Here is a 144179-nt window from a genome sequence, read left to right as displayed (position 1 = left end):
CGGTCACTTCCTGAAGACCCGCTGGTAGTCCTTCAAAGTGAAGGTGCCCAGGGCCTCTGTCACAGCCTCATTCATTTCCTCCACATCCTCCAACCGGCGTCCCCTGAACTTCTCGCTCAGTCTGAGGAACATCCAGAAGCCACAGATGGCCAGATCTGGACTGTGGGGAGGATGAGGGACAGTTTTGATGCCCATCTGTGTTAGTTAGCTCGTCACAATGATGGACTTGTGGGTGGGTGCGTTGACCTAGTGCAGGTGCCCCTGGCCAAATTTGAAGAGTCCCGGTCTATTGCGGCGAATTCCCTTTCTCAACTCTCTCAGAACTTTCAGGAAACATTCCTTGTTAATCATCTGGCTGTGCACGGGACTCAGTTAATGAATATAATGCCTTTTTGTCAAAATACGGGATTATTAAGAGCTTCCCAGTGGACCTGCTCTGTCTGGCCTTCTTGGGTCTGGGGGAGTCAGTGTGCTTCCATTGAACACTTTGTCTCTTGGTGTCTGGATCGGTAAAAATACATCCAGCTTTCGTCTCAAGTCACTGAAGAGTCAATTTTAAATATTTCTGGGGCATTTTATCAAGCTAATCACAAAATTGTATTGCCTAGCGACCCTCAAAGCTGTCCTCACATTAACAGCCTGACCGTGCTGCGCACTGGCGGCTGTGACAAGCCGCGTGCGACTTGCCGTGTTCAGGATGATGCCCTAACCGTCTTTTGCAACGTAGAAAAACAAAATTATGCAAGTACGTTTATGACAACTGTGGGAAGGGCATATGACAGCGACAATAATCTAGCACTGTTAATAGGGCTTTTACGAGCGCAGTCTCAAAACTTCTGGAGTGGACGACGTACTCAATGTGAGCGGCCTTAAGGCCGGAACACAGCTTTTAAGCTCGTAAATCGCGTCTCGCTTTTCCCATTGCAATACGTGACATATTTTCAGCTCCCAACACGCAGGTCGTCTCGCTTTTCCGCCGCGAAATCACGCCGGATCCTGCTCGGAAAAGGCGAGCAAATCGCGAGCGAAACGCAAGCAAAATCAGTCCGGCGCGATTTGCAAGCTGAAAAGTTGAATCTGTTTCAACTTTTCAGCTTCTCTGCTCGCGAAATGCAAGCGTAATAGCGTCAGTAACCATGGAAACCAAATAAAGCACCTTGGCTTACGGCAATTTTAACTAAATACTGGCGTGGCCTCCTGCTTTCAGCACATCGGTATTCATTTGATTGACAATTTTATCCGTATGTACAACGTATTAAATTATTTAGTTTTTATATTTCGATGTTTAAAAAAAATCTTAAACGCATCTTGTACTGCGGTCAACATAAAATGAGGAATCCGTTGATTTTTTTTTCAAAAATCTCCCCTTCGTAATTTTCTTCAAAATCAGTAAAACATAAATTTGATTAGACAATGGTAACTTTTACTTTCGTTCGAAAAATTATATGCCTGGCATGTAAAATTCGGGCTGTAGACAAATTTTGACATTGTCGTCCCATTGCTTAGGATGTTCAGCGTTTTCAAGAGTAATTTCATGTATTTCCGTAAAACCATAACTCCCTTGTAGACAAAACTTTTCAGAGTGGCAATGCGGGGTAATTTTGCCGGTGCTAGTGGAACAGCTTTGACGGTGCTCTCAGGATCACTATGCTGGAACGGCCGACTTGATAAGCAGTAGCGGCGAAACACCTTCAATTAAGGGGGGGGGGCACTGCCCATTCTTTCCATGCAACACCCATAGGGCTAATGTTAAAATGGCAAAATCAAGGGGGGCACGGTGCCCCGGTGCCCCCCCTCCCGGTTCCGCCACGTATGTAATGATAAGGTCGTCGTACCGAGCTGGTTGGGTTTATAGCCGTTGGCGGTGGCATTGCGGCACAGTCTGTCTCCTAGGGGCTCATCAAGACACTGCGCAAAGCAGCACGACGACGTTGCTAGGGATCTGCTCAAACCAAACTGATAGTCACATCTCCAGCTAGTAAACACTATTAACAACTCGTTTGCAGACATCGGAGGCCTATGAGATGTGAGGATTTGAGACTGAGTTGAGTAGTTTCTTTGATTGCTAAGAATTTTTTAATTGAAATCAGTCGATTATTTCCTTACTAGAATAAACAGTTAACGTTTTCTCTGCACCACAAATAAAATGCAAATGTTTGATTTAGCAGTGTATGCTAAGGAAGCGCATTTTCAGTTGTGCAGGAAAATGCTGAAATAAGACCTGAGTCAAAATCATTCGAAGATAAGTCCGACATCGAGTCAGCCTAAAAATGCGTAAAGGACACATGTCATTGCTGGCGCTGAAGCTGACTTGCCTGTAACATAAAATCCAGGCCTCAAATTAACACCGGCCAAATAACGCTGCTAGCGGGGCAATTTAGCCGCTTTGCAAACCTTTGTAGAACGACAAAATTCAGGCATAAGCAGTTGCTGTATCATTTTCAGCTTGCTGTATAAGAAAGTAAAATGAATGCTACACCTGCCAGCCTTGAGAGAGTGCAGAAGTCTGTCGCCAATTTCGAGCTACAGCGCTTCCTAAAAAAAGCGGCCAAATTACCCCATCCTCCCCTACCAAAAACCGAACCCGCTCCTTGGGCCACTTGACCATCGCAGCCACTTGCAAAATCGAAATCAACTTTTCATGGAGGAATACGAGAAGGAGGAATGAAAGAGTGGAAGCAATTTTATGTCGGTACTTATGTTTTGCCAGTTAACTTTAGTTGGCTTAAGGGTTTGGTGCTCATTAGATTAGTATACCCATCGGCACGCTACCCACCGCGTGGCTACCATGGCGAGCATTCACCACTGAACTACTCGAGTAAACGGCCCCACCGTAGATGCACGTGAAGAATGACAGTGGCCCGGGTGGCAGACGGGTTAATTAACGGCACAAGGGAGACGTCCCAGCCAACCACTTGTCATATGTAGAGTAAAGTAGCTGATAAAGGGGGAGATAGCGACAGACCCACAGGACCGGGCTCGAGTCTCCACCCCTAAATCATCTAAAATCATTGCGATTTAGGCAAGATGAATTTACTTTTCGTGAAGTTTCTTTGACTGTATTTTTGGTAAAACCTCATTTCATGATCTCATGTAATATGGAGTGGACACATAAACAATCGGTGCACACATCAGTATACACACATACACTCACAGACATGCAAACACATATCATTGACCTAGACTTAACTTGACCTGAAATGACCTCAGCAGCAAAAACCTGGTCGGATAGTGTGACAAAGAGGTTCTAGCTGGCTTGGCACCACAAAACGGCATCGTCATCGGTACCTATATGATGAGCAGCGCACTTGATATCCAACGGTGACCCAAAACAACAACATTTTTTAGTTTGACCTGACCTGGAAGGTCAACGACTGACCTGAGAAGGTCAAACTGGGAAACATTGGATTTGTCTCTTCCCAAAGAATCTTTTTGGTCTCCACCGCAAAGATCTATTTCCAACAGGAACGAAATGGCGCGGGGGAATGGCGCGTATCACATTTTAGTTATCAGGTTAAGTTAACGATTACGATTTCCAGATCTCTTAACTTAGGTGATTTACGGATGGTAATCGTTGGATTATTAGATTGAATGAATTGCTAGATTAGATTGAACGATAACAGTTGTTAGATTTGCAAGAGCGGTGTTGTATTCGTTTGAAAAACTTCTGAACAACCGATTGTGACCATGATATGTGGCAAACAAATACTGACTAAAATAAAATTGACTGTTCAAATTATAGTTAACCCGCGCCGGGCCGGTGCTCTGAGATTCCGCGCCGGGCCGGGGGGGTGTCTGAACACCCCCCCCCCCTTCTAACTCGGCTCCTGGGCCACGTAGCGACACGCGGTAAGCGGCAATCGAAAGAACGTCCAAAATAAGGACGAAAACACTTCGGTCATATTTTGGGTCAGGTCAAAGGTCAGGTCACCAGAGGTCACCAAAGGTAAAATGTTGACTATTTCAACATTTTGGAAACTGCCAACGGCTATCTCGGGAACCGATAGAGCTACAGCGCCGCGGAAAAGCGCATTCGATAGCCCTTTTACAGGCCTTTCTGAATAATGTTCTCAGATTTGACCTCAGGTCAACGGTTTAGCCTCCAGAGGACAAAAACTCCAAAAATAGCCGTTTTTACGAAAATCGGTTTTTCGGCGATAACTTTTGACTCAAAAGAGCCATGACATTACTTTTGCCAGCATCGTGTTCCTCTCGTCGAGACGCGTCGAATGAACTATAAGTTGACCTTGAAAGGTCAACTTGAAAATTTGACCTCAGGTCAAGGTCATGACCTGACCGGAAAAGGTCATGTTGCATATCAGTCGATCCGCAACGTCGAGCCGAACACTTATAAGGCGTTTTCAGCGCTCTAGGACGCCTCTATCAGAAGTTATTAGCGAAAAACTGTTAGATTCTGTTCGTGACCTGAGATGACCTCGGGGACATAACGAGGGGACACAGTTGCCATTTTCTGGTTCAGTGTGTCAATTTTACCTACATCTCGATGTTTGAGAGTGTCTAGAATGGCGTTCGTGCAAAACAGACGCTTTTCAATTTTCTCCCATTGACTTATAATGGAGAGGCCGCAAAATTGACCTGACCTTAGGTCACCGATATCAAAATTCCGAGATATACATTATGTAGATACTGTTGCTCTAATCAATCGCTGAAAGTTTCAAGGCAATCGATCAATCGGTGTAGCTATGACGAGCATTCTTATTTTTTCTGAGGTGAGGTCACTTGGCGTGACCTGGTGACCTGACCTAAGGCGACCTGGGTCTGAAATTTTCACAACATGTGCGGAAAAGATGTACGAACAGGTGTGCCAAAAACGGCGGCGCTCCGCGCCGCCGTTTTTGAGATATCTGCGAAAAACCGCAGGGGGGGTGTTCAAACACCCCCCCCCCGGCCCGGCGCGGGTTAAGTTCCAATGTGGCATGATGAACTACCTGTGTGGCATGGCATCAACTGGTTTTAAGGAATTTCCTACAAAAGAAAGTAACATTTAACCTGTGCCGATTTTAATCAATGATCGAGGTCATTTAAAATACCAAAGCTAAAAAATTTTCATCGAAAGAACGCCGCATAAAATTTTGTCATGAAACAGACGCATGGATATGCTAAGATGTCACGTGCAAAGGTCAAGTGTAATCAATAATCAACGCGTTTCAGCCGCGAGTTGGGAGCACAAAGCGTTTTCCAAGCGGGACGCGTTTTCGACGCGGGTTGTGAGCTGAATTGTAAGTGAAAACACAGCGGACGAAGCGATTTCCGCGCTTGACGCGAGTTCGACGCGATTTGCAAGCGTGTGCTGTGTTCCGGCCTTTACGGCGGATCAGCTCCAGCACTAGCACAGTCTGCAGGTGACTGATGGTCATGTTGACCATCTCGGAGGGCAAGCAGACAACTTTCCAACGACGCATTACAGTGTTCATGAGTTTTGCCAAATCTTGCACTATAAGCACATGAATTTGGAACAAAATCGGCACGTGCGTTAACCCGGCAGTTGCTGGGGTATTTCGCCATCCACCGTTTGCTGGGGGGGGGGGGGCGTTAAACGCCCCCAGCCGATAACTCGAGAACCAATAGGCGCAGCGAAACGCACGAGGCGGCAAACAAAGAACGCGACGAGACGCTTCAGATGAGTACTTTAAAATTGAATTTTGAGGTCACAGGTCGGGTCAAGGTCAGGTCAAACACCTGAAATCGGGCTTTCAGTAGCATGGACTTCAGGACTTCGCAATGGGCGCCTCTCGTCATAAACTCTGTCAAAACGGTGCACAATCCATCATATAAGGCCTAAAAGAGTGTCAGCTCCATGTAGGGGTCAGTCAAGCATAGGTCAGGGTCAAGGTCAGGTCAACCCGGTAGGCACATATCCTCGAAAATCAAAACTGATATTCGCAGCCTGTGATACATGTTTATGGGTAATTTGGGGCGTCGAACACGATGGTGACATTCATTTTATCATATGTGTACGTGTTTGGCTCAAAAACTTCAATTTAAGAAATGCATGTATCATGATCGTGAAGCAGTCACGAGAAATTGCCAAGATTCAGTTCAAGATTTTGGAAAATGCGGAACGATAATCAATAATCGAAGATAGCCATTTGATTGTTCATGGTATTGGCAGTCTAATGGCGTTTTCGGTGTGTCTGTATGTCTATTCTGTGATTTTATATGATTTTTTGAACATATGCCGTTTTTGGTCGAAAACTCAGAAATCATGACGTCACTAAAACCTCGATATCTCAAAAATTTTCTGGCCGATTTTTTTGAAAATATGTCACAATAAACTTCAATCAATTCTCTACAGGTACCCAAAATTTGTCGCGCCTGCGGCGCGCCGTTTTTATGCTATAGCCCGGCGAAAAAAGTGGGGGCGTTTAACGCCCCCCCCCCAGCAACTCGCGGGTTAATGAATGCGACTTAATTTCCGTAGTATCTTTTTTCTGGACACCCTGTACTATAGTTTCATGCTGTAGTTTTTTTGTATTATACTATAGCTTTTTTGTATCATACTGTATAGCCGATCCCATAGTTAAGTTGGTAGAGCGTTGGACTCCGCGGTGAGAGCACGCGTTCCCGGTTACATTACAACAGTCCAGGTTCGAAGCGTGACGGGCGCTTGACGTTTATGGGCCTCCTCACATTGCCCCAAAAGACGGTAAATAACTTTTGAAAATACCCATCTCCTATTTTAGTGTTTTCTGGACCAAAATTTTGCGAGGAATCCGATGGTGTGGTCCCCGAGATCTGAAAAATTTCCATTTTGGAAATAGCAACTATTTTTTGAAAAATAAATATTCGTCAGGCATAATAGTCAAATAAATTGAAAATATAATGAGTTAATTTTTGTAACAACACTGGAATGTGTCGAACATGAATTAGAGATATATTTTAGCTGAGATGATACTACATCTGCGCATATGTGTACATGAACTAGTACATTAACCCTCGTCGGCCGAGAAGGGGTGGGGCGGGTGCCGCCTCATAGGGCTTTTCGCGATAGCTTACAACTCGCTTAGGGTAGACAGCTGAAACTTGGTATACCTAATCTTTTATTCAAACTGGATCTTTTGACCTCAACTGCGTTTTCAGGTCAGGTCAGGTCACTGACCTATGACGTCATAAATAAACCTCTGCGAGGTCCTCAGATGTTGCAACTTTGCAACGCCCTCAGTGCCATAGGAACTTTCACAGGAAGATGAAAGTTACAGGACGTAGTATCCTTCTGAGGTCTCACAATTTGTTTATCTCGGATTTAACCTAAATGTCACATGAGGTCAGGTCGGTCACGTGACCTCACCATTATAAGTCAATGGGAGAAGTATTGAAACTGTTATTTTGGCGCCGGAAATGATCTAAAACTATCCCAAGCACATGAAATCGTGGTTTCATGATCGGACCTTACATAGAGTGCATGAAACCACGATTTCATGTGCTTGGGACAGTTTTTAGACAATTTCCGGCGCCAAAATAACCGTTTTCATATTTCCCTCCATTGACTTATTATGGTGAGGTCACGTGACCGAACTGACCTCATGTGACATTTGGGAAAAATCTGAGATATACAATTTGTGAGACCTCTAAAAGATACTACGTCCTGTAAGTTTCATCTTCCTGTGAAAGTTCCTCTGGCACTGAGGGCGTTGCAAAGTTGCAACTTCTGAGGACCGTGCAGAGGTTCATTTATGACGTCATAGGTCAGTGACCTGACCTGACCTGAAAACGCAGTTGGTTTCAAAAGATGCAGCTTGAATAAAATATTAGGTATGCCAAGTTTCAGCTGTTTTCCCTCAGCGTGTTTTGAGCTATCGCGAAAAACCCCTATGAGGCGGCATCCGCCCCACCCCTTCTCGGCTGGCGAGGGTTAATGTACTAGTTTATGTACATGTATGCGCAGATATAGTATCATCTCAGCTAAAATATATCTCTAATTCATGTTCGATACATTCTAGTGTTAATATAAATATTCACTCATTATATTTTCAATTTATTTGACTTTTGTGCATGACGAATATTTACTTTTCAAAAAATAGGTGCTATCTCCAAAATGGAAATTTTTCAGATTTCGGGGACCACACCATCGGATTCCTCGCAAAATTTTGGTTCAGGAAACACTATAATTGGAGATGGGTATTTTCAAAAGTTATTTACCGTCTGTTGGAGCAATGTGTCCTGACAGGTATGTTTGCGGTTGGTGGCAGGCCTTAGCCACTAGCCAGGTGAAGTCAGTGAGGGGACCGGCCGTGTACGGCTATGTATGCGTAAAAAATGGATGCATGGACGCCTGTTTGCTTTAAAGGGTTAGGCTGTTTCGGTCTAATGAGACCTTTACAGATCTGACAGGATAATATGATTTTTTAGAGTTGACAAATGTCCCAAATATTCTTTTTGGATCCACATGGCGTATATTCGAATCCAGTATGAGTAGAGCATGGGTCCCGAAAAATTCTTCAGAAACTAGAGAAATTCTCGCGGGGCAAGACGTCTGTCAAACTAGAAGCGAGCAGCGAGCAGCGAGTCCAGCAGCGAGAAACGGGCCATCCCGATTTAGCTGAAAACTTGCTCACAGAGCCTTCCCAGCACGCTGATTCCGAAAATCATGGTCTCTAGGGTGGGAATCTTTACCGTTCTCGAGATAGAACCCTCTAAAGTTTTCGACACCCATGACCGGGCCATCCCGATTTGGCTGAAAATTTGCTCACAGAGCCTTCTCAGCACGCTGATTCCGAAAATCATGGTCTCTAGGGTGGGAATCTTTACCGTTCTCGAGATAGAACCCTCTAAAGCTCTTACCACCCATGACCGGGCCATCCCGATTTGGCTGAAAATTTGCTCACAGAGCCTTCTCAGCACGCTGATTCCGAAAATCATGGTCTCTAGGGTGGGAATCTTTACCGTTATCGAGATAGAGCTCTCTAAAGTTCTTACCACCCATGACCGGGCCATCCCGATTTGGCTGAAAATTTGCTCATAGAGCCCTCTCAGCACGCTGATTCCGAAAATCATGGTCTCTAGGGTGGGAATCTTTGTTAGGATGTGTCAGTGCACTGTGTGCCCGGTGCCACCTCTCGGCGCGCTGCTGGGAGCGCCACTGCGGACCGCCTCCCGCTGGGCGCGCCGCTGCCACCGGCGGCGCGGGGTCACGGCCGCAGCCGGGGGCGGCGGTCATTCTGGACCTGGGGCTCGCCACGCGTGCTGCTGCTGCTGCTGCCGTCGTGATACCCGACCTAATACATCACAAATGAAGACGCTGCCTTTCGACCTAACATTGGCGCGGTCAAGGTAAGCTCATTTACGCTCCCTACATTCAAGTGATGTTCGGTTAAACGGTAACCGTTTTAGCAGCTCCTATGTTATCGATTCACGATACATGAGCTTTTAACCTACGACCTGAACTTTGGGAAAGTTGCAGTCGTTTTTGACACGGCTTTTGCTGATTTCCGGTCGATTATAGTTGGTGTATATCAAATCACGCTGAGGCACTGGCAGCGTTTGCAACTCATTAGGCACAGATAGCGTGGTCGTTTACGACACGTTTTTTTCAAATTATCTGGTTTTTTTACTGCATAACGTATCGTTGGTCGATACGATTACGATGATAGGGCATACATAGCGTAGTCGTTTTACGACACGATTTTCAAATTACCGGTTTGGTCATTGCATACCGTATCGTTGGACGATACGATCATATTTATCAGTCGTCGATCATACACCGCCCAAAATGGCGAGTGAATTGTACTTAAAAATTCACAGCACAACAAAATTTAGCGGTCGCGAGGAGGAAAATTGGGAAACGTGGATTTTCCGTTTTGAGACGCGTTTTGGCGACTTGGAGGGGGCAAAACTAGCAGCTGCCCTGCTCGACTTGCTGGATGGTGCTGCTTTGGACATTTGCGGGAACTTGGACAAAAGAGCCAGGAGCGACTACAGGGAACTTAAGGGGGTCCTACAAGAGAAATTTGGATCTAGTTGCGACACGCGACGGGCTCGGGCTCAGTTGCGTCTTATCCGTCAACTGCCTGAAGAGAATATAGAGTTATTCGCGGATCGCGTCCGAAAACTTACAAATCTGGCACACCCGGGGTTATCCAGTGAACAGGTGGATCATATAGCGCTAGATCACTTCCTGTGTGGTCTGAGCGATCTTAAGCTTCAAGAGAAGCTGCACAATGACCACACTGTGCTGTCGCTTCAAAAAGCGGAGGAAGTTGTCCAGAGACTTTGGGAAAAGGACCTCACTCTCGCCGTTATGCGGGCGTCCGCCGGTCATGACACGGCTGTGGCAATTTCGTCTGAAGAAGCGCAATCCATCGAGGGTGGACAGGCACCAGATATTCTGACCATTCTTGGAGAACTCCGGAGTGAGTTGAATGAAATGAAAGTCCAGCTGACCGAGCACCGCAAACCGACCGGCAGTAGACGAGGCGTTTGTTACCTGTGTGGCGATACCGCCCACTTCAAACGTGATTGTCCGCAGTTTTCAAACCGACATAAACGGACAGCACGAGCCGCTACCCCGAGGGCAAAACTGAGCGCGATTCCGCCCGGTATTCCCTGCCAGGGTTGTGGACGGTACGGGCACGCGCTACCCGAATGCTGGAGAACGCCAGTCGCAGCAGGGGGCATCGCTCCCTCGAGCCCCGCACGCGACATATCTGGCGCTGTGGAGAATACTCCGGCAATGCCGAGGCAAGAACCAAACACCAAGCGCGCTTCTGTCATCAAAATCGAAGTCGAAGGGCGCAGCGTATGGGCCCTGGTTGATTCTGGAGCCGACGCATCAATGATCGGACAAGAATTCGCCCAGACGGTCGTACCGAAACACTCGTCCCGCAGAGGGCATTTTGGAGCAATAACTCAGGCGGGTGGGCAGAGAATACAGGTCACTACACAGGCAGAAGTGTCATTCTCCATACAGGCTTTGCAGTTCATCCAGCCTATGCTGGTAATTCCAGGTCTGATTTACCAAGTCGTTCTCGGCCGAGACTTCTGCTGCCAGCACAAAACAGTGCTAGACGACAAGGCAGGGGTCTTCAGGGTCGGCAGCCTGGAGATTCCACTCCCGACATACGCAGAGCTACGACCCCAGCGCGCCAGGGTGCTAACATGCTCGCCTGTTACAATACCGGCAAAGTCTCAGACGCTCGTTCAGGTCGACGTCGAGATTCCAGACGGTGGTGTCAAAGTCACCAAGGAAGTCAATTGGCAAGGGGTGCTCGAGCCACAGCCCGTGGGGAACGAGCAAGAATGGAGAACCCCTCGCGTGGTCACCGCGGTGACGAGCGAAGCCAAGGTCCCGGTTCAAATCGCAAACATCGGGAGTGAGGCAATCACGATCCCTCCAGGTACAGAGATATGACTTTTGTACTCAATCCAGGAGAATGGGAGAGGTATTTACGACATTCCAGACACATCGGTTGCTCCAGCCGCAGTCGACGAGGGGACGATCGATGAACTCATGAAGGAGCTCAAACTGGAGTCAGCGGTGCTCTCAAAAACGGGAAAGGCTTCATTAAGGCAGCTAGTGATGGAGTTCAGTGATGTTTTTAGCAAAGGCGAAGCAGACATCGGAAAAACGACTCTCCTTCAACATCAGATCAAAACTGGCGATGCACCGCCAGTACGTCAACGGCCACGACGAATCCCAGTAAAGCTGAGAGAGGAGGTGGAACGACAAAAAGAAAAGATGCTTAAAGAAGGGATCATTGAGGAGAGTTCCAGCCCTTGGTGCTCACCAATTGTCCTTGCAAAAAAGAAAGACGGCAGTTTCAGATTCTGCGTCGATCTCCGAGCAGTAAACGCCGTCACACAAAGCTTGCCAGTCCCTCTGCCGAGAGTGGACGAGAGCCTCGACAGCCTCGCCGGAGCAAAGTTTTTCTCAACCCTCGACATGGCGTCAGGTTACTGGCAGGTTGACGTCGCTGAGAAGGACAGGGAGAAGACTGCCTTCAGCACAGGAAAAGGTCTCCACCACTTCCGAGCGATGCCGTTCGGTCTGAAGAACGCAGGAGCCACGTTCCAGCGGCTGATGGAGCTGGTGCTGGCTGGAATGGACTCCAAGAGCTGCCTCGTCTATATCGACGACATAATTGTGTTTGGCGAGACCGAACGAGAACACCTGAAAAACCTGGAGGAAGTATTTCACAGGATCAGAACAGCGGGAATGAAGCTGAAACCAAAGAAGTGCTGCTTGGCCCGAGACGAAGTGGTGTTCCTCGGACACAAGGTGGGGAGGAGAGGCGTGGAACCCGACCCAGCCAACGTGGAAAAAGTGCGTAATTGGACAAGACCGCGGACAGCCGACGAGCTGAAGAGCTTTCTGGGACTCGCCGGCTACTACTCCAGGTTCGTTTTAAACTACTCCGACCTGGTTCGGCCAATCCGAGAAGCCGCAGAAAAGAAGGGAGAACTGGAATGGACAGACGAGCTCATCAAAAGTTTCGAAAACGTCAAGACCAAGCTGACATCCCCTCCGATCCTGGCTCTACCGACATGCAAAGGGGAGTTTAGGCTTGCAACCGACGCCTCGAACACTGCGGTGGGAGCGGTGCTCTCAGAGACGCTCGATGGCGAGGAGAGGGTAATTGCATACGCCAGCAAAGTCCTCAGCAAAGCTGAACGACGGTGGCCCGCATACGACAAAGAGCTGTGGGCCATCGTGTGGGCTGTCAGACATTTCCGGCAATACCTCGCGGCCACCAAGTTCACTGTCCTGACAGACCACAAACCACTCAAAAACGTCCCAAAATCTATCAACGTCGACGGCGATGCCACCGGTCGGAGAGGTCGGTGGGCCATTGAGCTCAGTACTTACGATTTTGTCGTTGAGTACCGCAAGGGCAGCGACAATGGTAATGCTGACGCTCTGTCGAGGCCCGTCCTTGACGTCACTGACTCCACAGCTGAGACGGAGACCAAAGAGCTGCTGGCCGCCAACCACAAGGGCGGTCGAGAAGACATCCCCCTCGAAAAGCTACAATTGGAGCAGGAGCTCGACCCCTTACTGGGTGAGGTCAGAAACTGGCTGGAAGCAAAGAAGCTCCCTTCTAAAAAAGAACTGCAGAAGAAGAACAGCTCACTACGTAGCATGGCTCGATTTTTCGACCAGCTCACGATGGAAAACGGGATTTGAAGCTAAGGCGACATGGCAACAGCTCAGTCATTGTCCTTCCAAAAATCTATCATGAGACAGTCCTGAACATGCTACACGACGATGAGGCTGCTGGTCATCTGGGAACCGACAGAACTCTCGAGAGAGCAGCAACCAGGTTTTTCTGGCTGGGGATGAGCGGGGACATCGCCCGCTACTGCGAAACTTGCGAGACCTGTCAACGACGCAGTCGCCCAGCACCACAGATGCAAGCAACTCTCCGAACCGAATCCTATTCGAGGCCATTTGAAAGAGTGGCTATCGATATCACCGAGATGCCGATGTCGGCTCGCGGTAATAGGTGCGCTTTAGTAGCAATGGACTACTTTACCAAATACGTCTTTGCCTACCCCATGCAGAACCAGACAGCTGAAACTGTATCTGACTGTCTTCTGGACATGGTATTGCGGCAAGGGGTGCCAGAACGCCTTCACAGCGATCAAGGTCGCCAGTTTGAGTCTGCGGTCTTCCAGTCCCTGTGCAAACGACTAGGAATCGAAAAAACTCGGACATCACCCTATCGGCCTGAGAGCGATGGCATGGTGGAGCGCTTTAACCGCACGCTCAAGGACATGTGCTCGAAATTTATCAAACCTTGCGGATCTGATTGGGACGAACATTTGGCTTTCCTCACCTTCGCATACAACACGTCCAAACACTCGGTGACCGGATTTACCCCATTTTTCCTGGTGCATGGGTATGAGGCACGCCTGCCAGTCGATGAGCTTTTCAACCAGAGGCGCGAGGTGTCGATGGTCGACACGCATGTCGAAAACAGGCTGCGCCAACTCAGAGACGCATACACCAAGGCTCACGAAAACATCAACAAAGCCTCCAACGACATGACAAAAACACAAAACGAGTCGGCGCGAGAGGTTGAATATGTGCCAGGTCAAAAAGTGTGGGTGAGGGACCATACGGCTCACGTCGGAGGTAAACGTAAGCTGGCCCTTCATTACAAAGGCCCTGCGACCATTTTAAGAAGGCACGGTCCGGAAGGAGACGGAGTCACCTACAAGGTCAGCATGCCCGGTGGTAAGGAGACCAACGTTCATCACAATCATCTGAAACCTATGAAACTTCGGAGGAAAGACGATCCAGCCGAACGGCCAGCTGCACCCGAGCAACACGGACAGCGGACCACTGACGAGACTACGCCTGACGAACACAAACAAGGGACCGACGAGCGCGTATCTCAGGACTCTAACATCATTACGAAGAGTAGTCCATTCATACACTTTTTGCAGGTGCCCAGTGACACGGCTGTGGGACAAACGCCACAACCGACGAGCACATACGTCACACGATACGGGAGAGTATCCCGGCCTCCGGTAAGATACCCCGATCTGTAAATAGGTACGCTTGTTGAAACGACTGCATTAAAACCGTTGTCAAACTCTCTGCATCTCTGTGTACTCCGGCACGGTACCTACTTTTTATAAGCATACACACGTCAGACTTGTTCGATTGTGTGTGACCAAAGTGTGCGACATGTTCTGAGCCAATGTATCATCGGCAGGCCTGAACCTCGAGGGGGTGAAGCGCGAGGTGGCGTCCCACCGCTGAGACGCAGGTGCGGCGCTCGATTTTCGACGCCATCACCAGCGTAGACGTCAGCAGCGCCAGATGTCGCCAGCGCAGCCGTCACCAGGCGGACGTCACCGGAGCGGACGTCACCGACTGCAGCGCCGCAGACCGAGCAGCTGATGCCACTGCTGCAGCTGATCGCGGCCGATCGCGGTCGAAGCAGCAGTTTCGTCGCGTTGTTTTATAGTGCAAAGAATAAGAGACTTTTTATTTAGGGGGGAGGTGTGTTAGGATGTGTCAGTGCACTGTGTGCCCGGTGCCACCTCTCGGCGCGCTGCTGGGCGCGCCACTGCGGACCGCCTCCCGCTGGGCGCGCCGCTGCCACCGGCGGCGCGGGGTCACGGCCGCAGCCGGGGGCGGCGGTCATTCTGGACCTGGGGCTCGCCACGCGTGCTGCTGCTGCTGCTGCCGTCGTGATACCCGACCTAATACATCACAAATGAAGACGCTGCCTTTCGACCTAACATCTTTACCGTTCTCGAGATAGAACCCTCTAAAGTTCTTACCACCCATGACCGGGCCATCCCGATTTGGCTGAAAATTTGCTCACAGAGCCTTCTCAGCACGCTGATTCCGAATATCATGGTCCCTAGGGTGGGATTTTTTTCTGTTCTCGAGATAGAACCCTCTAAAGCTCTTACCACCCATGACCGGGCCATCCCGATTTGACTGGGATGGCCCGGTCGATTTGACAGACCATGATTTTCGGAATCAGCGTGCTGAGAAGGCTCTGTGAGAAAATTTTCAACCAAATCAGGATGGCCCGGTCATGAGTGTCGAAAACTTTAGAGGGTTCTATCTCGAGAAGGGTAAAGATTCCCACCCTAGAGACTATGATTTTCGGAATCAGCGTGCTTAGAAGGCTCTGTGAGCAAATTTTCAGCGAAATCGGGATGGCCCGGTCTTTGGTGTCGAAAACTTTAGAGGGTTCTATCTCTAGAACGGTAAAGATTTCCATCCTAGAGACCATGATTTTCGGAATCAGCGTGCTGAGAAGGCTCTGTGAGCAAATTTTCAGCCAAATCGGGATGGCCCGGTCATGGGTGGTTAGAACTTTAGGGGGTTATATCTCGATAACAGTAAAGATTCCCACCCTAGAGACCATGATTTTCGGAAATAGCGTGCTGAGAAGGCTCTGTGAGCAAATTTTCAGCCAAATCGGGATGGCCCGGTCACGGGTGTAAAGAACTTTAGAGGGTTCTATCTCGAGAATGGTGAAGATTCCCACCCTAGAGACCATGATTTTCGGAATCAGCGTGCTGAGAAGGCTCTGTGAGCAAATTTGCAGTCAAATCGGGATGGCCCGGTCTTTGGTGTCGAAAACTTTAGAGGGTTCTATCTCGAGAACGGTAAAGATTCCCACCCTAGAGACCATGATTTTCGGAATCAGCGTGCTGAGAAGGCTCTGTGAGCAAATTTTCAGCTAAATCGGGATGGCCCGTTTCTCGCTGCTGGACTCGCTGCTCGCAGCTCGCTGCTAGTTTGACAGACGTCTTTCCCCGCGAGAATTTCTCTAGTTTCTGAAGAATTTTTCGGGACCCATGCTCTACTCATACTGGATTCGAATATACGCCATCCCATGTACCTAATTCGGCAAAGAGCTAGATTTCACCGAATCGTGCAATATGCAATATGCAACGTGCAATATCACCCGACTTCTAGCGTCCTCTACAGGAAACCACCTGTGAGCTCGAGTTACAGTGGTTTCCCGACAGGCAGCGCTACTGGAGCATAATGCGCCGAAATAGGTGATCCGTATTGCACGTTGCATGTTGCACAAAGATGATCAGTAATAGACACGTGCATCAGCAATAAGGGCTTATGTTCGCACCAACAAAAATCATTTTCAACATCATTTGATCTTATGATTCGGATATTATGAATGCTCAGTGTGGGACCAGTTGCATTGCGGGACTACGGCGTTCAGATCTTTTATCTTTTCGCGGAATATAACATGCTACATGGCATATATCTCTCAAAAGTCATAACGATTCATAAGAGGCCTAAGCAAAAATGGTCAGTAGGCACTATACTGAAGTTGGAAAAAAAAGATATGACGGTATGAACATCATCGTAACGAGCTCTATCGCTCACTGACCAGCAGCGCTTACTTACCCTGATTCCGCTGTGCTGGTGCGACACAAAACAAATGAATAATCAGTGTGGCAATTCTGAAATATGGCACACCTCAACCAAAACGATGTTAATTTTGATGGGTTGATTATGATGGACGATGGTTGGCCTAGTCTAACCAGGGCTGTGGAGTGGAGGAGAATTTTTGGTGACTCCAGCTCCGACTCCGACTACAGCTTCTAAAAATCAACTCCGACTTCGATTCCGGGCACGCGGCAGAACTATCGACTCCGACCGAATCCAATTCCGAATCCGACTCCGCAGCCCTGCCAGGTCTGCGGAGTTGATGGACTCTGACTCCGGCTCCGGTTTCCAAAATCGACTCTGACTCCCGACTCCGACTGAGAATATCAACTTGTACTAATAACGGTCCTAAAAATGCCGAAGCAAGGATGTATCTGCGTAGTCAATAAGTTCTAAATGACCACAGGCTCTCGTATGTTCCGTTGCTAATTACGTGTTCACAGGTGGCTGACAGACACATAGCGTAGCGAGGAATGAACACGAGGAAAAGCGCTTATCCATATGCAATATGCATATGCATAAGCATATGCATTATTTTATTGCACTCTGGCTGCACACTGCTATGCACCTCATCCAACCTCATCCTCAATCCTATTCATACTCCACCTCCAACAGCGCCTCTAACGGCTGAATTGAGAACTATACTGTCATATTATATATCCCTCGCCAGACCTATTGGTTTTCTACATACGCGCCGCGCCCAATTTTCAGATCCTAGGTCAACCGGTGACCTCTGAGGTCAGGTCAAGTGCCCCAAGGTACGGTTCAGTTTTTGGTGAATAGCTTCGCAAAAAACGGCCACAGAGCCGCAATTCTGGCAGCATCGTGTTCGCCTCAATCGGGCGCGCCGACTGATATACTTTTTGTTTGGGTCAGGTCAACATAGGGTGTTGACCTCAGGTCACGGTCAGGTCAGCGCCCCCAGGTCACGAATTTGGTCGACAGAGGTCATGTCGCATATCATTCGATTCGGCAGGTCTTCATGAGTCCATTGGTGACTTTCTTGACTAGGTAGCTCAATTTGATCGGGAGTTATTGACGAAAAACTAATATGACCGTGATGACGTAATAAATGACGTCACGCAAGGTCAATATTGCAAAAGTGACGCATCTGGCCTTGCAAGGAGTGCATCAAATCACGATTCTGTGTGCGTGAGATAGTTGGAGATCGTTCCCGGCGCCAGAATAGCAGTTTTCATTTTTCCCCATTGACTTATAATGGTGAGGTCGCGAAAATGACCTGACCTCATATGACCTTTAGGAAACATCTGAGATATAAAAGTTGTGGGACTCGTAATGGATACTAGATCCTGCAAGTTTCATTTCCCTGTGAAAGCTCCTCTGGCAGTGAGGGCGTTGCGAAGTTGCGTCATCTGAAGACCGTGCAGAGGTTCACTTATGACGTCATAGGTCAGTGACCTGACCTGACCCGAAAATGCGGTTGGTGTTAAAAGGTCTGGCTTGAATCAAAGGTCAGGTATGCCAAGTTTCAGCTCTCCATCGCCAGCGTGTTCGGAGCTATCGCGAAAAAACCTATGGGGGGGGGCGGCACCCGCCCCCCCCCCCCCGCGGCCGGCGAGGGATATCCCACAGATAGCGCTGCGCTACTGGGCTGGCTAGCCAGTTGTGATCCATTGCAGTCCCGTGAGCGGCATCGCTGCAGTCTGCAGAGTTCGCGCAGGCTGGGTTCAGCTTCCATTTCAGCTTATAACATGGGATCGGGAATACTTATGCACAATGGTGTTCTACCATGCGGAACTACCCTCCCCCAATCAGAAAATAGCTCGCGCGCCACCGATTATTTCACGCGCCCCTCTCCTCGACCTGTGGGCTAAGTGTGACGTGACAACAATTATCGCGGGCTCCTATCTTTTCTTTTGAATCAAATGGCTTGAATGAACAGCCTGAATAGTGAAAAATTCATAGATAGATGGGTCATTCTGTCAGGCAAAAGTATTTCAAACTCAAACAAAACCAAGCCAAAAGAAAGTTAAATCGCAGCTAACGCAGAGTAGTTTCTTCCAGGGCTGCGGAGTCGGAGTCGGAGTCGGAGTTGGGGTCGGTCGGAGTCGACAGTTCTGCTCGGAGTCGGAGTCGGAGTCGGAGTCGCCAAAATCTTACCGACTCCGACTCCGGAGTCGGCGTTAACGCTGCATGTCTCAACGTCATGCACTTCACCTGTCTGATTGACGATACTGCGCTCGAAATGACATTTTGTCGAAAAAAGGCCATGTTGCTGTTTTGGACGAACGTTTTCAGCGAAAGAAGCAGAATACTGTGAATTCCTCAGAACCTGCTTTTTAATTCTGCATGCTATTTGTAACGCATATTTGCAACGCAAAGCCTTGGAACGCGCAAGGGATCGTTTCAGGCATGATAAAAACGTCCCCGTTATGAACTTCAATATCATGATATGGATTTTAACCCGCGCCCCACTGGGGTCTGTGTATAACACGCCCTACTGGGGGGGGGGGGGGGGCTATTCATAGCCCCCCTCCTAACTCCGAAACTACTGGGCCGATCGTCAAAATTCAAACGGCGTCTGATAGCCCCGGAAAAACTGTCGCGCGAAACCTAATTTCATTGACCTCAAAGTCACCGATGACGTCACAGGTCAGGTCAAAGTAAAAATTATTAGCATTTTGGCTTGTTCACATTTTGGGCTCTGGCCGCCGGCTTACAAGTCAGATCAGGCTCATTTTTGGTTTCCACACTCGTGAACAGATGCTCTAGATACCTTGAGGGTACCAAACTTGTACTTTGATTTTCAGGTCAGGGTCAGGTCATCACAGGTCACGAAAATATTATATCATGCGTCGGTCACGTGACACATGTTTTATGGTCCATTTAGGCCATAGATTTCGAATTTGATGTCGTCCGTGTCATTCGAGGTCATTTTGAGTCGAATTTAGCTTAGGTCAGGTCACTTTCAGGTCAAAAAAGGTCAAATTTTGAAGTTGAATTTTTTCAACAAAAAAGGTGTCTATTGGATGCAGTTTGAGCTCAGGAACACGATGGTGCCATTTATATTGGTGTACGATGTCAAATACGTACTGAAAAATTGATTAAAAAAATTAATAATTTTGAATTTTTTGCAATAATGCGTATAACTTGGCCATTTTTGAAGATATTTAGCTAAAACTTGCTAGAGTTAGTCATAATCATGCGTTCTGTCACATATATTCCGGTTTTTTTCGAAAAGTCAAAACTTTTTGAAAAAAATATAAAAATATAAATTTTGAATATTATTATATATAATTTTTGAAATTTTCAAAATTTTGAAAATCCGAGATAGCAGTTTGATAGCGCGGTCAATTTTGAGTCCTTTCATGCAAAGAAATTGGATCTAGCTTAAAAACTGAGCTCTTGGGAGCGATTGCCGTGGTTCAATGTTTTGCGTCGAAATCGGACGAACATGACGTCACTCTGACGTCATTTCCGGCCGACCTATGGTAGCTACGAAGTTCAAATTTTGACACAAGGTGTCAAATTGATGCAGCCGAAGGTACTGAAAGTTTGGTGTCGATCCGTCAAGCGGTTTGGAAGTTATTGCAGAAAAACGGGAGGGGGGGCTATAAATAGCCCCCCCCCAGTGGGGCGCGGGTTAATAGAACCGTCCGGAGTCGGAGTCGGAGTTGGAGTCGGAGTCGGAGTCGATTTTTGAAGCCGGAGTCGGAGTCGGAGTCACCCTAAAATCCATCGACTCCGCAGCCCTGGTTTCTTTTCTTCTAAACCAGAATTAATCCAACCAAATGACGAAGCACTCTGGTGAACAGCATTATATGTAATATATTTAATGGAATAACCTTCTGTTCAAAATTCTAAAAACTGCCAAAGTTACAAAAAAAAACACTTGAATATATTTCGGAGGCGTTCCTTCATCGGTTCAAGTGATAAACCAGATCACTTGAACAGAATTAATCCATTTTTAACTCCTTGCGATGCATAGTTACTTTTTACATGTTTCAAGGCATCGGATCTAACCTGACCATTTATGCACAATGCACATCAAGGATCACAAAGCCACGACCCGATTAACGATTGTGAAGCTGGCTTACACTGATATTCGCATTCAATTAACATAATACCAATTATCGGCTTATCTGCTTAGCTTCATGTTTTCTACATGGCTCCATTGCATTTTAGTCAAACTATTATTTACCCTTAAATTTCCAGGTCATCAATGATACCGTCCTTAAGAGTTATCTAATCCTTTATGGTAAAATATCTTAGTTCTTTCTAGGAATGATCAGGTGTCGTATCCCTGGTGCTTATTTTCTTGAGATATACCATAAGGCAGCAGCTCTTCACTGATTCCTGTCAGTTTTTTTTCAGCTAGTTTCAATACAATTAGTTTTTCGAAGCCCAATTACTTCTGGGAACAATTAAGATTTAAACGGCAGCTGAACATGCAAAAAACAAAGCGTCCATACCAAATATAAATGATAATCGACGTCGAATTTCATGTAGCACATCATACGTCTCTCATTATATAAATGAGTCTACATATAATGCACGCAACATGGCATAAAACGTGATCAATTAGAAAGACGACAACTAATATCAAACAAACTTCAGGATGTAATCATCTCAATGTTCAAGGCCTTCATATGAACCTTACGAAACGCACACAAACCTAACAGAATTGTACGTCTCAATTACATGTATTTACATACACACAACTATTCACTGATGGGGGTAAACGAACTGCCAACTGTTCGATTTTCCTCACGGTTTGGTGTGAACCAGTAAAAATTACCCGACCCATTTCTGCTTTTACGCAAGCGGAAGATTCGCACAGCGAAATATTTGCGTGACCTTGTTCATTTGCCCTTCCCGGCTGCATTGTGATTATTTTTACGAGTATATATGTGCATTTGTTGTGCGACAATTAGGACAGTGGTTACAATTCAATTACATATATTGATCTTTCCGTGACCTCATTAAGATGCCCATCCACTGCATGAACTGAATGTGTGGTACTCAAGGCATCCAGTCTGGCTGTGTGAAAGTTCCTGGTCTAAGCGTACGCTGACAGAGAAAAAAAATGTGCTGGAGAAAGTTACGCTCCTGACCAAACTTAGGAAGAGTGATTATCCTGTCAGGCAGAGCAGAACTAAAGATTTTTACCCTGAAGTTTAAATAAGTGAAATTCAACTGAAGATGTAGGATGCGCGCTATGCATCAAAATCAATATCGATGCCATCTTTACCTCTTGTTATCTAACAATAGGGCGGGAAGTTGAGCAAATCGTAAGCTCAATCTGATGTGTAGCATACACATAAAAATACATTGATGCCTTGAAGCATGTCTGAGGAGTTGATAAATTTTCGGTGACTCCGACTACGACTCCGACTCCGGCTTTCGAAAACCAACTCCTACTCCAGCTCCCACTGCGGGCAAAACTGTGGACTCCCACAGATTCCGACTCCGACTCCGGCTCCGGCTCCAACTCCGGCTCCGCAGCCCTGCCTTGAATGCATCGCGCGCCGTTATTTACAGTATTTATAGTCACCGTGATTTACAGTTCCTGCCGAATGCAACATGAGATACCGTTGACCGTAAACCTACGAAAAACTGTTAGTTACCGGTCCAGGGCCTCGTTGCATAAAGCGAGTCCGTAACTTACGGCGGTTTTTGGTCTTGTATTGTAAGCGCAATGTAAAGTGATGACGATAGTTTGAATCGTTGAATTTATTTATCTTGCAAGCAAGAACAGAAGGGGGAAGGGGAAATCAATTTATCGCTTTACATGCACGTGCGATACAAGGCTAAAAAACGGCGTAAGTTACGGACTCGCTTTATGAAACGAAGCCCAGGACACGTTACAGGTGCCGCACATACTTCAGCAGCGTGTTGTCGGGACTTGTAATATTAATTTTTCGTAACATTTTTATCTGATAAGCGGCACGAGTCGCTCTTTCTGTCTAGTTTGTGCCACGGTTGGTCGTTCGTTTTACCTGCCGGTGCAATATTACACCAGAACCACTAAAACTGGCCGCATCTGGTAAAATCCGGTTCACAGACGTGAAATGCGCCCACCCTTTCAGCTAAATACACCATGCGGGTGGCTGCACTGTCTTTCCTGGTGCACGAGTGTTCAGCAGAGCTGCCGGGAGCAGTGCCCTCTGCTACTATACTGTAAGTGAAACTCACTTCCCGTTCACCCATGCCGTAAGTGAAACTCACTACGGCGGGCTTGGTGATAGCCAGTTCACAGCAGCTGTATGGGCTTATTAGGAGAAAAGTATCAGGTTGTAAGCGCACCTTGCACGCGTTATCATTGTTTGCCGGACAGAAAAACGCCTTTCTGATAATTTTTTGTTATTCGTTTGTAAAACAGACGCCGCGTGAGGAAAGATCCTGTTAATAACGTCAATGGAGTAAAGACAAATTGGTGTTCATGGAACTCTTCAACATACATTGGCGGGCTGAGTCAGCTAATAAGGGCACCCAGCATATAAAGGAAGACGGCTCGTAGGACGGCGTTATCGGCTGGGGTTATCGGCACAGGACACTACTCGTGAAGCCTCCAGGTGAGTGGATTTTCAACTGCAAGACGCTGCAGAACGCTGTGAAATAATCATTTGCCCAATATCATAGGCTTTGACTAAAATCATGCTATTCAATAATAACGTAAAATATGACCATGTAGATTGTAACTATGTATAGTAGGTATATGTACACTACCTACATTATTAGCGAGAAACAGTATGATTGCCGCTTACTTTTCTCCAAGTATTACTTAAACCAAGTTGAACGGTTGAGTTGTAAAAACGACCCCAATTGGCTATTGGCACCGACCACGCGACCAACATATTATCCTAGATTTAACGCTTAACACCCACATGTTCCTAGCATTTCCAGACTTCAATAATGAAGATCGCCATCGTTCTCGCCTGCCTGCTGGTGGCCGTCGCTGCCAAGCCTCAGTTCCCTGGAAACAGTGGTTTCGGTAGACGTCAGTTCGGCGGTTCTTTTGGAGGCCAGTTCCAGGACTTTGACGTAAGTTCGCCTAGTTTTGGAGGAGTGGATAAGGGGTAATTGTTGGGGATCTGTCGTTTGTATGACTAGTACAATTAATAGTACAATTTGACGGTCTCTCGTGCTGAACACTTGATCCGATGCCAGGGGTGTAGATCAGAAAACATTTTGTGCCACTCAAGTTATCTAGCTTTTGATAGAAGTTTAGTTTTTGCGTTAAAATATTATGAAGCAGCGTGTTTAGGAAGGGGAAGGCGGAACAATTTATGCGTCGAAAATGAAACATAGCAAAACATTAAAAGTAAGATATGCGTTTGCAGACTGTTGAGAGCACATCTAATAAAATATTCCATTCTTATCACCATTATCGGTCGCTCTGCATACAAAGTTCCGCATTTTCACCATCTATTTATTTTTCAGCGTCCTGACTTCGACAGCGGCTTCCAAGATTTCGACCGCTTTGACGGTGGCGACTTCTCCCGCGACTTTGACCGATTCGGCGGTGGATTCGGCGGCGGTCGTTTTGGTAACCAGTTCGGTCGCCAGTCAGGATTCTTCTGATGAGCCAGCCGGCTGACTTCTTAGGTGGAACTGGAGTGATGTCAAGTGAACACCTCGCTGTGAAGCGTTTATATTCGTTCAGCATGACGTTATAGTCAACGTTACCGTCGCCCTGTTGTTATGATAGGAAATATAGAGAATTATGCTAAGCTATATTTTGTTGTATAAGATACTATGAAAATGCTGTCCATTATGCAATACATGCACAGTTCAGATGGCTTGACTTTGAGACCAACTTCAACCAGTTCCGTGTCAGCAAAACCCATCAACACGATATCTTGAGTGGACAGATCCTCAACACGAAGATGAGCTAAATGTGTAGGTACCTGTATACAGAGGTCTATGCACACACGTTACCTAAATACCTAGCTAGTTATGTTTCGTAGACGAACGCACCAGATGCACTCGGCAGCTAGAAATGATTTTGTTGAACACCGTCCTTTAGCTCTGTTTGTGGCTGTAGGGGGGGGGGGGTGGATGGGGTTGGGAGAGCATCTCACCCCCCTGATGTTTTCCGCGAAACTGTAAAAAACGTGTTGCGTTTAGCACATGACTTTTGTTCTATAAATCTAATCCGTATATAATGTGAAAATGGAGGTTGGATCTTGAACTCCGGCAGCTCCAGAGCTAACTTTTTGCGAGGCTTTCTTTTGCGATCTTGCATCAATGGGAACATGTTATTGTACAGCAAACATTTTGCCAGAGCTAAACTCAAGTATCTAAAATAAGGGGCGGACTCGAAAAGTAATAAGACGGTTGTTTGGCGAGATTATCCGGATTAGCACAAAAAAACTCAACACTGACACAACAATTAAAAAGTCAAATATGTTTTACAGCAAATCGAGAGCAGCGTTGGTAAATCTCAACCATCATCAAACAGCAGTTTTCTGGCTCCAATGCACCGTGTCCCGTAGGCAAACAGGCATCCATAATGCTCGTTCCCCGATGCAAACTGCAGCGAGAGAACGAACTCATCACAATTAACTTTGCTAGCAGACCGTAATCATGACGATTGCACACATCGTGCTGCATATGTTTTCTTCATTTCAGTCCTAGGAAACCTGACCGGATCAGACATTTGACGAGCGTGGTAACTAGAAAATACAACGAATTGATTCAACAATGCCGCAGTCTCGTGTCTAGCAGTAAGCGTCGTCCTATTGTATTCCTATGACGCCATGCTTTTTAAAAGAATGTATAGATCGTAGACGTCTTAAAGGAAAAGGGCCACCTTTAACATGGGGACTGAAACTGAGATAGCCATCTTGTAGCCCGTGTCCGAAAACCTATCTGTCTACCTCCTTACGGCCGACTTCGGCCTCCATTCGTAGTTATCGGCAATTTTAAAAGAAAATACGCCAGGAATGCGTCCTTATCCCAGGAATGCGTTCTTATCCGACAATACAGCCACCCGCGGCGAGGCTTTGGTTTTTTACCAATCAGCTCCAACCAGCTCAGCTTTAACCAATCAGCTTATCTGACACAATCCGACGAGTCTGTCTTCTGAACGCTGATTGGCTTGAGTGTGACGTCATCGCTATGCCATCATACAGTAGGTGCCGTAGAGAGTATCAACATAGTACCAATATGTTAAATAGTTTTAAATACTTTTTAGCGAATTGTGCACTTCTGGCACCAGTTTTAAAAAGAAAATGAAAAATAATAATGTCAAAATGAAAAACAACGATATCTTCATATTTCACGAAGGTGGCCCTTTTCCTTTAAGTATTAGGGGCATTGAGTGATAAAAATTGTTCCGTTAGGGAAACATGATGTGTCAACTTTCCGACAGTGCACGTGCACATTACCTATAGCAGTGCCAGCCAAGTGCCAGCTAAGGAAACGAGCAACGGGCGACGGGTATAGCTGACATGCTTTTGGCGAAGCAACTGTCCGATAATGACGGCCGTCCTCTAGATCAGTGGTCGGCAGGTCATTCGGGGTCGTGCCCCCTTTTTGGGCGCCAGGCAGGGCCATTACCCCCACCTACCAGACCCCATTGCTGACACAACCAAGTTTACTGAAATTCCATACTGTCCTGGAACTCTTTGGGTATTTCTGCATTTACGATGCATCAAATTTAAAACATGACACTTCCTCCACAAAACATGTAATACCTATATCCCAGTAGCGGCGGAACACCTTCAATTAAGGGCGAAGGGGGGGGGGGGCACTGCCGACTTTTGGTCCCATTCTTTCCATGCAACGCCCATAGGGCTAATGTTAAAATGCCCAAATCAAAGGGGGGCACGGTGCCCCGGTGCCCTCCCCGTTCCGCCGCCTATGCTATATCCCATTTAACCCTTGTACAGTATATCTAAAAAGTATGTCCCCTGGTTTGGCTCTCCCACAGGAGGCGAATCGGTAACTTGGCTGAATCCCAGTTGCGGCACCCGGCCGCCAGGGTCGCTGCCGCGCGAGCGGCCTTGACCGCTCGCATGTCATTGGCAGTTCGGTCCCTCCCCATCTATACCGAGGTGGGGAGGGGAGAAGAGGGGAAGAGAGGGGAGGGAGCGGCATCCGCTCGGCACTTGGCGATACCTGGCTGACCCCGCGCTCCCTCGCTGACCTTTGTCCTGCCCTCAGGCGAAGCCCGACTTCCTGGCCTGTAGCGGCCCAGCGGAAAACCGAGCTCGCGGGGCGCGACTCCATTGGCCCAATCTTATAAATGGAATGCTGTCGTATTCACGGCATTAGATAATATTAATAGTGATACCAGCAGTGGATGTGGTAAAATACAGTCCAAAATAAACGAAAGCACTCGATTCGTGCATAATGCGCCCTCCCATTCAAATAAGCCCGCCCACTTCGATAGGTGGTGTAGTTTCTTAGGGCGTAAAAGATGCAAAACACTACCGATTTTTTTTTTTAGCTCGGCCACTGGGACCGACAATATACAATTGACTGAAATGCATGAAAACCATTTTGCATTTAGGTAATAGCCGTTTTCTGCACCCAAACTTTAGCCAGTGACGCCCTGTCCATTCTAAAGCGTTTATAAGATTGGTCCCAGCACCCGATTTTATATGAGGAAGTCGTTTAAAAAGCATCTTATTTCTAACGAATTTATTATTATGGCCACTTTTACAAGACGTCTATAGAGCTTTGACTTTTACATTTCTTCCTCGTTCAGGAGAAACGTTTTAACCCTCACCGGACCTTCAGGTTTTCTGAATACCGAGGGGACGTTGGGGGTTGGAAGTGAGGAAACAACCCCCTTCGCCGATTCGCCCCTGATTGAGCTAGAGCCTCACGAAAGAAACAATCGTGTGCGTCGTTACGAAATGCAGCGATTGGTCTCCGATTTAAGGACCAGGGTCAGCCGATGACTTCGGAGGTCGGGTCAAGTGGCCCAAGGCACAGGTTCGGTTTTCGTTAAATAACTTCGCTAAAAATGATCGCAGATCCGCGATTTTAGCAGCATCGTGTTTGTCTAGCTCAGGCGTGTCGAATGGTATACTTTTTCTTCGGGTGAGATCAACTTAACCCTCGCCCGTATAGAGAGGGGGGGGGGGTCGAACGGACCCCCCTCCCTCGGTTTTTCGCGAATAACTCGCGTAAAAAGCGGCCGATCGCGACGAAACTTTCGTTACCCTCGCGTTAATCAATTTTGCACCCACCCTGAAATTGTCATGACCCTGACCTTAATGACCTTTGACCTGCGACCTACTTTTCGAGACCATGTTTGGCCGGAATCGCGATTCGGCGTATGTCGGCTCGCATTAGCGGCGCGTTTGCAGTCTTTTCGTGGTTTTAAAGGTAGTGTGCCAGCTTTCCTGGACCGTATGGAGTTAATGGCCCAGATAAGGAGAACCGGATTTTTAGAACTTATCCATACCTTCAAAACTCATGGAAACGTCTTAAATTCTTCAAATTTTGAGTACCCCAGTGCGAAATTCGCCCCGACGGGTTGTCGGTCGTACCCCAACCACATTTCACACCACTATGAACAATAAATGCACACACTAAAATCGCTATTACCGATATGCTCATCCAATCAAGTTTCGATAAACCCGTTCATCATCATCTCCTGCGGTTTCGAACACGCCTGTTAGGTGGTGCGGTAGACCGCGCCCAAAGCCAGGGCCCCGGTAACGTGAGGTAGCCGAGTCGCGGGGCAGCGTGCGCTGACCCAAGCCGGAGCCGCGCGTCCTCCCGGTGTCATGTGATAGCCCGGGGCTGCCCGCGGGGATGCGGTAGACCGCGCCAAAAGCTGCGGCCCTGGCTTGGGTCAGCGCACGCTGCCCCGACTCGGCTACCTCACGTTACCGGGGCCCTGGCTTTGGGCGCGGCTTCTGCTCATACTTTGTGGTGCGGTGGTGGTGCGTCGGGCCGCGCGCTCTGACTTCGGCCAAGAAAATGCGTCAGCTGATCATTGTCATTTCTGCCACTTGCGTGTGGTGAAATGGGGTCATAACTTAAGAGACGGCTTTTTCATATCAATTATTTTACATAAAATCATATTTCAAACCATAAATAATGTTCGACAGCCAAATAAAAGAAACAATACCAATACAGGCTTACAGTTTACGGCTCGACATTGTGTTGTCTACGATTAGACAGCTGATAACTCATTCCCGTACGTCGTAACTCTATAATGACCTTTGCTTATTGTCACATGTGCGCCGCATTCGCGATTGTTGCCGACGCCTGTTTGCAGGCCAGCCCACTACAGTTGTTATACATATCGAAAAACCGATAAACTTTTAGGCGAAAAAGGCACTATTCCAGGCCCATTTTTGATTTTTTTTTGCGATATTAGGTAAAAACAGAAGCTTCTTATCCTAGGAAAAATAAAATGGGAAATCTTTCAAAGGTGGCACACTACCTTTAAGCGTTCAAACATGGGATATGATGTTGCTTCCATGCATTAGGGTGGGTGTCAAGGTCACCGGAAAGTCAGATCAGGTCATTGACCTTTGATGACCTCGGTTCACTTTTTCGAGTTTTACATGTTTCTAGGCCAGTTTTAGGAGCTGAATTCGAATTTAGCAGCCATATGAACATTTACGAAGTAGTTTTGGTGCCCTCGTAACATGTTGCGAAGCTGTCAGAGGCGGTTGCCACCTACTACGAATACCCTTACTGGTTGACCTGACCTGACCTGACCCGACCTGGCCTAAATGCATGAAGACATCATCTGTGATCAAAACTAACATGATATTCGTGATCAGCACCCCGAAACCCCCATAGCAGCCACGCTTTACGACTTTCTAACAGGCCCGATTTTCCCGACTTTTGGGTCATTGACCTGACCTGGAAAGTCAACCGACGACCTAGGACCTTAAAATTGGGTATAATCGACTTCCTCTCGTCACGGCCAACACGCTCGTTTTTTCCGCGAAGCTCTAGCTCGATCAGGGGCGAAACGGCAAGGGAGGGTCCAACGGACCCCCCCCCCCCTACGTTTGCGGCTGGAAAAACACCAATACGGGCGAGAGTTAATGTGTTAACCTCGGGTCAAGGTCAGGTCACAGCCCGTCAGGTCACGAAGCTGGTCAAAGGAGGTCATATTGCATATCAATCGATTCGGCAGGTCTTTTCGTGTCCATTAGTGGCTTTATCGACTCGGTAGCTTTAGTTGATCGGGAGTTATTGACGAAAAACTGATACCCTTGGTTACGTGATAAATGACGTCACGCAAGATCAACAAAGCAAAATTAAAGCATCAGACCTTGCAAGGAGTGCATGAAATCACGATTCCGTGTGCTTGAAATTTGAGATAGTTGTATATCATTTCCGGACCAAACTAGCAATTTCCATATTCCCCTGACTTTTAATGGTGAGAGACTGACCTGATCTCAGGCGACCCTTCAGAAAATCCGAGATATACATTTATACAAGTTGTGAGACTCTCGATCATACTATAAGATCCTGTAAGTTTCATCTCCCTATGAAAGCTCTGCACTGAGGGTGTTGCGAAGCTGGAACATTTTAGGAGTGTGCACACAGTCCTAAAATGTTGAGGACAGTTTAGGACAGTTTCACACAGTTCATTTTAGGACTGCTCATTTATGACGTCATAGATCAGTGACATGACTTGACTTAAAAATGCGGTTGGCGTAAAAAAATCCGACTTATCAAATCCCGACTAAAAAAATCGACTTATAATCCGGTTAATCAAATCCCGACCATGTTTTTACCTGGCCATTAATGTTCTAGTCTTACAGGTGATTGTTTGAACGCGGAAGATGCTGAATCTTGGTTAACCCCATACTTATCGTATGATAAAGAACGTCAGTGTTAGAAAGTTAATTAACAATTTTATTTAGGATAGTTTAATTCAAGTGGGTATAATCCGACTTGACAATTTACTAGGAGGGTTTTGCAGCGCTATTAGTTCGGCATTTAATTATAAATCATTGCTAATTTCGATCCGGATATCGTTATTCAATGCTGGCCTTTGCGTCCTCAGAAAGTTGTTTATAGCAGGGATGCGGAGCCGTGGAAATTTCAGACGGCTCCGGCTCCGGCTCCGGCTCCGGAGAAAAAAATCGGCTCCGGCTCCGGCTCCGGCTCCGGGTGAAATGTCATGGCGGCTCCGGCTCCGGCTCCGGCTCCGAGTAAAATGATCCGACTCCGGCGGCTCCGGCTCCGGCGGCTCCGGCTCCGGCTTCTACTCAGTACATCCCCTATGCGATCAATTAAATACGGGTGGAAGAAAAAAGGCGATGGGATTGGTGTTGCGGGAGCTGAACACACTCAGACTCGATGCTTTACTGTATTATCGGCAGAGGCCCAAACAAGAACCACAGAGCCAACCGCTCGTAACCACGGTCTCCCTGCCTCTCTCGGGCCGCCGACCGCCCAGCCAGCGCCAGCCCTCGACCCCGCCCGAGGGCCACGCGGCAGGGGCGGCGCCGGGCGCGGCCAGCCGGGGAGGCGCCACGGGCGGCGCCAGGCATGCCACAACGGGCGGTCACAGCCGCCCGTAACACCCCTCCCCCCTCACGGAAACAATCATACATTGAACAATGCGACACTTACGACACGCTATTTACATTACAACTATATACACAATCACAGCCTTCACCACCTCCACCACACTCATAGTCCCGCCTGGAACCTTTCAGGTGGTCGCGATACTCGGCCTGATCTGGTCACGTATGACATTGGCGGCAACATTCCCCTCTGAGCGACGCCCACATCACCAGATGGGCCAGCTCTCCCGAGTAAGTGCATTAGCGGCACCTCGAGCAGAACGCCATGCTCGTTACCACAGTCGCTCACGGGATCCACCCCCACGGCCTCACCACGTCCATTTGGACCCCTCGGATCCTGAACTGGCTGCAAGTCGGTCCGACGAGGGATGAACTCCTTGAGGTCGTTGTGGTGCACGACGCGTGTCTTGCCGCGGACGTCCTGTATCCGGTAGGTAACTTCCTCCCCCGGTGTGCCTCTTCTCTCGACGATGGTCACCGGTCCTTTAAACGGCAGACCCAGCTTCGGTTTTCCTCCCACAGCGGCAGTGTGGTCTCGTACCCACACCTTCAAGCCCGTTGGGTACGCGGTAAAATTGAGTTTGCTGTCATGGCGAACCGCCATTCGAGCAGCTGATTGGGAGGAGGCTCTCCTCACCTGTGCGAAGACCCGCTTCATGTTCTTCAGCCGTTTGTTCAGGAAGGTTTCAGCTGGTATTGCGACTTCATCGGTTCCGTACATTACATCCAGAGGCAACCGAGGCTCAAAGCCATGGATCATGTAGAAAGGTGTGTGACCGGTGGTTTCGTGGAGGGAAGAATTGTAGGCCATGGCGTATGATCTGGTACTTTCGTCCCAGTCAAGGCCCTGGCTGTCGATGTATTTCGACACCATGTCTTTCAGGGTCCTCATGAAGCGCTCCACCATCCCGTCGCTCTCAGGATGATAAGGCGTTGTTCTAGTCTTGTGGATGCCGAGCCTCTGATACAGCTCACGCATCATCAGAGATTCGAATTGAGCGCCCTGATCTGTGTGAAGCCTCTCGGGAACACCAAGCTCCTGAACCCAGTGAAGGAGTGCCTCCATCACCGTTTCTGTCTTCTGATTCGGCATCGGGAAGATTCGTACGAACTTTGAGAAGTAATCCATGATCACGAGCACATATCGGTTGCCTCTTCTCGACACAGGCATCTCCGTGATGTCCATGGCTATTCTCTGGAAGGGTCGTGAGGTAACCTCGGTAACCATCGGTGCTCGTCTTTTGGGTGCCGGTCTGTACCGCCGCTGACACGGCGTGCACGAGGCACAGAAGCTCCGGATGTCCTCATTCATCCCCGGCCAGACGAATCGAGCCTTCACCCGGGCGATGGTCCGTCTGCGACCCATGTGCCCGCTCGATGGATCATCATGCGCCAGTCGGATGATCTCGGCCCGTTCAGTTTGAGGCACCGCCGCCTGGAACTGTCGACCCGAGGCAATGCCGATTACTCCATTCATGACGCGCACCTTGCTCCAGTGTTTTCGCAGCACTCCCCACCCAGCGAACGCTGCAGGCCTTGGCTTCTCCTTCCTCTCGTGTGCTCTTCGGAGAGCCGACAGCGTCGCGTCACTGGCTTGCGCCTGGGCGATTGGAGGGAGGGTCCGTTCTTGGACTGATTGTGACACAGCGACTGATACAGCAGCCGGTTCCTGCGTAAGCCTTGAGAATACAGCAGTTGGAGCTACAAGAGTCACAACCGACTCAGGCGAACCGCCTTCCGTCGGCGCGGGCGAGCCGCCCGCTACTGACCCCACCGTCTCCGTTCTATCTCCTCTCTCTGAGACAGAGCGACCGGGACACCACCCCTGGCCTTGGGCTTGACCAGATCGGACCGCAGACGCCATATCTGGTGGTCTGCGAGACAGCGCATCAGCGTTCCCGTGGGCCAGACCGCTGCGGATCCGAACATTGAAGTCGAAAGAACTCAGCTCGATCGCCCATCGACCACGACGTCCTGTGCCGTCTCGCTCTGCTGCGATCGATGTCGGTATGTTTGCCAGCGGCTTGTGGTCGGTCACCACTTCAAATCTGGCACCAACAGTGTACTGACGGAAATGTCTGATGCCATGAACGATCGCCCAGAGTTCCTTATCGTAAGTCGGCCATCTCGTCTGCTGCTTTGTGAGTGCCTTACTCTCATAGGCGATCACCTTTTCCTCATCTCCAATGCGTTCAGCCAGCACCACACCCACGGCAGAGTTGCATGCGTCTGTATACAGGACGAACGTCCCTTCACCTGTTGGCAAAGCCAGTACGGGAGGCGAGGACAGAGTGGACTTCAACAGCTCGAATGCAATGCGCATCGGTTCGGACCACCTGATTCGTCCCTCCTCTACTGCGGCGTCCCTAAGTGGCTTTGTAATCGCGGCATACCCCTGAATAAACCGCGCGTAGTACCCGCACAGGCCTAAGAAGCTTTTCATCTCCTCCTCAGATGACGGCTGCGGCCAGGCCAGGACCTTGTCCACGTTATGCGGATCTGGACGTATCCCTTCCTCGGAGACGAGATGTCCAAGGAAAGTCACCTCCTTGCGTGCGAATCGACATTTCTGTGCCTTTAGCTTCAGCCCGGCTTGCTGAATCCTCAGGAGTACCTCCTGCAGGGTAGCCAGATGTTCTTCCTCGGTCCTGTTGAACAAGATGACGTCATCCAAGTACACCAAACAGCTTTTGGTGTCAAGGCCTGCGAGAATCAGTTCCATCATCTTCTGGAAAGTGCCGCTGGCGTTCTTGAGACCCATTGCCATGACTCTGAACTGATGGAGGCCTTTTCCAGTCGAAAATGCCGTCTTCTCTCGATCTTCAGCCGCCAGTTCAACCTGCCAATACCCTGTGGCCATGTCCAGCGTGGTAAACCACCTCGCCCTTGACAGGGTATCGAGCGAGTCGTCGATTCGTGGGAGCGGCATGGCGAAGCCCTTCGTCACTGCGTTCACAGCCCTCAGGTCGACGCAGAAGCGGAAGGATCCATCTTTCTTGCGCACCAACACGACCGGCGAACACCACGGACTTTCGCTTTCCTCAATGACACCATCCTGTAACATCTTTTCTTTTTGTTTCTCTACCTGGTCTCGGACTTTCATGGGTATCCGTCGTGGACGTTGTTTGACTGGGACTGCATCCCCCGTGTCAATCCTGTGTTTTGTCACACCTGTACGACCAATGTCTCCCGGTCTTTTACTGAAGACGTCACTGTAGGTCTCAAATAAACCCCGTAGTTTGTTACGACCTCTCTCACTCAAGTCTGTCAGTTCTGGTGACAGGGCTTGTTGCACCTCCGGTTCCACCTCTCCAGGATCATGAGATGGATTACCTCCATCTCCACAGCTCGCCACATTGCAATCGGCACAGTCTGCCCCGGGACACAAAACACACAGGGCGTCTTCACCGCCCCCAAACGCAAGGAACGTCCCGACATCAGAGCCCTTCAAGAGACGGACGCCCTCCGCTCCGACATTCGTCAACCGGATAGGTATGGTGCCATTGGAGGCGATCACCACCACAGCCCGTGGAATCAATAGATCCTCACGCTCCGCCGTGCGGCTTGGCTCCATCATCCCACTTACCGAGCCTGCTGACGTCACAAAAGGTCCCTGGCCATCAAGTCGCTGCACCACTGCTGCTACCGTTGTTACCGAACGACCTGGTAGTGTTACTGCATCGCCAAGAATGACTCTAGCCCGCGGGGGACGGATCTCAGGGTATGTTGGAAGTGGAATCGTCATCCCTTTCATACGGATCACCCCCTTCTCATCGTCAATGATAGTTCTGTTTTGGCAACAGAAGTCACGTCCAAGGATCACGTCATAGACCAGCCCCGACACCACAGCCAGTCGTGGACACACAATCGACTCCTCCTCCACCTGGATAGGGACATCACGGAGCACCTCAACGATGTTCAGGGGGCTACCACCAGCTCCCTTCGCGGACCGCGTCGGGGTGGTGGCCTGACAAGCCAGTTCCGTTTTCAACCGCTGCTGGAGCCCATCCCTGACCATGGAAAAGTCGGCACCCGAATCGACCAGCGCCCATACTTCGAGGCTGCCCAAGTGGACTCGAATGGCTGTTGCAGTTAATCGGGACTGGATACACGCAGCCGGCTCTTGTCCCACAGGGCCAGCTGCCCCTAGTTTTCCGCCGGCTTATCAGATGGAAGGGCCTCCCTCGACATCAGCCCCCGACGTCCACCCATTGCTGGAGGCCCCTGCTGCAGGCGAGAATGGCATGCCGCCATCCAGTGCCCAGCCTCGCCACAGAATAAACAAAACGGTAGGAGCGGGGTGGCAGCTTGTACAGCCGACTGACAGTTGCTCCGAATGTGACCCTCCTGCCCGCACGAAAAACATTTCACCCTGGTGGCTCTCGGTCCAGTTCTCGGCTGACCACGGCGTACCACCGGGCAGTCACGCCGAAAATGGCCGGGGGCACCACACCCGTAACATTTGACAGCCTCAGGCAGGTGGTCCGTCTTGGCAACGGCGAACGCCTCCAACGAAGACCGCAGCTGGCCGATCTCCTGCTGCAGCTGAGCTATCCTTGCATCCTGCTGCGACCCACCTCCTACCTCTGCATGAACAGCTGACGCTACAGCACCCAGGGGAAGGGGCCCAGTACCTGTATGCGTCGATGGGTTAGCAGCGCGTACCGCCTGGACGACCTCCTGGCGTTTATGCAGCTCTCGGATCACCGCTACAGCCGCAGACAGTGACTCAGGATTACGGTGGCACAGTTTCGTCTGGAGCCACTCATCCCGAAGTCCACATATGAACCGACTCGTCAGGGTTTTCATCACGAACGCCCTCTCTGCATACGTTTCCTCAGGACCTTTTCCCTCCCCTGACGGACCGGTAGAATGAGGGAACGCAGCCCGCCCCAGTCTCTTAATACGGTCAGCGAAGCTCTCAGCTGATTCCCCCGGCGACTGGGAGGCGCGCCCCAGCTCGGCCTGCGCCTGTAAGGGCTCGATTAACCGACCAAACCGGACCCCAAGTCCTGACTTTATCTCAGAGTACGAACTGTCACCCTGATACAGCGAATGCGCATAATCGAGTGCGACGCCATCCAGCAGAGGCAACAGCCGCTTAACTCGCTCAACGTCTCCGAGTCCCACCGTTAACGACTCGAAACGAGATATCCACCGCTCCCAATCATCTGTCTCTATACCTGCAAAACGAGGGGTTCGCGATACCAAAATAGTGTCGTTGAAATCCATGGCCAGCGGAAACAATTCACCAAATTATTCAAAACTGCACCCAGGCGGACCGCCTTATTCCTAACGTTCCCCTCAGAACAGAAAATATCGGCGTTCTATTTTTGAGCAAACCGCCCGCTTTTTGTCGAGCACAGACTAGTTACGATAATCAACATTCATGAATTAAATTTCAATAAATATCATCAAATGAAATTAATGAACTCACCCTTTGTCGTCTTCTGCAGTCCTACCGACCGCGCCAAATGTTGCGGGAGCTGAACACACTCAGACTCGATGCTTTACTGTATTATCGGCAGAGGCCCAAACAAGAACCACAGAGCCAACCGCTCGTAACCACGGTCTCCCTGCCTCTCTCGGGCCGCCGACCGCCCAGCCAGCGCCAGCCCTCGACCCCGCCCGAGGGCCACGCGGCAGGGGCGGCGCCGGGCGCGGCCAGCCGGGGAGGCGCCACGGGCGGCGCCAGGCATGCCACAACGGGCGGTCACAGCCGCCCGTAACATTGGTACACGTTGCTTCTGTATTTGTATAACAAGGCTATTTTGAATACCACATTGTTTTACGCCTTGTACTGTCAAACCGAACTAGGTAAATAATTGTTTCCTGTTCTACTGTTATCTATGTTTCCTCTTAAGAAAAGGAGCCGGAGTCGCCCCCTTTTTTGACGGCTCCGGCTCCGGCTCTGGCTCCGGGCTATATTGTTTCACGGCTCCGGCTCCGGCTCCGGCTCCGGGCAAAATATGCCGGCTCCGGCGGCTCCGGCTCCGGCTCCGGCTCCGCATCCCTGGTTTATAGTCATGAAGGCTTGCATTGACCCATACTTTCCATTTTTTCAGCACTATTATTCGCCGTAGTTGACCAGGTGTTTTCTTCAGCTCTCCCCTGAATCCTTTGGCTTAGACCTGGCGTATCACCCGTGCATCGCAAGACGCACCTACCACACACAAGTTCATGATCCCCACGAACCCACATCAGCGTCCGTTCGCTTGGTGTGTGACCCCTTGATCTTTGGCCGCGACAACTGCCAGCTTGCTGGAGCACCCCTCCCTACACGCGCTGCCCCGCCCGCTCCCCTCCCTCCCCCCCCCCCCGGGGTCGTGTCACGAAGGTTCGGGCTTACGCTACTACCGGCCGCTGCGCAGCTGTCACCTAGCGCCTGGGAATGTGTGGTCTGGTGCGGATTCAGCCAACTACCGGCTCGCGACACCAGCGCCACGTAGTGGCGACGGTACATTCTTTTTAGACACACTGTACGTATAGGGGCGGCGGGTGGTTTTTCGTTAAAAGCTCACGTAAAAGGCATTGGATCACGACCAAATTGTACCCTCGAGCCCATCATTTTTTTTTTTATACCAGCCCGGAAAATATCATGACCTGAGACCAGTTTTACCAACAGAAAAATAGCCGCCTGCCGGAATTTTTGCCTCAAGACCGCTTCACATACGGAGCGTAAACGCGATGGGCACGTAAGCGGATAGGGCTTTACCGTTTACGCTCCATATGTGAAACGATCTTTAGGCAAAAAATTCCGGCAGGCGGCTATTTTTCTGTGGGTAAAACTGGCCTCTGGACCCATAATGACCGTTGGCTTATGAGCTTTTTCTGGAGATCATCTTGAGCCATAAAATCTCACTTCAAGGAGTTATAGCGGGTCCCGATTTTCTCGACACTTGTCAGTGCCCTCTTGAATGAGACGAAATGACCAAGGACCTTAAAAATGGGCAGCAGCGGCTTCCTCTTGTCACGGGTAGCACGCTCGTCTTTTTTATGCACAGCTCCATCTCAGAGTCCGAGAGGCCGCGGGGGTCCGATCGACTCCTCCCCCTTACGTTAGCGGCTGTTGAAACGCCAACAGACGGGCGACGGTTAAAAGTGGCAGCTGCTTTTGTACGACTGTACGGAGGGGTGAGATGGTGAGGCGAGCAGGTACGTGAAAATTGGTATCTAATCAATGTGTGCTGTGCCTTTGGCCTTGGCTAATCTTTGAACCCTGGGATGCAACAGTCACGATGGCTCCATCACTGGAGCTACAAACTCTAAAAAGATAGGCTTTCTCAGAATCCCTCATTACCCCCACCGAAAGGGTTCCATTACCCCCAAAGGGGACATGCCCCACCATTTGCCGACCCCTGCTCTAGATGTTTGTTTAAATTTGAAAACGTCGTCTTGGCACATAAAATCAGAAACACCACGAACACATTGTGAATGCATTAGTAAAAACAAATTAAAATGATACGATGCTACGTACAAAACAGGCAAACATTATGTCAGTACGTTCAGGTAGCCAAAAAAGAAAAACATGACTTAGCCGCCCGTTGAAGAAGACTTAACCCTCGCCGGCCGAGGGGGGGGGTGCCGACCCCCATAGGTTTTTTCACGATAGCTCCGAACACGCTGGAGATAGATAGCTGGAACTTGGCATATCTGACCTTTGATCCAAGCCGCATCTTTTGACACCAACCGCATTTTTGGGTCAGGTCAGGTCACTGACCTATGACGTCATAAGTGAACCTCTGCACGGTGTTCAGATGTCGCAACTTCGCAACGCCCTCACTGCCAGAGGAGATGTCACAGGGAAATGAAACTTGCAGGATGTAGTATCCATTATGATTCTCACAACTTGCATATCTCGGATTTTTCCTAAAGGTCATATGAGGTCAGGTCATTTTCGTGACCTCACCATTATAAGTCAAGGAGGAAAAATGAAAACTGCTATTCTGGCGCCGGGAACGATCTCCAACTATCTCAAGCACACAGAATCGTGATTTGATGCACTCCTTGCAAGGTTAGATGCGTCACTTTTGCAATGTTGACCTTGCGTGACGTCATTTATGACGTCATCAAGGTCATATTAGTGTTTCATCAATAACTCCCGATCAAATTGAGCTAGCGAGTCGGGAAAGCCACCAATGGACTCAGGAAGACCTGCCGAATCGAATGATATGCGACATGACATGACCTCTTTCGACCAACTTCGTGACCTGGGGGTGCTGACCTGACCTTGACCTGAGGTCAACACCTTAAGTTGACCTGACTCGACCAAAACGTATATCATGCGACGCGCCTGAGCGAGACGAACACGATGCTGCTAAAATCGCGGCTCTGCGGCCGTTTTTTGCGAAGTTATTCACCAAAATCTGAACCGTACCTTGGGGCACTTGACCTGACCTCAGAGGTCACCGGTTGACCTAGGACCTTAAAATCGGGTACAGATCTCTGCGTCTCGTAACGGCGCACACGCTCGTTTTTTTCCGCGACGCGCTAGTTCCACCACGGGAGAAACGGTGAGGGGTGGGGTCGTACCCGCCCCCCCCCCCCTCGGCCGGCGCGTATGTAGAAAACCAATAGGTCCGGCGAGGGTTAACCTTTGACCGGACCAAAAAAAATGAGTAAAATACTTTGTCCCTGATTTTCACGCTCTTTCGAACGCCGCTTACTGTGTATCGCTACGTAGCCCAGGAGTCGATACAGACGGGAGTGTTCTGTCCCCCCCCCCCCCCCCCTCCCCGGCGCCTTGAAGATTATGGCGCAGAGCACCGGCCCGGCGCAGGTTGACAAGCCAAAATAATAATAAAAATACGAGAGATGTGTCTTACTCTTGGCAGATGTCGCTTTAGACTTTGGATACGTGCTAGACTTTTTGTGGTTAAAATTAAAAGCAATCGTCAACGGGTGAGAAACTAGGCCAGCGCTTTTGCGGTCTGAACCGGCCCCGGCTGCTTTTGGTCTTTCGCGAAAACATACGTCGCAACCTCTTTACAGAAGTGAGTCATGTATCGCCAGTCTGCAGCAGGCCAGTAACCGGTATGAACCGGTTTTGACAGTGACGTAGCTCAGGTGGGGTGACTTAGTAAATCACGACTCAATGAACCCACACGCGTTGGTGTGGTGCAGGGATTTTACCGGCTGTTACCGGTATTAGTGGGTTAAAGGCTACAGGCGTAACCCGGAAGGTTTCCAGTATCACGTTAGCTACCATCGTATGTGCTTTTCAAAACGGAATCATTTATCTAAGTATTGCAGTTTAACACTATATTCCAAGCGTTCAGCAAAAGGGTGTTTTTTAAATGTTGCCCTCACCAAATTAAGAAACATAAACATTATGCAATAGTATGCTATAGGCATCAGTAAGCTGTAGCCCTATACCCTGTATACTATGTATACTATGTATACTACCTATGCACTATGTATGCTTACATAGCCCAATACCCTTTGTGCAGTGCGCACCCAAGCACCTGTGTACAGTGCTTCCAGTTTTGACCCACAGCGATGTCTGACACGTCTGATCCACAGCCGACTTGGAATTAAACATTAGTGAGCCCATGGCCAAGAAATGCATTTTACATGTACAGAACAATAGAGCTCTGGCAAAAGGCTTCCTTGTAACGCGTCTCTTTCGTACAATATTTCCTATACTGCCTTATAACGCAACATTATTTGAAAATAGCAAAACACTTTTTTGTATTTTTTTTTTTGTGTGACAAACAACTGATTCACCGTCCACTCCTCGTAACGGGTGGTTTCCGTAAGTTACCACCAATTGCTATCACTCTGGCTGAGAAACTAAAATGCAATATGCATTTATTACCATGTCATTTACGATAAAATTTGCGCATTCCCGCGCATAAACGCTCCCACATACCCGTGCTAGCTAGTTGACAGAACAACACATCCAGCCGCCGGCGCCGCGCCATCGCCCATCACGCCGCAACTAACTGACAAGCTAACAATCACGAAAGATTTCTGCAGAGCAGTCAGACAGCTGGCCAGAAAACCAAACTGGTCTAACCGGCGACGATTAGCTCATCTGGGGCCAATCTTATAAATGCCGTAGGTTGAATTTCGCGTCTCAAAGCACTGGCCTAAGTTCACCTGCAGAAAACGGCAATTAAATGTTTTTTTTTGCGCATTTCGGTCCATCGTATCGTGGTTGACTGTTCTTGGCATCGTTTGTTAACTCATATGCGCCTTTGCCAGCACTGGTATCACAGCTAATGTTACCAAATGCCGTGGATAGAAAAGCACGACACTTTATAAGACTGGGCCCCTGAAGTCCTCAGTTAGTCAGCGCCGTCGGAGCCTCTAGCACAGTTTGCTGCACTTCACACCACATGATCAGATCTCCCCTCTGTGACACTGGAAATCACGCCAGAGGCTCTGATAAAAGATCGTATAGTTCTATGTACTGAGGAAGAGCGAGTGAATGATTCAGAGCGAAGGGGAAGGCTACGCCATATGATAAACAGGTTGTTTGTGACTTAGAAAGCTGGCTGGGGATTTTCCATGCATGGGAAAGGATGAATGCTGGCTAAGCAATGGAATTCGTATTGAAAAATGCTAACCATATATTAGAGGCCGGACAGTTTTGTGATGCAACGAGATCGTACTCAAAACTCACACTCGTTTAAGGTTATATAATGCTGTTCGTTGTGGGTAACTTTCGAATTCCCATGGATGATAAGCGACGAGTTGAGCAACATCTACCGCAGTCCATTCGAAGTTGGCACCACGCAGCAAACTAAATGCGTAGATAAAAAAGAACGTCAATCGTCTTTGTAGCTGATGTCCGCTGACAAAGCATTACTTATTAAAACATTGACTTAGATCGAATGTGTTAACCCGGCGACCGCTGGGCCTCCGCGCCACCCGCCGGCCGCTGGGGGGGGGGGGGCATAAAGTTGCCCCCCCCTTTACTTCTGCGACGATATCGTCGCAACGCGAAGAGATAGAGAAGCGAAACTTTGCACACATCTTCCTGAATACCTAGCCGAGGTTGTGTCCAAAGATGGTGTCGATCCCATTTAAAATAACGTCACAGTGACGTCATAAGTGAAATTATAGATTTGCGACTCTCATATTCCTCACGATACGGGACCGAATATAAAGGGCCGATTATTGGTCAGAAACTAGATGGAAGTGTAGTAAGATGTTTTAGGATGACAGCAGGTGCTGTCTAGTTCATTTACAGTCGAGTTTCATGCTCAGCGTCATCAGAAACGGTCCATATCGGAAAACGACAAAACTTTATGACGTCACTGTGACGTCATCTTAGGTGCTATAACCACCAAACTTTCCTCAAACATTGCCTAGGTATTCATTTGAAGCTATGCCAAGTTTCACGTTCGTAGCTCATCAGGTTTCGGAGATGGGTATTTCACAAAACGTAAAGGGGGGGCAACTTTATGCCCCCCCCCCCAGCGGCTCGTGGGTTAATTAAATAACTTATTTATTTATTTAAGTTAAATAACATAGCGACCTTCAAATATGAGTGTTTCCTTGAACATAAGCTCAACTGTACGGCATAGTCAGCATGATTCTCCCTCGATAGAAGAAGTAGATGTAACGTAAGATAAAATAGAATAAAGATAGATGTAAGACACATTTGCTCTGCATTGATAATTCAAGAATCCGCCAGTGAGTAATCTAACCAGAGCACCCCCAAAAGCGACACATGACCTTACCGGCTAACGTGCAGCTTCATGATGCTGCTGCACCAGCATGCATAATCAGATGAAAATTGTTGCATCAGTAGCTGCTGGGAAGAACATGTGGATGGGCCCAGGCATATGCGCGTTGTACACTAAAAAAAAAAAACGTTTCCAGTCATGATTGTTAGAGTAGAAACGATAGGACGGCTCCAAACAGGAAACGGTTGCTCTCTGCAATGTGCTTGGCAGGTCTCTGACTGTGACGTGTCGCCCTACAGAGTACCCCAACCCAGACACCTAACAAAATACATTGCCGCTATGCACTATACCTTTCTAGGAACGACTCTGCTTGAGGAAAAGATAACAATAAGCGCTCGTGCAACGGCGGCGGATACGCGAATTTTTTGGAATCGCTAAGGCGGGGCCATATCAGGGTATATTGAATTAGGGGGTAGGACCAAGTTTAGTAGGCGTGATCTCAGCAATTATCTTGTTTTATATGGCGGTTTTCATTATCACAATATTATTTTTGATATCATAAAGTTTGTATATCTCGGTTTTACGAAAAATAGTAGGGCAACAAAGATAAATTACGCGAAAAAATAATTTTAGTTGGAAACATCCATTCTGGTATGCAAATTCAGTATGAAGCCCAGTATATTGACCGTCTAGTGTGCTTCCAAGGCTGAGTACCTGATATCAACAGGAGTTGTTTACTATTTTGCCTTACGTTGCTAGGTGGTTGCTAGGGAGCTAAGGATACTCTCTTGCGCGATCATTTGCACTTATTTTTCCTCATTACATTGACATATTGCTGTTTCTGAGACCTAACTCATGCTAAGAAAAAAGCAGTTTTCCTAAAATGTGTATTTAAGTGCCGTAGTATTAACACAGCTCTGCAATTCGGCTTCAATATCTGCAAAATCCTGACTCCCGGAAAATTGTTGGTGGTGATGGGTATCGAGCCCGTCGATGAAAAGTAAGTCAATATTCAAAGGCTTCAAAACGTTATTTCTTGTTGTTCTGTGAAATAGCAATGCAAAGACCGATGATAGTGCCAGTGTTGAGCTTTCCAATGAAGCATTGCAATTAGTAGTAAGGTTTTTATCACCTAAGATATCTTCCATCAAATATTAAAATTCTGCCATTGTCTTGCTGTAGAACAGAGTTACTTTCAGTCTCTTGGGAACACGGTTTGCCGGTCTCAGATCGAAAAACACTTCAAAAAGCGGTAATAGACAATGAAATTTCCCACATGATAGCATCTCGGGTTTTTACATATCCTGTCTAGAATTTTCATAAATCAGACGTAAAAATAGCCAATTTCGTCAAATTCCGAATTTTTGCCATTGGGTCTAATGTAAAGCATGGCTACTTTGAGTCTCTTGGGAACACGATTTCCGTACCTCAGATTGAAAAACACTTCAAAAGTCGCAGATAGTAGACGATTTATTCTACAAGATAGCATCTCGCTTTTTTCTGTATCTGGTCATGTATCTTCATAAAACCCTCTCAAATATAGTCAATTTAGCATTAAAGTCTATGGATTTAGAAGAATTTTCATATCCGACTAGATTTGGGCTACCATGTCTGTTGACCGGGGGCCGGGCCATATACTGGCTGTCCGGCAAACCGACACGGCGCTGCCTATTTAAGGGGAAAGGGGCCATAGCAACGACATCTTTCGGGTAGAGACAGTTTCGGGATCAAGACATCCACCATCTTCCAGGTTAGTATATTCAAACTTTGTTGAGCACAGACACTTGAGAAGTTGGCGAGTTTTTTTTTCTTTCTTTCATAAGGAAACGTAATTCACCCATTGCTGAGACATATGCGGCACAATAAAACTAAATGTAAAACACTTATAAAAGCTGAGAAAATGATAACTGAGAAGAGATAAACAAGAAACATGATTTGCTGAAAATGCTCCTAAAATATGAATCGAATGATTTGTAATATGATGAATCATATGAACGTTAACCCGCGAGTTGCTGGGGGGGGGGGCGCTTTTTTCGCCGGGCCATAGCATAAAAACGGCGCACCACAGGCGCGCCAAATTTTGGGTACCTGTAGGGAATTGATTGAAGTGTATTGTGACAAAGTTTCAAAAAAATCAGTCGGAAAATTTTTGAGATATCGAGGTTTTAGTGACGTCATGATTTCTGAGTTTTCGACCAAAAACGGCATATGTTCAAAAAATAATATAAAATCACAAAACAGACATACAGACATGCCGTAAACGCCATTAGACTGCCAATTCCATGATCAATCAAATGGCTATCTTCGATTATTGATTATCGTTCCGCATTTTCCATAATCTTGAACTGAATCTTGGCAATTTCTCGTGACTACTTTACGACCATGATACATGCATTTCTTAAATTGAACTTTTTGAGCCAAACACGTACACATATGATAAAATGAATGTCACCATCGTGTTCTACGCCCCAAATTACCTATAAAACATGTGTCACAGTGATTTTCGGGGATATGTGCCTACCCGGTTGACCTGACCTTGACCCTGACCTATGCTTGACTGACCCCTACATGGAGCTGACACTCTTGTAGGCCTTATATGATGGATTGTGCACCGTTTTGACAGAGTTTATGACGACAGGCGCCCATTGCGAAGTCCTGAAGTCCATGCTACTGAAAGCCCGATTTCAGGTGTTTGACCTGACCTTGACCCGACCTGTGACCTCAAAATTCAATTTTTAAGTACTCATCTGAAGCGTCTCGTCGCGTTCTTTCGTTTGCCGCCTCGTGCGTTTCACTGCGCCTATTGGCTCTCGAGTTATCGGCTGGGGGCGTTTAACGCACCCCCCCCCCCCCAGCAAACGGTGGGTGGCGAAATACCCCAGCAACTGCCGGGTTAACAATGATAAGCGTAGTTCACAATCGAGAAAGATATGCAAGATATTACAAATAATCTTTCGAGCCAAATATGACGCGTTATTTGAAGAGCATTGCGATTTTTTACAACTGTGTCCTAGGTACACAACAAAATAAAGTTATCCAAAGTGCTTTTGGAGCAAGACGTGTCGAGAGACTTAAGTGTTTGAAAATATTATTTGTCTCTTAAATTTTCATCGAACATTTTGAAAAAGGTATAATCATTTTTGACATATTTGACAAACCGGTTGCTATAAAGATACAATACACTGAAAAAACAAAAAATTCCCATGGGGAATTCACGGGGCGTTTGTTTGGTGTCAACACCCCAAAAACGCCTTTAAGTGCGTAAACGAGATCATTGAACACCCCGAAATCACCTCTAAAACTCCAGTGAAGTGTTCCCAAAGTGTAACTGAAGGAAACAAAAAATTCCCATTGGGAATTCGCGGGGTGTTTGTTTGGAGTCAACACCCCAAACACGCTTTTAAGTGTGTCAACGAGATAATTGAACACCCCAAAACACCTCTAAGACTCTGGTGAGGTGTTCCCGAAGTGCATCATGATGCACTTCGGGAACACCTCACCAGAGTCTTAGAGGTGTTTTGGGGTGTTCAATTATCTCGTTGACACACTTAAAAGCGTGTTTGGGGTGTTGACTCCAAACAAACACCCCGTGAATTCCCAATTGGAATTTTTTGGAGAAAAACAAAAGATTCCCATTGGGAGTTCCCGGGGTGTTTGTTTGGTGTCAACACCTATATAGGTGTAAATCGCTTGGTAACACCCATGAAGGGTGTCAAAAGATAATGGTAAAACACTTGTGGTGAACATCTGCAGTGTCAGACACCCCTGAAACACCTCAAATAGTGTACGTTCTGCCGATACCGACACCTTAAGAGTTCCCCAGGATAATGTATCGAGGATATTTGGGGTGTTAGACTCCCCATGGATATTCCGGCTCGATGAATGACACCTATGTAACTTATCCGCAGTATCCACAAAATTTACGGGTATCTGGAAGGTGCATGGAAAGATTCCGAAACAAAATCTATTTTTTATAGTGCGCATGGTGTTTCGGGGATGACTAACACCGTTCGTATTCTCTTGGTACTTCATGTAGTTATAAATGTTATTGTTAAGCTGGGACAGAGACATTCTAGCATAAAAATATTCAAAACACCAGCTTCGTTTATTAGTTACGGGAGCTTTCGAAAGACGTTCGTCTTTCTTCGTCAGCCTGTCTTTGCAGTGTCAGACACCCTTGAAATTCCCTTGGGTGCAGTTGGGTAGATGGCGCTGCTGTGCTGTATGGTGTACAGAGTTTGCATTTATATTCTAATGGATTTGCTTCAACTACATCAAATAAACAAATCCACGATAATAAATAAATAAATTCTTATACAATACTTCAAAGAAAACGCGTCGGGAAAATATTGGGAACATAATGCAGCCCTAGTAGCCCATGTTCAACCGTTGGCTTCCATGCGGCCGGCCGCCATACTAGTTTGAAACGTGCGCGACTGCGGGCGGAGGCACTGGTGGGATTACGGTGTGTTAGGAGTATAAGTGTGTGCAAGTGAGTTAGAAGTGATCGTGAGTGGTGTCTTGGTACTCGAAGAGCTCCAGTTTTAGCAAAGGTGAGCTATTCTTGGCTAGCAATGGCACTGCTGCGGATTCCGAAAGACATGGTACTGGCCGCTGGGGGGGGGGGGATGGCGGCATACTCCCGATCGGGGTTCTTTAATATCCGAAAAATATATCCTCAGATTTTTTTCTCTTGTGTTGGTGTGCAATTTAACACGCACCCTGCTTGGGTATTTATCCGAATTCGTAACCCCACTGGAGAGGGGGAGGGGTTGGATTCTGCTTATTTCTATTATGCTCCGCGTATCCGTGCTGCTAGACTGATTTGCGATGCAATGTGGTGCATTTGTTCCCTGCAACCTACATTCTGTGTGTAATTTCATAACGCTGTATCATATAGGTATGCATACAACTTATTGATTCCCCCATTGGGTACAGGGTGTCAGGTACAAATGTATCACTGGTAGTTTAAATAAATTGTTGGTAATAACAAGGTTGAATAACACCAATGATGAAAGTGGGTGTTCAGTTTATCACACATGTGAGCGTCATTCCCTGCAATGTCAGTGTTTGTTATCAATTTTACACCGTTACGAGTGTTACTAGGGTGTCTTAACAGTGTTGAAGTACACCCTTAATGGACGCCTGAAGGATGAGCTTAAATTCCAAAGGGCGTTAAAAACAACGTAACCCGAAGCTGATATTAAGGGAGCCTTAGATTAGATCAAAGGTCAGGTCACCAAAGTTCATCGAAGGACAAATTTTGCCTCTTACGCCACTTGTTGACGAATCGGCGAATAACTTGTGAACGAATTGAGCTACAGCGCCGCCGAAAAGTACACCCAGTAGCTCTTTCAACGTTTTTTTTGTGGGTGTGAAATGCGTCCTCAGATTTGATCTAAGATCAACTAATTGCCCTACAGAGGAGAAAACCCATGAAATAAACGGTTTTACAGAAATTGTTTTCTGCAGCAATTCATTTGATTCAAAACCGACACGACATTTAATGTTCCGGCATCGTGTTCCTCGATTTGAGACGCGTCTAATTAAAAAATAATATGACCGTCAAATGTGATTTTGAAAATCTGACCAAGGGTTATGGTGATGACCCGACCAGAAAGGTCATGTTACAAATTAGTCGATTAGTATTGTCGAGCTGAACACATCTTATGTGTTTTCATCGCTCTAGCTCTATAAAAAGTAACTGTAAAAAAAACTGAATAGTGGATAGTGGATACATGTCATGACCTGACAGCACGTCTTGGGTATAAATAGAGTCACGGGTGCAATTTTCCCATTCAGTGTGTAATGTTTCTCTGTTATTCAATGTTTGGGGGCGTTAAGTATGACTTTCGTCCAAAAGAACACATTTCAATTTGTTCCCGTTGACTTATGCATAATGTTTGATTCTTGACCTTACAGGGTACAGATATCAAGCTTCAGAGATACGTATTTATTCATGCTGTTAATCTTATCAATCGCCTAAAATTTGAAAGTGATCACTCAGATAGTGTAGCATTGGCGAACAAACTCTTAATTTTCTGGGATGAGGTCACTTGATGTGGCCTGGTGACCTGACCTTGAGCGACCTGGGTATGAATTTTAACATGTGCAAAAATCTTGGACAAAAGTGGGCAGGGCGCCGCCGTTTTTTTAAGATCTGCGAAATACCGCAGGAGGGGGAGTGGTGTTCATGTTCAAACACCTCAAGCCCGCCGCGGAGTCATCCTGTACTCGTTTCTGTAGTCTGTACGTGTTTCTATTTCTAAGTGTCGTCCTTTCGTGTTTCTCCAGAATATGCCTCCAAAAGCCAAGAACATAAACATTTTCATGGAGCAAACGGTCTTCGAAGTGGAGCTCAGTTGCCATGTACCCACTCAAGTGCGCTCCGTTTTCAAAGAGCTGAAGCAAAGGGCAAAGAGATAGAAGGGCTCAGAGATCAAGCTTCGGGCCGCGCTGAAGTGAACAGAGCTGTAAAAGGTGTGTGTGGCGAGGGAGGGGGGGGGGGGGTAGGCACGACAGGCGATTATGAACTGCGAAGTGTGTGAATAGGGCAGAGAGAGCTAGCGTCCTACGGCGACCTCGGTGAACACTGAACTGATACGGACTTAAGAGGGAGGAGGGGGGCTGATATGTAGTAGACATGTGCATGGATCCGAGTGATTGATCCATGATCTCAGTGGATCTTTTAGCAAACGACAAGCTTGGATCTATAATCCCATTGTATCCCACGTAGAAAATGTATCCTGAATCTCTGAATCTATGATCTCATTGCATCTTATAACAAACCAAAATCAGGATCTGAGATCCGATTGAATCCCACCACATGCAACCTAATGAAACCATGTTTCCATGCGACTTCATGGCAAATAAGTGCCATAAATAAAATTATGAATTGTGATGTGTGACCACATGATATCTCTGAAATAGAACCACTGCGAATTGCTACAAGTGATCCTAGAATATGTCTATGTTGACAAAAAGTGAACACGGATCTATGATCTCACCAGATCTCTAGGCAAACAGGTTTGGATCTAAGACCCCAATTGATGATTTCTCGACAAATTTGAGAGAGGGATCTATTATCTATGATCCCTTTAAATTCCAGGTCAAGGTACGTGGGATCAGATCCCAGATACATTTTTTTCGGATCCGTGCACATGTGTGGCTTAGGCTCTTCGTAAACTCAGCGTTAGCGGCAGGATTCAGTGATTTGCGAAGTGTGAGGGGAGGGACGGATCCCAGAGAGCTTGAGAGAATATTGCTGCGAACTGGGTAGGAGGACAGGGACCTGGGAGAGATCCAAGAGAGCATGTTTTTGTTTTATTGGCGATTGCTATCATTCAAGACAAATCGTTCTTGAGCTTACGGCAGACTGCAGTGCCAACTGTGAAGTGTGAGGGAGGAGGGACTTAACCCTCGCCCGGCCAGGGCCTTTTTCATAACGCGGACGGCCAGGGGAAGGGGGGTTGGTGCGAACCCCTGGTGATTAACTCCTATGGCACTTGGGAATACCAAATTCACAGAGTAGGTGGAACCATATGGACATCTCAGCCCCGTTAGAATTTGGCTACTCCAGATCAATTTTTAGTGCGTATGGGTGTATAAAATAAATGAAAAAATCGCTAAACACAACAAAATTTTCGCTTATACGAGTAACTTGAATCTAGTAAAGCTAGAGCAAAAATAAAAGCACCAGTGAACTCAGCACGTCAATGCACATAGAGTGATTTACTATTACACCAGTTGAGTGGCCTTTTAAAGTTCACCCAAAATATATAAGTTCATAAAGTCAATATATACGAGTAAGTTCATAAGTTCACAGGCTTACTAAAATGCGTCAGTATAACATATCTTTCGAGGCGGCTGTTCAAAAGAAACACAATGGCACCATTTTCAAGCTCTGGGTACACCGTCTATCAAGTTATTAGCAAAAACGTAGTTTGACTCCATTTGACCTCAATTGACCTATCTAGCGTTCTTGCAGCAAACAAACACGTCATGCAAAGTATAAACTGAGGTAAAACAACACAAAAACGTTTAAATGGAACGGATTTCTCTAATATTTTTACAATTCAAATAATTCATAAAATTTCCTTAATAACTCGTCATGACCTGGCTCTAGAATTTGGATGATCTCAGGTTAAGACAATTTCAAAAACGAGGATACATGTTATGGTACTCGGTGAGCTTAGCATACCCTGCAACTTTGAATGAAATCAATGGAAAACTCAGGCTTCATAGAAAATATATAGTGTAGTTTCATGGCTATTTTGACAATATAACGTTTTTTTTGCGACCTGGTGACCTGACCTGAAATTATTGAATTGGAACTTTAATTTTCAGGGAATATGCCAAAAGGATGTTCCATAAAGTATGCCAAACCTGGTGACGTATAGCACTGCCATTTTTCTTAGGGTGTTGCATCAACCCCTTGGCCGGGCGAGGGTTAAATAGCTGAAGAGATAAAGTACTGATGTGCAGTCGGAGGAAAGTGGAGAGGTGGTTGGATAGAGCCTAGAGAATGCTTTGTGTTCATAATGACCACCGTTCTTACTCAAGATTGTTTGTTCTTAAATATACGTTATCAAACGCGGAGCATTCTTTTTTTGGGCAGCTTGGACCGCTTCCCATAAACGACAAGTTACCATCAAGCTAAGTGCGTTACCGGTGGATTATATGTTCCAGTACAATTTCAAGCACCCCTTTCGTGATTTTTTTTTTCTTCGATATATTCCTAACGGATTTGCGTGTCATCGCCAAATGTCATTCAAACCTCGAATCGTCGTTCTGATCCATCAACCCTCTGAGAAGATAACGCCGGAAATGCAGTGATCATTTAGCCGAAACGCTTAGCTGTGTGACGGGCTACGCTAACATATGCGATCCATAAGGAAACTTCTAAAGTATAATTTAAACGGAGTGTTTTCAATGAGCCATTGATCAAATAACGTCGCAAACCTGATGCGTGTTCGGGACACCCTTGTCCACAGGTGTTACGTTAAGGGTATTTCCGACCAAACTGTCTGAAATGCCCTTATTGAAATGCTATGCAATGCCCGTTCCGCTCTGCAATGCCCGTTGGGTGAATTGATGTCAGCACTCTTACACTCCACAGGTGTTACTAAAGGGCATTTTCGGCCAAACTGTCCGCTCTGCAATCCCCGTTGGGTGTTCAGTGGGTGTCAACAATAAAGGTATACTGTTGACACCCACTGAACACCCAACGGGGATTTCTGAGCGGACAGTTTGGCCGGAAATACCCCAGTAACACCTGTGGGGTGTATGGGGTGTTGACACCCATTAAACACCCAACGGGAATTTCATAGCGGACAGTTTGGCCGGAAATACCCCAGTAATACCTGTGGGGTGTATGGGGTGTTGACACCCATTAAACACCCAACGGGAATTTCATAGCGGACAGTTTGGCCGGAAATACCCCATTAATACCTGTGGGGTGTATGGGGTGTTGACACCCACTGAACACCCCACGGGAATTCTAGAGGGATTTAAGACAGGATTCGTGGGTACTTGTCGAAGTGTCTATTGACCAAAACACCCGAACAACACCAATAAGGTGTAATCGACACTTGATAAACACCCATGGGGTGTACAACAGCCTGACACCATTAAAGGTGTTCGAGAAAGGTGTTCTACAGGGGTTTCAGGGCGGACACTTTGGCCGGGAGTGTCTTAAGGGTGTTTTTTGTTTTCTCAGTGTAATAATATAGTGAATATAAAAATAATTGCAAATAATGTTACGGTAAAAAGAATTTGGGATGTTGAAACGCACCCTCAAAATAACTGCAATAACTAAAAAATGTAACAAATAGCTAACACATCATAGATTATACCTTGACTAAAACATGTTTTTTTCTGTTAGGATAAATAATAAGTAAGAACGAAAAATAATTTTGCTTCGCTAAATGCATATTGATTAAAATATTTCACTCTTTTGATAAATATGCTACTTGCTGGATTACTTTCAATTAGTTTATATTTTTAAACTGCCGCAGGAAGTGAGCAGAGAACACACACACATACATGCCAAAATGATAGCCTTTGGTCGATCCATAATTTATTTATAAGACAATATCTAATCCATTTTTGCATCCATTATACCTACAAACGCATATTTTTGGCATTAGATAACTCACTCTGCACATGTTTTGATCTCTGCAAATGCAGCTTTCGGAGAAAATATGTGTGAAGTCAAAATAAAATATTCTCGGATATACTGAAAGTTAGGCATGGCACGTGCACCAACGGCGGTTGCGCAAGGTCTGTCCTCTCTTACGTTTGCCTTTATAGACAAGCGTAAAAAGGAGAACCTTGGCGATTCCCGACGTTTATTAAAGGGACCCTCCAACCAGGGCTGCGGAGTCGATGGATTTTCGGCGACTCCGACTCCGACTCCGACTCCGGCTTTCAAAAACCAGCTCCGACTCCGACTCCGACTCCGGGCAGAATTGTCGACTCCGACCGACTCCAACTCCCGACTCCGACTCCGCAGACCTAGCAGGGCTGCGGAGTCGACAGATTTTCGGTGACTCCGACTCCGACTCCGGCTCGGGTTTCTAAAATCGACTCCGACTCCGACTCCGACTCCGGTCACAACTGTCGACTCCGACCGACTCCGACTCCGACTCCGACTCCGACTCCGCAGCCCTGCCTCCAACCTTCAAAAAAGTTTATGAATTGGCATGAAAGTGATGTCGCTCGGCTCAGAAAGAGCGAAAACGAATATCTACCAAATTTCACCGAAAAATATTCACCGGTTTTCAAGATATTAGACTTTTACTTTTGTTTACTTTTTGGGATCTCCGCTGTTCCTAGCGACTTTATTTGGAAGCAATAGTTTGGCAGCTGAAAGTGCGGCACTTGTTGCGCGCAAAGCAGCATATACCACCGCGTGCTACAAAACGTTTTAGTCAAACATTTAAAAATCGTTAGATATCTGCGCTGACGTCACACATTCAGAGGGGTATTCCTATGCATTAGCCCCTCTGAATCAAAATGCTGCAATTTTGAAATTCAATATTTCCGATTTAAGGCATTTCTCGATGTTGTGAGTGCCGAAACCGGTAATTGTGAGACAGGGACCCCATTTTGGCTATCTCAACTCAAATCTAATGTTAAGGTGGGAGGGTCCCTTTAACTTCTACAGAAGCAAAAAACCGTCTTTTCATGTAACACAGCACACTAACCGCCTTCCCTTCTCTCCAGCCTCCAGCCATGAGGGCGGTGGTTCTTCTGTGTCTGGCGGTATCCGCCTGTGCCCGCCCCCAGTTCACGGGGACCGGGGGAGCCAGCGGCTCTGGTAATGCTCAGTCCACACAGGGCCAGAGTAGCTTCCCATCCGGCAGCAGCGCCGTCCAGAGCAGCTCCGCGGGGGCAGAGGTGAGTAGTTGGTCTTGTTTTCTTTGGTTTTATTAAGATTTTCCTTTCTTATTCATGCGATCTTTTTGTTTTCTATTTTGCTTGTTTTATCTTTGCTTTCTTTATTTTATGTTTCTTTTTTCAATTTCCTGTTATCATTTTGTCTGTATTCCCCTTTTTATTTTTCATTATCTTCCTTTATTCTATTTTTCAAGGACGTACCTACGAGCTTGTGCATTCCAGTCTGTTCCGGTCTGTATGTACCTCCTTGTATACTGTATAGGGCTGCTCCAATAACGACATCAAAAGTGCACGAGGAAAAGTGGAGCGTGCGAGCCTTGTACATGCTCCAGTTTATTCCAGTTTGTACCACCTTATATTGGAGGGGGTAGGTTGTTCAAGGGGGTCGAGGTGGGCCGTGGATTGAATCATAACACGAATGTATCAGTCTTAGGTGGAATGCATCTAATGGAAATCATGAAAATAATAATGCGGTACGTTGCATTTTAGAGAAACAGCACCAAAGTCCTCCTGGAGCGATGGATAAACACCGCAGGGACAGACATAGTAAGCTCATGCTAACATGGACTCTCAAGGAAACATCGCACAAGATACTGACGACTTCACCGTTCCTTTCTCTGTCCAGGGTTCTGCCTTCGACGGCGCATCTTCATTCAACACCGGCATCAGCAACGTCGGACAAAGTTCTGGACTCTTCGGAGATCAGCAGTTCGCCAGCAACCAGGCCTCTAGCGACCAATTCGGCGGTGGCGGATTTGGACAGTTTGGCGGCGTTGATGGCGGGTTCGGCGGAAGCGGATTTGGCGGTGACGCCGAATTCGGCGGAAGCGGATTTGGCGGTGACGCAGGATTTGGTGGAAGCGGTTTCGAACAGAGCGCGGGTTCCGCACCTAGCGGCGGCAGCGGGTTTGGGCAGACCGCTGGGTCCGGACCTACCGGAGGCAGCGGCTTCGACGCTTCCGGAGCCGGAGGAGGTAGTCAGTTCGCAAACAATCAGGCTTCCAGCACCCAGTTTGGTTAGGCCATGGTTGAGCTGCTCGCAAGTACCTTGACGAATTGGCGATGCGCGAAGTGTGACGGGGAAGTTGTAATAAAACGGCGCATTTTTTTTTTGTGTGTGAAGTAGGCGTTCAAACAAATTAAAGTGAACTTTGAGGCCTGCAAGCCTCTAAAACATGTTTCTCTTACCTTCAGCAGAATGGTAGCAAAGCAATAATGGCACTCGTTTATTTTGATGAGCTCACTGAAGACTGAGTTGTGCAGGTTTCTTGTGCTGTTGGAGATGGTATGCACGGTGAAATGAATATCCCGTGGCATTGTACGATGTACATACATGCCATGATTCTGGGTAAAGGGACCGCTATCAGCGAAAGTAAGAGTGAGACCGGAGACGTGAGCATGACGCAACGTTTTGATCACTAGTTAGTCAGTGTTCCGCAGGGTGGTATTTACTGCTTTGTTAGCTTGCTTAATTTATAGCAATAGATGCTTTGGTCTCCTCTTATTGTTTTCTTTTCTTTTCTCTTTTTTGTTCATTTAGAGCTTATTTTTTCCAGGAAATTTCCCATGGATTCTTTTAATGACGATAAATGTCTGTGTTCAGAGGCAGTTTAGTTGGAGCATGAAAAGTTGACGGCCCGGACGCGTGGCGGAAGGGTACTTTAGATGGTACAAGTTCTCAATTTGATAAAATCCGCTGCCAATTGCCACCATCGCCCGCAAGACTGTCACTGCTTACAATTTTCATACATAAGCCAGAAAGAGCCCGTTTGAGCAACAATTTTTAAGCGTTTGCGCGATGGAAACGCTGTTTTTTATTAACCGTAAAGCCACATTTTCATGCATAGTTATTCACCACTAGGCCACAATGCACCGAATACAAAACTAAATAAAGCACCTTCTTGAGAGTGCATAACACTGCTATATAAAGTGGCATCCTGATCCAATGATAGTAAGATTTGATCGCCTAGCAACGCCAAAAGACATCCGGCGTCAAACCGGTTTACTGATGGCCTCAAGGCCCTCACTTGTTACCTAATGTCTAATTAAGACATGTTTAGCTTGTAGAGATGGTGCAGAACGTCGTTTTGGTGGGCATTATAGGTGACAGTCGTTCTGTCTTCCGGTCTACCATACAAAGAAAAAACTCCAGATATTAAGCAATCTAATTTTTTTTACAAAGATGCATGTTTTATTGATTACATTGCGAAGATCTCCAAAAGCCGGCACTAACAATGATAACTGCACAAATTACACAACATGTGACCACTGGCTTGTAAAAATCGTCATTTTTAATCACTTTGCGTTAATTATCCGTAAAATATACGTCCGCCACCAAACTGGTTGCTGGTAGCCTGGTTGTTGGCGAACTGCTTGTTTCCGAAGAATCCGCTGGTCTGACCGACGTTACTACTAGCTGAGTTGTACGACGATCCACCGCGGGACGCAGAACCCTGAGGGCAGGAGGTGATTTGTGAATGATTATGGACTCAACAGAGCAGTGTTATTGCTGAGGAATACAATGCGTCTATGAAGCGATGTGAATTATGAAATGAGTTGAACATAGCTCTGTGAAGACGTTTGAACTTGTCGATCGTTTTTTCGTTGCCCTTGCATGGAAGGAAAATTGAGTAGCTTTACCTAAAACTTTATGTTTTAATTACACAACAGCGCACAAGCAACCGAAATCAGAGTTCTTGGAAATTGAAGATTTTTTAGGGAGTATGCGGTGGCCATAACAATGTTCAAAGCCACCTGTCGGAATCCGCTAATGATTACTGGTCACCACGTCGTTTGTTTTCAGTTACTGTAAATCACAGATTCCGAACTTACGCTCGCGAAGGCGTTGCTGTTCTGGATCTGGCTGTTTCCGAAAAAACCCTGGTTCTGTCCCTGGGTACTGGAAGCTCCAGCATTGCCGGTCGCGCTGCCACCGCGGCCAAATCCGAATCCGAACGGTTTGGCGCTCACTACCGCCACCAGGCAGAGAAGAACCACGGCCGTCCTCATCACTGAAACGGAAGTAACGGTGAACACTGGGCGGTAGCGGAACAATGCGTCATGACAAATACCTCTTTTTAATCACCATACTATGAGAATTGAGAATAGTGGAAGGCTGAAATAAATTCAAAAGATCAAACATACAAAACAAAAATGTTCAGAGCGCAGATATATGGGGACGATGAAATATACCCCAGCTGTTTCCTTTCAGGAGTGTAACTTGAAATGAGGAGATGCCCAGCCTTAACCTAACCATTGCTTTTGCCACTTGTTCAGTTTTGGTTCGTTCTTTGTCCGGTCTTTTACAGAGATAATTTTTGGAGGAAAATATGAAAATGAGAAAACAAGCTAACGTTTCACTGTATGTATTCTGTATATAAAACAAAATTTATAATAACGAAGGCAGAGTAGCATGAGTAACATTGAGAACCCTTCCTCGCTCCGGAGCCAACTTACCTGTGTGTTAGGAGTGCTTTCGCTTGTTATTTTCTCGTCAGTTCCTCTCGCTATCTCACCGTCAGTTCCTCTTGCTATCTCACCGTCTCCCGATTCTGCGTTGCACTGTTCCTCACGCACATTTCTCTGCGTTTATATAGGGGAGCGGTCGGGTGTGCCGATCTCTCGTCCAAGCCGGTTCTCCCTAGATCCGCAATGACGACAAGACAAACAATTGGATAATGAGTCACCTACACGTGCTCTGCACGTACAGAGAATGATAGACAGCTATAATTGGTGAGCGAGGGAGCGGGGAAGCCAGACCTGCCCGACTGGCTTGGGAATTCCCTTATCTTGTGGTTTTATCAATGCTGCGGCTTGGTAGAGGCGCATTGTTCAGCTGAGCGGCATCTGTGCTCTTTTGCAGTGGTTTTGTCGTGTCGCGTAGTTTGTTGGCTAATTATTGCGTCGAATCTGATGATGATGATGATGATGATGATGATGATGATGATGATGATGATGATGATGATGATGATGATGATGATGATGATGATGATGATGATGATGATGATGATGATGATGATGATGACAATGACGGTGATGTCGAACCAGCCACCCCCCCCCCGCCCCTCGACAACATAAAAATGAAGCGATTAGTGGTGTCAGTTTCAGAAAATGTATGTCCAAAGTCCGTCCAGAGTCCAAGAATTACGTCGACTGTCCGTCCAAAAACGTCCAAGCCAGCCATTTGTCCAAAGATTTCCGAAACCCACGCAATAGTTAACACTCAACACTGTGATTTAATTTCCTTTTAACGTACCATTACCATCTCAAAAGTGTTTATCATATCCGGAAAGTTGAGCTTTCCATTGATAACTTTGTAAAAATGCTGATGTGTAGCGATTGATTGTCCAATGTTATCCAAAACCTACTGTCATTGTCTAGCCAAATTTCGAATTGCCGGACATTGCACGAAATCGGATTCCGAAGGTTCAAGTTTCATTGACACCATAGAAGCGATTAAATCATGTCATCACACTGTGAGGGCTCAGATGGATCCCAGCCCCAACAATCGGGTGTTACTCGGTACTTGATCTCGTTACGAGCAATGCGCCTGTTTTTTTTTTCCCAAGATCAGTAGCCGAACGGACAGGGGTCTTATCGCTTCATTCCTATACATGAGCCGCTGTGAAAACGCCAAAACGGGCAAGGGTCAAGGAAAATGCATCAAATTCCCGTCATTATTCGTATGTACATCTTTGAATGTTGTGCAATATTTTGCAAGTGATCGGTAGCAGTAATATGTATTTATGGAATTAGAAATGGGAATTATGCATTTACATTCCATTCTCAAAATTGTATGGCTACTTTGGTCCTCGTAACAAACATAAATTCTTATATAATACTGCATCTTTACCTGATACCTGTTGACCTTTGATACCCGGTCTCCAGACGCCAAACCAGTAATAGACTTTGTGACAGGCGACTTATCTCCCGGTCTAACCACTGAGTGGCATGGAGTTGCTACCATCACATCCTGATGCCTAGAAAAGAAACGGACACACAATATTTGTCTCATTGGGCAGTGAAGTGATAAATGATGAATGATGATGCTCCCAACATTTTGTGATAAGCGATTTGACGATCCATGGATACATATTTTATTATCTTATGGCTATGTTTTAACCCTCGCCGGCATAGGGCGGTTGATGCAACCCCCTAAGGTTTTTCGCAAATAACTCGCGTAAAAAGCGGCCGATCACAACGAAATTTTCAATACCTTCGCATTGATCAATTTTACACTTATCCTGAAAATGTCATGACCCTGACCCAAATGACCTTTGACCTGTGACCTTTTTCCGAGACCATGTTTGGCCGGAATCGCGATTCGGCATATATCGGCTCGCATTAGCCGCGCGTTTGGAAGCTTTTCGTGGTTTCAAACGTTCAAACATGTGATTTGATGTTGCTCCCATGCATAAGGGTGGGTGTCAAGGTCACCTGAAGGTCAGATCAGGTCATTGACCTTTTGTGACCTCGGTTCACTTTTTCGAGTTTTACATGTTTCTAGGCTAGTTTTTGGAGCTGAATTCGAATTTAGCAGCCATTTGAACATTTACGAATTAGTTTTGGTGCCTTCGTAACATGTTACGAAGCTGTCAGAGGCGGATGAAAGGTACTACGAATACCCGTCATGACCCCTACCGGTTGACCTGACCTGACCTGACCCGACCCGGTCTAAACGCTTAACGACATCATCTGTGATCAAAACTAACACGATATTCGTGATCAGCACCCCGGAAAACCCCAAAACATCCACACTTCACGACTTTCTAACAGGTCCCGATATTCCTGATTTTTGGGTCATTGACCTGACTTGGAAGGTCAACCGACGACCTAGGAACTTATAATTGAGTATCATCGGCTTCCTCTCGTGACGGGCAACACGCTCGTTTTTTCGCCAAGCTCTAGCTCTATCAGGGGCCAAACGCGAGGGGGGGGGGGGGTCGTACCACCCCCCACCCCCACTTGTGCCGTCGAAGGACTCAAAATGGCCTGTGCCGGCGAGGGTTAAAATGTATGCTTCACATATCCTGGCCCCCAGCTCTATAGGCCTGCGCCATCGAGGATGCAAAATTAAAAAAAAAACTTGCAATGGTTTTCAGTTTTTATTCAGCTAAAATAACAACCTTTTAGACATTTTCGAGCAACTCTTCTTCTTACTTTACTACGCTTTGTTCCGCACATGTAACATACCAACTGAACAATGGGTTCAGATGTTTCCAGACATGATCTGTGCAAAAATGCTATGCCGACACTATGACTCGCTCTGCACAACTTCTTGTTATTATACATCATACAATTACCATCGATTTTCTTTCCGTTCTCTTATTCGACATTTTTTGTTGTAGTGTGAGATGTAGTGTAACACACAAAAGTTTTACTGTGTGTTTTCCTGTTCAGTCATGGTATGCATAGTTTTACCGAATGACACTAGTTTTGCCACATGTACTCGTATGTTCACAACTCTGCACAGAACCATTGGCCAGCGTTTCAATTGAAAGTAGTTCATAATTAGCGCTGAATAATTTGCTATCAGTGGAAGTTAAATATACCTAGGCTGTGAAACGACGGTAAGTGTTTGGAACACGCCACTCTGCAGGCATTGAAAGTTAGTTGTGTCTTGCTGCTGACGACAGCCATATTCGGCGTTAAAATAATCCAGTCACGTTGCTTGCATGTTATGACAGACATTACTCCGTCCATGAGGGAAAACCCTTCAGCCATGTGATCATGATTCTGAGCATGTTTCTGTATTTATCAGAGCACAGCGCTAGCCTGTGAACTGGCTGCTAAAGGCGCCGGTATTGCCGAATTGTTGAGCTCCTCCGAAGGGTCCGAGGCCCTGGGAAAGAGTGGCAGTGCCTTGACTGAGGTTTGATCCGCCGTTGAATGCGCCTCCCTGAAAGAAGAATTGGCGTAAGAATAAGAAATAATACAGACACCTCAGGTCAGGTCACCTCCAATATATAAGAACGATACTGCAGGGACGAAATGAGCTAGCAAAGAAAGTAATCGAAATAGAGCTTGAAAGAAAAGAAAGCAAATGGGCAGACACGTGACAACCGAGAAGTAGATCTGGGTGATTTAATAAAGGAGCTGAACTAATTTAACTAAACAAAAAAGTGGCTAAACCATGACGTAGATTGGTAACAAAAAGGGCAGTCTAAATAAAATTTTAATTTTAGCATGAATTCCTCACTGGAAAAAATCACAACTTCCGAATAAACAATTGAAAATTGACAATTTTCGGAATAATAGTACATACACACATTTCCATCCCAAGGAATGTACCAGAGGAATGCTTGAGAAAGGACACGTCCCACTATTTACCTGGGCGGCAGTACCCAGCTGCTGAATTTGGGTGGTGGGGCCAAAGAGGCCCTGGCTCTGTGCCTGGATGCCGTTGGCCCCGGCGCTGCCAAAGGCGCTGGGTCTACCAAATCCTAAGAACTGAGGCCTTGCCGAGGCGACGGCAACCAGACAGACCAAAACCAGGGTAGTCTTCATAGCTGAAATACAACGATCGATTAGCATGTATGACATGGGCAACGCGGATTACTGGTACTTTGCACATTGAAAACTGTGGTTAAAGTGTTGACCTCTGTTCAATTTTATCATTTTGATAAGCCTCCAAGCAAAGGAAACCGTTTTGGAAACCATTCGATGCCTTTGATCTGTTAAAATTCTAAACTATCACAACTTTCACAACTGGGGCATTCCACGATAGATCGTACCAGGCCCGTCACCCTCATCTCTCAGATTTTAATGAAAATCGGTCCTTGGGGTAATCATAGGCCCCAAAGACGCCTGGCAAAATATCAGACTTCTCAGATCAAAACTTTTTGAGTTATATTGCATTACATTTTTTAACTTCGGTATGTAACGGTGAGTTTGATGGCCTATAACTCAAGAACGGGTTAAGCAACCAACAAAAAGTAAACAACACTAAACCTACGATGAATCAAAAATTAGTATTACTATTTAAAAATTCCAAAGAAAAAATTTCATTGTTGAGCAAAAACCTTAATCTTTTTTCATTTGCCTCCAATGACTTTTGGGACCAAAATTTTTCACATTTTTATTTTTTCAAAATAATCTTCATGTCATTGCAAATCGACATGCAAAAAATTAGAAAGGTGTTCTTTCTATAAGTTCCTCATTTTCCCGCAAACAAAATGGGTTTCGGAGGGGTTGATACGACCCCAGCACGCCGTTTCGCTTCTAATAGAGCTAGAGCCTCGCGGAAAAAACGAGCGTGTGTGCCGTTACAAGTCGCAGCGATTGGTACCCGATTTTAAGGTCTCAGGTTAACCGGTAGCGTCTGAGGTCAGGTCACGTGACTGAAGTTACGGGTTCGGTTTTTAGTAAATAACTTCGCAAAAAATGGCCGCAGAGCCGCGATTTTGGCATCATTGTGTTCGCCTAGCTCAGGTGCATCGAATGGTATACTTTTTGCTAGGGTGAGGTCAACTTAAGTAGTTGACCTCGGGTCAAGGTCAAGTCAGAGCCCCTCAGGTCACGAAGCTGGGCAAAGGGTATCATATGGCATATCATTCGATTCGGAAGGTCTTCCCGAGTCCATTGGTGGCTTTCCCGACTCTCTAGCTCGATTTGATCGGGAGTTATTGACGAAAAACTCGTACGACCCTAGTGACGTCATTAATGACGTCACGCAATGTTAACAATGCAAAAGTAAAGCATTGGACTTTGCAAGGAGTGCATGAAATCACGATACCATGTACGTGGGATAGTTTTAGATCATTCTCGGCGCCAAAATAACAGTTTTTATATTTCCCCATTGATTTATAACAGTGATGTCACGTGACCGACCTGACCTCATGTAACCTTGAAAAATTCCCAGATATACAAGGTGTGAGACCTCTGGAGGACACCATGTATGCGTCCTGTAACTTTCATCTCGGACAGCTATGGTCATTGGCGTCCAAAACAATGTCAGAACCAAACAGCCTTTTTCACCCTCGCGATTATAGGAAAGAGGATTGAATGAACCCTCTTTTCACTTTTTTCAGATGACTCAGACTTGAATTGAAATTTCAGTAACCCGTGATGTCACTAGGCAGCTTTACCACGCCATTTGTAAGTTCCCATCCCGAAATCACTATTCGAAACCGTTATCGTGACGTAAAATAAATACATTTATAGAAAGAACACCTTCCTAATTTTTGCATACTTCTTAACAATGAGCCAAATATTTTTTTTTAAAGAAATAAAAATTCAAAAAAAAATTGGTCCCAAAGTCCAAAAAATACAAATGAAAGAAAACTCGATATGTCATATATCAAAAATAACGTATTTTTCGAAATTTCAAAAATACATATTAATCTCTGTTTCATTGCAAGTTCAATGTTATATAACATTTGACATTTGAATAATCCGTCTCAGAGTTACAGCCCGCCAAACTTAGCGCTTCAAAGCAAGATCCAAAAAATGTTATACACCATAACTCAAAAAATACTTATCTGATAAGCCTGAAATTGTTACAGGTGGATTCAGAGCCCCTGATTACCCCTGAGACCAATTCTCGTCAAATTCCGAGAGATGAGGGTGTCAAATTGGAAAAAAGTGGTACGATCTATCGTGGAATGCCCCAACTGTATGTATGTAGTTCCTGTCTTTTCGGTGGACGTTATGATGAAACATTCCGTATTAACCCGCGCCCAGATGGGGTCTGCCGAGCAACGTGGTCTGATGGGGGGGGGGGGCATTTTGGCCCCCCCCTCAGATCTCGAGAACCACGCAACATAGCGACAAGCGGTAAACGGTGTTGGATAGCCCCAACGGGGAACTACCTTGTGACCCAATTTCATTGACCTCGGTCAAACCGATGACGTCACAGGTCAGGTCAAAGGTCGAATTTTCACCGTTTACAGGCATTTCAAGAAATGCGTTGTAAAATCGTGTAAAATGCATTTCATTGAAAATCATCGATGGGGAAATGTTCTTCAAACACATATTTTGCTATTTGAGGTCACTGATACCAGGTCAGGTCACAGAGGTCAGGTCACTGGGGGGGTCACAATATGAAAGTGTCGTGTGATACATGTTTTATGGTCCATTTTACATGACAAATGCGATTATGTGGGTCAGACAGACTTTAGGGCCAGCTTAGGTCACGTTTTGGTCAAGGTCAGGTCAAGGTCAGGTCAAGGTCAGGTCAAATTAGGTCAAATTTCAAAGTTGATATTTTTGCATAAAATGGGTATCGATTCGATGCAACTCGTCACGGGGAGTTCAATGGTGGTCTCCGTTTTGCGCTACGAGCTCTAGAATTGCTAAAAATTGAGTTCAAAAATTTGACGTCATCAATTTTTAACAGTTTTTTCGCTATAACTTGGCCAAAAAAGAGGTATCGATCTAAAATTTGGTATGTATATCGAAGAGCGCAGGGACTATCATATATATTCCGGTTTTTTCGAAATTCGAAAAATTTTTGGAAATTTTTTGAGTTTTTCTAAAAAAAATCAATTTTTTTGATTGTTGGGGAACAAAATCCCAAAATTTCGAAAATCCGAGATAGCAGTTTTGTAGCGCCGTCTTTTCTCTACACAACCACATAAAGAACTTTAAAATTGCTTGTTAACTGTAGAATTGGTGAGCGTTTCAAGATGTCATGTTTTTTGCTCATTTTTACTCGAACATGACCTCAGTTTGACCTCAATAACTCCTGACCTGAGGTGACCTGTGACTTGAAATTTTGTGTGAAGGTGTCAAATTGATGCCCGGTAAGGTGCCCAAAATTTGGCGAACCACAGGGGGGGCCAAAATGGCCCCCCCCCCATCAGGGCGCGGGTTAATAATATCTTAGAACTTAAAATTGAAACATTTGGTCCATCTGAAACGGAAGTTATCATTGCTTCAGAAAATTATAAAATACCTAATCCTTACAGCAACAAGTGGCAACAACATATTTCAAAAACGGATAAAATGATCTTCATAATTCATGCGAGCAGCGTTTCACTAAATCTCACCTGCAAACTGAGGTCGAAGTGGTCTTTTCACTGAGGTGCCTTGTTCGTAACTGATGTAGCCACACAGAGCCTCTCTTTATATCTGATTGGCAGGTTTTGCGATTGTTTACCAAGGATTACACATGGATGCTGCGGTTTTTCTCTGGTGAGTCGCATTGTCAACTGGCCCATGGATTATTGACTAATCGTGCAGAACTCTGCAAACTCAATGCTTGCAGCCGGCATGTCGCATTGGTGAAGACTAGGAACTGGAAATTTGACTGGACTGGAAGCGCTGAACTACACACAGGTTTGGGGTTTTTCCGCAATCTGAGCTGGCAGATGCCGCTTCTGATGAATCGTCGAACGCCTAATCAGCCCGTCAAACGACGATAGATGCTGCAGCCTGTTACAATGTCCGAAGCATCCGTGAGGTTGTCTGCTATGATTGGGCGCACGCCGGCTTGCGGGCTTTGTTGAAGTCATAAGAATTGATTCCCACTTTGGGGTAGATTTCATAAAAAAATCTTCAAAAATTGCGGATCACTCAGGTCAGGACAGGTCAAAGCCAATGAGGCCACGAAGCTGATCGATGGAAGCCAGGTCGCATAACATTTGATTCGGCAGCTCTTCCTGATTCCATTGGTGTTTTTCCGACTTGCTAGCTCAATTTGATGGGAAGTTATTGACGAAAAACTCAAATGTCCTTAGTGACGTCATAAAATGCAAACCCTAAACAGAAAAACTTGCAAGATGTGTATGTACTCACGATTGTATATGCATTATGTCGTTTCAAAATCATTTTACCCACTAAAAAAGTTTCCATAGTTCCCTATTGATTTATACATAGATAACATGAATCGTGATTGTGATCGTGACACGTGATCGACCTGACCTCAGATGACCCTAAAAAATCCGAAGTGTATAGGTTGTGAGGCCATGGAAGGCTAGTAGGCCCCGAAAAAAAAATCATCTCCCTGTGAAAGGCACTGAGTGCGTTGCGAAATAGCGACATTTTAGGACCGTGCAGCCGGGGAGGGTTCAACGCATCAATGCCTGTTCTTTTAAAAATCCGCAGACATTCTGTTCATTGCGAAATGGCTTTGATTTGAGTGAATGTGCTTTGATGTCTTCGCGTCTTAACAGCGATAAACGTTTCGTAAATTGTTAATCAAAGGATGCAGATTAGAAGACCATGCACTTAGACCTATTTCAAAATGATCTTCTCAGCCGCATTCACTAAAGCATATTAATTGATCATGAAATGTCTCTCCATTGCAAAACAGTGAGTTTTGACCTTTCCAAACTTAGTTATATTCACTTCACACGCCCAAGACAATAAACAAACATGATTCTCAGTCAAGTAACAGAGCGGACGCTTTGAAGGATGATAGGTATGACTGTGATGAAACACACGGACAATGTTGACCGCCAGGAACGCAAGACAGCTGAAATCCAGCAAAGAAAAACAACATGTTTCTTTAACCCGCGCCCTGGGGGGGGGGTGTTTGAACACCCCCCTTGTGGTTTTTCGCGAATATCTCAAAAACGGCGTGGCGGAGCGCCGCCGTTTTTGGTACACCTTATCATACATCAATTCTACACATGTTGTAAAAATTTCAGACCAAGGTCATTCAAGGTCAGGTCACCAGGTCACTTGAAGTGACCTCACCTCATAAAAAGTTTCAATGTCTGTCATAGCTACACCGAGTGACCGATCGCTTTGAAACTTTCAGCGATTGCTTAGAGCAATAGCATGTACAAAATGCATATCTCAGAATTTTGATATCGATGACCTAAGGTCACGTCAATTTTGCGACCTCCCCATTAATAAGTCAATGGGAGAAAATTGAAATGCGCCTCTTTTGGACGAAAGACATTATAAACACTCTCAAACACTGAATTACAAGTGGTTTAGACACACTGAACATGAAAATGGTGTCCGTGACCCCTGTTTATGCCCTGAGGTCATCTTAGGTCACGAATGATATCTAACAGTTTTTCGCAAATAACTTTTGATAGAGGCATGCTAGAGCGATGAAAACGTCTTAGATGTGTTCAGCTCGACGATACGGATCGACTGATATGCAACATGACCCTTTCCGGTCAGGTCATGACCTTGACCTGAGGTCAAATTTTCAAGTTGGCCTTTCAAGGTCAAGTTATAGTTCAATCGATGCGTCTTGACGAGAGGAACACGATGCCGGTAAAAGTAAGCTCGTACAAGGCTTGGATCAAAAGTTATTGCAGAAAAACTGTTTCCAAAAAAATCGGTTATTTTTGCAGTTTTTGCCCCCTGCAGGCAAAACCGTTGACGTTAGGTCAAATCTGAGAGAATTACTCAGAAAGGGCGTTAATAGGGCTATCGAATGCGCTTTTCTGCGGCGCTGTAGCTCTATTGGTTCCCGAGTTATGCGTTGGCTTCTTGGAAATTGTCGACATTCGACCTGGAATTCGGCGAAATTTTGCATTCAATGACCTCTGGTGACCTGACCTTTGACCTGACCAAAAAAATTGACCGAAGTGATTTCCTCATTATTTTTGACGCTCTTTCGAACGACACCTTCCGCGTATCGCTACGTGGCCCAGGAGTCGAGTTAGAAGGGGGGGTGTTCAAACACACCCCCCCACCCCCCCCAGCAGGGCGTGGAAATCCAGGACCCCCAGCCGGGCGCGGGTTAAGCAAACACTCCAGTACGTTATTGTAGAAGAGTCGGAGCAGCACATATTGTATCAGGCTTTTCATTATGAACAACAACGAGAAATTCACTCAGTAAAAGACGTTTTATGATGTTGCTGAATTATGAATTCTGATTCACTGATGGACCAGTGCGGACTTAGCCTCCGAACTGATTGCTGAAGGCATTGTTGCTGCTGAACTGCTGAGGGCCGAACAGTCCAAAGCTCTGGCCGACGTTGCTGTTGGCGCTGTTAAAAGAAGCGCCACCGTTGAATGCGTTGCCCTGAAATGAGGCGGATGGTTTCAGACAGAATTACAACATTGAAATCATTGTGGAGGAACAATCTGAACAGTTTTTTTATTGCACCCCGCAGGCGCATTTCGCCCATCCATTGCAAAATAGGCATATCATTGGGGTAGGCATTACTAGAATCTGCATGTCATATTTATATGACCATTGTCAAAATGATTGTTGAAAATCCTCAGTATCTGTATGGATTGGATAGAGACGCCTTTTCGCAACTTACATTGGCAAAGGCGCTGCTTTGCTGCACCTGGCTGTTGCCGAACGGCCCCTGGTTCTGCCCCTGGACGCTGTTGGCTCCGGAGTTGCCGTTAGCTCCTCCAAAGGGGCTGCCGAATCCTGAAAATCCGAACTGGGGCCTTGCCGAAGCAGCAGCCACAAGACACACCAGAACCAGGGTAGCCTTCATAGCTGAAAGTGAAAAAGAACGTTTTATGCAGTCCATTTGTGCTGCTGTAATAGCATGCGCTTACACCTGTATAGGGCTTCAGCACTTACACTACGAAATTAGGCTCTTTTGGATATTATCATCACTGTAAATCCCTCGTTTCTAACCATTTTCCTTTTGCTACGGATGCATTCGCTACGGTGCATGTTATATTTGAATGTCCTGCAAAGAGCATGCTTAGCTGAAACAGTTCAAGCTACTGTTTAACCCGCGCCCGGCTGGGGGTCCTGGATTTCCACGCCCTGCTGGGGGGGGGGGGGTGTTTGAACACCCCCCCCCCCTTGTAACTCGGCTCCTGGGCCACGTAGCGATACGCGGAAGGCGGCGTTCAAAAGAGCGTCAAAAATAATGACGAAATCATTTGGTCAATTTTTTGGTCAGGTCAAAGGTCAGGTCACCAAAGGTCATTGAAGGCAAAATTTCGCCGATTTCCAGGTCGAATGTCGAAAATTTCCAAGAAGCCCACGCATAACTCGGGAACCAATAGAGCTACAGCGCCGCGGAAAAGCGCATTCGATAGCCCTATTAACGCCCTTTCTGAGTAGTTCACTCAGATTTGACCTAACTTCAACGGTTTTGCCTGCAGGGGGCAAAAACTGCAAAAATAACCGATTTTTTCGGAAACAGTTTTTCTGCAATAACTTTTGACCCGAGCCTTGTACGAGCTTACTTTTACCGGCATCGTGTTCCTCTCGTCAAGACGCATCGAATGAACTATAACTTGACCTTGAAAGGTCAACTTGAAAATTTGACCTCAGGTCAAGGTCATGACCTGACCGGAAAGGGTCATGTTGCATATCAGTCGATCCGTATCGTCGAGCTGAACACATCTAAGGCATTTTCATCGCTCTAGCATGCCTCTATCAAAAGTTATTTGCGAAAAACTGTTAGATACCATTCGTGACCTAAGATGACCTCAGGGCATAAACAAGGGTCACGGACACCATTTCCATGTTCAGTGTGTCTAAACCACTTGTAAATCGGTGTTTGGGAGTGTTTATAATGTCTTTCGTCCAAAAGAGGCGCATTTCAATTTTCTCCCATTGACTTATAATGGGGAGGTCGCAAAATTGACCTGACCTTAGGTCATCGATATCAAAATTCTGAGATATACATTTTGTACATGCTCTTGCTCTTAGCAATCGCTGAAAGTTTCAAAGCGATCGGTCACTCGGTGTAGCTATGACAGACATTGAAACTTTTTATGAGGTGAGGTCACTTCAAGTGACCTGGTGACCTGACCTTGAATGACCTTGGTCTGAAATTTTTACAACATGTGTAGAATTGATGTATGATAAGGTGTACCAAAAACGGCGGCGCTCCGAGCCGCCGTATTTGAGATATTTGCAAAAAACCACAAGGGGGTGTTCAAACACCCCCCCCCCCCAGCAGGGCGCGGGTTAATGCACATTCGCTTCATTGTTATCCACTGACGCAAGACACATTTCAAAAAGTGGGTACTGTTTTACCAAACAACTGTTTAAATACAATTGCCAGGATGCCCTTTCAAAGTGTTATACGTTTTTGGACATAAAGAGATATAACCCTTACGTATAAGCACATAGGAAAGAAAACACTGCATTAAACATGGCATTTATGAAGTTCCTCTCACAGCAATGCGAAGCGGCTCTCACCTGTTGGCTCTGAGGTCTTCTGACTGAGTGAGCTGGTCCTAGAATGATTCTCACAACGAATGGCCTCTCCTTTATATTCGAGCGACCTAGAGCGTGCACGGACTTACCCAGATCTAGAGCACAGAGGCCGCGGTTTCAGGCGGTGGGTACGCCGCTGACTGCATAGGGATTAGTGATTCACTCCTCTTAGCCCTGCAACCCCTCACGGTGCGTATCTGGAATTGGTGACGATTGAGGGAAATTGGGTGGAACTGGTTGCAAATGGGGGGACGTATTTGGGGCTCCATGATTTTGAACCGATTATCGAGACCGATTATCGTTTGCCAATATGTCGATTGTTTAATACTATAGCTGTCAGTTGGTAATAAGGAAACTGAGCGATTTTCGTGAGCTGTTCGAACATGCGGTGAGGAAGTCGTGAAGTTAAATATCGAAATTGGAATTTCCAAAAAACAGGACAGGAAAATGGGGGCATTCGACCTTTCCTAATATATGCCTGCCCGGGGCCGGGGTGATTCAATAAATGTCACCGAGGTTTTTTAGCGAAAACTCCGAGGGCCGTTAGGCCCGCGAGGTGATTTTGCTAAAAAAAAGCGAGGTGACATTTATTGAATTCCCGGCCTTAGGGCTGGAAGGTGTTTCCCATACCTGCCAAAAAGCTCACAACTATATAATAGTGACGTCTTAAATGCCTGGATGTCTCGATTTAATCATGCAATGCAAGGCCATAGAAACTACATGCAATGTAGCAGGTATGGGAAATTCAAAGACGTTCCATGTCAAAGGCAAGATGCATAACTGATACCATCAGGTTACATGGTAGCATGATAACATGATATAATCGGGTTAGGGTACACGGGATACGGAAAACAGCATTGTTTATATATTACAGTGATTATTTATGGAAAGCTTTAGAATATGCACTAATGTATGCACTGACAACTTGCATATACCTTGTATAATACACATACATGTGCACTACAATTGCATGCACATCATTCACTCGTAAGCCAATTGCAGTCGATGCGTGACAACTGGCACAATTTCTTCTAAGATGACTAAGAATGTAATGAAGTGAGACGGGGCTCAGTTATACAGATTGTAGATGTGTACACAGTAAAAGCTACTGCAAGGTCCTCCGAGAAGCACTGAGAGAAGCGTCGCCTTCCGACCTCTAAAAATCACAAAAATCAGACACATCTCCAACTAATATTTCAAATATAATCAAGGCCCTAAATACAAGGTTGCACGGACTAATTTCTACTAAACCTACCAGAATATAGTTTCACGGTTGTATATTTAAATAAATGGTCAATCAAAACTTCTTTATTATTATCCCGTAATCATTTATAAGCAATTTTATAAATATACCTTTAATTTGCTTGCTTTTTTACTGGCAAAATAACTTTTTAGTATTGGATCAACATAGTGGTGTAGCAGTAGGAACCATATCTGGCAAAACCCCAATACCTACATACAGCAGAAAAGCAGCCACCAGGTGTCGCCACAGTCGCAGCACAGATGTCGCGCGCGTCGCTTATCGCCACACTACCGATTTCCATAAGGACTCATATGTACGGATATGTAAGGGAAAGTCGCCCTTAAGGATTACGCCTACATCCTTTGCTTATAAGGTCGATGTTTGGAAATTGGGAGGGGCTCGGCTATTTTCGACCACGGATATGGCTTTATCACATTATGAGGAACATGCTGACAAGCGTTTTATGTGTTATAACAGCACACAAGTATTTTTAATCATTTTTCAAAAATAGCCGTCCTGCCGTATCTTTCAGTGCAAGGTGCCGTCGGTCATCCCCGACGTTACGTCACGTCGGGGATTGCCAGATTTTCCTACTAGACTTCGACGCCCCCTGAATATAATAATAGACAATTTATTCGGGACATTCCACGTGCACATGTGGCTATTACTGCTCGTCGTCAATAAAACAAATGGTGATATGTCAGATATCGTAAAGGTAGGGCGACCAAATTATACTGCCGGCAAAATGACTCCATCCTCCCCTACTGACAGCAGCCAGCGTCCCCGCCGCGCGCCTCCGCTACAGTGGCCAAACTGCGTGCCAGTGCCCAGTACCTCCGGCTCGGCGTAACACCGCACTTTGTGCAACAGGCATAGGGAGTGGTAGGTGACGAGGTTCTCCGCGCCGAGCCAGTGCAACTGGCACATCAAATCGTATTAGCGTGATCGTACTTTTTCGGCCGAAAATGACTTTGGCTGCGAAGTGTAATAGTTTTTGTATCCAAGAGAGATTGTGTCTGGTGCCAGAACCATATATTGCGATGCAGTATCGAATTTGGGATGCGACCAGTGCGCTGACCAGCACGGAGATCACCGTGGGCGGTAGGTGCCCCCGGAGATGCGAGGGACCACCCAAAACTCCAAAGCAGCGTTTCGTGAGCGTAGTGATATGATGATCCCAGGTCAGGTGACTGTCAAATATGATGCCGAGGTTTTTGGCTGATAAAACTGCGGATAGCTCGTGATCGCGGTATTTTACTTTAAATTCAGTCAATGTACGAAAGTATTGCGGACTGCCCAACAGCATATGCAGCTGGGTCTCAGCGGCGTTGATGTTTAAACCGTTGGCCCGGAACCAACGGTCCAGAGAGGCCAAGGTGTCCTCCATACGAGTGACGACAGACTGAATTTGGGATTTTTTGCCGCTTATTATCCAAGGGTCCAAGGGAATCCAAGGGTCCATAATGGGTCCAGTGTTGTTTTTGCTCTATGCAAATGACCTGCCTCAGCACATTCCATACGGGAAAGTTGTGATGTATGCTGACGACACCCAATTCCTTGACGCTGAAATTCCATCAAATTTGCATGTCTTAAAAACACGGGTCGAAAGCAGTCTATCAGCAGCCTTGACATGGTTTACTCAAAATCGCTTAAAAATCAATGCAACTAAAACGGAAATGATCATTTTGAGATCTCACAGACAAGTCAGCAAAGCAGACATGTCAGTTCAGTTTGGCAATGATGTCATATTTCCCACAGAGAGCGTCAAGGTCCTGGGTGTTATCATTGACCAGCACCTGACATGGACCAGCCACATCACGTTGATTGTCCAACGGTGCTACTGCGTCCTCTTGTGTCTCGCACGGAACAGACACAAACTACCGAAGTGTGTCAGGCGCCTACTTGTAGAAAGCCTCGTTTTTCCCCACATCCGCTATTGCATTACGGTGTGGGGAAGCTGCACTGCTGCTCAGAGACGGCGCGTGCAAAAAGCTATTAATTTCGGTGTCCGTATCGTGAACGGCCTCAGTATGCGAGACCATGTGACTCCATCGCTGCTGGAACTAGGGTGGCCCAGTATCGATGAGATCATTACCGAGCGAGATCTCGCCACTGTGCGCCACCTCATTACATCACATCACGCCCCACAGCTGCTGAGCAGCTTGCTTGTGAGACGCTCAGCCGTATCCTCCCGCCGCACGCGTGCTACCGAGGGCGGTCAGCTCGAGTTGCCTCGGGCGAGGACTGAGTTCGCAAAACGCAGCTTTTTATACCGTGGTGCTAAGGCGTGGAACGCTGTCACGCAGAACGCGGTGACAGCACCGTGATTAGGTATATCTAGATGATATGTTTTAGTCCGTTCCAGTTTATGTACCTGAGTATATTGTCTGTCTTTTGTGAATGCGCTATGTAGATGTATTTGCTTTTATTTTATCGTGCTGTAATGACGTAGACCCATAAAATCCATGCTATGGAGGTGTCTTAATAAACTATCTGTATCTGTATCTGTATTAGGATTCGTGTGTCGGTTGCGTATTGAACTACTACTGCGCCCTCGGCAAACAAACTGAGGTCATTGGTGAAGACACAATAGAGGAGGGGCCTGAGGCTGAACCCTGAAAAACTCCGATGCTGTTGGGCAGCGAGCGGGACTTTTTGATTCCACCGTGATTGTCAGTGAAGCTGACACTCTGAGTATGGTTTATAAGATATGCAGAAAACCATGGCGTTTTAATTCCGTGTGCCTGTAATTTTGAAAGGCGTTTCAAGTGGTCAATCACATCCAAACATTTGCCCAAGTCCAGCAGGCAGAGAAGGGAAACCTGTCCATAGTCAGATGCGGATAGGATATGGTCGGAAGTGGATGCGAGCGCGGTTTCGGTAGAATGATGGGGTCGGAAACCGTGCTGGTTAGGAGATAGGAGATGGTTTACGGACAGGGAGGAATAGAGTTGTTAGTGAACAGCTCGTTCTAGGATTTAGCCTTGGATTTTGGTGATGACAGGTACGATGGATATAGGACGGAAGTTGGACGCCGCGCGGACGGGTTAGACAAATCACCGGATTTGAGGATGGGAGGGAATGTTTCCAGGACTGCGGGACATCGGATTAGGTTATGTTGTGCAAATGCAGGAGCACCTCAACGATCGACACCGATCGACCGATATAAAACATGCATCCCTTGTCATCAGAAGATTTTGATAATATTCCTCAAACGTTTTCGGGCATCCCAGGAGATGTCGGGGTGCTCGCGTTGAAAGGATTAGACAAGAGGTGGTGTCCCTTTTCACCAGTAACCTGCGGAGTCGGAGCCGGAGTCGGAGGTGGAGTCGGTCGGAGTCGGCGTCGGAGTCGCAGTCGCCAAAATCTTACCGATTCCGACTCCGACTCCGGAGTCGGAGTTAACGCTGCATGGCTCAACTTCATGCATTGTCTGTTCGATTAACGATACTGCGCTCGAACTTAGACTTTGTCGATAAAAGGCTATTTTGCTGTTTTGGACGAAAGTTGTGAGCGAAAGAAGCAGGAGCCACTGGTGATTCTCCAGAACCTGTTTGTTAATTCTGCATGTTATTTTTGATGCAAGTGTTTGCAACGTAAAGCCTTGGAACGCACAAGAGATCGTTTTATTGCAAGATTAAAACATCTCCATTATGAATTTCAATATCATGATATGGATTTTAATAGAACCGTCCGGAGTCGGAGTCAGAGTTGATTTTTGAAGCCGGAGTCGGAGTCGGAGTCGGAGTCACCCAAAAATGCATCGACTCCGCAGCCCTGCCTATACAGACCATAAATCACTCTAAAAGGGAATTAATTACATCTCGCTGCAATTGTAGTTATAAATGGACAAGTATTGTATCGAGAGTACATGAACCTCCAGGCTCCACGAATCAAACTATTAACCCTATTAGTGGCAGGGGGGGGTTGTTTTTATCCACCCCTCAGGTTTTTCGGGAATATCTCCGAAACCGCTCAAGCTACGATGCTGAAATTTTCTGACTTTTCCTAAAACTAAATTGGGCACATTCCCTGAAAATTTCAAGTTCATAACTTTACCAGGGGCGGCTCCAGAGCACTGGGAATTGGGGGGTCCTATTCGTGAAGCGAGTCATTTGGGCGAAGATCACGATGCTGCACCAGTTTTACGAACAGTGAATGAAAGGTATCATGTGATAACATATACAGTTATTGTGCATCCTCTTTTGACACGTTTTTGCTATAATAGGCGGATCCAGGCGTCCAAAAAGGGGGGTTATGTTTTACCTCCCAACATAGGTGCCCTGACACCGCCTATGCATGACCAATACAATTGTAGTCGTTCTCTCATAAGAAAATTGTAACATAACAAGACCATGACCACCCTTTTTAGAAACAGTACCAACAAAAACCTTATTTACTATACTTTTTGTGTACCCCCAATCTCAATTATCTGTATCCGCCTATGATTTTTGAAAATGCATATTTTTAGGATCCATGTGAATTCCTGGTTCATTCTCTATCGATCGGCAAAAGTTGCGTTAAGATTGGTTCAGAAACTTGGCCGTGATAAACAGTCTAAAATGTATCTGCAATTTGCCCGTTTTTACCCCCCTCTACCCCCCCCCCCCCCTATTGACATTTTTTAATTTTTATTTTTTAGAAATGTAGATCACGTTGAGCGAAATCGAATGCCGTTTGAATTTTGAAAATCGGCCCGTTAGATCTCGAGATATCAAGGGGGGGTCGTAAACAGCCCCCCCCTGCCACTAATAGGGGTAGCCAGGAGCCTGCCACTAATAGGGTTAAAACAGTTACATTTAAGGCGTACCGGTTTCGTCTATTGACTTCTTCAGCGCCGTATACGGCGCTGAAGAAGTCAATAGACGAAACCGGTACGCCTTAAATGTAACTGTTTTAATAGTTTGATTCGTGGAGCCTGGAGGTTCATGTACTCTCGATACATCTCGCTGCAATGTTACCGTTCCGAGACCGATTGGAAGGTGTCATTCTCAGATTTTCATAATCATACCTCATCTCGGTACTTGTCTCATCCGCTGATCTTTGAAACTACTGTTGATCGTCTACAGACGAGCAAACCTGTCGTGCTTCATCTTTCCGCGATGAATATCCATTTAGGCATTTAATGTTGATAATCTATTGATCAGTACCTGACATCTTTGCCTTTTTATTTATAAATTTTCATCTTAAAAATTGTGGTTTTGACACTTAACACGGTGTTTCCGAAAACCTTCCTCGAACCTAACACTTCTCAACATATCACGCCAGTTCTTCCCCTTATACTGTTTGAAATTGTAACGACACCTGTATTGCCTTTCTGCCATTATTGTTTGGTTTATCAAGGAAAGGGGAGTGACCGTGAGCAATAATGCTACATATAATACTACATATAGAGTATACTTTGCCTGTTTGACGTTCAAATTACATGCAGGTTTGCAATGATCAACAATAGTTAATTACACTCAAGATAGGATGAAAAAAGTGGTGGGGAGGAAAAACAGCAGCTAGCATGCCCAGCTCCTTCATCTCATTTTTCACCAAATCACAAACCATGAATCGGGCTTTTGGGTATATGCATGTTGTTTATGACAAAGCATATGCACTATGCAGTTTTCATACGTCCGGCAGTTTAAGAGCGTTATAAGAACACCACACGACAGGAGCAGCTTTAAATGATCAGCAGATTCGTGCCAAGGACGTTTTATAAAAGGAAAACTTATAGCTCACACAAAACACGGAAAAACCGGACTCCCATTTGGAGAGCAGCTGCAGGCGATATGTTCACTGCTCCCATCTTTAATCCGAGATCTTATGATCAGGAAACGGCGCACGGAAACACAGAGGGATTTAAATAAATCTCTCCATATTTAAAGTCCACGAGACAGACCGCAGCGTCTGTGGCTCTTTCCGTTTCCTAGGATTGGATTGGTAATGTTATAAGCAGAGCTAAGCAGTCTAATGGCAGCAAAAGCTGCATCCACCGCAGCAAAAGCCGCAGCGTGGAACCACATATGGGAATCACTAGGAAGGATTCACTATGGTTGGACGAGGCGAATTGGTGTCTCACCAAGGCCTGAATCACTGAAGTAAATTTTGTAATCACACGCCGTGTTTTACAGCGAGCGGGGATTTCAATGAGAAAAACGCTACGAAAGTATTCATGCTTTGTCTTCCCAGACGGTAAAATTCATTTTGAAATAGCAAGTGATGCCAAAAAAATGAAGACATTCTACGCAGCATTGCCTCCATTGCTTGCGCTGCGTGTGGCACCGTGACCACCACATCCCTCCATCAGAGATGCAGCGGACGATACGCTCTACAGCGCACTACATCTAGCACAAGGTTCAAGGTAGCGAGGCGGTCTGTGCGGCGCAAAGTCTTTGTCTGAGCCCTTCTTTGAGCGGAAGTCCGGGCAGCACGCAGTGTTGGAGAAGCCAATAATGCTGAGCTTTCCGCTGGATAATCCCAATGGCGTTCTTCAATGACGGAGACGGGAGTAGCGTGCAGATGCTGGCCGCCTCTGAGAAGATAGGAATGTCTCTGGGAGGTTCATGGGTTGAGCCTTTGCACGCATGAATGCCTTCTTTTAATACCTTGAAATGATGATTCGCAGACCAAAATACGTATCGCAAAAGTACGCAGGACAAAAGTACGTACGCAAATGTTCGTACGCAAATGTTCGTATGCAAAAGTACGTATGCAAAAGTACGTGTAGTATAAAGTACGTAAGACAGTACTACGTACGCAAAAGTACGTATGCAAGGGTACGTATAGTATAATAAAGTACGGAAGACGTACGTACAAAAGGTACGTCGAAAATCCAACAATGTCCAAGCCAGCCATTTATCCAAATATATCCGAAAACTAAACAATACTTAACACTCAGCACTGATGCACTGTCATCTAATTTCCTGTTTTAATGCATTATTACCGAGTAGTAAAGTAATCTTGCTATTACCAGCCCAAAAGTATTGATCAACTCGAGAGCTGAGCATAGCTTTTTATTCGTCAATCAATGCTACACACAAATACATTATAAAAAAAATGCTAAGGTGTAACATTTTTTTCGGACTGATGCAGATGTTTTATTATGTTGATTTTTTCCATATTAATGCGTAATTGTTTTTTTTTAATATACATAATTTATTCATGCATCCTCATGTCACTCACGTACTTGTGCTAGTGTAGACATGCGCATTATGTACATATGTACACATAATTCATTCATGTATCATCATTCGTCATGTCACTCATGTGCTGTGTGTGCTAGCGCAACAAAGGTTCAAACGTCTTAAAGGAGCACCAAGGGATCCCGTCCCGCCCCGTGCAAAGGTGTAGCAAATGATTGTCCAGAGTTGTCCAAAGCCTGCTGCCTTTGTCTAACCAAATAACGAATTGGACATTGCACAAAATCGGAATTCCGAAGGTCCAAGTTCCGACTGGCACCACGATAACAGATGTGTAAGGTTGGGATAGATTTTATTGAACGGAGATGACAGACGTAAGTTCTGTTCGTCGGCAGACTTCTGTCAACTGCAACTGGTGTGCACTGTGCAGCGAGCAGATATGGATACTCGGCAACTGCTATTTTTGTCGTTTATAGTGGCACGCCATAAAAACGATAATTCTCTATCACCGATGGTGTTTGCCTTTTGGTACATCAACAAATAGGCACAGCAGTTCCAAACACAGCTATATTAAAAAGCACACACATAGACTGTTCAAATTACCCCACGGTTGGGCAATTTGAACACACCGTGACTTGGTGGAGAAGTATAGCACTTAACTTTTTGAGGTATGCTCAGCTCGTTCAAAAATAGGGTTTGTATGTTCAAAGGAAGTCGTATTTGCGCTTCTGAAAGAGCTTTCCATTCCCCAGGGCTGAGTTGGGATTTTGTGTGACAGAGTAGACGTAAAATATGTTTCAAATTACCCCCAACCTGCCCTATTGTGTGCGCATGGGCCAAAAGTAGGCACGGAAGCAGAAGCAGATGCTTGTTCGCATAAGTCGTGTGTAAAAATTGCTAGGACGCAAAAGTAGGTACGCATGCAAAAGAACGTCGTGGCCATTTTTTATTTTCACGCTCACGCTCACGCCATCGCTCGACGCACGTCGTCCTTTCTTCAAAAGCTGAAGTTATGCGCTATTGTCCCAGAGGAAGTCAACAGTGCCGAATTCCCCAATCCCATCTGTCTTTGACGTACGTACGTACTTATGTCAATGCATACTTCTTACTGTACGTACCTTTGCGATACCTACATACTTTTGTCCTACGTACGGGACCCGCAGTTGCTACTGTACACGAACCCCAACTCTAGCCGTCTGTCCTGTCCAGTAACAACCGATAACATTGATATCGACTGCCGGTCCCTGTACAAAAGCAGCTGAGGTTTTCTGTGCGTGCCCTCTGACAGCTTATCGTTATTCCCTGTGAGGGTGCTGGGACAATTTACTCAGGGTCGCTGTACAGTAGCAACTGCGGGTCCCCGTACTTAACCCGCGCCCCGCTGGGGGTCCTGGATTTCCACGCCCTGCTGGGGGGTGTTTGAATCCCCCCTTCTAACTCAACTCCTGGGCCACGTATCGATACGGGAAAGGCGGCGTTCGAAAGAGCGTCAAAAATAAGGAAGAAATCACTTCGGTCACTTTTTTGTTCAGGTCAAAGGTCATGTCACCAGAGGTCATTGAAGGCCAAAATTCGCCGATTTGTAGGTCAGATGTCGACAAATTACAACAAATAAACGCACAGCTCGGAAACTGATAAAGCTAGGGCTCTGATAAAGCTATAAGGCTCCCGGCCTTATAGCTTTAGGCCGCGGAAAAGCGCATTTCACAGCCCTATTAACACTCTCTAAATAATACTCTCAGATTTGACCTACCGTCAACGGTTTTGCCTGCAGGGGGCAAAAACTGCCAAAAGGGCCGTTTTTTCGGAAACCGTTTTTCTGCAATAACTTTTGGCTCAAACCTTGCACTTGCACGTAAGTTACTTATAATTTAGTGTTTTTAGTGTTTATAATTACTTCCGTCTAAAAAAGGCGACTTGAAGTTTTCTCCCATTGACTTATAATGTGGACTGTGGAGGTTGCACCTTAGGTAATCGATATCAGAATTCCAAGATATACATTTTGTACATATTGCTGTTCTTATCAATCTCTGAAAGTTTCAAAGGACGCCTGGCACCAGTCACTGGGTAGCCCCACAGCAGCCGTGCAGGTTCTCTCGTCTCGTGATAGAGACCGCAGCTCCATGATTCATTAATCCCGCAAACCGCCTTTACCTGTCTACCCGCCGCCACAAATGCGCCTGCAGCAGGACAAGTAGCCTACCGCACACACACGATCCGGGAGGCATATATAACCCTTGGGCTGTGCGCAAAAGGCATCAGTCTTGGACGAAACAGCGCCGTGCAACTTTCAACTCAGATCGCAGGTCGGTTGACTGCCTTACTTGCTACTGTCGCGAATTAAATAGGTCATGCCATTTATTTATATTAGTTAATTCTACTAGTATTTTGATTTTTTTTTTTGCATTTTGGAGAATACGGTCTCTCGTAGTTTCATATCCACAGACTTAAAACCCTCGCCCCGTTGGGGGGGGGGGGGGCATTTTGGCCCTCCCTGTGGTTTTTCCTGAATAGCAAGAAAACGGCGGCGCGCAGCGCCGCCAAATTTTCAGTCCTTCCCGGGCATCAATTTGACACCTTCACACCGAATTTCAAGCCTTAGGTCACCTTAGGTCAGGAGTTATTGAGGTCAAACTGAGGTCATGTTCGAGCAAAAATGAGCAAAAAACATGCAATCTTGAAACGCTCACCAAATTTACAGTTACCAAGTAATTTCAAAGTTCTTTATATGGTCTAGTAGACAAAAAACGGGGCTACAAAACTGCTATCTCGGATTTTCAAAATTTTGGGTTTTTGACCCCCAAAAATTAAAAAATTGATTTTTTTAGAAAAACTCAAAAAAATCCAAAAAATCTGAATTTCGAAAAAACCGGAATGTAATGATAGTCCCTGTGCTCTTCTATATACATACCAAATTTCAGAAAGATATCTCGTTTTTTGGCTAAGCTATAGCGAAAAAACTGTTCAAAAATGATGACGTCAAATATTTGAACTCAATTTTTAGCGATTCTAGACCACGTAGGGCAAAACAAAGACCACCATTGAACTCCCCGTGACGAGCTGCATCGAATCGATACCCATTTTATGCAAAATATCAACTTTGAAATTTGACCTAATTTGACCTGACCTTGACCTGACCTTGACCTGACCTTGACCAAAACGTGACCTAAGCTGGCCCAAAAGTCTGCCTGACAAACATAATCGCATTTGTCATGTAAAATGGACCATAAAACATGTATCACACGACACTTTCATATTGTGACCCCCCCCCCCCAGTGACCTGACCTCTGTGACCTGACCTGGTATCAGTGACCTCAAATAGCAAAATATGTGTTTGAAGAACATTTCCCCATCAATGATTTTCAATGAAATGCATTTTACTCGATTTTACAACGCATTTCTTGAAATGCCTGTAAACGGTGAAAATTCCACCTTTGACCTGACCTGTGACGTCATCGGTTTGACCTAGGTCAATAAAATTGGGTCACAAGGTAGTTCCCTGATAGGGCTATCCAACACCGTTTGCCGCTTGTCGCTAGGTTGCGTGGTTCTCGAGATCTTAGGGGGGCCAAAATGCCCCCCCCCCAACGGGGCGCGTTGCTCGGCAGAGCCCAACGGGGCGCGGGTTAACCCTCGCCGGACCTATTGGTTTTCTACATACGCGCCGGCCGAGGGGGGGGGGGTACGACCCGAAAGAGGTCATGTCGCATATCATTCGATTCGGCAGGTCTTCCTGAGTCCATTGGTGGCTTTCCCGACTCGCTAGCTCAATTTGATCAAGAGTTATTGACGAAAAACTAATCTGACCTTGATGACGTCATAAATGACGTCACGCAAGGTCAACATTGCAAAAGTGACGCATCTCAACTTGCAAGGAGTGCATCAAATCACGTTCTGTGTGCTTGAGATAGTTGAAGATCGTGCCCGGCGCCAGAATAGCAGTTTTCATTTTTCCCCATTGACTTATAATGGTGAGGTCACGAAGATGACCTGACGTCATATGACCTTTAGGAAAAATCCGAGATATACAAGTTGTGAGACTCATAATGGATACTAGATCCTGCAAGTTTCATTTCCCTGTGACACCTCATCTGGCAGTGAGGGCGTTGCGAAGTTGCGACATCTGAAGACCGTGCAGAGGTTCACTTATGACGTCATAGGTCAGTAACCTGACCTGACCTAAAAATGTGGTTGGTGTCAAAAGATCTGGCTTGAATCAAAGGTCAGGTATGCCAAGTTTCAGCTCTCTATCGCCAGCGTGTTCGGAGCTATCGCGAAAAAACCCTATGGGGGGAGGGCGGCACCCGCCCCCCCCCCCCCTCGGCCGGCGAGGGTTAATCCTATTATTACTGGTGGGCTCTCTGGACTACGTTAACTGGGAGGGGCGGGGCGATTCGGCCCCCCTTGATATCTCGAAAATTAAATTTCCGATCCTAATGGGACAAATCCCATTCGATTGCTCTCATCGTGAACTTTAGACTCTCTATAAAAAAGACAAAAAAGGTCAAAATTGGGGGTCCTGGAAGCAAAATTTTTCGAAAGGAAATCGCGTTTTACACCTCTTCACTTGAAATGCTATAACTTCTTTCTTTTTTGACCGATTTTGATTAAACTTCAGGGGACTATTCTTCATGAACTGGGTCATCATATATTTTGGTATTTTGGATATTTCAAAAATCATAGGCAGATTCAGGTAAGCTAACTTGGGATGATGTTTTGAGTCTTTGTCATGGTATGTCATGTGTCTTATGACATGACGTGTCATATATCATGTAAAATATGCAACGTGAGCACAAAATACACGTTTTTGTTAAGCATAGGCGGATTTAGGCACGCTAAAATGGGGGGAGCAGTACATTGATATTACCCCCTTTCTCAGGTACCTGGATCCGCCTATTCCAATATTTTCATTGTAAAATGACGTCACATAGTCTTCAGGTGCACACATATGACGGGTGGTGCCACTGATCACCAGTACAAACCTAAGTAAGTCGCTACTTAGCGGCGAATTTCGGAACAGTCAAAGCTGGTTCAAAACTACCCCCGAGAATTTCGTCCTGGAGACGCCTCTGCGGAAGCTAGAAGCTAAAAAATTTGACACATTGTGCCCAATAAAAATGGTAAAATTGACCTTATGCTCATAATATCGGGTAAATTAATTGAAACAAGGTCCAGAATATATTTTCGAACTTGGTTCTTCGGTGGAATCAAAAATATATTCCACCGAAGAAGAGCGAAGTTCGAAAATATATTCTGGACCTTTTTTCAATTAATTTATCCGATATTATGAGCATAAGGTCAATTTTACCATTTTTATTGATTACAATCATGCTCAAAGAAACGTTGTAAGTACCATATAAAACATTGTGCCCAATGAATACCAAGGAAAATTCACAAAATTTCGAGCCCCTAGCTGAAGTGATTTTCCGTCGAGAGCAAAAAAAACAACAGGTGGGGGCCGATTCGCCCCCCCCCCCCACCCACCAGTAATAGGGTTAACCCGCGCCCGGCTGGGGGTCCTGGATTTCCACGCCCTGCTGGGGGGGGTGTTTGAACACCCCCCCCCCCTTGTAACTCGGCTCCTGGGCCACGTAGCGATACGCGGAAGAAGGCGTTCGAAAGAGCGTCAAAAATAAGGACGAAATCACTTTGGTCAATTTTTTGGTCAGGTCAAAGGTCAGGTCACCAGAGGTCATTGAAGGTAAAATTTCGCCGATTTCCAGGTCGAATGTCGAAAATTTCCAAGAAGCCAACGCATAACTCGGGAACCAATAGAGCTACAGCGCCGCGGAAAAGCGCATTCGATAGCCCTATTAACGCCCTTTCTGAGTAATTCTCTCAGATTTGACCTAACGTCAACGGTTTTGCCTGCAGGGGGCAAAAACTGCAAAAATAGCCGATTTTTTCGGAAACAGTTTTTCTCCAATAACTTTTGACCCAAGGCTTGTACGAGCTTACTTTCACCGGCATCGTGTTCCTCTCGTCAAGACGCATCGAATGAACTATAACTTGACCTTGAAAGGACAACTTGAAAATTTGACCTCAGGTCAAGGTCATGACCTGACCGGAAGGGGTCATGTTGCATATCAGTCGATCCGTATCGTCGAGCTGAACACATCTAAGGCGTTTTCATCGCTCTAGCATGCCTCTATCAAAAGCTATTTGCGAAAAACTGTTAGATACCATTCGTGACCTAAGATGACCTCAGGGCACAAACAAGGGTCACGGACACCATTTTCATGTTCAGTGTGTCTAAACCACTTGTAATTCGGTGTTTGGGAGTGTTTATAATGTCTTTCATCCAAAAGAGGCGCATTTCAATTTTATCCCATTGACTTATAATGGGGAGGTCGCAAAATTGACCTGACCTTAGGTCATCGATATCAAAATTCTGAGATATACATTTTGTACATGCTATTGCTCTTAGCAATCGCTGAAAGTTTCAGAGCGATCGGTCACTCGGTGTAGCTATGACAGACATTGAAACTTTTTATGAGGTGAGGTCACTTCAAGTGACCTTGGGACCTGACCTTGAATGACCTTGGTCTGAAATTTTTACAACATGTGTAGAATTGATGTATGATAAAATGTACCAAAAACGGCGGCGCTCCGCGCCGCCGTTTTTGAGATATTCGCGAAAAACTACAAGGGGGGTGTTCAAACACCCCCCCCCCCACCAGTAATAGGGTTAACAGAACAGGCTCAGCTTGGTCTCATCGTGCACTTTTAACGAATCGATTGCTAAAGCAGCTTGCACTGAACGTGAAAGCGCTTGATTTTAATTGTAAAATATCATTCGTCTACCTCAACCTTAAATCAACTGCTTTTATTTTGGTCGTTAACTTTTGTCTACGACGAATGTTGTTTCAGGCTCAGTGATAGCGACTTATGATTTAGTTATAAGGCCAAGAGGCAGGTAAAGCATTCCAAATTTTCTACCGTTTCAGCAATGAAGATCGTTCTGCTCATGGCGTGCCTGGTGGCGGCGGCGGCGGCCGCCCCCCAGTTCCTTGGATTTGGACGTGCCACCGGCAACTCGGGCGCCTTCAGCACCCAAGGGCAGTCCCGTGGACCATTTGGAACAAGCCAGATCCAAAACAGCAGAGCCTTCGCCCAAGTAAGTTCCGTCATTTCGCGTGGGCTCGTCCTTTGCCATTCTAAAAGCCAGCAGTTATTTTCAGGTCCTCTTGCGTCTTTATCTTGATGTTAATTGAGTGGCCAAGCCTCGAGCAATCTAGAGGAACATTTAACTTTCGCCCGTATAGGGGGGGGGGGCGAACGACCCCCCGGTTTTTCGCAAAAAAAAACTCGCGCAAAAAGCGGCCGATCGCGACGAAACTTTCAGTACTTTCGAGTTGATCAATTTTACACCTACCCTAAAAATCTCATGACCCTGACCCAAATGACATTTGACCTATGACCTACTTTTCGAGACCATGTTTGGCCGGAATCGCGATTCGGCGTATGTCGGCTCGCATAAGCCGCGCGTTTGCAGTCTTCTCGTGGTTTCAAGCGTTCAAACATGTGAAACGATGTTGGTCCCATGCATTAGGGTGGGTGTCAAGGTCACCTGCTGTAGTATAGATGACTTCAGGGGAAGAACGCCGAAAGATTTCTTGCATAGCTTGCTGCGATGGTGCTGTTTATGTTTTTTTTTTCTAAAACGGCAAATGCTCGATTGGACAAAACCCTTTCGGACCAAAGACATATTCAGCATCGCGGCAAAACAGCATCTGAACGATGCTCTGCTCTGAACAGAGGTTATTCGCCCAAATGCAATTAACTGAATATACCGATAAACTCGTGTGCCTAGGTTAGAGTCAATTTCACATATAGCTAACAGTTTGGCTAATTGTAAGCTCAATCTCCTACAAGCGTCATTGGCTGTGTCGCTAACCAGCTGCTTTCCTCCAGGGCTCCGCGTTCAATGGTGGATCGTCTTTCAACCGCGCCAACAGCAACGCGTTCCAGAGCACAGGGCCGTTCGGAGGCCGTCAGTCTGCCTTTAACCAGGCCACCAGCAATCAGTTCGGTGGTGGAGGTTTCTTCAGGTGATTTCTTCCCGTGAAGAGGATGTAACAACGACGACGACATTTCCATAACGACCTAGCCTGTTGGTGTTAGCACCATTGCACTGCTATAGCGCAAACGAACGACGGTTCGGTACTTAATGCGATTTCAATGTGCCACCCAGCAAGTACTATGCTTTTATGTTATGACGCACAAATAATATACAATAAATAAACGTTTGTTGGACATAGTAGTGTGCATTGAAATACAAGCAGCTTGAGCTGGTTTTGGAGTTATCCAGAAAAAAAAACACAAAGATGAGTAGAAATGAAAACTAGCACAAGGAAACAACAGTGACGGCGGGAGACGCGATGGTTCAATGCTCTGTTCACGTCATGAGAGCGGGGATGTAAGCACCACCTGCTGCCTATATTGTAGTCAGGATAATTCAAGAGCTAACAATAATATCGCTGAAGAAAATATCGGAATTCAGACCATCATTTGATGGGCACATCTTTGAGTGATTTGAGCCGTATGAATCGAGACAGTAGCCTGCGTTTAGATGATTCAGGTGGGCGGGCGGTTGGGTTGCAAGGGACGCTTGCAAAGGACTTTCAATTACTAGCAAAAGCTCAGATAAGGAAAACATAATAAGTACAAAACCACTCATTAGCCAGAGAGCCTCAGAAATGAAGAGGGGATTTCACAGCACTGGTCTGTTACTTATTCAGGGTGAGATGAGCGTTCTTAACTGGTTAATCCACTTCTAACAGTGTCGTCAAAAACTCGGATAGTGGAATATTCCAAGCGCATCTGCGGAACTTGCATGAAAGAGACAGCTCAATTTAACATTTCTTTATAAACTACACAGAACACAGTGTACTTTCGCTACCATTGACATGGTGTATATATGTACATATTCACCAAAGGAACTGTTTTTCCTGAAACGTAACTATCAAAAATGAAGGCACATGGAAGCAGCAATTCCTGTATATACATTCTTGGACGATACCGCGAAAACGAAATATTTCTATCGAGAGTTTTCAAAGGATTTCATGCACGAGGCCTTGGCCGAGTGCATGAAATTCTTTGAAAACTCGAGATAGAAATATTTCGTCGCGGTAGAGTCCTAGATATTATTTCCTGTATGTTTCTTCATATCGTTCGTTATCTGCTTAAAAAAGGCCGAAATATGCATAAATAAAATACAGTAACAATAACTACACGTTAGATACTGAAATACTGGCAGTTCTAATTACTCAACAGTTCAGCAAAGCTTACAAATTTTCTTTAAAACAGAAGCCCTCGATGAAATCAAGCTATCCAAGAAAACCATCCAAGAAAACGTCTCGCGCAAAGTTTCTTGGATGGCTGGATTGCATTGCAAGACTGCATCAAACATACAGGAATGTTTGATGCAGTCTTGCAATGCAATCCAGCCATCCAGCCTCGTGCATGAAATCCTTTGAAAACTCTCGATAGAAATATTTCGTTTTCGCGGTATCGTCCAAGAATGTATATTCTTTATCACACCCCGCTATACTTGAGGCGGCAGTTAATAATGGGTACCTATGCTTTGATATCTTGGATGATGCTACGATAATAATAAATGCTGCACTTACGACCGAAATTACGACGGAATTGATGTCAGCAATTTGCACACTACAAACAGCAATGAAAATAATGAATTCATAGATTGCATTGGTGTTTAACCCGCGCCCTGCTGGGGGGGTGTTTGAGCACCCCCCCCCCCTCCCTTGTGGTTTTTCGCGAATAACTCAAAAAGGTGTACGTTTTTTAGTACACCTTATCATACATCAATTCTACACATGTTGTGAAAATTTCAGACCAAGGTCATTCAAGGTCAGGTCACCAGGTCACTTGAAGTGACCTCACCTCATAAAAAGTTTCAATGTCTGTCATAGCTACACCGAGTGACCGATCGCTTTGAAACTTTCAGCGATTGCTAAGAGCAATAGCATGTACAAAATGTATATCTCAGAATTTTGATATCGATGACCTAAGGTCAGGTCAATTTTGCGACCTCCCCATTAACCCGCGCCCTGCTGGGGGGGGGGGGTGTTTGAACACCCCCCCCCCCTGTGGTTTTTCGTGAATATCTCAAAAACGGCGGCGCGGAGCGCCGCCGTTTTTGGTATACATTATCATACATCAATTCTACACATGTTGTAAAAATTTCAGACCAAGGTCATTCAAGGTCAGGTCACCAGGTCACTTGAAGTGACCTCACCTCATAAAAAGTTTCAATGTCTGTCATAGCTACACCGAGTGACCGATTGCTTTGAAACTTTCAGCGATTGCTAAGAGTAATAGCATGTACAAAATGTATATCTCAGAATTTTCATATCGATAACCTAAGGTCAGGTCAATTTTGCGACCTCCCCATTATAAGTCAATGGGAGAAAATTCAAATGCGCCTCTTTTGGACGAAAGACATTATAAACACTCCCAAACACTGAATTACAAGTGGTTTAGACACACTGAACATGAAAATGGTGTCCGTGACCCCTGTTTATGCCCTGAGGTCATCTAAGGTCACGAATAGTATCTAACAGTTTTTCGCAAATAACTTTTGATAGAGGCATGCTAGAGCGATGAAAACGCCTTAGATGTGTTCAGCTCGACGATACGGATCGACTGATATGCAACACGACCCTTTCCGGTCAGGTCATGACCTTGACCTGAGGTCAAATTTTCAAGTTGACCTTTCAAGGTCAAGTTATAGTTCATTCGATGCGTCTTGACGAGAGGAACACGATGCCGGTAAAAGTAAGCTCGTACAAGGCTTGAGTCAAAAGTTATTGCAGAAAAACTGTTTCCGAAAAAATCGGCTATTTTTGCAGTTTTTGCCCCCTGCAGGCAAAACCGTTGACGTAAGGTCAAATCTGAGAGAATTACTCAGAAAGGGCGTTAATAGGGCTATCGAATGCGCTTTTCCGCGCCGCTGTAGCTCTATTGGTTCCCGAGTTATACGTTGGCTTCTTGGAAATTGTCGACATTCGACCTTGAAATCGGCGAAATTTTGCCTTCAATGACCTCTGGTGACCTGACCTTTGACCTGACCAAAAAATTGACCGAAGTGATTTCCTCATTATTTTTGACGCTCTTTCGAACGCCGCCTTCCGCGTGTCGCTACGTGGCCCAGGAGCCGAGTTAGAAGGGGGGGTGTTCAAACACACCCCCCCCCCCCAGCAGGGCGTGGAAATCCAGGACCCCCAGCCGGGCGCGGGTTAAAAGTCAATGGGAGAAAATTGAAATGCGCCTCTTTTGGACGAAAGACATTATAAACACTTCCAAACACTGAATTACAAGTGTTTTAGACACATTGAACATGAAAATGGTGTCCGTGACCCCTGTTTATGCCCTGAGGTCATCTTGGGTCACGAATGGTATCTAACAGTTTTTCGCAAATAACCTTTGATAGAGGCATGCGAGAGCGATGAAAACGCCTTAGATGTGTTCAGCTCGACGATACGAATCGACTGATATGCAACATGACCCTTTCCGGTCAGGTCAGCTTGACCTGAGGTCAAATTTTCAAGTTGACCTTTCAAGGCCAAGTTATAGTTCATTCGATGCGTCTTGACGAGAGAAACACGATGCCGGTAAAAGTAAGCTCGTACAAGGCTTGGGTCAAAAGTTATTGCAGAAAAACTGTTTCCGAAAAATCGGAAACATAGCCGACCTATGGTAGGCTATTTTTGCAGTTTTTGCCCCCTGCAGGCAAAACTGTTGACGTTAGGTCAGATCGGAAGGTATTACTCAGAAAGGGCGTTAATAGGACAATCGAATGCGCTTTTCCGCGGCGCTGCAGCTCTATTGGTTCCCGAGTTATGCGTTGGCTTCCTGGAAATTGTCGACATTCGACCTGGAAATCGGCGAAATTTTGCCTTCAATGACCTCTGGTGACCTGACCTTTGACCTGACCAAAAAATTGACCGATGTGATTTCGTCATTATTTTTGACGCTCTTTCGAACGCCGCATTCCGCGTATCGCTACGTGGCCCAGGAGCCAAGTTAGAAGGGGGTGTTCAAACACCCCCCCCCCCCAGCAGGGCGTGGAAATCCAGGACCCCCAGCAGGGCGTGGAAATCCAGGACCCCCAGCCGGGCGCGGGTTAACGTTATGATGAGCAACGACATGCATGACATTACATATAGCAAGATGTAAAATGACAAGTTACACAAATGAGTAGGGGAGAGTGGGTTAGTTTGGCCCCCTTTTTTAGAAAACGATGAAACTAAAAATCGACAACACATTTCTGCATTTTCTCAACGCTGACAGGTGTGGCATACATTTTACTTTCTTTGACAGTAAACTTGAAATGATAGATTAACTATTTATATTGAAATTGTGACGTATTACAAAGGTCTGCAAAGCGGCCAAATTGCCCCACTAGCAGGGTTATTTGGCCAGGGGTGTGGGGCAATTTGGCCGGTGTTAGTTTGAGGCCATGATTTTTGTTATAGGCGAGTCAGCTTCACTTTCAGCAATGACGTGTGTCCTACGACGCATCTGAAGCATTTTGGAGGTTGACTCAGCCGTCACAGTGGTCGAAAATAGTCAAAATAGCGGCTTTAGATGCGATGACAGCTTTTTACGAATAGCTTTTGAAGTAATCAAGCAAGGCCAAAACTAAAAGTACCATCGTAATTCTCTCGTCATTCCGCATCGAAACATGTATGTGTTGACCTCGAGAGGTCAAGGTCAAAGGTTGGCTTCAGGTCACGCTACCTCAGGTCGCTTGACCTCAAGGTTACGTGAGTTCAAGGTCATCATGTATATCATTCGATGCGCCTTGACGAGCTGAACACAATGAGGCCATTTGCGCGGCTGTATCTTTTTTTCTGTAAGTATTTATTAGCAAAAAAGCGTTAGGTAACTTTTGATGACGTCACATGCCCTTACAGCTGTCCAATAGGAAATATGGCATCAAGGTAGTCAAAGTTGGTCATGAATTATGTCCTTTATGGTATAATTGACCATGACAACTCGGCCGTCCCAGCATAGTGACTCCGAGCGCACCGGCTGTTATGGTCGGTAGTGGCGATTAGCACGGCGATTTCTCTGGAGCGGCACTGGGCGACCGAAACATGATGGCGGCGACCATGGAACTGTTTATTTTCTGCGTGTTTCCATATGACCGGGGGGTGAGTCCAAATGAAGGGAAAAAGGGAAAATGGAGGGAAAACATGCCCCAACACAACACCCCCCCTCAAGACGCATGCGTCGGTACAAGATACGCATTGCGTCTAACACAGAAAACAAAAATGTACACCACACACGGTGTGGACGCACGAACTCAGTCGTACGTCTGGTCCGCCCAGCGCACGGTCAGTCGGGCCGGACGGCGACGGCGGCGCGTCCCACGGCGCACTGAGCTGGGGTCGTCGGCGCTGTTCCGCAGCACCGGTGGTGCCGGCTGTCCGCCCGCCGGCGCAGCGGCGGCGGTCTCCTCCGTGCCGTCGGGTGCCGAGCTCGGAGCGGGCTGCTGCCGGCGCCCGGGTGCAGGTGTGGCGGCGCCCTCCGAGATGAGAGATCTCTGGGGTCGCAGATAGCGCCGGTTCCGCCAGTAGACTCGGCCACTGGGCAGCCGGACCAGGTAGTCGCGCCGCTGTCCGACTGCCGTGATGACGCCGACGCGGTCCCACAGCCCCGACCGCGGGTCTTGGACGAGCACGCGCTGACCCATGGTGAGCGCGCTGTGCTGTCGGGCTGTCGCGTCGTACCGCTCGGCTGTTTTCTGTTGCTGCGCCGCGGCCCGGGCGTCACAGTCGTCCGCCGCCCGCTGCCAGCAGTCAGCGAAGGCCCGGTGGTGCGCCGGCACTGCCGATCTCAGCGGGTGGCCGAACAGCACCTGAGCCGGCGAGCGGCCGTCGGCGCGCGGCGTGTTGCGCAGTTCCAGCAGCCCCTGCGCGTAGGCGTCCGTGTCGAGCTCACCGCTGCTGGTCGCCTTCTGGATGAGCCGTTTGGCGGCCTTGACCGCCGCCTCAGCGTGTCCGTTTGATTGCGGGTAGTGCGGCGTGGAGATCTGGTGCTCCACTCCCCAGCGGCGCAGAAACTCTCGGGTGAGCCGGGCGGTGAACTGGGGTCCACCGTCTGTCCGGAGGGTGGTGGGCACGCCGGTGGCCGCGAACATCTGGCGCAGGCTGCGGACCAGGTCTCTGGCAGTCGCCTCGCCGGCCACGTGCGACACAAACGGCCACCCGGACAGCCGGTCCGCGTACACCAGGAACGTGCGGCCGGCCCAGGCGAAGTAGTCAGCGGAGACAGCCTCAAACACACGTGACGGCGTCTTTTCCGGCATCAGCGGCTCCTTCTGCTGACTGGGCAGGTACCGCTGGCAGGCCGGGCACGCACCGACATGGTTCGCAATGTCACTGTCCAGGAACGGCCAGTAGACTACCTGCCGCGCGCGGCGTTTGGTGCGCTCGACGCCCTGGTGACTGGCGTGCAGGCGCTCGAGCGTGGCGCGCCGCAGACTGGGCGGTATCACGAGCCGCTGGCCGCACACCACCAGGCCGTCGTCCACGGCCAGCCGGTCCCGAACTCCCCAGTACGGTCGGAGGCGCGGGTCCAGCTGTGACCGGTGCTCGGGAAATCCACTCAGGATCAGATCGGTGAGTGCGATGAGCTCCGGATCGGCGGCGGCGGCGGCGCGCACTTCTGTCAGCGCCGCGTCTTTGAACGGGCTCGGACCGTCGTCCGCCCCGTCGGTGGCCAGCCGTGAGAGCACGCTGGCGAGTTGATGGCTGGCGTCCCTCTCGGCTTCCTCGTCCTCAGGCGCCGGGTCATCCACCGGCGCGCGCGACAGCGCGTCCGGGATGGCGTGCAGCTTGCCTTGCCGCCAGGTGGCGAGCAGGTTGAACGGCGCCAGCCGTTCTCGTAGCCGCTGGAGCCGCGGATTTTCGATCTCCGCGAGGCTCTTACTGTTGAGGATCGGGATGAGCGGCCGGTGATCGGTCAGGACTTCAAACCGCTGCATCCCGCTGAGATAGATGCTGCATTTCTTGCAGGCCCAGGCCAGGGCCAGCAGCTCCAGCTCGATCACGGCGTACCGCGACTCGGCGTCCGATAGGAAGCGTGAGCCGCACTGGATCAGTCGCCACCGGCCTGCGGCGTCTTGCTGCAGCAGGCAGTAGCCCAGGCCGCCGGAGCGAGCGGCATCAGTCTCAAGGACTGTGCGGCGGCGAGGGTCGAAGAAGTCGAGCACGGGAGGCGACGTGAGTGCCATCTTCACCGCGCTGAACGCCTGCTCGTGCGCTGGCGTCCACAGCCACGCGTTCCGCGGCCGCAGCAGCTGTCTCAGCGGCTCGGCGGCGGCGGCGACCTCTGGGGAGAAAGCGCCGAGCTGGGTCACCAGGCCGAGGAACGACCCTAGGTCGGTGATGTTGCCGGGCCTGGGGAAGGCCTGGATGGCACGAACTTTCTTGCCGTCGGCGGTGTAGCCAGCTGAATTGATGCGGAAGCCGCAGAATTCCACTTCATCTTCCGCGAACTGACATTTGTCCGGGTTGAGTGTGATGCCGTGCTGGTCACATCTCTTCAGGATCTGCCGCACGTGCTGCAGGTGGGCGGCGTAGTCAGCATCATAGGCCAGGACGTCGTCCACGACCTTACACGTGCGCGGGATGTCGCCGAGCGCGGCGTCACCGCGCTGGTTGTACACGTCGCCAGAGCTGACGATTCCCATTGGAGCCCTCAGGTACCGGTAGCGGCCCCACGGCGTGATGAAACACGTCAGGTCTCTGTCTTCGGGCCGGATCGGGACCTGGTGGTACCCCGCCTTGCTGTCCAGCTTGGTGAAGTATGCAGCGCCGGGTGAGACGGAGGCCACTGCATCTTGAGGCGAGCGGACCGGGTAAGTCGGTCGCTTCACGAACCGGTTCAGTTTCGTGAAGTCCACGGTCAGCCGGCAGCCGGACACTGTGCCGTCTGACGACCGCTTAGCAACAGGAACGATCGGATGACACCAGTCTGTGGGGTGCTCCACCGGCTCGATGATGTCCTTTTCCATCAGCTCGTCGAGTTGCAGTCGCACGTCCTCTCGCCAACAGAACGGGATATTCCGGGCGGTGGTCACAGCGTGAGGGACGGCGTCGTCCGTCAGCTCGATCTTCATCGGCTCCCCCGTCATCTTCCGCAGGGTCGACTTCGTATCGAAGACCCTCGGGAACTCGGCTTTCAGTGCGTCGAAGTCTGCCCGCCGCTGCCGTGCGGAGGGGGTGCCACCGGCGGCCGGGCCGTGCGCGCGGCCGGGCGGCGGCGCGCCTGTAGGGCCGGGCGGCGGCGCCCGCCCGGTCGGGTCGGCGCCGGCCGAGCTGGCGGCCGGCCGGTCGGCGGCAGAGACGCGGCTTAGGTCCCCGGTCTCGTCAGGTGCCGCCGTCGTGCCGCTGCAGCGCCGTAGTGAGGGCTGGCTGCCGGCGGCGGGGGCCTCGGGCGGCTCACCGGGCGGCGGCGGCTCCGGTGCCCCACCGTCCGTCCCAGTCTCGGCTGCCGAGCCGCGCTGACAAATCTGCCGCGGGAAGCTCGCCGGCAGAATTCCCAGGCCGATACAATCGTGCCACGACAGCAGTGGTGAGTGCAGTGCTCGCAGAACGGACACCTGCACGGTCTGTATGACGTCACCGAGCTGCAGGGTGAGGGCGCACGTGCCCACACAGTCCAGCCGGCGGCTGTCGGCGGCCCACAGCACAGCCGTGGAGGGCGTGAGGTCCGCTCTGCTCACTCCCATGGACTCGGCTTGTTGCAGTGAGAGGGCTGATATTTCGGCGCCGGTGTCGGGCGTCCATACGGTCGACCGCCTGACTCCGTTTGGCAGGTGCAGCTGTAGCCGGATTTGCGGCGACCGGTGGGCCGTCACACTGTTGAGGCGCGCGCCCGGCGTCCGGGCTGCCGGCGGCGCTGACTGCTGCCGGTTCCCCTTGTCTCTCGTGGTTGTATTCGCTGCCAGCACCAAAACCTGCCGGTGCGACGCGTCGGCAGCCGTGCTGTTGCCACGGCGGCGGCTGCTTGCGCTACGGTGGCGCCGGCCCCTCCCCTGGCGGCGGTTGCTCGCGCTACGGTGGCGCCAGTCCTGGCCCTGGTGGCTGCGCTCGGAACTAGGCGTCTGCCGGTGCCGCTCATCAGTGCCCGCGGCACGCCGGCAGACCGAGGAAAAGTGGTCCCGTTCGTGGCATCGGTGGCAGGTGCGACCCAGGGCGGGGCAGGCACGACCGTCCGTGTGCTGCGCGGCACCGCAGCGGTCACACCGCCGGGTCTGGTCGGCCGGGCGCGAGTCCGCGCCGCTCGGCCGACCGCGCTGTCGCCGGTACTCGGAGAGACGGCGCAGAGACGGCTCGCCCGGGCCACGGATCGCCGAGCTGTTGAGACGGGCGCTCTCAGACGCCCGGCACAGGTCGGCGGCCATCTGGAAGGTCAGATCGGGCAGCTCCAGCATGCGGCGTCTAGCCTCGTCATCACTGGTGCCCACCACCAGATGGTCTCGGAACCGATCATCGGTGCAGTTAGGGCAAAAATCACAGCAGGACGCTATCTCCTTCAGGGCGCAGATAAAATCGTCCACTGACTCGCCTGGCTCCTGCATCCGCATGTTAAACTCGCAGCGGTCGATCACCACGTTCCGCTGCCGCCGAAGGTGGGCGTGCATGGCGGTGATTACATCGGCCATGGACGCCTCGGCGGGGATGGGCAGGCCGAACCGAACAACGCGGGCCCAGTCGTCGTCGAGAACGGCGAGCAGGGCGGCCCGCTGCTCAGCCCAGTGGCGTACGCACATACAGGACATTCCGTGCATGCCCTGTCCCTTTGGCTCATCGTCCCCGGCGCCCTCAGTGACTGGCGCCCCTCTGTCCAGTGTTGGCGCTCCTCCAGTCGATAGCGGCGCGCTTCTAGTTGATGGCGAAGCCCCTCTGTCCAGTATTGGCGCTCCTCTGGTGATAGTGGCGCCCTCCTAGACGATATGGTGGGCCGGTGGCGCCCCTTTGTCCAGTATTGGCGCCCAGGCGCGGATCCAGGGGGGGGGGGCGACGGGGGCGGCCGCCCCCCCCCCCCGTCATCCGAAAAAGGCGCCCATATCCCGCGGCAGAGAGGGCGCCCCGAGCAGAAGAGCGGCGACACAGCAAAGGTTCAGCAGAAATAGGGCGCCTCCAGCAGAAGTTGGGCTCACCAAGCAGGAGAGTGACGCCCAATTGCCTATTCCCAGCAGATGAGAGTCGCCCCAGCAGCAGATGGGCGCCCCCAGCAGAAGAGGGCGTCTCGTTACAAGAATATAAAATACCTTCTGTTCAAGAGGGGCGCCCCTGGCAGCGGAAGGGCACCCTTAGCAGGAGACGTGTCCCCCTGAAGAGGAGCGACGCCCCAGCAAAAGGAGAGAGGCGCCCCCATTCCGAGAAGAGGGGCGCCCTGACAGCAGCTGGGCGCCCCAGCAAAAAAGGAGCCCCATAATAAGAAAATGGGTGCCACTGGCAGAAGAGGGGCGCCCCAGCAGAAGAGAGGGGTCTCCAGTAGGAGACGGGCGCCCCAAGCAGAAGAGGGGCGCCCCAGCAGAAGAGAGGCGCCACAGCAAAAGTTAATCAGAAATAGGCAGCCTCCAGCAGAGGTTGGGCCCGCCAAACAGGATATGGGCGCCCCATTGACAATATCCGGCAGAAGACAGACGCCCCAGCAGCAGATGGGCGCCCCCGGTAGAAGAGGGGCGCCCCATTACAAAAAGAAAAGGAGTATATTCTACCAAGAGGGGCGCCCCTGACGACAGCGGAAGGGCAACCCCAGCAGAGGGGCGGTGCCCCAGTAAAAGGAGAGGTGTGCCCCGCTCCGAGCAGCAGAGGGTCGCCTCGCCCCAGAAAAAAAAACAGGAGCCCCATAAGAAGAAAAGGGGTGCCTCTGGCAGAAGAGAGACGTTCCCCGCAGTGGAAGGGCGCCCCCACAAGAGTGGCGTCTCCAGCAAAAGAGAAGTGCCCCCTGCAAGAGAGGGGCACCCCACCAAAAGTTGGGCAGAAGTGGGGCGCCTCCAGCAGAATTTGGGGTCGCCAAACAGGAGAGGGTCGCCCTATTCACAGTAGAAAAGACTCCTCAGCAGCAAAGGGGCGCCCTAACAGAAAAGGTGCACTCGTAGTAGAAGTGGGACGCATCAGGAAGAAGAGGGGCACTTCTAGCAGAAGATGGGCGTCCCAGATAAGTGGGCCGCCTACAGCAAATTGGTCGTTCTTAGAAGGAAGAAATGAGGCGACTTAAGCAAAGTGGGTCTCTCCATAATGGATTAGGCGATCCAAGCAGAGGTTGGGCTCCCCCGGGAAGTGAGGCATACCAGCATAAGTGAGACGCTTCCAGAAAAAGGAGGGGGCATCACCGGGAGAAGGAGGACTGCACCAGTAAATGGAGGTCACCTTTTTGCCAATATCTTTTGCTAGGGTAGCGGTGCCCATCTACGACCCGTGCCGTGCTGGTGGTCTGAGTTTTCCGTGTCCTGCTGGGGAGGGGGGGGGCACACTCCCTCGTCTAGCTCGGCTCCTGGGCCGCGTAGTGACACGCGATAAGCGGCATTTGAAAGATCGTCAAAAACAGGACGAAAACAAAACGGTCATTTTTTAGGTCAGGTCGAATGTCAGGTCTTCAGAGGTCATCAAAGGTAAAATGTTGCCTGTTTCAACATTTTCCGTTTTCGAAGCAGCGGCACATAACTCGGAAACCAATAGAGCTATAGCGCCGCAGAAAAGCGCATTCGATAGCCCTTTTAAAGGTGTTTCTGCAAGCTGCGCTCAGATTTGACCTCAGGTCAACGGTTTAGCCTTCAGAGGGCAAAAGACTCTAAAAATAGCCTTTTTACGAACAATGTTTTCCTGCAATAACATTTGACTCAAGAGAGTCTCGACATTACGTTTGCCTGCATTGCGTTTCTGTCGTCGAGACACGTCGAACAAACTAAAGGTTGACCTTATGACGGGTAATTTTGAGAATTTGACCTCAGGTCAAGGTCATGACCTGACCGGAAAAGGTCATGCTGCATAGCAGTCGATGCGTATCGTCGAGCTGAACACAGCTGAGGTGTTTTTATCGCTCTAGCTTGAATCTATCAAAAGTTATTTAAAAAAAAAACTGCTGCGGACCTTTCATGACATGGGATGACCTCTGGGACATAATGAGTGGTCACACTAGGTGCAATGTTCTTATTCAGCGTGTTAATTTTATATGTATCCCAATGCTTGATATTGTCTAGAATGGCGCTCGTCCAAAAGAGATGCCTTTCAGTTTTCTCCCAAAGACTTAATTATACCTACCTACCTAATGGAGACGTCGCACAACTGACCTGACCTTAGGTCACAGATATCGAAATTCCGAGATATACATTTCATGGATAGTGTTGCTTTCATCAATCACTGAAAGGTTCAAAGCAATCGTTCAGTCGGTATAGCAATGGTAAGCATTTGAACTTTTTCTTAGGCTAGGTCACTTGGCATAACCTGGTGACCTGACCTTCCATCACCCGCGTCAGACATTTTTACAACATGTGCAAAAAAAGATGCATGATAAGGTATGCTGAAAATGGCGGCGCTGCGCGCAGCCGTTTTTCAGATATTTGCGAAAAACCTGAGGGGGAGCGCGATAACGCCCCCTAGCACGGCGCGGGCTTTTAGCTCCCGATTTTGACGGTTTGGCGCCCCCTTTGTATGGAGCGCCCCCGGATTGCCAGGTCGCCCCTATTTCGACTTGCCGCCCCCCCCCCTCCCGAAAATTCCTGGATCCGCCCTGTTGGCGCCCCTCCAATCGATAGCGTCGCGCTCCTAGATGATGGTGGGTGTCGCCCCTCTGTCCAGTGTTGGCGCCCCTCCAGTCGATGCCCTGGTCCTTCGCAAATTCCTGGGTACGCCACTGGCTCAGCCTCGGTGAGATCGTGGACGCCGGTGAGGAGGCAGTAGCCGGAGAACTTCTCTTTCCAGGCCTCAAACTCCTTGAGGGTAGCGGTAGCCGCCAGCCGGGGCGTGGGCGTGCCGGCGGCGGGCATTCGTGCACGCGGCCGGGCGCCGGAATCGGGCCCCGCAGCTGCCTGGGCGGGTGCCGTGGCGTCCTGCACGGCCGTCGGGCCGGGAAGCATCCGCTCCATCAGCGCGGCCATCCGCTCCTCACGTCGCGCTGCCGCTGCAGCCAGCTCCAATTGCTGCTGCAGCATGCCCCGAAGCAGCTCCATCTCAGACGGCTTCTCGGCGGCGGCGGCCGACTGCGCCTCATCGCCGCCCGCCATCTTGGACGCGCGCGCCGCACACAGATATCACTCGCGACGGGCGACACGAGCCCGAATCAGAGATTATCACGGCCGTTAGCGAAAGGTTAGATAGTTAGAAAAAAATTACCGACCGACCGCGCCATGTTATGGTCGGTAGTGGCGATTAGCACGGCGATTTCTCTGGAGCGGCACTGGGCGACCGAAACATGATGGCGGCGACCATGGAACTGTTTATTTTCTGCGTGTTTCCATATGACCGGGGGGTGAGTCCAAATGAAGGGAAAAAGGGAAAATGGAGGGAAAACATGCCCCAACACAACACCGGCCAAGTTGCCCCGCTAGTCCCGGCCAAATAACCCCACATTGCCATTCTGAAAATTTTTGTCTATAGAGTCGTCATGGCTGTACAGAACTAGATGAAATTGCTCTTGGAACCGCTGAACACCCTCGAAAAATGGCGCTATAATGTTGGAATTCGTTTAAAGCCCAAATACTACATGTTATACAAATTTTTAAAGGGAAGTAAAAGTTACCATTTTCTAACGAAATTTACCTTTTATTAATTTTGAATAAAACTAAGAGGGGGAAAATTTTGACATTTGTTCTCGAGTTAGTTCTACCGATGACAAATGAATAGAGACTAAAGTTATTTCATTCACTTTTATCAGCTTTCGTACAGGTGGGGGCGGCCAATTTACACCACCAGCCAAATTACCCCACTCTCCCCTACTATAGTTCGTTCGACCCTCACTATAAGCATTTCTTTGAACACAGCACGAGAATTGCTAGCTGAATTACTGAGGAAACTTGTTAGCGCGCATTGTTACGGAGCGAGCGAAGCGAGCGGAGTCTTTCGTTACGGGGCGGGCGAAATCTTTCGTAGATTAACGGAAATTTCGGACTATGAGCGGCCGGCTGGCCGGCCGGCCGTGCGGGCGCCTTTGCGAGGCTTATATCTCAGCGACCGCTTGACCGATTTACATGCGGTAATTTTTGTAGGGCAGCTTCATTCCTCACTACCAAGTATTGGACTATTCCCGGTGCATGTGGGTGACCCTTATGCACTTGCCACGTACAAAACGAAGAGGTGACAGTTTTGTAACAATTGCAATATATCGGTACTTATTGGGCCGATTGCGCTGAAGTTGGCACATGGGTAGGCAGTAGGCACCCAATAGGCAATGCATATTCCATGTGCCACAGTTGGGGTGCTGCTGCACGTGCGCACGTGCAGGGGTCGATTCCAGATCTCGAGAACTTTTAGACCGATTGCGCTTAAATTTGGCGCATCGCTAGGGACCAGTCAGTAGGTTGCAGTGCACAAGTTAACCCGCGCCCCACTGGGGTCTGCGTATAACACGCCCTACTGGGGGGGGGGCTATTCATAGCCCCCCCCCCCTCCTAACTCCGAAACTACTGGGCCGATCGTCAAAATTCAAACGGCGTCTGATAGCCCTGGAAAAACTGTCGAGCGGAAACTAATTTTATTGACCTCGAGGTCACCGATGACGTCACAGGCCAGGTCAAATAAAAATTATTAGCATTTTGGCTTCTTCACGTTTTGGGCTCTGGCCGCCGTCTTACAAGTCAGATCAGGCTCATTTTTGGTTCACACACTCGTGAACAGATGCTCTAGATACTCTGAGGGTACCAAACTTGTACTTTGATTTTCAGGCCAAGGTCAGGTCATCACAGGTCACGAAAATATTATATCATCCATCGGACACGTGACACATGTTTTATGCAGGCGCGTAACCACGAGTCTGAAGCTACTGGGGACCACATGGAGGGCCACGAATATTTTTTTCCGGATCAGCCTTCGCCCGAGTGTGTGTGGGGGGGGGGGAGGCGTTTTGACCACACCTGCCAGTTATTTGTTGCGCGTGATAAGGAAAACCGCGGCGCACACCGCTGCGAAACTTGGTTTGGCTTATGATACTTCAATTTCGCATCGTGTTTCAGGTCAACTTATAGTTCATTCGATGCGTCTCGATGAGACAAACGCGATGCCGGTAAAATCATCGTCATATGTACAAGCTTGGAGTCCCAAAGTTATGATGCAAAAACCTTTTCCGCAAAAACGCCAGCCTGGAAGCTAAACCGTTGACCTTGTCAAATCTGAGAACATTACTCAGAAAGGCCTTTGAAAAAGCTATCGAATGCGCTTTCCCGCAGCACTGCAGCTCTATTGGTTTCTGACTTATGAGCCTATTTGTGAAAAGTTGTCAAAATTTGGAACAAAAGTTCGTGAAAATTTTATATTTGGTGACCTCCAGTGACCTCAGCGATGACCTGATCAAAAATGGCATAGGTAATTCTGAAAGATACTGTAGCGAGCTATCTGTTGCTTTTTACCGCGTCTTTCTAGCTTGCTTACTTTCCAAGATAAATGGTGTGGCAACCCCCCCCCCCCCCACCACCACCACCACCACCACCATGGCGAAGTTGGCTGAGAGGCCCATCCGGGCGCTGGCTAAACAAAACATCCATAGTTTTGTTTTCCGTTGAGTCGTTGACTACATATTACGCTTCACGTCGATTTAGAGACAATAATTCGATATTTAAGCTAATTCAGGAGGTCGTCGGTTTTACTGGGGACGGTCCCCAGTAACCCAAAAGATACTGGGGACCGGTCCCCAGTGTCCCCAGTGGTGGTTACGCGCCTGGTTTTATGGTCCATTTAGGCCAAAAATTTCGAATTCGATGTCGTCTGTGTCATTCTAGGTCATTTTGAATCAAATTTAGCTTAGGTCAGGTCACTTTCAGGTCAAAAAAGGTCAAATTTTGAAGTTAAAATTTTTTCAACAAAAAAGGTGTCTTTTGGATGCAGTTTGAGCTCAGGAACACGATGGTGCTATTTATATTGGTGTACGATGTCAAATTCGTGCTGAAAAATGATTTGAAAAATTAATAATTGTTAATTTTTTGCAATAATGCGTATAACTTGGCCATTTTTGAAGATATTTAGCTAAAACTTGCTTGAGTTAGTCATAATAATGCGTTCTATCACATATATTCCGGTTTTTTTTCGAAAAGTCAATTTTTTTTTTTAAATTAAAAATATAAATTTTGAATTTTATTATATGACATTTTCGAAATTTTCAAAATTTCGAAAATCCTAGATAGCAGTTTGATAGCGCAGTCTATTCTGAGTCCTCTCTTGCAAAGAAATTGGATCTAGCTTAAAAACTGAGCTCTTGGGAGCGATTGCCGTGGTTCAATGTTTTGTGTCGAAATCGGCCGAACATGACGTCACTCTGACGTCCTTTCCGGCCGACCTATGGTAGGTACGAAGTTCAAATTTTGACACAAGGTGTCAAATTGATGCAGCCGAAGGTACTGAAAGTTTGGCGTCGATATGTCAAGCGGTTTGGAAGTTATTGCAGAAAAACGGGAGGGGGGCTATACATAGCCCCCCCCCCCCCCCAGTGGGGCGCGGGTTAATTGGAGGTAGGTACCCCATCGCAATTTCGCACGTGCAAGGCCCACCCTCTCGCTCGCTCCGTTGGTCGCCCCAAAAGGCTTTTTGCTGGTATTAGAGATATGAAAAATATTTCCAGAATAAGTTTTTAGCGCCGGTGATGTAGGTATCGTTATGTTACACGGCGCGCTATTTATTAATTAGTTTGTTATAATTCCTTTTGGTCCCATTCTTTCCATGCAGCGCCAATAGGGCTAATGTTAAAATACCTAAATATGGTGCCCCGGTGTCCACCTCGTTCTACCGCCTATGCTATGTACCAAGCTTCGAGTGTATGAAAAAGGATCCAGCTAGAAATAACTTTGGGGTATACAGTTGATCGTCTGTGAAATAAGTGAGTCCCAACCAGCTATCTCAGTAATTTGGCTACCAATTCTCGTGCTGTGTTCAAAGAGACGTTTACATACAGTGAGGATCGAACATAAAAAACAAACTTTCGTGTTCTGAGTATTAAATTTATGCATTCCTGATTTCGAGTGTTTTTGCGCTTATCTCTAAACGTGTTGTCTCAATGCGTGGGCGGGAAGTTTTGTTATGACATAATGCTGGGATTTTCGGAAGCGACCTGTTCTCTTACCAGTTTGACAACCTCACGAGTTTTAAGAACGCTTTTGCAGGCGACTCGCTGACTGGCTCGTGAGTATTCCGAGAAAAGGAGCATTGCTGATCAGTATCGATAGAAATAATACTCGCCAGAAAATGTTTTCTAGAGATGCGGATAATGAATAAAAACGCGATGCATTCAAGGAATTGTTCCGTGGAAGGGTTTCCCGTTTCATAGTCTGATGATTGGGAAACACACTGACTTGCATCATAATGGGCTGGGAATTGATAATGGGCATCATAATGGGCATAATGGGTGAAATTGATAGGAAATACCAACTTCCTCCAATCAGAGCATCCTACACGTAACTGATACTTCGTGCTAGTAATACCAATTGCTTTATGCTTGACATACCAAATACTAACTAAGTTGGTATGGGTTTGGTACCATCCTACCAAAAGTCGGTATCCGCGTAACGGCCAGTTTGAATTATATCAATTACCAGCCGATATAACTAAAGGCTTCCCTGACCCTCTAACAGCAGCAAAAACTATGTTTTCTGATATTTTCTCATCCATTGTGAGAAGCAAGCTGAATCTCACGAACTGAAGACATGTATAAAAAGGATTAACCCTCGGCCGCCGAGGGAAGAGGGCGGGTGCCGCCCCCCCCCCCCCCCCTCCCATATTTGCGATAGCTCCGAACACGCTGGCGATGAAGAGCTGCCACTTGGCATACCTGATCTTTGATTCAAGCAAGGTCTTTAGACATTGACCGCATTTTCGGGTCAGGTCAGGTCGCTGACTTATGACGTCATAAGTAAACCTTTGCACGGTCTTCAGATGTCTCAACTTCGCAACGCCCTCAGTGCCAGAGGGGCTTTCACAGGGAGATGAAACTTACAGAACCTAGAATCAATTAGAGGTGTCATTACTTGTATATCTCGGATTTTTCCTAAAGGTCACATGAAGTCAGGTCAGTTTCGTGACCTCACCATTGTAAGTCAATGGGAAAAAATGAAAAATGCTATTTTGGCGCCGGGAACGATCTTAAACTATATCAATTATCAAGCACGCGGAATCTTGATTTTTTGCACTTCTTGCAGGTTTTGCTGCTTCACTTTTGCATTGTTGACCTTGCGTGACGTCACTTATGACGTCACTAGGGTCATAAGTTTTTCGTCGATAACTCCTGATCAAATTGAGCTAGCGAGTCGGGAAAGCGACCAATGGACTCGGTAAGACCTGCCGAATGCCGAATCTTAAATGATATGCGACATGACCTCTTTCGACTAAGTTCGCGACCTGGGGGCTCTGACCTGACAGTGACCCGAGGTCAACACCTAAAGTTGACCTCACCTAAACAAAAAGTATACCGTTCGACGAGCCTGAGCAAGGCTAACATGATTCTGTCAAAATCGCGGCTCTGCGGCCATTTTTTGCGAAGTTATTTGCGTAAAATCGAATCCGTACCTTCAGTCACGTGACCTGACCTAAGAGGTCACTGGTTTACCTGAGGTATTAACCCTATAACTGATGGGGGTGGGGGGATTCGGCCCCCACCTGTAGTTTTTCCTCTCGACGGAAAACCACTCAAGCTAGGGGATCAAAACTTGGTGACTTTTCCTTGCTATTTATTGGGCACATTGTGCCACATTTTTAAGTTTCTAGCTTGCGCAGAGGCGTCTCCAGGACGAGTTTCTCCGGGGTAGTTATCTTTGCAAGAAGCGAATCTTTACTCATGTAGAACGTAGGTGCATTATCGCGACGGTGTCATGTAGTTTTCCCGCTCGTTTTTCAGCCACCACAGTTGTAACAGACATTTTTAATTATCAGATATCGGTGTAAGCTTTTTTTTCCTGGTTTGTATAAAATGAAATAAGATAAAAGTATTAACCCTCGCCGGCACAGGCCATTTCGCGTCCTTCGACGGCACAAGGGGGGGGGGGGGGTACGACCCCCCCCCCCCTCGCGTTTGGCCCCTGATCGAGCTAGAGCTTCGCAGAAAAAAAAAACGAGCGTGTTGCCCGTCACAAGAGGAAGCCGATGATAGCCAATTTTAAGGTCCTAAGTCATCGGGTGACCTTACAGGTCAGGTCAATGACCCGAAAACCGGGAAAATCGGGACCTGTTAGAAAGTCGTAAAGTGTGGCTGCTGTAACACATTAAAGGGAGATAATGACCTTTTTCCACAAAATCTGAGTTAGGACCATTTTCTGACAAAACACAACAAGTTATAATGGAAATTAAAACCATTTTGCTCAATTCGGTACCTTGCCGCAAATATCTCAACTTGAAGTCACGTTAGCGGGGAGCGCTGAAAATGACCGTTGAATAAGTACTTACATCACTTTTTGGTACTTGCATGTAATTTTGTAAAATGAGCGTATTCCTTACATTTGATCTTCATCACATCTAGTTAGTAAATGGTCGTCTATAGTGCCTTCAAAAGATATTCATGGTTTGGGGGTGGTTTATGTCTAAATTTACGCAACTATTTTTCCTGTTCATCATCTGACGCCATATGCTGCTATTTTAGTAGCAACGACTCAATTTTGAATCGGTCCCGCCGACTGCACAATAAAAGAAGATAGATACAACACTTTTGCGGCATCACTGAAAAACTTATGCAGTACTGTTATCAAAATTCTCATAACACCGTTCGACAAACCTGAAGTCTTTTTGAAATAAATATGCTTGTATTTTTCGCTTCAGGCTCTGACGCCAAAATAATGAATTTCGTAGTCGCAATCGCAAGATTTGGCTGCGTTTCTGGCGCATGCCGTTCATTTGTGGCGCAAAATAATGCTTGGAAACAAAGAAGAGTAGGCACTATGTACCCCCGAATTAGAATCTAATTAATTCTAATCTAATTCAAATTAGAATCCTTACAACCAAGCAACGACAAGGCGATAACATAAACAAAAACCCAAGCGTCGCTGTTTGAAACAAAAGCGCCATATACTGCGACTTTTTTATAGAGAAGGACAACGCATTTCGGTGGGTGTTACAAGTACTGCAAGTACTGCTTCTTTTTTGCAAAAATAAAAACCTTTTTCACATACGAAAATGTGCTAGGAAATTTTCATATTTTATAGAAACTACAGTAGAATTAGTATAGATGTCGAGTAATTTTTATTTAAGAAAAAAGAAAGCTCATTATCTCCCTTTAACTGTTCGCCGTGTTTACTTCTTGATAAAAAGAGTTCTGTTCGGTCACCCTTGTATTTCTTGAACTCGGTGTGAGCGACTCTCTCTGACTGTGAACCACTCGCTCTGACTGTGAACCACTCTCTCTCTCTCTCTCTCTCTCTCTCTCTCTCTCTCTCTCTCTCTCTCTCTCTCTCTCTCTCTCTCTCTCTCTCTCTCTCTCTCTCTCTCTCTCTCTCTCTCTCTCTCTCTCTCTCTCTCTCTCTCTCTCTCTCTCTCTCTCTCTCTCTCTCTCTCTCTCTCTCCCTCCCTCTCTCTCTCTCTCTCTCTCTCTCTCTCTCTCTCTCTCTCTCTCTCTCTCTCTCTCTCTCCGATTCTCACTTCCTGACCGATTCTGCTCTGACCGATTCTGCACTGACTGTCCGGCGGCGGCCGGCGCAGTCGACGACTCAGAGTAGGGGTCGCCTCGGTCGTCGTCGGTCGTCATGCATACAATCTCTGACATATGGCCTACAGCATCTGACAATGTTACAGCTGCTATGGGGTTTTCCGGGGTGCTGATCACGAATATCGTATAAGTTTTGATCAGAGATGATGTCTTTAAGCATTTAGACCAGGTCGGGTCAGGTCAGGTCAGGTCAACCGGTGGGGGTTGTGACGGGTATTCGTAATACGTGTCAACCGCCTCTGACAGCTTCGTAACATGTTAGGAAGGCTTCAAAACTACTTCGTAAATGTTCAAATGGTTGCTAAATTCGAATTCAGCTAAAAAAAACTAGCCTGGAAACATGTAAACTCGAAAACATTTTTGATTCCACCGAAGAAGAACCAAGTTCGAAAATATATTCTGGACCTTTTTTCAATTAATTTATGTGATATTATGAGCACAAGGTCAATTTTACCATTTTCATTAAACTCGAAAAAGTGAACCGAGGTCACCCGAGGTCACCAAAGGTCAATGACCTGATCTGACCTTCAGGTGACCTTGGCACCCACCCTAATGTATGGAAGCAGCATCAAATCACATGTTTGAACGTTTGAAACCACGAAAAGCTTGCAAACGCGCGGCTAATGCGAGCCAACATACGCCGAATCGCGATTCCGGCCAAACATGGTCTCGGATAAGAGGTCACAGGTCAGAGGTCATTTGGGTCAGGGCATGAAATTTTCAGAGTAGGTGTGAAATTGATCAATGCGAGGGTACTGTAAGTTTCGTCGCGATCGGCCGCTTTGTACGCGAGTTATTCGCGAAAAACCTTAGGGGGGGGGGTTGCATCAACCCCCCTCCCCTGTGCCGGCGAGGGTTAACATTAATGGCTGTAATCGTATCAGTCTTAGCTGTCATTGACGACCTCATCTTGATTCGGCATCCGTAAATCCTAATCGTCTTTAACGACATGATGTATTCGATGTCACGAGTGATCTATGGATGAATCCGCACGCGACTCAAACTTGCACATTTAATGGTGTATTGCATGCCCGAAAGGCACGCACAACATGTGTTTTTTTTTTTACGTTTTACCTTGTTCCCGCTCGTTTGATGAATATGACCGGCTTCATTCAGCATGCTATAGCACAAGCATAATAAACCCACGAAACCTCTAAAATTGCACATTTATTATGGAATGACAACAAGTAATGCACAGCAATGAGCAAACGATATACAGTCACACTGTTTCCTTCAAGGAAAAACTTCCACGAGACTGACATCGCATGGTTCCAAAAGATAAAAGGCACATTTTTGTCTGCACTGAGAATCAGCGAGCTGACGTCGCATGGTTCCGAAAAGGTGTAAGGGTATATTTCAAGCATGCACTCAGAATCTGTGGATTAGCGGCCGAAAGTGTTGCCGAAAGTCGTCTGGCTAGTGGTGACCCGAGTGCCACCGACACCGAGTCCTGTGCCGAGTCCGAGACCTGTGCCGAGTCCGAGGCCTGTGCCGAGTCCAAGGCCTGTGCCAACACCGAGGCCTGTGCCGAGGCCTGTGCCGAATCCGAGGCCTGTGCCCAAACCCTGGAAATGAGCAGCGTTTGTTGTCACGGAAGCATGTACCTTAACCCGCGCCCCGCTGGGGGGGGGCAGAATCTGCCCCCCCCCCCTCCCGTTTTTCGCCAATAACTTCTAAACGCGTTACGCCAGCGACGTCAAACTTTCAGTACCTTATCATACATCAATTTGACATGTTCCCTGAAAATTTGAGCGAAATCCGTCGGAAAATTTTTGAGAAATTGACGTTTTAGTGACGTCATGTTCGCCATTTTCGCCTCAAAAACGGCAAAATTTCAAACGCCGCTAACATCTTCATTTTTAAAGGAATCAAGACGTAACAAAAAAGGTTATACGTTATTCTACTTTGTCTATCAAATGGCTATCTCGGTTTTTTGAAAATTTTGGATTTTGGCCAAATTTTTTCCAAAAAACTGACTTTTTAGGGAAAATATTTATAAAATCCAAAATTTTGAGTTTATCGAAAAAACCGGAATATATGTCAAAGAAGTGGTCCATGTGCACCTACATACACATTTTTAGAAGAATCGGTTCAAAAATGTGGGAGTTATTCAAAATTTTATGACGTCACGACACACAAAATTTTTGAAAAATGATTCTTTTGGAAGTTCTAGACCTCGTACGGAAACAAAAATAGCACCATTCGATTCGCCGTGAAAAACTGCATCGAATAGACACCTTTTTAGGCCTTAACAATCAACTTCAAAATTTGACCTCACTTGACCTGACCTTGACCTGACCTCGACCTGAAATTCATCCAGAGGTGGTCCATATCACTTATTGAGTGTGCCTATTGAATTCCATGAGTAAAATGACCCATAATACATGTGTCGCACATGCCCTTTTCTATATTTTGTTTTTGGTGACCTGACCTGACCTGACCTGACCTTGACCTTGACCTTTGAATGACATTGTGTGCAACGAATATTGTCTTGGTATTCTAAGAACACGTTTTGGGCAATCAGTCTCAGTCCATTCTTCGGCAACTACGGTGCAAGGCCGATACTGTAGAAACTTGCATTTTGTACCCTTGACCTGACCTTGACCTGACCTCTGACCTACTTAAGCAAAAAAATTTGGGCTCTTAAGATCCGCCTTGTTGAGAGCTTTCGATTGCCGTTTTCCCCGTCTTTCTACGACCATCGGTTCGGAAGTTAGACAGGGGGGGCAGAATCTGCCCCCCCCCCCAGCAGGGCGCGTATGGCTGAATAGCCCAGCGGGGCGCGGGTTAACCCTCGCATGTGTAGGGGGGGTCGGATGGACCCCCCCCCCCATGGGGGGTTTCAGTACCCTCGCATTGATCAATTTTACACCTACCCTGAAAATTTCATGACCCTGACCCCAATGACCTTTGACCTGTGACCTCTTTTCCGAGACCATGTTTGGCCGGAATCGCGATTCCGCGTATGTCGGCTCGCGGTAGTTTTTAACACGCATTAGCCGCGTGTTTGCAAGCTTTTCGTGGTTTCAAACGTTCAAACATGTGATTTGATGTTGCTCCCATGCATTAGGGTGGGTGTCAAGGTCACCTGAAGGTCAGGTCAGGTCAGTGACCTTTGGTGACCTCGGTTCACTTTTTCGAGCTTTACATGTTTCTAGGCTAGTTTTTGGAGCTGAATTCGAATTTAGCAACCATTTGAACATTTACGAAGTAGTTTTGGTGCCTTCGTAACATGTTACGAAGCTGTCAGAGGCGGTTGACACGTACCACGAATACCCGTCACGACCCCTACTGGTTGACCTGACCTGACCTGACCCGACCTGGTCAAAATGCTTAAAGACATCATCTGTGATCAAAACTAACACGATATTCGTGATCAGCACCCCGAAAAACCCCTTAGCAGCCACATTTTACGACTTTCTAACAGGTCCCGATTTTCCCGACTTTGGGTCATTGACCTGACCTGGAAGGTCAACCAATGACCTAGGACCTTAAAATTGGGTATCATCGGCTTCCTCTCGTCACGGGCAACACGCTCGTTTTTTCCGCGAAGCTCTAGCTCGATCAGGGGCCAAACGGCAAGGGGGGGTCCAACCGACCCCCCCCCCCCCCCCCCTACACATTAGAAGCTGGCAAACGCCGCACACATGCGAGGGTTAAACAGAACACTCATGACAGGAGGTCATTCGCTAAAATATTTTTAACCCCAAGGCCGTATATAGGAGGTAGCGACACTCATCAATTTGTTTACAGCCAGTGTCAAACCCAATGCTGCAAATGTGTCGTCACTGGACAACATAATATGCCGCCTCTAAGGACACAAATGCAAGAAATTCCCGGATAAAGACAGCAGTGACGTCACCGGGCTCGAAACCAACGACACTAATACTCTACCCATGGCGAAGCAAAGTATCCCCTGATTAACCCCCTGTCGACGATTCTTTTTTGCGATTTATCAGAAGGCGCTAGCGATAGCTATATATAAATCGCATTTGCATTGAAGGTCAGGTTTCTGTCTTGTTGCCTCATAGATCAATCTCTGCGTCTTCGCGACTAAAAAATGACTTGCAACGTCCTCAATGCCAGAAAATGAAAGAGATGGGAAAGACACCAAGTAACTCAGGATGAGCTGTCAAATAAAACATCTTGCAATATAAAAGGACTTGCCTTTCTCGATCAATGTGGACTGAACAACTTTGACCTCGCCTTAACCTCATGTTAACACTAAAATAATCCTTTACCGGAAAAGAAGTATATCATTTATGGCCGGTGAGCATGCTAAATAGTGAATACCGTGGTTCTAAAATTATGCCTCTGTTACTTGTTTTTGACGACGCTATTCTAAGCAAAAACCGCACTTTGGGTATTTCGGCCTGTGATCTCAGCTGAGAGCTCACCAGTTTATCTGATTTCTTAGGATTGGGAAACATTCGTACCTTGCAACGCGTAAACATGTTAGCCCACGCTGCACGCATACAAAAAATATTCGCGAAAAATTATGGATTGAACGGAAATTGATTACATTTGTAACGAGAAACTTTCTCGATTCTGCGAGGCCTTTCTCAATTAGGTGGGCGATGCGGCAGGAAGAGATCGCATCTGACTTCCCCCCCCCCCCCCCCTCTTCTCTTTGCGCCACGCCGTTTCTAGAAAATGGACGGGTCTCGGAAGGTGGGCTTTCATGATGAGAATGGAAAAGTACATTTTACCTTATGTATATAACATTACGTAACGCAGCCAGCAAATGACGTACCAAAGGACCTACGACTGAACGCGCGCAACAGTAAGCCGTTTTACCATTAGCTGATTAAACTGACTCTACCCGCTTCAAGAACACCCTCCTACCCGTCAGATTACACGAATCAGCTGAACTTACGCCCGTGGTGAGACGGCTGGTTCCAAGGGTTCCGACAGTTCCAAGACCAGTGCCCACACCCAATCCCAACTGGGGCCTGGCAGCGACGGCCACCAGCAGGCAGGCGAGAGCGACGGCGGTCTTCATGATGAAAGGCTGCAAATGAAAGAACAGGGTTAACGACCGAACCCGAACGGGTCACTGGAGGCCTGGTTACTGGCGACGGGACTATGGGGGGGGGGGGGGACTATGACGATGTGATGGGCTATGGGATTATGACGTAAATAACCCGTTGCTATGCAAAATAGTAAGCCAATTGCCAAGCGTAGTTAGTGGTCATGTCAGAACATGATGCCCCCCCCCCCCAAAAAAACATTCCTAACTTAAGAGCTTCAATGACAATGCCGCTCATACTGTAGATAATGAAAATTTTTGTGTGCAGCCGGTTTTCTTCAGCCATTTTTCTTTTTTTATTGATCAAAGCATTGTACACCGCACACGTCAGCAGCATATCACAACAAAAAGTAACGCTCGCCCGGCTTCTTCAACCCTCCCAACGACGCGGAACAGGACGGTAAGGTCCACTCCTTCTCAACAAACACGTCTTGCGAGCCGTATCATACGTGGCGACGAGTCACATTTCAGCCATTGTTTGCTCAAAATTTAATAATTTTTTGGCCATTCGTTGTTCTTTTATTGCATTTGAAGTAAAAAAGCGGCCCCATGAATTTTCCCCTCTATCAATTTTTGTCATTCTTCGTCATCGTATGCGCCGTGAGATTGGATCGCTTCTTCTTCGGCGCAGGTGCTTTACTGGATGTTTCGCCTGATGCTAGCCGTAAGCAACTCCCTTCTTGAAGTTGCTATGCTATGACTGCCCTCAGGGTTTTGATGGAGCTGGTTAATGGACACTGGACAGTGGTGCGTGAACATCCAGGTTTTTGGTGACTTGTCTGTCTGAAGTTCCCGGGCAGTTATCTTCGGAGAAGAACTACTGTTTGATTTCTTCTCTAAACTTGATTGTCAGAGCGTGCACTGCACATCCTCCTCTAGTTACTGCTCGGCTTACTCGAGCCCCCTTGCTACAATTTCTAAATAAATATTTATAAATTGTTCGTCGTATTTTGAAGTTGAAAATTCCTATATCAAACAAGCACCACGCCAATTTTTTTACTCCAATGACATTTTGATGAATTATCTCATAAACAAGCTGGATGCAAGTTCGAGTCCTGAGGTCATTATATTGTTATCAGTGCAAAATTAGTCATTAGTAGTGCAAAATTAATTGGAATACGTATTTGTCTGTGATGACTATGTAGGTTACAGTTATGACATACTCGTCTCGGTATGGGCAAGGATCAAATTAGTCTTAAATTGTAAAAGGGAGAAAAAGAGTAAAAAGGCAGCGCTTTTAGTTTAAGTTCAAGTTATTTTTTCATAGGCATGCTATTTGACTCAAGCCTTACCATGACATTAAAATATGTCGCACTTAGATATCATAAAAAGTTGTGTTATTTAACGAATGTTTTAGGAAAGGTTCGACTTTTAAGTGGGGAAAGTTTTATCGCCACAGGGTATGAATAAACAATCGAAGATACGATTTTGAGGCTCATATCAGATGACAAGAGCCTCATGCTTGCATTGTCTCTTTCCTTGGTCATTACAAATACGTTTGGTAGCATAAAGCTGAGGTTTAGTAGCATATGGTTATCTCAATTCAATGAAAAATTAAACTGACACCAAATAGTAAATTGAAGTGCATAAAATCAATTCAGACATACACCAAAGAGTAAATGGTAATTGAGGTACATAAAATAAATTCAGACATTCGATGCCATAAATAGACACTGATCAAAATTTTCCTAATTATGCCACTTGATTTTTCGCTCACTCATGACTTCACTAACCTTAGTGCGTTACAGAGGTTCTGTCACAGAGGGAGTCGTACGCTGAATGATGAGACTTGCGTGGCAGTCTCACCTTATATAGTGGGTATTGGCATGGGTTTATCCAAAATGCAGACAAGTCTGCGGAATTCTGAGAACCCCAAAGCCGTGGTGACAGCGAGATTCACTTTGACGTTCGTTTCCCTCGTAAAGTCGTGCTGCTTCCTACAGTGCATGTTATGTAAGAGACGAGTGTCATACCTGTCATACTTGTTTCGTGTGCCTTTTTGTTGTTCACTGTGATAAGTTACGCATAAGCGTCATGCCTAACTTTTATCTTGGATGACCAAGATGCTAGGCGCTTGCCGCTTGGATAACACATTGTTCCTGTTTCACACTTAAATCGTAATATTTGTAACAGCGTTGATCTCGCTTGTCTGGGCTGTGACTAGATGAAGTATGTGATTAAGGTAAGTAAATTGTGTAATTAAAGTAAGTAAATTAAGTAATTGATTAATTTATGCAATTTAAGTAACTAAATTAAACAAATTAAGTAATTAAATTAAGTAATTAAGTAAAGTACACCGAGCGTAAGTGTTGTTGTCCATGATTGTTTTTGATAACTAAATCGGTCTGACCGCCGACATTGGTTTATGACGCGCTAAGGTCGTGTCATCAGCTCACACTTCGTGACATTTAATCAGCATCTTCCTCTTTTCCCCCAGCCTCGGCTAGCGACCCAATGCTCAACGGCGCTGACAGCCTTGGCCCCTCGCTACGAGTACCGGTTATTTAAGTGTTACGTGTACAGGTTATGTTATATAACTAGTATTTGTCCATAAGCTATCAGCAGCCTAGGAATGCTGGATGATGATGAATATAAGCACAGCTGAAGCGGCCGGTACTTAGAATCTCATACTCCTTTGTGTTTTTATTACATATTACGGAATTTTGATCTAAAATTTCCCCAGCCGCACTTTGTCATCTGACGCTTATAAGTTATAACATGCGAGGAAATATTTGCCAAATCTTGCGTTGCAATCGGGGATAGCGAATCATGCGTTGAGATGAGATGAGATGAGAGATGATTTATTTGAGCATCCATATTTACACTTGTCGAAACATTACGATTGGCGTAGAAGCGCTATGGCGCTTAAAACGAGACGCCGCTCGAAACACGTAGAAAGCAGACAATAACACTTCTAATTGAACACTACTAATCACTACTGATCTTAATCAAAATGTCAATATTAACATAGCGAAGTCGACCCTGCCTTGGCCGAAGCGCCTGTCCCCGCCCCTACTCGCGCCATTGCTCTGTATTCCGAAATGGAAGTGCTGCTCCTAGTTCTAGCAGGCAAATCTCCGCGTTTTGAGTATATAGCTCTGGACGGCCATGGCGGTGTCATGGCGGGTAACCTTCATAACTCGCGAAGGCCCATTTAGCAGTGTTTCTATTTTCTTTTTCCGAGGAATGTTTTGAAAGTTCTCACTGAGAATTTCAGTTAACCTTTCGAACAATTCTTCTCGTTCTGTGCGAAAGAGTGGACAGATTAGGAGGAAATGCTCGTTGTTTTCTGTAGCAGCACCACAACTGCACTTAGCTGAATCACTTTTCCCTAATTTGAATCTGTGGTCTTTAAGATCTGATGAATTAAGCCTGAGTCGGGTGTGAAGCCGGTTTCCAATTTTGGAACCTGTGCTTAGGTAGGAGCTAGGTGACATGTTTATACCGGCATATGCATACAGCCTCTTTTTGAAGAATTTTTGGCTGTGTTCGGCTCGTAAGTCGTTGGGTAGTTCGTTCCAGATTCTTGTTGTTGTTGGGATGATAGATCTCGCGTAGGAAGCTGAGCGGACTGCTGGGATGGTGCGTTGAGTGGACTGTGTGCATCGCAGACTTCTCTCTATCTCTAGGTTTCTCGTTTTGGGTATGATGTCTTTTATAAAGTCCGGAACACGATCATCTAATGCTATCTTGTGATAGAGTTGCACTTTGTGGGCGCGACGTCTGTCTACTAGTGAGGTCCAGCCCAGCTCTTTCCGGAGGCCCGCTGTAGACGTCCTTCGAGGTGTGTCAGTGATAAGGCGTGCCGCCCTGTTCTGTGCTTTCTCTAGTCGGGACTTGTCAAATGCTGTCAGACGGCAATCAAATATTGAGTCGCAGTAGTCGAGATGGGGCTGGACATACATTTGATAGATTTGAAGTAAGATTTGTCGTGGAAGTAGAGATGCTATTGGGAAGAGAGGACTCATCGTGCGGTAAAATTTTGATAGGATGTTGTTGACGTGAGACTTGAATCTCAGATCAGTTGAGATTGTTACTCCAAGATGTTTGTGGGAATCGCGAATGGGAATTGGTGAACCGCCAAATTCCAGGCATGGAATGTGTGTTTTTTTGTTACTAAGCGTTTGTTGGACTGTTTTTGTAGCATTAAATGTTATCATCCAGTCGTCTCCATAGCGTTTGATGCGATTTAAGTCGATTTGCAGTGATTTTTCAACTTCATGAAAATTATTAACATTGTGACTGGCATGTAAGGAGCTGTCATCCGCAAAAAATAGCATTTCATTGTTGGTAACGCTACTGAGCCCATTTAGATACATTATGGCCAGCAGTGGGCCTAGGATGGATCCCTGTGGCACTCCTGCGGATAACTCACGCTGGGTGGACGTAGTTTGGCCTAGCTGGACTACTTGTCTCCTGTCACTTAGATAAGAGTTTAGCCAATCAAGTTGTGCACCTCTTATACCAAATTCTTTATCACATTTTGCTAGCAGCCCCTCATGCCAAATCTTTTCGAAATATCTTGATATATCCAGGTAAATGATTGTGTAATCCTCACCCGAGTCTATGGCTCTATATAACCTGTGAGTTAGATAAGCAAGTTGGAGCTCTGTGTTGTGACCAGGGCGATAACCACTTTGTTTTTGTGTTAAGAGCGAATGACTGTGAATGTGCTCATATATCTGAGTGAACATAAGTTTTTCGAATATTTTCGATAGACACGGCAGTAAGCTTATTGGTCGATATGATGCAGCCTCAGATGGGGAGCCCTTCCCTTTAAAAATTGGTTTGACTGTGGCTTTCTTCCACTGAGTTGGGTACCTGCCTTTTTGGACTGATTTGTTTAAAATTCTGGATAGAGGCTCAGCAATGTAAGCCGCTGACATTTTGATTAGTTTCGCCGGTACGCCGTCGGAGCCGGTGGCTTTAGACGAATCCAGCCCATTGATGGTCTTCAAAACATCTCGAGGTGTAATGGGAGAAAACTGGAAGGTGTGCTGAGTGCTGTTATATGAAGATTTGTATTCGCGTACGAGCTGTAAGTGTTTATCTGTAATGTTTATTTCTGTCTGGGAGCAAAAGTACGAATTGAGGGCCTCGGCCTTGCGGTGGTCGTCACTTACAAGATCATTTTCGACAATCAGAGGAGCCATAATGGAGTTTTGCTTGAACCCCGTAACGCTTTTCAGGATTTTGTGGTATTTGTAAGGGGTTTTCTTGCTAGTGACAAGTAGATGTACTTTGTGTTGAATGGTTTCATTTTTGAGTTTTCTATTAAGGCTGGTTACAAGGTTGCGCTGAGATCGCCAGATCGACCAATCTCTTTCTGAGTTGTGACGTTGAGCAAGCTTGAATAACCGGTCTCGTTTACGCATTTCGCGCCTCAGCTCTGCTGTTAGCCACGGTTTGTGATTGCGGATCTTTACGGTTTTCTTTGGTATGTGAGCTACTGCAGTATGCAAGATGGCTTCTGTTAACATTTCAATTGCATCATCGGTGTCGGCATTTGTTATGGCGCTCCAGTCTATGTTTCTCAGTGTATTAATGAAACCGTCAACGTTGGTATTTGAGTAGTCCCAGCGGGTTGTTGTTACATGTCGGTCAGCGTCGATTTTCTGAAGGGACAAAGAAATAAGTAGAGGGAAATGGTCGATGTTTGAGAAAGCCGGTAAAACTCCTGAAGATTTAATTAGTTCGGTTCGGTCTACAAAAATCAAATCTCTTAAGTTGTGGGTGTCCCCTTGTACGCGGGTTGCTGTGTTAATAATTTGAGTTAAGTTTGACGCTTCAGTGATATTTTTCAGTTTGTTTTCGAAAGTGGTGATGGGGGAGTGGTTGGGTGAATTACTAGGCAGCCAGCAGTTTCCAGCATTAAAATCGCCAACGAGGACCAGAAGATCGGGACTATGCTGTTTAGCTTCAAGGACACAGTCAGACAAGTAATCTAGGAATTGAGATTGTCGGTCGCTAGTGGTGTTCGGTGGAAGATAAACTGAGCAGAGCAGCAGCGTCGTTTTATGGAATTTGATTTTCACCCATAGGGTTTCAAAGAGCTCACACTCAAGATGTGATATTTGCGAAAAAGGTAGTGTGTCTCTGACATATACTGCAACTCCTCCGCCCATCCTTGTCCTGTTTTTTAGTAATGGTGCATGAAAACCTTTCAGAGAGTAAAGACTGGAATGTATAGTGGTGTCAAGTTTTGTTTCAGATAGTGCTAGTATGCTAATATCGTTAATGTCAACGTAGCTTTGAAGCTCCTGTAGCCTTTCGTTGGCAGTGATGGAGTTGATATTAATTGCGGAGATGTTAACACCATCGATTCGGAGCGTACCAGTTACTGGTGGCATTGTGGGCACGGGGAAGGCGCTTCGACTGGCGGCGGGTGGCGAGAGAACAGTTCACATAAAACAATGTGCAATGTGGGCTATGGCTTAACTTTTGGCAAGATGACACTGATTTTGAGAGATGAGCAAGTACATCCGCATACTTTTGTCTCTATGCGTCGAGAAAGCGGAGATGATAGACATTGATAGCTCCGAAACGTTAGAGCAAATAAAAAAATGACATACGACGACTGGGCACAGCTATCGTTAACTCGTGCATCGTTGTGAGGTGGGAAATCATATCACACTGAGCACAAGACAATATATGATGGGCAATATGCAATATACACAAGGTCATGAAAAGTGATTTGGTTATGTTTAACACTGGACGCATGTACGGCCGGCGCTGTACGAACCGGCACCGGAAACCCAGCCCCAGCCGGGAGGGCGGGGGGGGGGGGGGTGCCGGCCCGTCTGGGAGATGGGGTGTCACTACTCACAGCGTAGGCCCGGCTCGCCTAACGGTCACCGCTCGGGAATCGTTCCCTGTCGACACGCCCACTGTCGGAGACTGCGGGGTGAGCAGCTGATTGATGAGGTGTTGCCTGAGTCCGAGTATTTGCGCAGCTGCGCAGACCGTCCTTATAATGACTTCGATGGTCGGCTGGTTAGCTCAGCGGCGGGGGCCGTCCCCTCAGTCGCCCCGAACGGCGGGGGACCTCCCGCGGCGGCGCTCGGTCACCCACGCGTTGATGGCGTCAGAGGCCTGTCAGGCGGGCCCCGACCCGCGGCGCGCCGAGCGGGCTGGCTCGGTCTCCCGTGGTCGGAGTTCCCGGAAAGCGTCGGCTCCCACGATATCTTCAAGGTCAGCTGGCTCTTTGATTGAGACTGCAATGTCTCCCTCTGTCTTCTTCACGCGCACACAGCCGTTGGTCGTGTAGGCGGCCCACAGAGACTTTCGTTTCCGGAGCTGCCTAGCCAGGAAGAATAGCTGCTGGTTCTTAGCTGTAAGGCACTCTGACACAAAGATGCGGCTAATAACTGACCGGGTCAGCACCGGATGGCCACCCACCTTTTCAGCCGTCAGCTCCTTTCGCTTATCGAAGCGTTACCGTTACCGGTAACCATTTTGACTATGTGTTATTGGTACCTAACTAATTATATCATGCTAAGCAGGGGACGTAAAATTGAGGCCGCAGAGCCAGATCAAGTCTAAAAATCACCTTTGCTGTTAAGCATAACTGCCATGTACATAAATCAGGTCATTCGGCTCTAACCTTGGCTCTAACTTGGTTCTAATCTCAGTTTTTCCAAGGCCACTGAATATGGGAAGTCGTTTTACAGCAACTGCGCTTAGTGTAATGCTATTATGCACGTGCAAAGGCTGAAACCGACTCTTTCGGCAGTCAGGTAATCGCATGCATGAACCTATTCTAATACATTTGTTCTGGCTCGCACCAATCGTCCCACCGAGGAGCGTGCGATTAATGTGAGTGAGATCTCTGCAGCCTTAACGGTGCAAAGATAAAAGTAAGGATTGCCGATTGTAACGATGCTTGCTAGTTGCTACCCTCACGCAACTTCCGGAGAGTTCAGGTGTGCGCTGTGATCATAGTTGGCAGCTGCGTATTATGTAATGGACATTGCTTTACGCGTGTTACGCACTTCCATGTCGCGTGCGCGGTCAAATAGAAATGTGATGGCAATTCATTTATGGGAAAGGACATGGTCTGAACCAATATCTAAATAGGATGGAATGCATCTGAGCAATGTGTTGAATCGTAGATGTGATGTTGCATAATGCATATGACATAGCTAGTCAAAATTGTTAGTTAAAGGGACTGTCCCACCTTTACATTAGTTCTGAGTTGAGATAGACAAGTTGGCGGCCAGGTTCAGAAACCACTATATATCCTGGTCGCAATATCCTCAGTTTCGTGGTGTTAAAGAAATTCGTTCCCTTCATTTGAAAAGTGGGCCTTAGCTAAGGCCCTATCTCTTAACTATTAACGGCCATTTGATGACGTCATTTGCATTTTGAACGACTGTCACGCATGTGAAGTTTCACCTGATTTACGAATAAGCTGATCAGAGACACTTGTTATTGTATGAGCCGCGTCATATTTGAGAGCAAATACCTATATTTGCTGCCAAATTTCCCCCACATTGACCATGAAGTAAATCCTTCATTACGTCAGATCCGATCTAAATGACGTCACGATGAAATATAAAAGTCGCAATATCTCAAAAAGTATACAATGAAAACGCGTAAAAACTTGCAGAATTCGTCACAATATCATGAGTAACATTTCCGAATCCTAAATGGCACTTTCTTGAAGGTGGGATAGTCCCTTTAACCCGGCAGGCGGTGGGCCTCCCGGCCACCTTCTGCGCGGTGGGGGAGGGCATTTTTGCCCCGCCCCCCGTATCTCCGAAACTACTGGTCGAATCCGGAAAATTCAAACGGCGTTCGATAGCCCCGTCAAATTTGTCGACGAAAACCAAATTTCATTAACCTCGGGGTCACCGATGACGTCACAGGTCAGGTCAAAGATGAAATGTTTCACCGTTCACGGGGCTTCTAGGGGGCTTCACGGGGCTTAACTCTATTAGTGGCAGGCTCCTGGCTACCCCATATTAGTGGCAGGGGGGGGGGGGCTGTTTACGACCCCCCTTGATATCTCGAGATCTAACGGGCCGATTTTCAAAATTCAAACGGCATTCGATTTGGCTCAACGAGATCTACATTTCTAAAAAAAAAAATAAAATAAAAAAATGTCAATAGGGGGGTAGAGGGGGGTAAAAAAGGGCAAGCAGATACATTTTAGACTGTTTATCACGGCCAGGTTTCTGAACCAATCTTAACGCAACTTTTGCCGGTCGATAGAGAATGAACCAGGAATTTACATGGATCCTAAAAATATGCATTTTCAAAAATCATAGGCGGATGCAGATCATTGAGATTGGGGGTACACAAAAAGTATAGTAAATAAGGTTTTTGTTGGTACTGTTTCTAAAAAGGGTGGCAATGGTCTTGTTATGTTACAATTTTCTTATGAGAGAACGACTAAAATTGTATTGGTCATGCATAGGCGGTGTCAGGGCACCTATGTTGGGAGGTAAAAAATAACCCCCCTTTTTGGACGCCTGGATCCGCCTATTATAGCAAAAACGTGTCAAAAGAGGATGCACAATAACTTTGTATATGTTATCACATGATACCTTTCATTCACTGTTCGTAAAACTGGTGCAGCATCGTGATCTTCGCCCAAATGACTCGCTTACGAATAGGACCCCCCAATTCCCAGTGCTCTGGAGCCGCCCCTGGTAAAGTTATGAACTTGAAATTTTCAGGGAATGTGCCCAATTTAGTTTTAGGAAAAGTCAGAAAATTTCAGCATCGTAGCTTGAGCGGTTTCGGAGATATTCCCGAAAAACCTGAGGGGTGGATAAAAACAACCCCCCCCCCCTGCCACTAATAGGGTTAAGCGCTATAACACCGAGTAAAACGCATTTTGTCGAAAATCAGCGATAGGGCGTCAGTTGTCTAGTACATATGTTACTATTAGAGGTCACTAGTCATATCAGGTCAGGTCACAGGTCAGGTCACCAAATGTCACCAAGGGTCACCACATGAACCCAACTTTACTTAGGTTGTGCGATGCATGTTTTATGGCCAGTTTTTCATTTCCAACTCAATTGTGTTGGTTATAAGACCATCAGGTACGGTTTAGGTCACTTTCTGGTGGAGGTCAGGTCAAAATCAGGTCAAAAAGGTCAAAGTTCAAAGTTGATATTTTTGCATAAAATGGGTATTGATTCGATGCAACTCGTCACGGAGAGTCTAACAGTGGTCTTTGTTTTGCGCTACGAGACCTAGAATTGCTAAGAATTAAGTTTGAAAATTTGACGTCTTGATTGAATGGTGTGAAACGTTTTTATTTTAGCATGATTATGATTATAATGGAAATCAGATGGAATAGTAACCTTTTGCTCATAACTAAAGTAAGCCAAAAACAAATCCAAAATATATTTTCGGTGCTGGACCTTCTTCAGTGGAATGACAAAAGCACGAAAGAGTGACACATTTTAAATCATAATAAGTAAGTACGCACTCGCAACGCTAATAAAGCTACTTCCGAGAAAACGCATCACATTCATATGAAACATCCAGATTTTTGAAGGCATCAAACATAAGACATTAGATACTGGAAAACATTGGACAGCATAATATCAAATCGCTATGATATATGGTACATATGTATCACGTACATCACAGTTCTAAATGAGCGATATCATTATGTAGCAGACACACGGTATCTAACAAGTAAAGATCATTCACATACGTTAGCATCAAACACTTTGTAAATGGTGTGTAGTGCATACAAAATACAGGCACGTACTCTTCAATGAGCCTAACATAAAGAGTGGGCCCTGTGTGTGTGTGTTCAAGTGTAAATAAATATGTTCATGCCTGTTTGCGCAACTGAATGTGTTTGTGTGTGTGTGTGGGGGGGGGGGGGGTGCAAGTGTATAGGTGGGTGTGGGTGTGGGTGTGTACTGTGTATGTGTGTGAAGGTGGCATTTACTATGTGCTCATAGTTCAGAGTAGGGCACAGGTTTGATCAGCGTCCAAGATGATGTCATAATGTTGAGCGCCGGTTTGCGATTGCGAATTTCTAAGGATTCAGTATCTTTAGCTCTGCCATGTCTTTGCAGACCTGGAGAATCGAAATGGAAAGGGCGCCTTCCGTCACTTGAACGTTTGGATGCGCTCGGGTGAAATGCTCTCCAAATGGTGTGTGTTTTCGCAAACCGGCGCTCAACATTATGACATCATCTTGGACGCTGATCAAACCTGTGCCCTACTCTGAACTATGAGTACATAGTAAATGCCACCTTCACACACATACACACCCACCCCCACACCCACCTATACACTTGCACCCCCTCCCCCCCCCCCCACACACAAACACATTCAGTTGCGCAAACAGGCATGAACATATTTATTTACACTTGAACACACACACAGGGCCCACTCTTTATGTTAGGCTCATTGAAGAGTAGGCCTGTATTTTGTATGCACTACACACCATTTACGAAGTGTTTGATGCTAACGTATGTGAATGATCTTTACTTGTTAGATACCGTGTGTCTGCTACATACTGATATCGCTCATTTAGAACTGTGATGTACAGTAGGTCTACTAAAAAAGTCCCCCGCTCCAGAGACGGCCGGCCGGCCGAACCCCCGGATTCCAGCCCCGACACTATTGCGCAGACCGCGGCAGCGACACGGGTCAGGTCGCGGCGCCCGGCGAGTGGGTCAGTTGGCGGTGGCCGGCCGTGGAGTGAGGACGCCGCGTGAGGGGCGCAGAGATGCCGCAGTGCAGAGGAGGGGAAGATAGTGACTTTGCACGATGCCGGAAATGATGCCTTTGTGATCTAAATTAAGCACCTGCAGTGCATATCCTCTTTTGCCCCATTCCTATTTTATCATACTCCTTCAATAATCCGTAATGGCCATTCAACGCAAGCAAGCAAACAAAACAACCCGTTTAGCGGCGACATCATCTCGGATAAAAAAGCGACAGTAATGATTAGAATAGACTTAGAGCGAGGGCAAATCGATGGGTATAACTATTATATATGCATCACATACCGAGTATTTTATTCCCATCTAGCGAATTAAGATTGGGGATCTTGTCCAACAAGTCACCGGCCGTTCTAGACACAGATAAATGCTTTGTTTACGGTCGCATCATTATCTGCAATAATTCGAAGCGAGGTTTAACCGTCGCCAGCCGAGAAGAAGGGGTGGATGCCGCCACCATGTATTTTTTTTGCGGTAGCTCAAAGCACACTGATGATAGAAGGCTGACATTTGACATGCCTTACATCTTATTCAAGCCGGATCACTTGACATCAATCACGTTTTCAGGTCAGGTCACTTACTTAACTATGACGTCTTAAGTAAACCTCTGCACGGTTGTCGGTTATAAAATGATGCAATCCGCAATGCACTTAGTGTCATATAAGCATAATGGGGAATTATGGAAACTGTTAATTTGGCGTCGGAAATGATCTGAAACTACATGTGCTTCATGTGCTTCATGTCTGAAACATTCATGTGCTTGTATACCTCAAGCACATGAAATCGTGACTTCATACATTCTTGGCAAGGTCTAATGCTTCACTTTTGCATTGTTCACCTTGCGTGACGTCATTTATGACGTCACTAGGGTCATAGGAGTGCTTCGTCAATAACTCCCGATCAAAATGAGCTAGCCAGTCGGGACAGCCATCAATGGACTTTGCAAGACTTGCCGAATCAAATGTTATGCAACATGTCCTCCTTTCAACAGCTTCGTGACCTGCGTTGCCCTAACATGACATTGACCTGAGGTAAACATCCTAAATTGCTTCACCTAAACAAAAAGGCATATAAATCGACGCGTCTGAGAACAGAAAACACGATTGTATCGAAATGACGATAATGCGTTTAGTTATTTACCAAAAACCGATCAAATGCCTTGGGGCCCTTGACCTGGCCTGTGGATAGTGAGGTGACGAGAACTGCTGACGAACACCCCACTTGTCCAGGAATTCCCGGGTCTTCTTCGCCGTGAACTGAGGTCCACCGTCAGTGACATCTGAGTGAGTAGCAGGCACGGAACTCCGGTAGACGCGAAGGCCTTGCGCAGACTGGTAGTCAGTTGATGGGCTGACGCCGATCTTCCCATGTGGCACACCCACGGCCACCCGGAGAGTCTGTCTACATACACCAGGTATGTGTGTGCTGCGTACTCGAAGAAATCGGCTGACACGACTTCAAAGACTCTAGTCGGTTGAGGTAGCTGTATAATCGGTTCTTTCTGCTGTCTGGGCAGATGTAGCTGGCACTCCTTGCAGCTCTTCACCATGTTCGAGATGTCGTTGTCGATACCTGGCCAGTACACCACTTGTCTGGCTCGTCTTTTGGTCCTGTCTTCTTGATGACTAGCATGCAGTCTCTCTAGAACGTTACGGCGGAGGCTGCTGGGTACGACAACTCGCTGCCCACAAATGACGATATTGTTGTCCACTGCTAGCCGATCGCGCATTTTCCAGTAGGGATGAAGAAGTGGCTGCAACTGCGACTTGTGCTCAGGGAAGCCGTCCAGCACAGCTGCCCTCAGCTCCAGCAACTCCGGATCCCGCTCCGTAGCTGACCGCACCGCTGTCAGCGTCGCATCTTCGAACGGTGAGGCGTCCGTCCCGTCCACTTCGACACTGGTTATCGCGCGGATGACCTCAGAGCTGTGTGAAGTCAGCTCACGTTCCTCCTTCTTGTCGTCCTCAGAAGGCGCTTCCACAGGGTACCTTGACAGAGCGTCTGGTATAGCGTGAAGCTTCCCCTGGCGCCAGACTGCCACGAAGTTGTAGGGCGCAAGACTTCCTCGAAGTCGCTGAAGACGTGGGTTGGCGATGTCCTGCAGACTCTTCGTGTTGAGAATCGGTATGAGGGGCCTGTGATCTGTGGCAACCTCGAACTGTTGCATGCCTTGCAAGTAGGTGTTGCACTTCCTGGCAGCCCACAGGATGGCCAGCATCTCGACCTCGATGACAGCGTATCGGGTTTCAGTGTCTGTCAAAAACCTGGATCCGCACTGAATCAGATGCCACCTTCCATCCTCGTCTTGCTGCCGCAGACTGAAGCCCAATCCCTTCAGCCGCGCTGCATCTGTCTCCAGGACCGTCCTCCTCTTCGGGTTGAAGAAGCTCAGGATTGGTGGCCTGACCAGTGCTTCCTTCACGTCGTGGAATGCCTTCATGTGCACTTCTGTCCACAGCCATGTGTTCTTGGGACTCAGAAGCTGGCGCAGCGGTTCAGCAGCTTTGGCTACCTCTGGTGAAAAGGAGCCCATCTGATGCACCAGACCTAGAAAGGACCTTAGGTCTGTGACGTTCTCCGGCTGTGGGAAGTCAGAGACGGCTGCCGTCTTCTTTCTGTCTGGTCTGTACCCCTCAGCGGAGATACTGAAGCCGCAGAAGTTCACCGACTCCGCTGCGAAGGTGCACTTGCTCGTGTTCAGTGTTATCCCGTTCTCATCGCACCGCTTCAGGATATCCCACACATGCTTGAGATGCTCGTCATAACTGGCGTCCCAGGCTAGGACGTCGTCCACGACTTTGCATGTGCGCGGCACGTCCCCCAGCACCTGGTCTCCTCTCTGGTTGTAGATGTCGCTGCTGGACACCAGCCCCATGGCCGCTCGTCGGTACCGAAAACGCCCCCATGGCGTTATGAACGTGGTGAGGTCCTGATCCTCCTGCCGAATGGGAACTTGGTGATATCCAGCTTTCGCGTCCAGTTTCGTGAAGAAACGAGCTTCTGCATCGATCGACGCCACCGCGTCATGTGTGGTTCTCACTGGATGAACCGGCCGCTTTACGAACTTGTTGAGTTTCGTAAAGTCGACTGTCAACCTGCAGCCCGCCACTGAACCGTCTTCCGAGACCTTCGGCACCGGTACAAGTGGGTGGCACCAGAGAGTTGGATGGTTGACAGGCTCGATTACTCCCTTCTGGACCAGCTCGTCCAGCTGAGCTCGTACTTCTTCGCGCCAGGCGAATAGTATAGCGCGGGGAGTGCGCACAGCGAACGGCACAGCATCTTCGGTTAGCTCTATTTTCATGAGCCCGCCGGACATCTCTCGCAGAGGAGCTGACGTGTCAAACACACGAGGGAAGGCGGACTTCATCTCGCTGAAGTGAGCTTGCCTCTCGCTCAGCGTTGGAATCCCGCGCGACGCTGCTCCGGCCGTCTTCGGGATCCATCTCGGAGGACTCATTCTCTTCACCGGGTGTTCTTGGACTGGTTTCTGGACGCTCAGCCCCGACGAAGCAGGCGCCGAAGCCGATGCACCTCTTGCCGGCGGATGATCTTCCGTTCGTCTGTCTTCATGTTCACCATCTGCTACATCATCATCTTCATCATCTTGCTGACCTCCTGTCTTCACAGACTGAATCTGTTGCGGGTAATTCTTTGGGAGAATTCCCAAACGGATGCTGTCATGCCACGACAGTAACGGACCGTTCAGCATCTTGATGGCCGCAGCTTCGACAGTGTGACTAATGCAACCCAGCTGAAGGGTGATGCTGCATGTTCCCAGGCATTGCATCTCGCTGTTGTCCACGCTGAGAAGCTTGCTTGTCACCAGTTTCAGGTCGCTTCTTCTGACGCCCATCTTCTCGGCGTATCGGAGTGATACAGCAGACGTCTCAGCTCCAGTGTCAGGCGTCCAGTACGTGGGTATGGCACCACCTCCATCCGGCCGATGGAGCTGCAGCTGGACCCGAGGAGAACACTGAGCTGCTATGCCCCTGACTCGGATGTCGGTGACATGCCTGGCCTCCCGCGATGGCGCCGGCGTCAAATCCTGCTCGACTTGAACGAGCGACTGAACATGATGACGGTTTCGGCTGAACCGCTCCCGACGGTTTCGGCTGGCGCTCCTCTTCCGCCTCTGGAGTTCATCAGGCTGGGCGCGACAGACAGCTGAGAAGTGGTCTCGCCCGTGGCACCGGTGGCACGTGCGACCGACCGCCGGGCACGCCTGCCCGTCTCGATGGGCTGCCACGCCGCAGCGAGTGCACTTCCCGCTTGCCGCTGGTCTACTCCGGTCCGTCTGGTCCTGTCCGCTCCGCTGGTCGTCTGACCGCTGAGACCGCTTGTTCTGCTGATAGCGGGACATCCTGGCTAGTGATGACGTCACTGCTCCCTGGATAGCTGACGTGCTAGCGTTAGCGTTCTCACACGCTCGGCAGATGTCAGCTGCTGATTGTAACGTCAACTCGGGTGACTCGAGCATCCGGCGACGGGCGCTATCATCCCGAACCCCGACCACCAGTCGATCTCGCAGCCTATCGTCCATGCAGGAAGCGCAGAAATCACAGAAGGATGCTGTCTCCTTCAGAGCACATAAGAATTCGTCAAACGTCTCGCCGGGCTGCTGTGTTCTTGTGTTAAAATCCCGACGATCGATTATAACGTTACGTTGCCGTCGCAGATGCTCCTGCATCTTCGTGATGATGTCTACAGTGGCGTTTGACGACAGAGGCAGGGCGAACCTGATGACTCGAGCCCAATCGTCGTCCATGAGAGCTAACAGAGCAGCTCGCTGTTCCGCTGCCGGGTGTTCATCTAGGCCCACTAGTAGACGGTAGCCATCAAATTTGCTGCGCCACGAGTCGAACTCCTTCAGAGAAGCTGACGAAACGAGCCGCGGCGCCGGCGTCGCCGCCGCTGGCAACCGTGACCGCGGTCTCGCCTCTGCTCCTTGCCCACGGTCACCCGAGCTCCCGGCCGCGGCCTCCCCGCCAGCTGGGCCGCGCGGCTCTTGCCCCCGACCTGGGGCGGGGTCGCTCGGGTCACCGACCGCTGCTGGCACGCCGCCAGCCGGCGCGCCGCCAGCTGGGGCGGTCAAGGTCACCGCTGGGGCGAGCCGCGGCGGCGCGCCCAGGCCAGCGCCGGGACCGGCTGCAGCGGCCGCCGGGCTGCCGCCATCCAGCCGATGATGTGATCTCGTAGACATCTGCTCCAGCAGGGCGACGACTCCGTCTTCTCGGCGCTGTGATGCCTCCATCTGTCGGCAGACAAGATCGAGAAGCGTCTGAAACTCTGCCGGCTTCCGATCCTCGCGGTCACCGTCCGACGCGTCACCATTATCACTCATGGCTACGACGAGCCGTCACACAAACGATCGAAGCGCACAAAATTCACTGGTGTGAGCGCACAGTTCCACACTTCACACCGACCGCGCCATATTCTGTTCGCTGCTACCCTCGGTAGCTCGGCTCTCGCACGCGGACCCGCACACGCCAGCGTCAGGCTTCCGACTGTATTAACAAACCGGGCGGGCAGCACTCAGCATATGGCAGCATCATGTGGCAACACTTTGCCTTCATAATGGAACACTTACCTCAAGGAAACTTCCTGTGCTCATCATATCTAAATACACCGACTGACCGATCGCTTGCGATTTTAATGGGACACAGTATATGTATTTGAAACGCTTACTTTGCAAGTTTGACATTGTTGACAAAAAGGCCGGGTCAATTTTGAGATCGCTCAAGTCAATGGGAGAAAATTGAACTGCGCTTTTTTTGGACGGAATGCATAATAAACACTCTGAAAACATGTGGTGCTTGATGAGATGCAATACTGAATGAGAAAATTGTTTGTTTTGTTGGGGCCCATCTTTTTCGGTCTGAAAAGGCCCTTGCAGAGCTATGACATAACTATGCTCTGGTGTAGTAACTGGGTTGTGCGAGCCAGTGACAGTGATCTGTGGAAGCGAGACTGTTCCCGTGGGACGATTGCCCTGTCGGGACGGTCCAGCCGTCTCCCAAACGGTCACCCGAAGAAGATTATGTGTCCTGGAATGGATCCGACATCAACTACAGGTTGGCTGGTGGGGTGACCTCCAGTCCAGAGAGGGAAGCATGAAGACTAGGGGCGATGCGGATTGGTTTTTCCTGAGGATAGCGAGGACAGAAGGAACCTAGCGGCTAGCACCCTTGAACCTTCCTTTTACTGAATGTATCTCAGGCTGTCAAATCTCCTTAGCGTTTTTTTTCGACATCGTCGAGGTGTCATTAACAAAAATATGAAATCCGGGAGGATAAATTGAATATAGAAATTGTGGCCAACAGAACATTATCAGTTGCGTTCAACATACTCGTAAGCATGTTCACACACCCAGCTTACATATGAGCCATGTAATAATTATTTTTGATAGACATGCTTAAGTTATGAAATCATCTGAAGTGTTTGTAAAGTTCCACGATATGGATCTAATATCCTGCGATGCATCATGACCATTTCTGGTCAGGTCATGTCTTTGAACATAGGCCAAATTTTTCAAATGACCTTTAAAGATCAACTTTTGATTCATTCGAAGCGTTTTGATAAGAGGAACACGAGGCTGGTAAAATTTATTTCATGCAAGTTTTAAGCTAAAAACCTTGTGTGTTTGTGGAAAAGCAATTGGTTTTCTCATGATACCGATGGTGGCAGTTGTTGTTATTTACATGCTAAGCCGTTGACCTTCATTAAAACTGACAATATTATTCAGACATAGCGGTAAACGAGCTGATTGTTGTCTTAGGTTAGGCTTTTCGGTCCATTTCAGAGTGGAAAGGATGATAGGAATTAGGGGGAGACAGGGGGCCTGGGCGGGAGTCCTGGACCTCATGCTCCGCTGGGGCCGAGCCCATCACGTGGGTTGGATTGCCCTGACACATGGATAGCCCTGGGCGGTGTTTCACGGCCCCGCGCTGCAGCACGCTGCGCTGCGCTGCTGCATTGTTGCGGCGGTTGATATGAATTCGGCTCCACGCTAGCGTTGCGAGCTTCCGAGTCTGTTGATGTTTCCATGGAAATTGGAAACCCAATGCACCGGTGCGCGCAACGCACCCTGTCTAAGCAAAATTGCAAAATTGCTCTGGCTATGACCCGATCCAAAATTGGCTGAAGTATTTTTTTTCTTTTTTTGCTACTTTTGACGCTACCTCGAATACCACTTAAATGCCCAAAGCTGAGTTATGAACTTATGAGAATGATGCCCCATTTCCCCTCAAACAGGGCGTGAGAGTCTAGGCATTCCTGTGGGGCACGGGCTAACAATGACTATCTCATAATAATCATTGTGGCCATGAACATCTACTGCCATTCTTAACGCCGGTTTCGCTGCGCTGAGCGTTGGCCGTCCCGTTTGTTGGATTCTACAGCTGGCTGGCGGAAAGCGTTACCGGCCGCCCGTCCACCGCCCGCGGGCCGGACCGAGCTGTCCCGCTGACCCTACCTGACCTGAGCCCGGCGCGATATGGGACGGGCAGACGGGGGTTCGGCTCAGCGAAGGCAGCGCCCACTGGTGCTGGGGACTTTTTTAATAGACCTACTGTACGTGATACATATGTACCATATATCATAGCGATTTGATATTATGCTGTCCAATGTTTTCCAGTATCTTATGTCTTATGTTTGATGCCTTAAAAAATCTGGATGTTTCATATGAATGTGATGCGTTTTCTCGGAAGTAGCTTTATTAGCGTTGCGAGTGCGTACTTACTTATCATGATTTAAAATGTGTCACTCTTTCGTGCTTTTGTCATTCCACTGAAGAAGGTCCAGCACCGAAAATATATTTTGGATTTGTTTTTGGCTTACTTTAGTTATGAGCAAAAGATTACTATTCCATTTGATTTCCAAAATTTGACGTCATCAATTTTGAACAGTTTTTTCGCTATAACTTGGCCAAAAAACGAGGTATCGATCTCAAATTTGGTATGTAGATAGGAGGCTGTAGGGACTATCACATCTTTTCCGGTTTTTGCGAATTTCAAAAAAATACTTTTAGGATTTTTCGGCTATTTAATTCAAAAAAATCTATTTTTTATTTTTAGGGGTCAAAATCCAAAAATTTCAAAAATCTGATATAGCAGTTTTGTAGCCCTCGAAATTTTACACCTTTAATGTTTGAAACATTTTCTGTATCTCTAAAGCTGTAGGCCTGGCAGCTCTTCTCGCGAAACCTTTTTTTTTGTCGAAAATGGCAGAAATGACGTCACTCTGACGTCATTAGCGTCCAACCTATCATAGCCTTTGGAAAAAAATGGTCACAATGTGCAATAGCTTTTCACGGGAGGGTACTGAAAGTTCGGTGACGATCGGCGCAGCGGTTCTCGAAATATATTGAAAAAAAAAAACTAAAGGGGGGGGGCAAAAAATGCCCCCCCCCCCACCCACCACCTGGAAGGTGAAGAGACAAATGCAGGTTGTGTTGGATCAATAGTGTTAACTGTTAGCATCATTTTATATTTTACGATGGTAGGGGAGAGTGGGGCTATCTGTTACAGGGGTAAGTTGTTATAGTTCGTTTTTCTTAAGTTCGACCCTCACTCAAATCGTCTCTTTGAACACAGCACGAGAATTGCTAGCTGAATTACTGAGAAAACTGACTGACGCACATTGATTTCACAGACGATTAATTTTATTCATAAGTATTTCTTCCTGGCTCTTATTTTCCAGACTCCTAGCTCGTAGTTGCCTTTATATACAACCCCACAGGGAAAGACGACTTATCAGAAATTATAATTGAACTATAGTCAATAAATCGTACGGCGTTTAACAGAAGGGTATATTATCGGTGTTAAAACTTATTTGAAAAATATTATTCGTATCTCCAGTACAATGTGCGCTAACCAGTTTTTTTAGGTAATTCAGCTAGCAATTCTCGTGCTTTGTTCAAAAAGATGTTAACAGTGAGGGTCGAACTTAGAAAAAACGAACTATACAAAGGAAATATCTTTAAAAATACTCTTGATATGGCGCCAATATTTACGCTAGCAGAAAGGTTACGCACATTTTACATGTCACTGCAGGCTCAGACCTGGTGGAACGCCATGTCACCCTGTAGGCGCACTGGGGTAAGTTGTGACAGCAAAAGTATTTTTTGCTGGCCAACACTTTGGGTCGTTTTTTTTGTCAAGGTTATTTGTGTAAGAATGTTGAATGTATGTTCACAAAATTAAGCGATGATTTATTTTGTAAGATCACCAAGTAAAACGCACTAGCCTCTTCATGTAAACAAACATTTGAGTTCAGTCTTGTGAAAGTCGGCCGCCGCAGGGCCGGGGCATGTTTAAAGATGGCTACCCAAGACTGCTTATAGCGTGTTCCATTTCACCTGGGCGTAAATTTCGTGCAGAAAATCAAACTCTGGTCAGTATGGCAATGCATGGTGCCCTTGGCGTCGCAGTAAAGGCAAATCAGAGATTGAGCCATGTTTGATGAGCCTTTTCATGTGTGTGGAGTACAGTAATGGTTTATGCTTTATTGTTCTTGCCTTTCAATGAGAAAGGAAAGCATGTTTAGTATTATCCATTAGGGAGGCTTACGATCGGTTCCGATAGGACGGCCAATGACAGTTGTAATGATGAAGAAACTACGAAAAAAGAAGTGTAACATGTTACCCCATATCGTGTATCAAGTTGCCCCACAATTTTTCAACTTACCCCAAAAATCTTGCTTTGGTTTTCTGAATTTCACATAAAAGTGAATAGTCGTAAAGAAGTGAAAGTTTGCATGTGCTTTCCAAATTGATTCAGCTAGCAGGTGACCAAATTTGGTGCAATTTCATTGCATAGCTTGGCCACTAAGTGCAGAAGACCAAAAAGTGTAACGCATAGCCCCACTCTCCCCTACTTGTAGTTTCGACTTTTCTTCAATTGTAAATAAATGCATCGTTCTTACTCGATATAGGCATCCCTTTTCCTTTTTTCCCACAATCCTCTAGAGCAGGGGTCGGCAAATGGTGGGGCATGCCCCCTTTGGGGGTAATGGAGCCCTTTCGGTGGGGGTAATGAGGGATTCTGAGAAAGCCTATCTTTTTAGAGTTTGTAGCTCCAGTGATGGAGCCATCGTGACTGTTGCATCCCAGGGTTCAAAGATTAGCCCAGGCCAAAGGCACAGCAGTCAGCACACATTGATTAGATACCAATTTTCACGTACCTGCTCGCCTCACCATCTCACCCCTCCGTACAGTCGTACAAAAGCAGCTGCAGCTTTTGACCGTCGCCCGTCTGTTGGCGTTTCAACAGCCGCTAACGTAAGGGGGAGGAGTCGATCGGACCCCCGCGGCCTCTCGGACTCTGATATGGAGCTGTGCATAAAAAAGACGAGCGTGCTACCCATGACAATAGGAAGCCGCTGCTGCCCATTTTTAAGGTCCTTGGTCATTCCGTCTCATTCAAGAGGGCAATGACAAGTGTCGAGAAAATCGGGACCCGCTATAACTCATTGAAGTGAGAGTTTATGGCTCAAGATGATCTCCAGAAAAAGCTCATAAGCCAACGGTCATTATGGGTCCAGAGGCCAGTTTTACCAACAGAAAAATAGCCGCCTGCCGGAATTTTTGCCTAAAGATCGTTTCACATGTGGAGCGTAAACGGTACAGCCCTATCCGCTTACAGGCCCATCGCGTTTACGCTCCGCATGTGAAGCGGTCTTGAGGCAAAAATTCCGGCAGGCGGTTATTTTTCTGTTGGTAAAACTGGTCTCAGGTCATGATATTTTCTGGGCTGGTAAAAAAAATATGATGGGCTCGAGGGTACAATTTGGTCGTGATCCAATGCCTTTTACGTGAGCTTTTAACGAAAAACCACCCGCCGCCCCTATACGTACAAGGGTTAAATGGGATATAGCATAGCCGGCGGAACGGGGAGGGCACCGGGGCACCGTGCACCCTTTGATTTTTGCATTTTAACATTAGCCCTATGGGCGTTGCATGGAAAGAATGGGACCAAAAGTCAGCAGTGCCCCACCCCCCCTCCCCTCCCCCTTAAAGGGACTATCCCACCTTTAACATGGGGTTTGAGTTGAGATAGCCAAGTTTGCGGCGAGGTTCAGAAACCACTATCTATCTAGGTTGCAACCCCCGCGGCCTCTTGGTGTTGAAGAAATTAGTTCCCTTCATTTGAAAATGGGCCTTGTACAAGGCCCTATCTTCAACATGGAGCGACCGTTAGTGTGACGTCACCTCGTTTAGTCATTCTGATTTAAATGGGTTTGTTCGTTGAAAAATCGCTTAAAACTTGGTCTGAACTTTGTTGTGGTGCCTACAGAGTAAAAAGAATCAGCTTTATGACAGTAATGTGGCCTGGGGAAGGAGGTAATTTTGGGCTGTGACGTCACATATTTGAAAGTTTGTGTTTGGAATATGGGAAGCTTAAGATGTTTAATGAAAAATAAATGCCAGAACCGTGTTCCTGGTCATCCAATCTATAAAGTCGGGCACAATTTAACTGGTTTTAACAACATTTTAGAAGGTGGGATAGTCCCTTTAATTGAAGGTGTTCCGCCGCTACTGGGATATAGGCATTAAATGTTTTGTGGAGGAAGTGTCATGTTTTAAACTTGATGCATTGGAAATGCACAAATACCCAAAGAGTTACAGGACGGTAAGGAATTTCAGTAAACTTGGTTGTGTCAGCAATGGGGTCTGGTAGGTGGGGGTAATGGCCCTGCCTGGCGCCCAAAAAGGGGGCACGACCCCGAATGACCTGCCGACCACTGCTCTAGAGTGACCTTAACACGCGCACCGACGGGGGGAGGATATATCCGCCCCCCCCCTGAGGTTTTTCGCGAATAGCGGGAAAACCGCGGCGCGTAGCGCCGCGAAATTTGGTACGACTATTCTCTCATCAATTTTACACATGATGTGCAAATTTGAACCTCCTAACTTTTAAGGTCAGGTCACCAGGTCACTTTGAATGACCCAACCTCAAGTCGCTTTTTTGCAACTTTGTCACCGTGCCAGAGCTACAGTAGATGTCGGAGGCCTTTGAAAGTCGCAGGATGTTATTAGGTCATTAGTAGCTACAATTTGTATATCTCGGAATTTTGATATCGGTGACCTAAGGTCAGGTCAATTTCTCGACCTCCCCATTATAAGTCAATGGGGGAAAAATCAACTCCCTGTTTTTACCACTAAAACGGGTCGGAATGGCCCCATATACCATACATGACTTCATATACGATCAACCGACACTATCTTGAGGTCTGTTTTGCTGTTGGGCAGCTGTAAGGTCATGTGACGTCATCAAAGGTCACCAAAGGTTTTTTGCCAATAACTCCGTACAAGAACAAGATACAGCCGCGCGGATGGTCTCATTGTGTTCAGCTCGTCAAGACGCATAGAATGATATACATGATGACCTCGAGGTCACGTGACCTGAGGTCAACCTTTGACCTTGACCTTCCGAGGTCAACATATATATCGTTCGATGCGGATTGACAAGAGGATCACGATGGTGCCCTCAGATTGTTCCTATCTTGACTAGTTCGAAAGTTATTCGAGAAAAACTCTCCATATCTAGCGCCGCCATTTTGACTTTTTTGACCCCTGGCCTGTGACGTCATCTTTGACCTGACCTGAAAATGACCTTTGTAAAAATTGTAGACCTTGTCCGTGTGTATCCCATGCCGTTTACCGCTTGTCGTTATCTTGCTTCGTTCTCGAGATCTTAGGGGGGGGGGGGCGGTCATCCGCCCCCCCCCCCGTCGGTACGAAGTTGGCGCAGACCCCCGTCGGTGCGCGGGTTAACATCTTTCATCTTCACATTCATGACGTGAAAATTGATATAGGTTGTTTTCAAGCCGGTTTGGCTCCAAATACGTTTTTCGGCTAAGCATGCGTTTTACCAGCGAAAAGAGCAAAAACTAAACCTGAGAAAATCGAACGTCGCCCAAGTTTAACACGTGAATTATTCCCCATAATTTCCACACGTGCCTTTTTGGAACTTGTTTTTTTTAAGGCCTTTGGCTCCAAGTATATTTTCCGATTCTCAGGATCGTCATGATGGTCCTTAGCCATCGTGAGGGTCTCCATGGGTCTCTGGTGCAAGGCCCTCAGAGTCATTGGTAAGGCCGTCATAGGCCATCGTTAGGGCCCTCAAGAGACCGTCGCAGGTCCCTCAGATGCCAGCATACCCGCCTCTGCAGCCTGGTTGTGATGGGGCCCTCAGAGGCCGTCGTGGGGTCGTCTGAAGCCAGATGGGCCCTCAGACCTGAAATGGGTGAGGATCTAGGGCCCCCAGAGACCTTCGTGGGGCCCTCAGAGGTCAGCGTGGCCCCGGGAGTATCTGATGGACCGTCAGCTGCCGTCATGAGGGCCCTTGGTGGCCGTTGTAGGGCCCCCAGGGGCACGGGTCGCCGTGAGAGTCCTCATAGATCATCGTAAGGGCCCTCAAAGGCCATCGTTGGGGCCCTCAGATGCCGTTATGGGGCACCAAACGCTGTTCAGGACTCTTCTAGGCGGTGTGGGTCCCCAAAGACTGGCCTGGGGTGCCCCTGATCATAATTGGATGATCGCACATCATCGTTCGTTTCCTGATCACTGGTTTCAGGAGAATATGTATGGCATGGTGTCGCGAGCCCCTTGTGCGGATTTAGGAGGGTGCAAAAAGATATGTTTGCACCCTATGTTTTTCGATGGGAGTGTAGCTGCGCCCCCTATTCTGCCGCCACTGATTGCATGTTCACCCGCTCTATGAGGCGTAAAGACATTGTGCCACCAATTCGCTATCACCCACCCTTTGGCAAATGCAGACTGCCCAGGTCAATTTAATTTTAATCGTTACAGCTGCTCTTAGACGCTGTCGGCGACGAGTGCTGAACAAAACGCGAATAGATGTCGCCTCAGTGCCTACTGCCTACACGAACCCAGCGAGCAGCGACTTCTGTATTCTTACGTCTGCAAGAGGCGGTTTCAATAGGAAAAAGTATATCTACTATCGGCATCTCAGTGTATGATGAACCATATGAGTGGTGGATGACATGAATGTGGCATATGCATTATGCAAGGCATAGGTGATGGAAAATGGAGAGTGTGCATTGTGCGACGAAATAATAAATTGACAATGCGGACTTACGTCCAAATTAGACTGTTCGCCTCGGAGCCCAATAGCAGCTTGTTTATCTTTGTACATTCATAGCTAATGCATCATAGGCAATGTATGTTAACCCACGAGCCGCTGGGGGGGGGGCATAAAGTTGCCCCCCTTTACGTTTTGTGAAATATCTCCGGAACCTGATGAGCTACGAAGGTGAAACTTGGCATAGCTTCAAATGAATACCTAGGCAATGTTTGAGGAAACTTTGGTGGTTGTAGCACCAAAGATGACGTCACAGTGACGTCATAAAGTTTTGTCGTTTTCCGATATGGACCGTTTCTGATGACGTTGAGCATGAAACTCAACTGTAAATGAACTAGACAGCACCTGCTGTCATCCTAAAACATCTAACTACACTTCCATCTAGTTTCTGACCAATAATCGACCCTTTATATTCGGTCCCATATATCTGATGTATCGTGAGGAATATGAGAGTCGCAAATCTATAATTTCACTTATGACGTCACTGTGACGTCATTTCAAATGGGATCGACACCAAATTTGGACACAACCTCGGCTAGGTATTCAGGAAGATGTGTGCAAAGTTTCGCTTCTCTATCTCTTCGCGTTGCGACGATATCGTCGCAGAAGTAAAGGGGGGGGGGGCAACTATATGCCCCCCCCCCAGCGGCCGGAGGGTGGCGCGGAGGCCCAGCGGCCGCCGGGTTAACTGTAGCTGTATGTTACATCATTGGCCACTTCATACGTGTGTTTAAAGAAATGGTAAATACTAGGTAGGTACATAGATGGACAATGGAATGATGGACATGGAAGTGGCATGTTATCACGGCTGGAGTGACCTCGGCACCAGTAATAACTGCCGATCAGTTTGCATATGACACAGCAAAGTGCCTATCAGCAGAGGTGAATAAAACTCAAAAGCTGTCACCTACGCGATGTCTAGCTGTCACCAATTTTTTACAAGTAATCTTGAAACAGAAAGTACTTTTTTGACGTTTTCTCATCACCTTTTTAGGCCTAAAAATTTAAAATGAGGCTAGAATGTTAGAAAGAAACTGACCTTTCAAATTTCGGCCTCTGGGCATTACAACGCATCACCACATTTCAGTGACACAACAACAAAAATAAATCACTACCATCCAACTTACCTATAGGTCTGATCGACGTCCTAGCTCGTCCTGGCTTCCTGATCCAGTTCAATCAGAACTCACGAAAGGATTGTCAGTAGTCACTTATTCACTTGCCTTTACTTCAGAAGTCAGAACCAATTATCAACGCTCCTACCAAGTTTCTGGGACCGATGGTCATGGACCTCACCCCAGTTGTGGCCCAGATGTGACGTCCCCCGTCCCAGTCGCCCGGTCCTTCCCTACTCCGGCGGCGGCCAAGGCCGCGCCGGCCGCGCCGCGCGGTCCCCGCCGCCGTTCAACCGGCGACGAGCGGAGACGAGCTGTCGCGCTGTCGCCGTTTTTCCTCCGTTGTCTATGGCGCTTCACAACGCACCGGCCGTCGCACCGGCGGGATTTTTCAGCCCCAGCTGTCTACGAAGAGATGACGCTGTTAAATTTTTGTGCCGTGGTCCATAGTGGCCCTCTATGGGAAGACAGCTCTGATTTGAGCGGAAACGGCTTGTTATCTATTTTAAATGCATTAGCTGAGATGCTCGAATCTGTCTCTTTATTCCTATGGCTGTCACCTACGCACGCAGGCGAGTAGCAGGGTTTTTCACCTCTGCCTATCAGTTTTAGTGATAGTATCGACTATGGTAACACCGCCGTAGCATTTGCGGCATCACAGCATTGACGTCTCATGGAATCTATCGTAGACGTCAAATAACATGCAATGTGTATTGTGATTGCCTTAATATATTCTACCACGATAAGCTGGTACAATGAACTCAACTGTAGTAGCAGCTGAGGATGAGCATATTTAGTAGATGTGATAAATGTAGTAAATGTAGTAACTTAGTGGTAGTAAATATGTTTGCATATGCGTAGGGATGTGGTGGCTCAAGGGTACTGATCTGGCGCTGCTTCCTGCCTCTGCTGAGAGGTGACGGCAGCACATTTTCGCTACTGAATAGCCCGATTTTCTGAAAAATGCATGTGTCCAGCAATGATGACAATTGATAATGTAGTGGCAAGCCCTTGGCGTCAATATTTCCTAGTTGGATTGCAATCAAGACATCATTCTTTGAATACCACACATTGCTTACACGATACTGCCGAGTCGGTTTTTTGTCGGCTTGTCATATTTTGCATGGAAAAAAGCGTTAGATTCTCCTATTCCACATCAAATTAATTTATCACTATTCCAAGCTTTACGACTTCCCGGAGTTCAACAGGTAATTAAAAAAAAAAGATTTATATTCCGTGGTTTACGCAGCTGTTATGAATTGATGTTAACTTGCCTCGGTTATAACAACGATTTTTTTTTTGAGGAGTAAAAAATGTATGAATCGCAACCCATATTGAAGTATATTTCTAGTGCTTTGGAAGGAAGTGTGGAGTAAGGGCTAACATGATGCCTGACGTCATTGAATTATAATTGGAAAACAATGGGAACGTTTTTGGGTTATATTACTTGTTGGCTACACATGTGTTTCGATATAAATCTTTTTCAAGACGTCACTGTAAATGTGTAGCCATGTGTAGCCAACTTAAAGTAATATAACCCAAAAACGCTCCCATTGTTTTCCAATTATAATTCAATTTATTTATCAATATCAAACTGACGTCATTGCTTTGAAATATGCAGAATTGCAAGTCCCGCAGGGCATAGAGTCCAGTTCAGAGTCCGACCTGGTCGTGTCAGTAACTATATTGCTCAACATCAACAGATATTACACGTGCGGGATGAAAAGATGCGTCACATGTCAACGTCCATCATATAAAAACGTCAGGAACATAATGCGTGATTAGTGATACAGAGATGACCTAGCTATCATGCAGCACTCAATTAGCGTCCGAACTGGTTACTGAAGGCGTTGTTGCTGGCGCTCTGCTGCCCTCCGAAGGGTCCGAAACTCTGAGCGGCGTTGCTGTTGGCACGGTTGAAGGAAGATCCACCGCCGAATGCAGAGCCCTGAAACCATGAGCAAAATGTCATTTTGAACTTAGTGCCTTTTGTGACATTTTTGTCTCTTGAGTTAACAGTATCTTAGAGAAAACTCACCAGACAGTGACTATGTGTATGACAATGCAGCATCGCAGAAACGTGGAATGGTTATTGTCATAGTCTTAAGTCATGTATTGTAACGTTAATGACAACAACTTTGAAAGCTGGAAGCATCTGATATGGGAAATGATATTCCAAAAGCATCCTACCCAAGAACAGCACGACAACTCACCTGTGCGTTAGCGAAGCTGTTCTGAATCTGGCTGTTTCCGAAGAGACCACTGGTCTGTCCCTGAGTGGATCCAGAGTTGGCGCTTCCCCTGGCACCACCAAATCCACCGAGTCCAAATCTACCAAACTGGGGCTTGGCAGCGACGGCCACCAGCAGGCAAGCGAGAACGACGGCAACCTTCATGTTGAAGTCTGCAAGAAAACAATGACCAGTTAGTGATCATGAATCATGATAGTGTATGCTGGGTAGCAGTTAACGATAAATTATGCTAGTTCAGGCTACTGATCAACACAATGATAAGCTTATTATGAAACAAATGATGCAAGATGGCATTTGTCACAAAACGCGCTGGGCTGCAAATACTGAAAAGCTAGCGCCAAAAAGTCGATTGAGCTTTTCCAGCTGCTGAAATAAAGGCTAAGTAACTCGCATGAAATCGTACACCGAAGTCAAATATCTTTTAAAGTTAGCATCAATCCAGAATCACCAATGGCATTCCAATACAGTCATCACCTCGGATAACAAACAGTATTCCTAGATGCAATTACTTCTATGCACACAAGTTGCAAGTATTGAGCTGCTATGAACGGCCATATTACGCTTACCTTTGCGTAGTGAGCGACTCGCACGGGTTCGCAGTGGATTGCTTAATGACTGTCGCAGCGTCGACCCGTATCTTATACCGTCTTGCGCCAGAACGGGTTTTCCGCGCCTGCACAGTCTGGCCAGGCAGCTCTGGGAATCGCGTGGCCCGCCCGCCACGCAAATCCTTCCATGTTAATCGTTTCCTGGTGGTAATTCTTGAAAACTTGCAGCAGCGGTAACATTTTTGCAGTTAAGCAGTTATCAGAAACGCCTACCTGTAAGGCTGCCGATGTGGAGAGATTACCTTATTACTCGGGTTACCTTTCTTCGATTGATATTTACAATGACGGCGGGGCTAAAAGGCAACAAAGTATACTTTCGCACCACTCACTTTACTCATCGCTCTCAGCCTTTCAAAGCAGCAGCTGCTTGAGGTGACGTTTAAACGCAAATTCAGTCAGGCACTTCGGCCTTAGCCTCGCACGATGACTGATATAACATAACACTGCTGTGTGACAACCACTTGACAAAATGTATTTGATCCCGGGCATGAAAGTTGTCTGAGTGTGGCAAATGTGGCGAGGAGTGGATAAAAATGAAAACAGGACTGCAATGTCTGTAGGTAAGTCCCTAATCAGGTAAATCAAATCAGGCGAAGTCTGCGGAAGGTAGCAAGTTGCTCGGCGCGGAACACGAACACGCCGGAAATGTGATCAAACTTGGGCAGGCCTCTCACAACTCGAGCACAGAAATGCAAGTTTCTGAATGCGATGTGGTTGTGCTTTACTGCCAGGACCCGAAGGCTTCGAGTGACCATGCCTCTAATCAATTTTGTTATTCTGCCATTCGGCATTCGTACAGTTTACTTTCCATAAGTTTGAAACTCGAGCTATTGCATGAGGAAATCATTACCAACAATTCACATGCCTCGGAATTTTTATATCGGTGACCTAAGGTCGAGTCAATTTTGAGATCGTTATAAGCCAATGGGAGAAAATTGAAATACTCTTCTTTTGGACAAAAACATCGTCAACAGTTTAAAAAAAAGTTGTAACCCTCGCCTGGCGAGGGGGGTTTGATGCAACCCCCCACTAAAGTTTTTCGCAAATAACGTAAAAACGGCGGCCCGTAGCGCCGCCAAATTTGGCATACCTGAAAATTTGAAGTCCCAGTCTTTTCAGGTCAGGTCACCAGGTCACAAAAACCGGTACAAGGTCAGGGGAAAATTGGACTAGCTTAGCGGCAACTGAATTCCAGAGCTCACCTAAATTGGTAACAAAGTATACCATTCGGTGCGTACGACGTCCTGAGTTCACTGGTGCTTTTATTTTTGCTCTATCGTTACTTGGTAAAAAGTTATAAGCGAAAAACATTTGACATGTTTTAGCAAAATGTTTGCACTAATACCCCCCCAAAACCCCCCTAAATATTGACTTAGAGTCACCAAACTTTCACAGGGGCGAGATCGAGGTCTCCTATGGACCCACCTACCCTGTAAATTTGGCGTTTCTAAGTGCCATAGGAGCCAATCGGCAGGGGGGGGTCGTACGAACCCCCCTCCCTCGCCGTCCGTGTTATGGAAAAGGCCCTCGCCTGGCGAGGGTTAAATAGGAGCATGCGTGGGCGCTGAAAGCACCGTGCATGCGTTCAGCTCAACGATACGATTCGAAAAATCTGCATCTTTGACCTTGACCTTCGGTCAAATTTTGAAG

At 47.2% G+C, this 144179-nt stretch overlaps 5 protein-coding genes and 3 long non-coding RNA genes across 9 annotated transcripts; 2 read left to right on the top strand and 6 right to left on the bottom strand.

Annotated features, from left to right (window-relative positions):
- The first annotated feature begins 54987 nt into the window (after positions 1 to 54987).
- On the top strand, positions 54988 to 55446 carry LOC122364655 (DEAD-box ATP-dependent RNA helicase 9-like). Its single transcript, XM_043335262.1, has one exon. The coding sequence runs from the start codon at positions 54988 to 54990 to the stop codon at positions 55444 to 55446; it is 459 nt and encodes a 152-aa protein (XP_043191197.1).
- Positions 55447 to 56193: 747 nt separating this feature from the next.
- LOC122364671 lies at positions 56194 to 57999 on the bottom strand. Its single transcript, XM_043335279.1, has 3 exons — positions 57882 to 57999; positions 57258 to 57436; positions 56194 to 56878 (listed from the first exon to the last, which is right to left on the bottom strand). Exons 2-3 carry the CDS (start codon positions 57432 to 57434, stop codon positions 56735 to 56737), a joined length of 321 nt encoding a protein of 106 aa, XP_043191214.1. The 5' UTR covers positions 57435 to 57436; positions 57882 to 57999; the 3' UTR covers positions 56194 to 56734.
- Positions 58000 to 60510: 2511 nt separating this feature from the next.
- On the bottom strand, positions 60511 to 65482 carry LOC122364670. The gene is made up of 3 exons (XR_006253615.1): positions 65414 to 65482; positions 61755 to 61933; positions 60511 to 61323 (listed from the first exon to the last, which is right to left on the bottom strand). It is a non-coding gene; the product is annotated as an uncharacterized LOC122364670 (long non-coding RNA).
- A 1162-nt stretch (positions 65483 to 66644) lies between these two features.
- Positions 66645 to 70497, bottom strand: LOC122364669 (nucleoporin NUP100/NSP100-like). Its single transcript, XM_043335277.1, has 3 exons — positions 70459 to 70497; positions 68600 to 68787; positions 66645 to 68355 (listed from the first exon to the last, which is right to left on the bottom strand). Exons 2-3 carry the CDS (start codon positions 68783 to 68785, stop codon positions 68230 to 68232), a joined length of 312 nt encoding a protein of 103 aa, XP_043191212.1. The 5' UTR covers positions 68786 to 68787; positions 70459 to 70497; the 3' UTR covers positions 66645 to 68229.
- Positions 70498 to 81065: 10568 nt separating this feature from the next.
- Positions 81066 to 87141, top strand: LOC122364668. The gene is made up of 3 exons (XR_006253614.1): positions 81066 to 81152; positions 85794 to 85963; positions 86761 to 87141. It is a non-coding gene; the product is annotated as an uncharacterized LOC122364668 (long non-coding RNA).
- A 4812-nt stretch (positions 87142 to 91953) lies between these two features.
- Positions 91954 to 100117, bottom strand: LOC122364654. Its single transcript, XM_043335261.1, has 4 exons — positions 99923 to 100117; positions 95326 to 96628; positions 94238 to 95076; positions 91954 to 94177 (listed from the first exon to the last, which is right to left on the bottom strand). Exons 1-4 carry the CDS (start codon positions 100115 to 100117, stop codon positions 92180 to 92182), a joined length of 4335 nt encoding a protein of 1444 aa, XP_043191196.1. The 3' UTR covers positions 91954 to 92179.
- An 8760-nt stretch (positions 100118 to 108877) lies between these two features.
- Positions 108878 to 120397, bottom strand: LOC122364667. 2 transcript variants are annotated; one of them, XR_006253613.1, is made up of 3 exons: positions 120149 to 120397; positions 112598 to 112732; positions 108878 to 109286 (listed from the first exon to the last, which is right to left on the bottom strand). It is a non-coding gene; the product is annotated as an uncharacterized LOC122364667 (long non-coding RNA). The 2 variants fall into 2 exon arrangements; XR_006253612.1 differs by lacking the exon at positions 120149 to 120397 and adding an exon at positions 114484 to 114523.
- Positions 120398 to 141335: 20938 nt separating this feature from the next.
- LOC122364666 (heterogeneous nuclear ribonucleoprotein A1-like) lies at positions 141336 to 142528 on the bottom strand. The gene is made up of 3 exons (XM_043335276.1): positions 142488 to 142528; positions 141883 to 142073; positions 141336 to 141617 (listed from the first exon to the last, which is right to left on the bottom strand). Exons 2-3 carry the CDS (start codon positions 142063 to 142065, stop codon positions 141492 to 141494), a joined length of 309 nt encoding a protein of 102 aa, XP_043191211.1. The 5' UTR covers positions 142066 to 142073; positions 142488 to 142528; the 3' UTR covers positions 141336 to 141491.
- Positions 142529 to 144179: the final 1651 nt, after the last annotated feature.

Source organism: Amphibalanus amphitrite, unplaced genomic scaffold (genome assembly GCF_019059575.1).
Source record: "Amphibalanus amphitrite isolate SeventyFive unplaced genomic scaffold, NRLGWU_Aamphi_draft 000690F_arrow, whole genome shotgun sequence".
Lineage (NCBI taxonomy): Eukaryota > Metazoa > Arthropoda > Thecostraca > Balanomorpha > Balanidae > Amphibalanus > Amphibalanus amphitrite.
Note: the sequence above shows the minus strand (reverse complement) of the source record. Positions and strands in the feature narration are given on the sequence as shown.

Bases quoted from the DNA above. Each gene is read 5' to 3' on its own strand.
- LOC122364669 (XM_043335277.1), bottom strand. From the start codon at position 68,785: ATGAAGGCTACCCTGGTTCTGGTGTGTCTTGTGGCTGCTGCTTCGGCA. The intron at 68,356-68,599 runs GTAAGTTGCGAA...GCCTCATTTCAG, and splicing joins AAAGCAGCGCCTTTGCCAAT to GGCAACGCATTCAACGGTGG.
- LOC122364671 (XM_043335279.1), bottom strand. From the start codon at position 57,434: ATGAGGACGGCCGTGGTTCTTCTCTGCCTGGTGGCGGTAGTGAGCGCC. The intron at 56,879-57,257 runs GTAAGTTCGGAA...TCCTGCCCTCAG, and splicing joins ACAGCAACGCCTTCGCGAGC to GGTTCTGCGTCCCGCGGTGG.
- LOC122364655 (XM_043335262.1), top strand. From the start codon at position 54,988: ATGGACTCTCAAGGAAACATCGCACAAGATACTGACGACTTCACCGTT.
- LOC122364654 (XM_043335261.1), bottom strand. From the start codon at position 100,117: ATGGCGGGCGGCGATGAGGCGCAGTCGGCCGCCGCCGCCGAGAAGCCG. The intron at 96,629-99,922 runs GCAGCTGCGGGG...TGGGCTGAGCAG, and splicing joins ACGCCACGGCACCCGCCCAG to CGGGCCGCCCTGCTCGCCGT. The intron at 94,178-94,237 runs GTGACCCAGCTC...CCGCTGAGACAG, and splicing joins TAGGGTCGTTCCTCGGCCTG to CTGCTGCGGCCGCGGAACGC.
- LOC122364666 (XM_043335276.1), bottom strand. From the start codon at position 142,065: ATGAAGGTTGCCGTCGTTCTCGCTTGCCTGCTGGTGGCCGTCGCTGCC. The intron at 141,618-141,882 runs GTGAGTTGTCGT...TCATGGTTTCAG, and splicing joins ACAGCTTCGCTAACGCACAG to GGCTCTGCATTCGGCGGTGG.